Source organism: Moschus berezovskii, chromosome 24 (genome assembly GCF_049115385.1).
Source record: "Moschus berezovskii isolate FMDL1 chromosome 24, NW_MosBer_1.0, whole genome shotgun sequence".
Taxonomy (NCBI): domain Eukaryota; kingdom Metazoa; phylum Chordata; class Mammalia; order Artiodactyla; family Moschidae; genus Moschus; species Moschus berezovskii.
In genome coordinates, this window is record NC_142483.1 from 49,751,598 (window position 1) to 49,873,493 (window position 121,896).

At 41.2% G+C, this 121,896-nt stretch overlaps 2 protein-coding genes across 6 annotated transcripts; both read right to left on the reverse strand.

Moving 5' to 3' along the window:
- Positions 1-4,760: 4,760 nt before the first annotated feature.
- Positions 4,761-12,995, reverse strand: SLC22A13 (solute carrier family 22 member 13). Its single transcript, XM_088831659.1, is given in 14 exon segments — positions 4,761-4,874; positions 4,877-4,967; positions 5,159-5,374; positions 5,963-6,081; positions 6,257-6,418; positions 6,421-6,463; positions 6,664-6,765; positions 6,848-6,961; positions 7,116-7,275; positions 7,540-7,694; positions 7,940-8,043; positions 12,631-12,702; positions 12,704-12,863; positions 12,865-12,995. Coding segments are annotated over 14 exon segments (1,743 nt in total).
- A 4,897-nt stretch (positions 12,996-17,892) lies between these two features.
- Positions 17,893-106,275, reverse strand: OXSR1 (oxidative stress responsive kinase 1). Of its 5 annotated transcripts, XM_055414626.2 has the most exons (20): positions 105,868-106,275; positions 96,175-96,273; positions 88,639-88,751; positions 79,645-79,753; positions 71,737-71,878; positions 59,345-59,400; positions 49,025-49,134; positions 46,173-46,274; positions 43,309-43,442; positions 40,108-40,156; positions 39,423-39,488; positions 36,239-36,361; positions 32,520-32,555; positions 28,517-28,663; positions 26,829-26,893; positions 24,472-24,524; positions 22,742-22,810; positions 20,993-21,057; positions 20,478-20,592; positions 17,893-20,344 (listed from the first exon to the last, which is right to left on the reverse strand). In XM_055414626.2, the coding sequence occupies exons 1-19, from the start codon at positions 105,935-105,937 to the stop codon at positions 20,518-20,520; spliced, it is 1,683 nt and encodes a 560-aa protein (XP_055270601.2). In that variant the 5' UTR covers positions 105,938-106,275; the 3' UTR covers positions 17,893-20,344; positions 20,478-20,517. The 5 variants fall into 5 exon arrangements, with proteins under 5 accessions (XP_055270601.2, XP_055270600.2, XP_055270602.2 ...); XM_055414625.2 differs by having other exon boundaries at positions 17,893-20,592; XM_055414627.2 differs by lacking the exon at positions 96,175-96,273 and having other exon boundaries at positions 17,893-20,592; positions 105,868-106,274.
- Positions 106,276-121,896: the final 15,621 nt, after the last annotated feature.

The following is a 121,896-nucleotide window of genomic DNA, read 5'->3' on the forward strand; positions in this document are numbered from 1 at the left end:
GTTGAGCTTCAAACCAACCTTTTCACTCTCCTCTTTCACTTTCATCAAGAGGCTTTTGAGTTCCTCTTCACTTTCTGCCATAAGGGTAGTGTCATCTGCATATCTTAGCCACGAGAAAAAAGGGAAATCCTGTCATTTGTGACAACATGGATGGATCTCAGGGGCATTAACACTAGTCAACAGATAGAGAAGGACAAATACCGAAGGGTTATCACTTAAATGTAGAATTTTTTTTTTTTTTAAAGAGTCAAACTAGTGAAAACAAAGTGAAAGTGATTTCTGGGAGTGGGAAAAAAGAAAGGTTGGTAAAAGAATAATTACTTTCTACTATAAGATGAATAGGTCTGAGGATATAATGTAAAAACATGTGACTATAGTGGATAACACTACACTGCATAATTGAAATCTAAAAGAGTCTGATGCTAGGAGGGATTGGGGGTGGGAGGAGAAGGGGACGACAGAGAATGAGATGGCTGGATGGCATCACCGACTCGATGGACATGAGTTTGAGTGAACTCCAGGAGTTGGTGATGGACAGGGAGGCCTGGCGTGCTGTGATTCAAGGGGTCGCAAAGAGTCGGACACGACTGAGTGACTGAACTGAACTGAACTGAAGACACCAGAACATTAATTTCTCACCAAAAATCATAATAAATAAATAGGTAGGTAATGGATGTGTGAACTAACTAGATGGAGTCCTTTATACACACACACACACATATATATATGTATATATATTTATTTCTGAGTTTTCTATCCTGTTCCATTGATTTATATTTCTATTTTTGTGCCAGTATCATACTGTTTTGATGACTGAAGCTTGGTAGTACAGTCTGAAGTCAGGAAGCCTTATTCCTCTAGCTCCATTTTTCATTTTTTAAGATTGCTTTGGCTATTTGGTGGGGTCTTTTGTGTCTCCATACAAATTTTGAGATATTTTTGTTCTAGTTCTGTGAAAAATGCCATTGGTAATTTGATAGGGATTATACTGAATCTGTAGTATACTCATTTTTGACAATACTGATTCTTTCAATCCATGAACATGGTATATTTTTCCATCTGTTTATGTCTTCTTTGATTTTTTTCATCAGCACCTTGTAGTTTTCAGAGTACAGGTCTTTTGTCTCCTTAGGTATAGGTTTATTCCTAGATATTTTATTCTTTTTGATGCAATGGTAAACGGAATTGCTTCTTAAATTTCTCACGACTTAGTGACTGAAGAACAACAACAAGAAAATATACTTGACAGCCCTTGGGCCACAACTAATGAGCCCCTGGGCTGCAACTACCGAAGCGCATGTGCCTAGAGCCTGTGCTCCACAAGAGAAGCCACCAAAATGAGAATCCCATACACTGCAATTAGAGAGTAGCCCCCATTCTCCACAACTATAGAAAGCCCGTATAAAGTAACAAAGACCCGGCAGAGCCAAAAATAAATAATTTTTAAAAACCTTTAAATTATAAATTTGACTACTCAAAAATGAAAATCATAAAGTTAAAAAAAATTCACACAACTGGGAGAATATATAACAAACATCCACCAGTGGGCGGGGGGAAGGATCAAGAATGTGTAAAGAGGCCACAAATCAATAATAAGACAATAGAAAAATGGCCAAAAGACATGAATGGGCTTTTCAATAAGAGAAAATATAAACAAACATATGAAGAGATGCTCAATCTCTTTAATAATAAGGGAAATGCAGATCAAGACCATAACTTACACTTTGCTTGAGAAAATTTAAGAAGTCTGACAATACCCAATATCCATTTTTCATACATTTCAGGAAGGAGTATTCATGGTTCCATTTTGGAAAACAATTTGGCATTGTCTCAGAGAGCTGAATATCCTCACACCTTGAGTGTGTGTGTATTGTGTCCAACTCTTTGTGACCCCATGGACTGCAGCCCTCTAGGTTCCTCTGTCCATGGGATTTCCCAGCAAGAATACTGGAATGGGTTACTGTTTCCTCCTCCAGGGAATCTTCCCCACCCAGGGATCAAACCCATGTCTCCTGCGTCTCCTATATTGGCAGGCAGATTCTTTACTGCAGAGCCACCAGGGAAGCCCCAACCTCACACCTTATGACCCAGCAATTCTATTTCCACTTGTATACTCTGGGTAAACATTTGTACACATGATCCAAGAAGAGTATCAAGACATTCATGACAATACATTCCAAATACGGGAGGTGGGGGAAAGAGCCCAAAAGCCCCATCAACAGAGGAACGGATAAACTGTGGTATGTTTCTCTAACAGCATACAATACAGCAGTGAAAATGAATAAACTTCAGTTATATCTCTGAAGATTTGACCAGCCATTGCTGTATTTGCAGATACAAGGAACCATTAGCCAAGGAATTGCGGGCAGTCTCAAGAGGCTGCAAAAGGCAAGGAATGACATTCCCCACTAGAACCTCCAGAAAGGAATACAGCCCTGTGACACCTAATTTTAGCCAAGTGAGGCCTATTTGGGCCTTCTGACCTACAAGACTATAATACATCTGTGTTGTTGAAAGCCAGTAAGTTTGTGGTAATCTGTCATAACAGCAACAGGAAATTAGCACAGTCTTACGTGTGTAACGTTGGAGAGGGTGTCACGTGATAGAGGAGACTTCCTAGGGAGAGAGGGAGAGAGGAAAAGAGGGGAGGGAAGGAGGGAGGGATGGAGAGAACTATTGTTTTGCTCACAAAGATTTGGTTTGGGGTCTGGAGCCAGCTTCTCTGGTAGGGTGCCCTTCAGTGTCCCCCGAGTATCACCTGAATGCCCAACATGGGCCTGACAGTCTGCAAGAACCTGAAGCACTTGTTCCCAAAAGTCCCCCACCAGGTGGACAGGCCTTAGCAACTGGTTCCCAATATAAAAAGAGGAAACTGAGGCCTGGGACAGGGAGGTACAGCCAGGAGCAGCCCCCTTTCTGAGGGCAGGAAATGGCCAGATGCCACATTTTAGAACTCACGCTTCCTGGGAGGGCAGCCTGCTCCTTCCACAGACTTTCCACAGTTGAACAGGGTCCGACAGGCTACTGTCAATATCTATACTGAGAATGTGGCCCCACAATTGCTGGGTGTCATAATAATCGAAACTCTCCACACCCTCCCAGCCCTTCCTCCCTAGAGACAGGACCACAAGCCAAAGCCAGGGCCCACCTGACCACAATCCAGGCCCAGCCGGACCCCTGGAAGCAGAACCCTTGGGTTCCATGGTGTCCAGGGAGCAGTGTCACAATGGGGTCGGGAGGTCCTGGGGTTGGGTAGGATCAGGGGGAACAGCATTCTGCCACTAGGGCACAACTGATCATAGGCTCTAGGGACAGAAGGGGCAAGGCAGACTGGGAAAATCTCCACATGAGCCAGCCCCATGCCTTCATGCAGACTTGCCCAACACCCAGAGCACCTGCCTCCCCCATGATGGCTCCACCTCCGTTGTGGGAAATCCTCCCATCCTTCCAGGCACCACTTGCTCACCCCCAATCCCCAGGCCTAAGGAGAAAGAATGGAGAGGAAAGTCAGGGGAGGAACAGACCCTCCGCTCAGCTGCTCCCAGATCCCCACCCAGGGGAGGAGGGAGTGTAGGTTAAAGTTTTCTTGGTGGGAAATTTGAGGGGTGGCCATAGGATGGCTTTTTCTTTCTCTGAGAGGAGGATGAGAAGCTATCTGGTAGGGGGTTAAGAGGAAGGGTGACAAGCAGAGTAGACCTGAGAAATAGCCACCAGTGAGAATTGGAAAACAACTGACTCAAAAAGCTGGTAGGAATACAAGGTGCTGCTAAAGACTCAGGAGGTGCTGGTGACCGTGGATTCAGAGAAGAGACTATCACAAGTATGATGCTCTCTAGCCGTGACCAGCTCTTGGGGTGTAAGCAGAAAGAAGGCGGACAGTTGGGCTAATGTGCTGCTATGGTTGTGCTAGTTGGACTGTCTTGCAAGGGAGGCCAGCCTAAGAGATACTATGTGGGGATCCACAGGGAGGGGCTGGAGATGAAGTAGGATTCCAAGGAGTCATTTGCCAGCATGTTGTTCATACTAAGGAGCAACGCAGAGGTCCTGGGGTGATCACTGAGAACCCCTGAATATTCTTGAAGAAAGCCTAATTTTAGGAGACTGCCAGGGCCACTGACTGATGATTAATCACTGCAAGTCCCAAAAGAACGAACACTAATGGCCACCAAGTAAGACGACTTCTGCCCCCCTCCCTTATTCTGCATGGGCCCTGCAAGAGCCAGAGCAGCAGAGAATGAAAGGAAAGAGGGGCCCGGAGAGGGACAGAACTACGTCCGGCCTCTCCCCGCCACTGGTCCTGAGTGAAGAGCAGGTGAAGGAGAATCTCTGAAGAGAAGGCAGCCCTGAAGCTTGTTTCTGACTGAATCAATCTCCTCGCAGCTAGATCAAATGTCCTGTGTGTCCCACCTTATCCATTCAGGCCTGGTCCAGCCCCTGGAGGAACTGCAAACTTCCTTTTGTCCACCTGCCTAGACGGGTCCATGACTTCAAGGACTGGGAGAGGCCCTACTTGGCTGTCCTGTTCTGGGCTTGACTATGTTTTCAGGACAGGGGGATCCCAGATGGAGGGGATCTGAGGAGCCATATCCCCAAAGAGTGTCAGAGAACAAGTTAAAACCAAGACACACCCAAGACTCTAATTCCGAACAGGGTACTGGGAATGGGGCTTTGGGGATGTGCATAGTTTTGAAAGGAGGGAGGCCCATCTCGGATGCTTCTGAGATTGGGCCAGGCACTGGGTGGCTGACTCTGGGGCCAGCTCACAGGGTACTGCCTCCATTAACATGGCTGGTGGTGCTCACAGGTCCAGCTATCTACAGGGGAGTGTTTAGGCAGCTCTCTGCTGCTGCCAGTCTAGCTTTAGAGACACAGTCACAGAGCTAAGTGCTGCTCTAAAGGCTACCCCTGGGCTAGAAATACTTGCTGAGGCCTCCAAATCCTTTTCTGAGAGCACTGCCTTCAGAGAGCTAGAGGAAGTAGAAGGTCGTCATTGGCTATCTAGGAACTGATCCCATTCCTCACCACCTCCTCCCCAAAGTATGGGAATCGTGAGGGCTCCCTCTGCAACAATGGACAAGTGGTAAAGTAGAGACCTGGCCTTCTGGGAGAGGGGCCACTGATGTGAGGTCCTGGGCTTCAGAGAGAGCAAGCACCTCACTGTGGTCAGGATTCTTGCTCCAGGCCGTCGATGGTGTCCTTCAGGGACTGGCCACGTGTCTCTGGCTGCAGGACCCAGAGTAAGCCGGCCCCGATGGGGAGGCTGCCATAGATGAACACGAAGAGGGACGTGTGATACTTGCCCAGCAGGATCATGAGTGGTGTGAGGATGCCCCTGATCCTTGAGAAGATGCCCACCAGCCCCATGCCTGTCTGCCTGTGGGAAGGCCGGCAGAAGCTGAGTGGACCCGGCCTCCCCTGGGTCCACCCCAGCTCCTCCCATAGTTCCACCCCAGCTCACGTCCTTGGAAAGCCCTGATATCTCATCTGGTCTCCCAAGACATGCAAGGTCTCCAGGCTTCCTCAAGTCCACCCAGCCTTCCTGCCCCATCAACCTGCACTTCTCCTAGTCCTACGATGTGCCCTGCTCCTCCCACCTCCAGACCATTCTGTTTGCCAGCTGCACTTCTGCCCACCTATCCAGTCTCCGATCAAAGGCTGCACCTCCTGACCGCCTCCCACTCCCACTGGAGACTTTCTTCTGAGCCATTCATCAAGCCTGGACTCACACTGTATTTAGCCCTGACAAGGCCAGGCTATGGCCCCTGGTGTATCTGCCCTCCACTGCCCTCCTCTTCATTCCCCTGACCTCATCCAGCCCTGGACCCCATCCAGCCCCGCTGCCCCAGAGCCAGTCCTGTAAGTTCTGTAAGTTCTGTGGGGAACACCAGGGAGGGCAGAGGAGGGACGGTCAAAATGCAGGTCTCAGGACCAGAGAAGCCAGGGTTGTACCCGCCACACTTACCTGATGACAGTGGGGCAGAGCTCATCAGAGTACATGTAGAAGATGGTAAATCCAGCCGCCAAGGCAAACTTCCCCACCAGAGCCAGCACAGTGACCACCACAGGCAGATCTGGCGGAGGCTGCCCATCAGCCACAGGGAGAGTGGCCAGCCCCACCCTCTGGGCCCTGGCCCTGCCCTCCCAAACGCCTCACCCCTTGTGCACCCAAGCCCCAGGGAAGCCCTCACTCCTGAAACGGAAACAAGGGGTCTTGGTAGCAGGGGGTGTGGGCAGAGGCCCTGGTCTCTGCTGGGACGAAGATGATGGTGATACACGTGAGGCTACCCAGAACCAGGGTCCCCGACTGACTCTACCTGCGGCCCATCCACTCCATTATAAAGATGCTGCAGTGGCAGGTAGGCACCTCGACTGCTCCAAAGATTAACTATGTCAGGTAGATATTCAGGCCAACGTCCCCCCAACCTTGAGGCCGAGGCCATAGAACACCAGGCTGTCCACAAACCTGCAGAGTTCAAGAGTCCCTCTCAGTGCCAGGTGATGAGACCCCATCACACTCATCAAGAGAGACTGTCTTGGCCAGGAGTCACAGCAGGAGACAAAAGCACAGCCAGCAAGAGACCCAGTGGTACCCAGACAGCCACCACCCACAGAAGCCCTTTAGTTTAGGCCTCAGGGAGGGCTGTAGGCCCTGAGTCCACTCACCAGATGTAGAAAAGAATCCGGGTCTCTTTCCGGAGCTGGGGGTATTGGAACAGATCTAGGGCATTCCCTGCGGGGCTGGTCTTCTCTGGGGCCAGCTGGGAGGGATGTGCAGTGAGGGGCCAGGCAAGGCCGTCTGTGTGGTCCCATCAGGCAGGGCTGGCCCAGTGCTGCAAGTATCTGATTCAGGAGCTCGGAGGAGAGTTTGCGCCTGTTGACCAACACCACTTTCTGGATCAGTTGTTTGGCCTTCTCTCCCCTCCCCCAGGTAAGGAGCCACTGTGCAGATTCTGGCAAGGCCCTGTGGGTCAGGAATGGCTGTGACCTTGGGGCCTGAACTTCCCCGCTGTCCTAGCATGCACACACCCTACAGGCCTCACAGGCTCCCTCTCCCAGACACCTCTCTGCATGCACCACCAGCCAAGAGGTAGTTTGCCTGGGAAATATCTCCTCACCAGAAGTAGAAGAGCAGAAAGACAGGTGCAGTGCCAGCAATCTGGAAAAGTCTCCAGTTCCGGACACCGTAGGCAAGTCCTGTAAGAGCCATCTGCCCCAGGGAGAAGGCACACTGTGCCAGGACCACAGCCTGGATCCTCCGCTAGGGCCCCACCCACCCTGGATCCTCCGCTAGGGCCCCACCCACCCTGTAACAGGAAGCAGGCAGAGGCTGAGGCTGGGCCGGACCCCACCCTATCACTCCCTGCCATCATGAGATGCCACCAGGCCAGGGGCTGTGGTCCTGGTCCAGCTCAGGGCAGGCCAGTGCCATCACATTAGGTGCACAGAGCTGAGTGGGCCCCCCAGGCAGTGTGGGAGTGTGGCCACGCAGGCCCCATGGCCTTGCTCTGCAGTTGATGGCTTCAGGGCCCAGATACTCACGCAGGGTGACGTTGCTGAAGGTATATCCAGCGACAGCTGTGGCCGCAGAAAAGCACAGGACCATGTAGAGCTCAAAGCTGGGCACAAAGGCTGTGCTCACGCCAAGGATGGCAGAGAGGAGCAGCTGCACCAGGCGAGTGGCCTTGTGGCCAGTCCTGGGGTTGCAAAGGGGCAGGTCAAGGAGTGAATCTGTCTCAGGGGAAAGAGGAAGGGAGACCCAGCCCCAAGCCCTGCGCTGGGTGCTCTGTCTGTGGGAGGGTGCATGGGCCCAGCTGGAAGTCCCATTGCAGGTGGACAGGGCCTTACCTGGAGACTGGTGAGAGGGGCCCTGGGGAGAACTAGACCCTGGGCCAGGAGTCCAAGAGCATGCTGGGTCGGGGGAACTGGTCAAGGTTCTTACCGGTCGCAGAGGGGTCTGAAGATGAGCACCCCAATGAGAAACCCAGCCACATACACCGACAGGGAAGTTTCCTTCAGATGCTTCTGACCATAGACCATGTTAAAATGAGGTAGACACAGGCAGATGTGAGCTCAGGGGTAGCTAAGGCAAGTCCTTTTATCAGCTAGCCCACGCATGACAGACCTCTCAGGACAGAAGTGGGGCAGGTTCCCAAACTGTGTATCAGGGTACCCCAGGGCACCAGCTTTGTGAACTCAGAGTGCACGACACAATACTTAGAAGTGTAAGAGGAAATACAGTGATAGTCAACATCTGTTTCATATCAAACTACTAGCTCCAGATGGTTCATGTGATTCTTTCCAGTGATCTGTGTGAAGTTGTGTGTTTGGCAAGTGCTGTGGAAAAAGCTAGAACCATGTGAAACTCACACGGTTCAAGGACTGAGATGTGTGGTTCCCAATATAGCCTATTAGGAAGTAACTGTACTTACTTCAGGACGAAATTTAAGAGGATGAATTTAAATGTTTTCTTTTGATTTGTGTATTTTTTTAACAGTTACTGAGTTGTTAGTACATGAATTCTTAAGTTTTGTTTCTGTTTTATTTTTGCTGTTGGTGTTTTTTTTTTTTTTTTTAGCCCACTGCATGGCATGAGGGATCTTAGTTCTTCAACCATGGATGAAATTGGAAGTGCAGAGTCTTAACCACTGGACCGCCAGGGAAGTCCCTCTTCTTAAGTTGTTTGGATCAAATTACTTATTATATGAAACCTCTAGGTAGTTTTTTTGGCCTGGAGATACTATATAAAATTATTGACCCACTATGGATGCACGGTTTGGGAACCCCTGACAGTCATTATCTGCTTCCTCCTGACAAATGGGGCCTCTTCCCTGTAACCACGGCACCCCTGTGACCTGCTTGGGCCTTTCAGACTTTTCCCAATTGACTGCAAAATCCCCCTGATTTAACTCCCATCATTCTCGGGCAATCAGAATCCTAAGGAGCCATCACACATCCCTTGAGGAAAGAGATTAGGATGCAGGGGCATGAAGCCTGTACACACACACACGCATGGCGATGGGCCTGGAGACTCTCAGAACCTGACAGACTGGAAATCCGAGAGAGGAACGTATGGGTGTCCACACACATCTGTGCACACGTCCACGGCACGTGCACCCGCAACAGTGGCGTGTGGCTGACCCCGTCTGTGGGCCCCTCAGGAAGTTCTGTGCCCCCTGCACGCCTCTCAGCGCCACACTCACGGGTGTGCAGGGGGATCACGACAGGTGAGTTCTCCTCCAGAGCTCACCGAGACAGCTTCACAATATTAATGCTCGCTGAGTGCCTACTCTGGATTGGGTACTATGCCAAATGTTTCACATGCATCATCTCACGTAAGTCTAGCAACAAGCCTTGACTTACTATATATAGGTTCAGCATCTAGTCCTAGGTCCTCAAGTTGGACAGCTGGATGGCAGTGAGTTCAGACGTCTTTGCTGCCCTGGACAGGGAGTGAAACTAAGGGAAAGCTAAGGTAATGCTTCCTGCGTGAAAGGATGAGTGGATGACTGAAGGAAGGAACCAGTCAATACCTTCAGTTAGCTGAGAAGCCAGCCTCCCAATCTTTAGCCAAAAATTAACCAATTCAGGAGATAGTATTTTGCCCCTACATCTGTCTTGAAGAACAACTGTTAATTTTGTAAGAGCTTTAAGTGATCATCAAATGATGAATGGATTGCCCCTGAGAATGAAGTGTGGCAGGACCGGCTGCTTGGAACTTGTTGTTCCACCCAGTTGTGTCCTGTTTGCTTTTTTGTCTAGCCACCACAGCTTGCCTCTGTAGTTAGATATTGTTTAAAATAAAAAATTATGAATAAATGTCTGCTGAGTCATTCTATGTGACTGTTAGCTGATCTGCTGGTGTCTTGGGTCTCCCATGTACAAATGAAGATGAAACAGATTCCTTAGTACCACCTGATAAGATAAAAGGAATTAACACATACCACATAGGTAGCAAAGTGGCTGTGCTAAGTCAGTTCAGCTGAGGCTTACTAACACAGCTTCGTGAGGCCCATGAAGCACACAGCTGGTGACACAGGCATCTCGGATATAAGGGGCCTTCATGCTCTGAAGATGCGAGTGCCAAGCCATGGGACTCCACCAAGGCTGACGCCTCTGCTCAGTGGACACCATGCACTAATCCTCTCATCAAATTCTCTAACTCCAATGTAGGCTTATTATTCCCGCTGTTTCGCAGAAGAGAGAGGCTTGGAGAGGTGCCAAGACCAACCCTGGTTCATTTGCTGGTGTCATGTTGCAGATGGAAGAGACGAAGAGGGCTCCAACTTGGGACACCAGGTGTCAACCTCCCCAGCCCTAATGCCTACGGTGGACAGTTTTGTCTGGGGCCTGCCACGGTGGACTGCAGAATCCCACCCCATTTCTTGGAGCACAATCCATCAGGTCTCACTTCCACTGTTCCAAACGATCAATGGCTCCCATTGGTTTCTGGATGAAAGTCCCAATTCCTTAGCACTGGTATCTGAGGCTTTAAAACTTGGCTCCTGTCTTTCCCCAATCCTCTTTGTATGCCAGCATTGCTCACACAGGCCAGGTGCTTTCATGCTCCAGACTCTAGAAATGGCTATTCTCTCTGCTCCACACGCCTTCCTCCTGTGGTTCCAGGACAGATCACAATGTTTTTGTTATTCACTGATGGTCCAGTGACTTCCATGTTCAGAGGTTTGTGCGGACAGGGCTGGGAGTCTTTTCTCTTTTACCAAGTATGGGCACCCAGGAAACGTTGGACAGGTAGGCTGAGAAGGAGAAATGTACTCTGTCATTCACAAGCACACAGCTTACAAGGAAATGTATTTTTTTTTCTTCTCAAATCTGGATTATCTGTATTTCACTTTGCATGTGAAGCTGCCTGTTATAAAGGAAACTTGGGATATCAGCTCAGAGAAGTCCCCAGAGTCAGCATAGCTTGTAGTGTAGCTTCTAACCCTGCTTGTAGACTGGAAGCCAGGATTGACACCTCACACAAGGTAGCTCCACTCTGGAACCGAGTTTGGGGTTGTCAAGTAGTTTGGGGCACCAAGTACCAAAAGCGTACATTCACTTGGGAGTTGCAATCCTTGGGAGGGCGGGTCCGTGGAAGCATGTCAGGGAAGGGCCAGAGGGCCGAGGTCCAACACCAGGGTCAGCAAAGACTAAGTTGGTGACTGAGGAAAGAGAGGCCCTTAGTCCTTGAGAACATCCCTTTCATTCCATAAAACCTGCCCACCCCTAGCCCAGGCAAACCAAGTTCCTGACACAGCACCTTCTTCCTGTTACCAAGCCTTTCTTTTTCTATTCTCTGTCTACAAAGGCTTTCTCCTTTTCCCTGTTAACCTTCTTCTGATCCCTGGGCACCCAACTCACATACCAACTCCTTCAGGGAGCTGCCTGCCCATTCTCTCCCCAGGAAGAAGCAAATTCCAGCCTCAGAGTTCACTGAGCCTTTGTTCCTCTCCTAGGAGTCCAGGTCTTCTCAGAGGTGAACAGGGTGCCTCTGTTCTGACTGTGCCTCACATCCTGAGAACTTGGGAGCTGTTGGTTGGATAATAGTTCCATGAACAGTCCAGCAAAGGCTGTGAACAAGAGCTCGGGCTGGCTCTGAGCACTCTGGAAGTCTGCCTGAGCTGTAAGGATGGTGACACTTGGCTAGATGGGCAGAGAGTTTATGAGCACCTACTGTAGAGGTAGACACAGTGTCTAAGGATGATGAAGATCAGATCTACCATTGGTGAGACACAGGGGAGATGAAGGAAGGGGCACTGAGGATCAGACAAACCCAGGCTGGGCTAGATCCAGGGGCTAGCAGAGGTCAAGGTGACCTACTCCGCCTGTGGGGTGGACTGAGTGGGAGGATCAGAAAGAAGGCAGGATAACATACCCTCAGGCTGCTGGGTGCCCTGAATGAGAGTCCCAGGTTCACCGTGAAGTGTGTGTGTTGCCCTGGCCAAGTCATCTCCCTATTCTGTGCTCCGCCCTACTGTCTGGGAAGCAACCCTTCTTGCTCTCAGGTGGCTGGAGTGGAAAAGTCTTTCTACTGATCTGCTGGGGCACCTCCTAAGAGAACAGAGCACAAGCAATTGCTCAGGTATGTGCAGGACCAGTCCTAGAGTTCCGCGTGGCCTCCAGCATCTCAGAGGCAGGCAGGCAGGCAGGAAGAGATTTAGAGGGAAAGGCTGAAGGCAGGGAGTCCAAGGCAAGTGGGCAGGGAAAGGGTAGGACTTCAAGATTAGTTAAACAAGGAAGACAGGTAAGTGGGCAGACACACAGGGGGTGGACTGAAAGACAAAGGCAAATGGGAAGGCAGATGCAAACCTAGGAAAGAGAAAGGCATGAGAACAGTTGGACAGGAGAGACAGGAAAGAAGGCCATGGGGCAGACAGGCAAAGGGACAGATAAAAACAGAGAGATGAATGGACAGATGGACAAACATCCCAGACAAAGGGAATGGATGGAGAGGTAGATGGGCCGACAGGCAGAGGACAGAAAGCAAAACAGGCAAGACAACGGTCATTCAGGCCTGGGGTGAAGGGGTAGCTTCAGAGGCAGTCACACCAGAGACTGAGGGCAGAGTGGCGGGCAGAGCAACTGACTGACTCAAAACACTTAGAAAGTCAGACTGATGCACAGCCTTACCTCATTCTCTACGGACAAGGGCCTGCCTTTGGGATAGACCCAGCCCGCCTCACAAAGCTGTGTCTCATTGAAGCTTGTGGCTGAGGACGTCCTTCAGGCTGGCACCAGCAGGGGGCAACTGGAACATCAGGCAGGGCTCGGGACTGCCTACAGCATCCAGGGGCAAGCTCAGGGCCAGCTGCTCAGCCGCGCTCAGGTTCAGAGTCTGGTTCCTGACCCAGGCCACTGAACAACAGGGCCATGAAGACCTGGGTGAATGCGTAGAAGGCAGTCAGGAAGCTGGGCACACTCAGCATTATCAGCAGCTGCACCTGGAAGTAACCAAAGCTGCCCACTTCAGCCAAGACCTGGGCAAAGGGAGCCATGGTCACTGGTCACCAGCTCCTTAGCTGGGGCTACCAGCTAGCTTTGCAGCTCGCTTGGGGTAATGGTGGCAGCTGCGTTAATGTTTAATCCAGCCTTGTGTAGCTCCACCTGTCACACCTCAGATCCTGAGCTCAGGTCTAGGAATGACAGAACATGATGAAAAAAACAGTTCACTCTGACTTGGAGGATCTGATGATGTTTGATGGACTGTGTGACAAGGCAATACCAGAGGAACTTCTCAGGCCTAGCACGCAGCAGCGAGCTCTAGTCAGATATCACATGGTGTACTGGGACCACCCTCCTTCTAGTTGCAACATCCTCTACAATTCACACCAGGGCAAACCCCTCCCAGTATGAAAGAATCCAAATTCTGAGAGTAATTTCAATGCTACAAGCCAGTTGTTACTATACTTGACAGAGGGGGATATGTCAGTAGAGCAGCAAGGACCCATATTGCATGTTAACTCGGGCAAGAGTCCAACCAACCTGGTCTCACGACCCTGACCTTACTGTCTCCTGCAGGGTCCCTAGCACGTGGTGGTATGCACCACCAGTCAACCCAAGTATAGTATTAAGGTCAGCAGACCCACCAAGGGCATACACGACTTTCCCTTCAGCAGCGCAGCTAACACGGCACCCTCATTTCTATCTAATCAAGAAAGAAACCATTAACATCCTCCCACAATAAAAAACAAATGCAAGCAGCCCCAGAGTAGCCCCAACCACCCCGGGCAATCTCGGTGAGCACTGAAGGACAAAGCCCCACCCCAGTTGGGGAGCCCCCATCTGGCGGTCATTCCTATAACCTTGCCAGAGTCAAGGTTAGGATGGGGCACCGTGTGGGAGGTGGCAGGCCAGGATTCTTACAGAAACCTCCCACAGGTGAACGCCCCCATCTTTTTTCTACCCTGGGGGTCTTACTGCAGGTAGACCCTGGGCTTGGAAGGCATCTAACTATGGGAGGATCAGAATGATGGGGCAAAATAGACCATTAGGGGAAAATACATGCTTGGGTGTCAGTCACATTCACCGATTTGTTTGTGTAGCCCTCGGAAAGTCTTTGTGTTTTTATTTTAAATTATTTTAAGAAAAGAGATGAGCAGAGGCGCAGAGGTGAAGAGAATGCAAGGCAGTGAGGTTGTACAGAGTAGCCCTGGGTATGTGCCCATACCTGCGGCCTGAGATTCAGTCAGTATGAAGGGAAGGTCCAGGCAGGGCAGGTGCTGGAGGGCAGAGGCAAGAGTCCACAGCCCTGCACAGGAGGACACGTCTCTCCGCCCCCTCCTCCACCCTAAACCCCCCGCCAGGCTCCCCACTGTTGCCAGCGAAACCTCTGCTTCCTCACCTAGCTCCCTTGCAAGTTCTTGTCCCCGGCACAGCCTTGAATGAATTGCCAAGAAAGCAGATGTCACCAGCTGCCACTACTCACTTCAGGGCTCAGCCTTTATAGGGGAAACTGAGGTGGAGATAGGAGGAGCCTGTGCTCAGTCATCATCTCTTCTCTCTGATCAGGCAAAGGATTCTGTGGTCCTTTCAGCTCTAAGGCTCCAAAGGGACTGGGGTTAGGAGGTAGGAGTCTGGGCTCCACCAGTGATTCACTGTGATCCGCTGTCTGCCCCTTCTAGCCCTTGGCCTCAATTTCTGCATCTGTGTAAAAGGAAAGCTTGAACTAGACGGTCTCTAAGGATTGTTCCATTTCCTGGTGTAGGATTCTAAAATAGAGACAGATAAATGATGAGGAGGCTCTGACAGAAGAGTGAGATTCAGCCAAAGACCTTCCACAGGTCTTTCTTCTACAAGTCCTCTAACTCCATTGGTTTCACTGCACTCCCAGTTCCCCCAGTTCTGTTTTTGATTATTTGTTCTCTTAACCCTTCCCCTCTCCCACCCCAACCCGTCTGCCAAAGGTTCCCCATGATGCTTCAAAGCCCACAACTGGGGAGTCCTCCCAGGAGCACTGTAGCCCCAGGGGCCTGTAGTCTCGCTGACCCGGGAGGATGAGCTCCCAGGCAGCACATGTGCTGCTCTCCGGCATCTCCAGCAGTCTGGCCACCCTCGCTTGCTGTCTTCTGGGAGGCTGCAGGGTGGACAGGACTGCTTCCAGCCCTAAAGGGAGAGCCCACAGCCTGTCTCTCTCCTCTTCCTCTCCTTGCACCTGCCTTCAGTCCGTGGCACTGCTAAGACCAAAGAGAAGAGTGTTCTGATCACTGGAGTAGTGTAACCTGAATGGATACACCATCACTGGCAATCATCTGCCCGTGGGGTAGAGGGTGTTTGTACGTATGGTGCAGGGAGGGGAAAGTATTCCCCAGACATCACCTATAGGGATGCACTGGAGGGTGTCTCAAATCTCTTCCAAATTTGAGAATGACACTGAATATTTATTTGGCTGCACCATAGCACACAGGAGCTTTGGTTGCAGCATGCGGGATCTAGGCCCTTGACCAGGGATCGAACCTGGGCCCCTTGCATTAGGAGCTCAGAGTTTTAGCCACTGGACCACCAGGGGAAGTGCTAAGAACGACTCTAGTAAATAAAAACATGTGGTAGTTGTTCTGGTTTCTTGTCCAGGATGTAAACAGCTCAGCAGTTGTCACTTTGTTCTAGCAGGTAGAAAGCTGGACAAACTGAAAATCAACAATTCTTCTTAGATCCATCAGAGATGAGGGCAAACTGTTATCCCTCAAACTGGAGCCAGAAAGTTAAATACAGGGAATTATAACTTCTTGGAGCAGAAATTCACAAACTCAAGACTTCCACAGGAATCAGTACCACAGCAAGAAAATGTGACTGTAATTGACAGACTGCTTGGAGGCTCAGGGTGGGTAAGTCTGAGGACAGTCGACACAATATTTGAGAACAGAGGTGCAGGCATGAGAGTACCTGACTTCACTGTGTGGTGCTGGCAAAAAGATCACATACATAGACAGAACAGAACAGACAGCCCAGAAAAAACAGATTCAACCGACCTTTGACAAAAGAACACTAGCAATACAATGGAGTAAAGATGGCTTCCTCAACAAATGGTGCTGGGATAACTAGACACAATGAAGTGAGTTTGTTTTCCAGTATGAAAGTTATATTCATACTATAGTCTCTTAACTGTGCAATAGTATTCTGAAAAAAATATACATACCTTTATTTAAAAGTACTTTAGGGACTTCCCTGGTGGTCCAGTGGTTAAGTCTTTGCCTTCCAATGCAGGGGGTGTGGGTTTGATCCCTGGTTGGGAAGGTAAGATCTCACATGCCTTGAGGCCAAAAAAAATCCAAAACATAGAAGCTATATTGTAACAAATTCAATAGACTTACAAAAAATGATCCTCATTAAAAAAAAAAAAAAAATCTTAAAAAAAGTGGGCAAAAGACCTAACAGACACCTCATCGAAGAGTATACACAGATGGCAAAGGAGCATAAGAAAAGATACTCAACACACTGTCATCAGGGAATTACAAACTAAAGCGAGATGCCACTACACATCTAGTGGAATGGCCCAAATCTAACACCGTGACAATGCCAAGTGCCTGTGAACATATGCATCAAAAGGGACTCTCATTCGCTGGTGGAAATGCAAAATGGCATAGCCACTTTAGATGGGAGGTGGTTTCCTAAAGACTACTTTTACCATAAAATCTGCCAGGGGGCTCCTTGGTATTCACTCAACCAAGCTGAAACTCATATCCACATATTAACAAAAACATGCACAAAAGTGCTTAGAGCAGTTTTATTAGTAACTGTCAAAACTTGCACACAGCAAGTGAATGGATTAATAAACTACGGTATATCCAGACATGGAATACACTAGTCAGCACTGAAAAGAAATGAGCCATCAAACCACAAAAAGGCATGGAGAGACGTTAAATGCATATAACTGTGTGAAAAAAACCTTTTCTGAAAGGCTGCATACTTGTAGGACAATGAGACTATTCTCTGTGAGATCATAATGATGAGTACATATCATTATCCTTTTGTCCAAACCCATTAAATATACAACAACAAGTGAATTCGAAGGTATACTATGGACTTCGGATGATAATGAAGAGCCGATACAAGTTTATCAATTCAACACATGTACCACTCTGGTGCAGGATGTTGACAGTGGGAGAGGCTGTGCCTGCGTGGGACCAGGGGGTATATGGAAACACTGTATACTTTCTGCTCAATTTTTCTGTGAAATTAAACTACTCTGAAAGATAAAAGTCTACTTCAAAAAACAAACCCACAAAACATGTAGGGTGGGTGAGCTGATCCACAGGAGGAATCCATGACTGTGGCACTGAGCATTGCTATTACGAGTAGGCAGAGGTGAGGAACCTGGCTTCTGGACAAGACCTGATCTTGCTAAAGATGATGGGCAAGTGGAGAGGCTTTGTTTACTCTTGCCCCTGCCCTGACCCCCACATACACCATGGTCACTTTTGAGTAGCCAGAACCTCCTCCTCTCTGTCTCCACACAACCCGTTTACCTTAAAAGGAAATTCAATCAGATATGATACCATCAATTCCTAAGGTCCCAGGACCTGAGCCCTGAATTACCAGGACCTACCCCAAAGCAGTCCTGTCAAGGCTCAAAGACCACCTCTGGGGCAGGGGTTACTTACCCAGCAGGTGAAGAAGGGCTGAGAAATGGGAACAAGTTCAGCCTTGCTTTGAACTTTCCAAAAGGGATTCCCAAGGACTTGAATCTGGTATTTTTAGCCCGCCAAATAGCATGGGCAGAGGTAAACAGACAAGGTCAATGAGAGGAGTTCCTTATGTCACCCTAACAAATTTCCCCGGGCAGATCGCTCTTTGGGGATTTCAGCTTCCCCATTTGTACAACGGCTTTACGTTGTTTATTAATACACCTTTTCACTTCCTGCTGCTCCCATCAAAAGTCACCAAAGTGAAGCATCCTTATACCACCACAGACAATTTATTCTTTATTGATTAAAAATGAATGAAACATGCAGCAAAGTACAAAGTCAAAAAAAAAGGGAGGGGAAGTCAAATATTTTACATCTTCCATTATCTAGCATATGTCATGAGGAGGAACCTCCATTTATTGATACATCATTATTCTGTCCTCCAGATTATTAAGAGTGTCAGCTGGCTCTAGGATTTGGTTCACAACTTAAGCAAAAAAACCCCAAACAAATCCATGAATCATTTAGAAAGACCATACGTTTTACAAATAGCATTGGCACATGTTACCTTGTGCTAAGTTAGTCCCTACCCCAGGACCCAGGAGGTCCTAGGGATCTAGGGAGAGAGGTGTATTCTGGACCACCACTCCCAGGAATGAGCAAGACTGCTCTCTCGATCACGTGCTGTCTCACCTGCGAAGTTTCTGTTCACTCATTTTTTTCAGCGTCATTGCACATGCCAGCAAAGGGAGTCCACCATACATCATGCAGAAGAAGAAGTAACACTGTCCTGGGGCTTGGTGTCTGGCTCCTAATTCCCAGCAGGGCAAAAGGTGAATGGAAAAGAAAGCCCCAGCCCACTTCAGTTCAAAGGTCATGCCTGTCCCACTACAGCTCACAGGTAATGGCCAGTAGGAGAAACTGAACAAGAAGAAGGGCTGCTGCTTACTTCCAGCCTGGGCTTTTGATCACCTCCAAAAAAAGCTAGAATAGAGTGATGCCACTACCCTCTGGATTCAGAAATAAGCAGACTATGAAGGGCTTACTGGAAACGAAAATACAGACTCTAAGGTAAGCCCCTAGTCTTGTGCCAAAGGGGACAGTACATCTTTTCCATAAACTTATCCCTATCTCCCTGTCCTTTCCCCCTCAACTCTAAGAAAAGAAAAAAGAAAAGCTAAATATTTGTCCATCAAGCTGATCAATCTTCTGTCTCCAGGCTCAACAGGCTCCCTCCTTTTACCAATCCTGCCAGGACTCTGGCATCTGATTCTCTGATCTGTTTTCCTCCCAACCCTCTCATCCCAAATCATCCCCTCCCTTCCTCTCCAACACCCACCCCTTTCCCAACATGCCTTTGTATCCAGGGCCGGTGAAGAAAGCCCAAGATTAAAACTACGAGCTCAGAATGAAATTAAAACTGTAACAAGTCAGTTGTGGGGAAAGCTTTCAGAGGTGCTCCAAGAAAAAACTAGGTAAAGCAATCTTGTTATTCACAGACCAACGCAGATGGAAAGGGATGGACTGATTCTGTAAAAGGAAGCTCTCCACTTTCCATGGGGCCAAAGCCCATCTTTTTGTGTTGTTTTAAGGCCAGATTGAGTATCTCTTTCATTTGTAAAACTTGTTAGGGCTAATCTGCAGTTAGATAAAGGCTGACTGTGAAACAGTAGGAAAAAAAAAAATCAACCCCACTGGTGATTCACATATTGCATTATGAGTGCTCTTTTTTAAACCTAAAGAATAATTTATATTATTTCTGTAGAAAATCAAATGAATACTGTCTACTCATAAATCCTAAAAGTCACGGCACATGTGGTTTCACGTTCCATCTTGGGTCAGGTTCAGCACACAGAAGTGTGGACCCCCTCCTAAGGGTCAGTGCAGGAGAGGGGGCAGAAGGCAGGCCTCTTTGGCCTAGGGTGAGTCTCCTTTATTGCTGTAGAAATCTCAGCCTTGCATTTCCTCATGACTCAGAGGCCAGGCAAATTGATTTTCACGGGAGGATCAAGGAGCAGTTTTTCTTCAGTTGTTTAAGATCTGAAATAAATACTTCCACACTGATATGAGTTATGATTTTTTCCTGTTCAAAACACCACTGCTGGGGTAACTCTCGTTTATAAGCCGTTACGTGATTTTTTTCCCTAAAAACAGTCCAAAGTTCCGCTTTGAAGGGTCCGATGGCTGAAGTTCGATTACAGTCAGATGTTTTGCACCAGCTGAAGTTAAGGCGAGCAACCCTTTTTGGAGCAGGTAATGAAGAGGGGTGCCTGAGAGCAGCTTCAGCAAAACGCTTAGAAACATCATCAACAAAACAAGAACACAGTTTAGGTTGCCTCCTTCTGAGGCTGTGCTTTTTCCTAACAAAGGTTGCTAGAATTCATATCAGATACAAAAAAAAAAAAAAAATCACTAAATTCTCTGGGCTCCAGCTGAACAATCAACTTTTAATTGCTACTTCAGTGGTAAAGAGATATCCCAAGATGCCCACATCCCGTCCGGTGTGGGAGAACAATCAGGATGAGGAAGCCCAACAGAGTTGCTACTTTCCACCCAGCGCCATCACTGGAGTAAGGCAAGATGAACTGATAGACCTCATTCCTGGGCCTTGAGGCACCCGGGCCACTTCTTAGATGGAGGAAGACAGGGGATGCGTGCAGTAAGTCTACTAACGGAACTCTTTAAAAGGGATGCTGGCCACTGGTGATCCAACTTTTCTTTCCCTGTGGGAAAAAGCAGGGATGATGGCAGGAAAAACACAAAAGACAGACCTCTAAAGCTCCTAGCTGGGAGGTTTGTTGCTGGGTTCTTTGGCAGTAGTGGGTTTAGGCCAACAGAAGCAACAGAGACACGCACGTGTGGAATCTCCTTCGGCTGCCTCTTCCAGGGCTGTGTTTTAACTGATACTGAGCTGGGCAAATCCTATTAGTTTACCATCATCAGGAATATCTGAGCCTTCAACACCGGATGCCTAAGAACCAAACAAAATGAGAAGCTGTGGTTATTCACAAATAAAACTGCAGGTAATAATTAAAACTGATATGGGGATTGTGGGAGAGAGGGCAGTTAGGGAAAGGTCCCTGGGATACAACAGGAGGCTGATAAAGGTGTAGGTGGAGTCTAGGTACAAAGGTGGAGTCAGATTGACAATCTGTTTTGAGAATAAACAGTTGAGGGCCTCAGGTAGGAGGCTTCCTGGGAGTGAGAGGGGAACAGAGGCCAATAAAGACAGACATCAGCCCAGGGCATGGGGAGGCTAAACAATCACCAGACTTGATTATTCTCATCACTCAGGGAATATGGAAGCTGGTCTGCAGAGGCTGCTGGTGTGTAAAAGTGAGACAGTTTAACAAGAAGGAAGGGATGAATACCAGTTTGAAGGTGACAGATCGATTTGACTGGGGTTCTTCCACAATCTTCTGCAAATTAGCTGCCACTATAATCATAAAAACAGAGAAAGTAATGAGAAGTTACGCAAATCCACATTTCAACCATATGTTAACAACTTAAACGGTAGTTCACAATCTCCTACATATAATCAAAATGCAAGCAGGAAGATAAATCGCTCCCTAAACAAGAGGTGTTTTAAAATACAAGTCCAAGTAGCACAAATAAAACTTACCATTGTCAAACTAACTTTCTTTAAGATATTGTATTAACTAAGGAATGACACTCCAGCTAAAGAGGTAGGACTTGCCTATTCATGGGCCAGAAAGCCCTAGAATGGGAATTGGCCAACTATGTGTAAAAATGGCAGAGACACCTGTACCCCAATGTTCATCGCAGCACTGTTTATAATAGCTAGGACATGGAAGCAACCTAGATGTCCATCGGCAGACAAATGGATAAGAAAGCTGTGGTACATATACACAAAGGAATATTACTCAGCAATTAAAAAGAATGTATTTGAATCAGTTCTAATGAGGTGGATGAAACTGGAGCCTATTATGCAGAGTGAAGTAAGTCATAAAGAAAAACACCAATACAGTATATTAACACATATATATGGAATTTAGAAAGATGGTAATGATGACCCTATATGTGAGATTTTGTAAAAGAGAAACAGATATAAAGAATAGACTTTTGGACTCTGTGGGGGAAAGCGAGGGTGGGATGATTTGAGAGAATAGCATTGAAACGTGTATATTATCATATGTGAAATAGATGGCCAGTCCAGGTTCGATGCATGACACAGGGTGCTCAGGTCTGGTGCACTGGGATGACCCTGAGGGATGGGATGGGGAGGGAGGTGGGCTCAGGATGGGGAACACATGTACACCCATGGCTGATTCATGTCAATGCATGGCAAAACCCAATACAATATTGTAAAGTAATTAGCCTCCAATTAAAATAAATTAAAAAAAAATGAGAGACTGTTCATGGTTCACAAGGCCTAAACTATTTACTATCTAGCCCTTTAAAAGTCTGCTGACTTGCCCTACACCATAGTCTTTTTCTTCAGGCCTTCAGACTGTGGCCTGACTGTGCCTGTTCTTACTTCCTGCTTTTTTCTGGGGGTACTAAATCTATGATGATTTTTTCTTACCTCTTGGCTGCCCAAGAAGAGAGTTCATCCTCCAAAATGGATTAGATATGGACAAGCTTACTCTAACTTGTGACTTCTGTCACCATTTCTACAATCTCCTAGAGACCTGGGTAAGATTTCATTCATTATCATTGGGGGTAACAAAACAAATTCAGAAGTGAGATTATTCTTTTTTGTAAGAAAGGAACTATCCGCAATACCTCCTATTTCAACAAAGCCAAGAACCAGTCATAGAACCATTCAACCTACTCAGTAGAATCAAGGCCTGATTTTCTATATCCACTTTGGCCACCTCATGCGACGAGTTGACTCACTGGAAAAGACTCTGATGCTGGGAAAGGTTGGGGGCCGGAGGAGAAGGGGACCACAGAGAATGAGATGGCTGGATGGCATCACCGACTCTGTAGACATGAGTTTGAGTGAACTCCGAGAGTTGGTGATGGACAGGGATGCCTGGCGTGCTGTGATTCATGGGGTCGCGGAGAGTCGGACACGACTGAGTGACTGAACTGAACTGAACTGAGGGATATAGGCAGAGAGACAAGGGCAGAAGGGCAGAGCACAAAGTACTTACCTATGACTAAATCCCTTCCATCGACGAGGCCGGCAGAAATGAGTTCCTGGGAGACACCCTCTGCTGTATCTGCAAAGACAAAGAAGAAAGTGCTCCATTTTCTTGTGCATGCATGTCCCTGCTACTTCCAAAGTGGGTGCTGGCACGTCCAGACTAAAGATAGCTGCTAAATTCGCAGACCCAAGGTGGTGGTGGTGGGGCCTTCCACAAAAAGGTTTTTCCTACCACTAGGATTACCTCAAGTGAGGGACTATCAGAGGTCGAGCTAGAGGACGGAACCTGGATCAATCAACCAGATGGCAAGTATCAGCTCAGTGTAAAGATAACATTCTAAATGATGGCATACCTTAGACGGGGTCTCGCCTTTGTCTGAAGAGCGCCTGACAGTAATGCTGCACAAGAAACTACTAGTCTGAGGGCAACCCTGAACCCAGCCCTGTGAGCTTGGGGATGTGACACTGTGTGTGTGACATCTCCTGGGATAATAACACAGAATGATTTAGTCCCAATTTGGCCATACTGAGAGGTTTGTGGGCTCTTATTTCCCTGACCAGGGATTGAATGTGTGCCCTTGGGAGTAAAAGTGTTGAATCTTAACCACTGGATCACCTCAATTAAACCTTAAGAAAACAAATTTTAATCACTTTTCTTTGGGGATCACATACCTTGTCTTTTTTTTTTTCTTCTTTTTTTTCCCCTAAAATCATTTTCTGCTATATTCTGGTAGGCTTTCCTTCACATCCAGTCACCTCAGGTTGTACTGAGTACATAGTCTATGGGCATACAACTAGAAACTAAACAGATGAGGAGAGAGGACCAGCAATTAACCTCATCTCTGACTGACTCCTTCCCAAGGCCTGAACACTAAGCCCCTTGGAGGGAGTGAGAGGACCTCTGGGGAGGGGCTGTGCACAGACTTGTGCCGATGGCCAGTGATGTGAATGAGGACCTTAAAGAGCGACTCTGCCTGGCTGGAAGACAGAAGTCAGGTACACCTCTGTCCATGTGCATTTGTTCTCATGTTCTTGGCACTTCAGTGCGCTGCTCCTGAGACTGAGGCAGCGGGAAAACTGAGCATGGCACACAGGACAGATACCCAGTAGCTGTGAGCCATTCTGCAAATACGAATTCTGAGTAACAAAGGTAAGAAAGAAATCAATAAACCTTGTCCCTAGGAGAAGTTCATGGACAGAAACTATGTGTGATGGGGCTCGGCTCCAGCTGGGAGGGAGGGGACTGGAAGCCCTGCTGTTTCCTTACTGTCAAGGAGTACAAACACACTCAGTAATAAGAGCCGGAATTCGGCACATCGGCAGATCCGAGTCTGAACTCCAGCTACACTTCTTCTCAGCTGTGGGAACTATAACCAGTTACTTCACTCTCTCTAAACCTTAATTTCATCATCTATGCAAAGGGGACAATAATCTTTCCTTAGGGGCCATTTTGAAAATTTAATGAGATGCTGCTTAGCATAATGTCTGCCATAGTAAACTGGAGTTATATTTACTACTGCTTGTATTATACTTTCTAAATGAGGTAGTTGTAAGAAAAAAACAAACAACACTGCATTTTTATTTTATTTACATGTATTCTCAACCTTTAGGCCAGGAACATTTTTATCACCCTTTAAGAGGAAAATATACCTAAAGGACAGAAACTTCACATACATTTTCTTCAAATGACAAATGAGCAGTTATTTTGTTTTCAATGTTTTGATTTTGATGCCTCACCTCTCCCAGGAGTAAATTCAAATCGAATATCATTTAGTTCTTTTTTTGAATTCCTATGAAAGAAAACAAAATGTGTAAAATAAATTTCTGAATTTATACATTCAGAGTCTGCCTACCTTTATCAGGAAAGCTATGCCAAGAGAAAGATCCTTCTGTCCCAAAGAACAGATGATCTGTCCTAACGAGCTCACACTGAGGGCTCAGAGCAAACAACTCAGAGTGATCATTTATTAATAACTCTCCTACAACTCTTTTAATCTATGTCCTTCACTGGTCAATATATGCCCACTCTCATCCTTACACCCAGTAAGATGACCGTATTAAACTAAGAGGAATATATGAAAGAGCACAGGGAGGTGTGACTAAAATGACAGAGGTGGCTCTCTGTAGAGAGATCTCTGTAGATATCACTCCTACCCCCTACACCCCTCCGCCAAGGACAGTACCTTGCCCACCACTGGGGATCAGTCTGAGCAGACTCAGAGAATGAAATACGTGATGCGCACTCAATTCCACAGGGGTTCAGAGGAGAAGGATAAAGAATATACAGATTGGGATAAGGAGGAGAAACTTTAGAAATACTAGTAGTTTTTTTAGATAGGATGTAATAGACAGGAAGGCTTTGGGAATGGAGAGAAGATGGGGACAAGAATGGTGTCCATACTGGCAGGAGAGTTAGTAGAAGGCTCCAGAGATTAAAATGTGACTGATGAGGGATAGTCACAGTGATTGCTCACCAAGCCAAGTACTGAGATTAACCAAGCTCCCTGGAGGTTCTGATTAAAGATGGCGAAATTAGAATACCATGTATAAAGGCAGATGTGCCTGATTACTTAGGACCCAAATCCATTTTATCTAAATGATGTAGAGGGCTTAAGTCTATCTGACACATGCTTGATGCTACTGAAATCGTGCTTAAAATACAGCTCCCCAAATCCAACACAACCTGCCCAACAGGGATTTTCTCCCTCTCATTGCCTCTCTGCACTTGTCTACATGGACTTATACTTCACTGCATTTCTACTACTAAAACTTGCTTTTAGCTATGCTAGTTCAGTTAAGCACATAATAAAAATCAACTTCCAACATAGATCTTGACTACTGTGTTTCATTTTCTCCTTTCTCAGTGTCTTAGCACAATAGCTAATAGAGACGTACTTAGTCAGCTTAATATGTAATTTTCAATCTATTCTTTCTGAAAGCTGAATAAAATTAAGGTCAAATGTTCAGTATCACTTTTGTGATGTGACTGTCATGCCAAGTACAAACACCTTCAAAGATAACAATATGCTAAACTGAACTTCAAACTCTTCATCAATAAGACTCTAGCCTCCTCTTCCATAAACAAGTCTGGAACACAGTCCATTAAAAACCACCCTTCAGAAACCTAACTGCATCACTGACAAGCATCCTCTCCCCTTCTGAAGCATATGTCAAGTAATATTTCATACTATTAACTGATCTAAGATTTTAAAACAAAATTTTTAAAACAGACTAGTAGTATTCTCTGTACACAATTAAAATAGGATGAAATTACCAAGACACTGTATGATTCAGAACTATCTGGGTCCAAGCATACAGAATAGGCTTCTATAAAGAAAAGGTAGCCACATCTGCTTTCTTCATGTTTATGGCATAATTTCATTGCTCCTAGTGGTAAAATCAGAACATTTTCCAAAGGGACAATTACAGAGTTTGGGACTAACATGGACATACTGCTGTATTTCAAATGGATAGCCAACAAGGACTTATTGTACAGCACAGGGAACTCTGCTCAATGTTACGCAGCAGCCTGGATGGGAGAGGGTGGTTTGGGGAAAGAGCGCTTCCATGTATACACATGGCTGAGTCCCTTTGCTGTTCATCTGAAATTATCACAACATTGTTAACTGGCTACATACCCCAATACAAAATATAAAGTTCAAAAAAAGAAATAAAAATCTGAATTTTAACCACCTCTCCAAAAAATAATTAGTTCAAAAAACCCCCAGAACATTCCCCAAATAGGTCTTGCTACCTCTGCTCTACTCATGGTCATCCTGCTGCTGCTGCTGCTGCTAAGTCACTTCAGTCGTGTCCGACTCTGTGTGACCCCATAGACGGAAGCCCACCAGGCTCCTCCATCCATGGGATTTTCTGACTAGGAATTCACATGTGCAAAGAGGAATGAGTCAATGGTAACTCAGATCCTCACACTACCGCTGTTATATCTGAGGGAAATAATACAGCCGAGAGCAAACACACACAGTTCTATCCAGTTACTCTCAGGCATGCACTACGAGGAGGGGTAACTTCCAAAGAGAAATCAGCACATTCAGAGTATTCAGAAAAGAACAACAACAAAATGTCTTACTTACCGTAATCTTAGTACTAGACTGATTGGGATCTTGGTTTCTTGTGAACCTGCTCCTGAAGACAGAGCCTAAAAAGCATTGAAAGGTATAAAGTCATTGCCTGGAGTATTAAGTGTGGTGGTGACTGATGCTTGTCTAGAGATGAATCATTCACTTGGCAGCAATTTTCTTCACCTCCAGGTGTGGGCATCCTAGTCCCCAGGACTCCCTGCTGTGGGAGGACATGCACCCTTAGGCAGCAGCAATAGCTGAATGTCAGTCTGAGTCAAACACAATTGGAAAGATCATTGTCAAACCTGCATGAAATGCCACACACAGTCACATTTCAATTTTGCATTTCTCAGACCTCTGTTCCCCTCTAGAAGAGTGAAGAACAAGACACTGGGTTTTTCCCTTTAAAAAACCTGCCATTGGCCACACATCTGTAGTAAGGTCTAAACTGGCTGCTGCTCAGGAAACCACCCAACCTGGAGGTTCCAGATCTTTAATCCTCTGAAAACCATAAAGCTGTCCCTTGCTTAATGGAGGATACATGTAAGAATAAATATATTCTATTTAGGCTGTTTATAAAATGAATCCAATCTTTTCATCAGTTTTCATAAGATGACTATCTCCTTTCCCATATGATGGGCAGAAATGAAAAGCTTGGGCAAAGAAAAGGTTAAATGTAGTCAGGACTCTGACTAACTGGAAGCACTCAGAGCAGTGGTCTCCAAAGGCAGAGCACCGCTGGCATGCAGATGAAAACATCTGAACTTCTATTTTTATTTCTTCCTACCTGAATTTTAGGAAAAAGCAAAATAAAAACACTGCTGCTGCTTAATAAACGCGTAGACTCTGAACTCCTACTCTCGCCATGGAGCACAGTTACATGGTGCAGACAGTACTGCGGTTCCCAAGGGAAGAGTGGTGGCCACACAGCAGCGGGTGGGGGCAGTTCTCAGGGGGGCCTTCACCCACTCAGCACTCTCAGTGCCTTCTGATTTAACAGAGGTCACGTGTGCCTGATGGGGGATTCATAGATCACTTTATGACATCTTAATAAAATCAACCCCCACAAAACTGACAGGTATCTTAAAAAGAGCAATGCAGGAAAACCATGGTTTGGAGACAGTGTTAACAAAGATGACAGAAGAGCTAACAGTGAGTGCTCCTTAGTGGCAGCTGCATTCTGAACTTAAGCATAATAAGGATATAATAAAAAGTTGACTAGACAGGGAAGCCCTTCTCATTCGGTCCACCGTCTAAGCAGCAGACACTGTTACGAGAGGGGCTCACTGTGGCAGTGTGCGCCCAGTCTCCTGTGGCACTCCTGGAACTCCCTAGGTGCTCCCTCAGGTGCCTAAGGCCTAGCAGTGGCATACCCCATGAGCGGCTCCCTTTAGTGGTGGGGGCAGGTGTCGAGACCAGAAGAGAGGAAGGAAGCTGACAAGAAATTTCAATCCCCCAAACTTTTGCTGTTTGGGATATTTCCATCATTAACTTATTTTGGTGCTCAAAAAAAGAACCGTGTGATCCTTGTTAAACTCTCTTATCTGCATACATGTAACATTGTGAGAAGAGAATTTCTAACTTGTTTCAAAATCTACCAGGACATCATCCTTGGTGCACAAGGTGGTGTTCCACGCTAGCCTCCGCCTTCTTCCTCCACCCAGAAGGCTGACCGCGGAAGAAATCGGTCCCTGCTGTACCTGAGCTGCTATCGCTGGCTCCACAGTGGGTGGCAGGGAGACTTGAGTGGGTTGTGCAGCCGTCGGCCCTGCTGTGTGAGGTAGATGAGCAGAAATCTGTTCTGGAACTTGGAGTAAAGTACCCACAGGATCACTTGTGGAAAATAGCTGTAACAAAAACACAAGCAGTGTTGTGTAAGCTGAGAGGAGAGGGAGGTGGGTGGGCTGACAGGCAAGGAGTGTAGGAGGGGCGACCTTTTCAAAGTAGTTCTTGTGTAGTGAACTGGCTCATCTCTGCAACCTCAGTACACCTCTTTCAAATAGAAGTCAAATATGTCTATGCTTTTCTGTTTTAAAGAACTTTTGAGGTGTAAATTTCAGTCAGTTCAGTCGCTCAGTCGTGTCTGATTCTTTGCGACCCCATGAACCGCAGCCCTCCAGGCCTCCCTGTCCATCACCAACACCCAAACCCATGTCCATTGAGTCAGTGATACCATCCAGCCATCTCAACTTCTGTTGTCCCCTTCTCCTCTTGCCCTCAATCTTTCCCAGCATCAGGTCTTTTCCAGTGAGTCAGCTCTTTGCATTAGGTGGCCAAAGTACTGGAGTTTCAGCTTCAACATCAGTCCTACCAATGAACACCCAACACTGATCTCCTTTAGGATGGACTGGTTAGAACTCCTTGCTGTCCAAGGGACTCTCAAGAGTCTTCTCCAACACCACAGTTCAAAAGCATCAATTCTTCGGCGATCAGCTTTCTTCACAGTCCAACTCCCACATCCATACATGACCACTGGGAATTAGATGGACCTCTGTTGACAAAGTAATGTCTCTGCTTTTTAATATGCTGTCTCAGTTCAGTTCAGTCGCTCAGTCCTGTCTGACTCTTTGCGACCCCATGAATCACAGCACGCCAGGCCTCCCTGTCCATCACCAACTCCCGGAGTTCACTCAAACTCATGTCCATCAAGTCGGTGATGCCATCCAGCTATCTCATTCTCTGTCGTCCCCGTCTCCTCCCACCCGCAATCCTTCCCAGCATCAGTCTTTTCCAGTGAGTCAACTCGTCGCATGAGGTAGCCAAAGTATTGGAGTTTCAGCTTCAGCATCAGTCCTTCCAATGAACACCCAGGATGGATCTCCTTTAGAATGGACTGGGTGGATCTCCTTGCAGTACAAGTGACTCTCAAGAGTCTTCTCCAACACCACAGTTCAAAAGCATCCATTCTTTGGCAATCAGCTTTCTTCACAGTCCAACTCTCACATCCATACATGACCACTGGAAAAACCATAGTCTTGACTAGACGGACCTTGGTTGGCAAAGTAATGTCTCTGCTTTTTAATATGCTGTATAGGTTGGTTATGGAGAAGGCAATGGCAAGCCACTCCAGTACTCTTGCCTAGAAAATCCCATGGATGGAGGAGCCTGGTAGGCTGCAGTCCATGGGGTCGCTAGGGGTCGGGCACGACTGAGCGACTTTACTTTCACTTTTCACTTTCACACATTGGAGAAGGAAATGGCAACCCACTCCAGTGTTCTTGCCTGGAGAATCCCAGGGACGGGGGAGCCTGGGGGGCTTTCGTCTATGGGGTCACACAGAGTCGGACACGACTGAAGTGACTTAGCAGCAGCAGCAGTAGCAGCATAGGTTGGTCATAACTTTCCTTCCAAGGAGTAAGCGTCTTTTAATTTCATGGCTGCAATCAGCATCCACAGTGATTTTGGAGCCCAGAAAAATAAAGTCTGACACTGTTTCCACTGTTTTCCCATCTATTTCCCATGAAGTGATGGGACCGGATGCCATGATCTTTGTTTTCTGAATGCTGAGCTTCAAGCCAACCTTTTCACTCTCCTCTTTCACTTTCATCAAGAGGCTTTTAGTTCCTCTTCACTTTCTGCCATAAGGGTGGTGTCATCTGCATATCTGAGGTTATTGATATTTCTCCCGGCAATCTTGATTCCAGCTTGTGCTTCTTCCAGACCAGCGTTTCTCATGATGTACTCTGCATATAAGTTAAATAAGCAGGGTGACAATATACAGCCTTGACATATCCCTCTTCCTATCTGGAACCAGTCTGTTGTTCCATGTCCAATTCTAACTGTTGCTTCCTGACCTGCATACAGGCTTCTCAAGAGGCAGGTCAGGTGGTCTGGTATTCACATCTCTTTCAGAATGTTCCACAGTTTATTGTGATCCATACAGTCAAAGGTTTTGTCATAGTCAATAAAGCAGAAATAGATTTTTTTTTTTTTGGAACTCTCTTGCTTTTTCAATTATCCAGTGGATGTTGGCAAATTGATCTCTGGTTCCTCTGCCTTTTCTAAAACCAGCTTGAACATCTGGAAGTTCATGGTTCACGTATTGCCGAAGCCTGCCTTGGAGAATTTTAAGAGTTGTGGTTTAAGTTTATGTCCCACTAAATCCACCTATTTAGGTATACAACTCAATGATTTTTAGAAAATTTATACTTCTATAAATATCTCTACAATCAGGTTTCGGCACTTCCATCAACTCAAAAAATTCTTCTGTGTCCATTTGAACTCTTGCTCCCACATCTAGCCTTAGGCAACCACTCATCTACTTTCAGCCTTTCAATTTGTCTTTTGTGGACATTTCATACAGACCAAATCTTACAATATGCACTCTTTATGTGTCTGGCTTTTTAGCACAGTTTTTCTGTAGTGAGTATCAGTAATCATTTTTTTTTCCTTCTTCAGAACAGTAATTCTTTGTATTTTTAACTATATCTATGCCATCTCCTTTGCCCAGCAAAATAGCACCTACAATATACAGACTGAAGTATATACTATGAAATTCTAGAAGCAACATTTTCCTATATTGGGGACCCTCTTTTACTTATAAAGAAAGAAAATCAACCAATGGTTCCTTAACATATCTGAAAGCATTTCAAATTGAATGTGAAGCTTTATAACATTAAACATTATTTTGCATGTGTGAAAGTTTCACACATTTTAGTTATGTAACTTGGGAAAAAACACCAATGCTGAACACAAAATCAAGTTAAACATATTCAAAATTATAAGTTAGTAGAGAAAACAGTATCAATGCAATGGCTAAAATTTAGAGTTAAAAGAGAAAAAAAAATAAAAGGGCAATGAGAGATCTAATAGCTGTTATTATATAAGCAAAATCAAGGAGACAAGGAAGTATTAAAATTTTGTGTCTGCTGCACTTCACAGAGGAAAGCAAGTTACCTACTGGTGCTAATTTTTGATAGAAAAATAGAACTTTAAGATTAGTTTTGAAAATGCCAATGATATGGACTTCTCTGGTGGCTCAGACGGTAAGGAATCTGCCTTCAGTGCAGGAGACCTGGGTTCGATCCCTGGGTAGGGAAGATCCCCTGGAGAAGGGAATAACAACCCACTCCAGTATTCTTGCTAGGCAGGCTACAGTCCATAGGGTCTCAAAGAGTCAGACACGACTGAATGACTAACATTTTATTAATATGGAAGGACAGTTGCTGAAGCTGAAGTTCCAATACTTTGGACACCTGATGCAAAGAGCCCACTCATTGGAAAAGACCCTGATGCTGGGAAAGACTGAAGGCAAAAAGAGAAGAGACCAGCAGAGGATGAGATGGTTAGATAGCATCACTGACTCAATGGACATGAATCTGAATAAACACCTGGAGATGGTGGAGGACAGAGAAATCTGGTGTGCTGCAGTCCATGGGGTCGAACAGCCTGACACAACTTAGGACTGAACAACAACAGGCTCCTATGTCCATGGAATTTTCCAGGCAAGAATACTGGAGTGGGTTGTCGTTTCCTCCTGCACCTAGCAGGCCACAGTCCTTGAAGCAGCAAAGAGTCAGACTTGACTGAGTATGCAATAAGCATAAGGCAGGTCAGCCTAACAGGAGTCTGTTTAGTAGGATTTCTTATCACACTATTTGACTAGTATAAGTTCCCATTCCTATTTAAGCACATACAAAAAAATGTGTAACATTAAAACCAAAACAAAAGCACTTTAATGACTCAACAATCACAACTACTTACCTCAGAATTTGTTAATGATTCTTTCACTCTGGGAGACTAAAAGAAATACAAAAAAAGGAGGCTTGTTAACTGAAAACTCAGGTTACTTGTAGTCAGTTCCAAAACTGCACGGAATGGTGAAATGCAAGTCAACTCCATTTCATTCTGATCCATAATTAAATCATCGGTAACTCTAGTGAGTTTTCTGGAAAAAGAAAACTAAAATGATATTACTGTATTCTTTGTCCAGCTAGCCTGTAATGTATCAATATATTCATAGAATTTTAAGAGTTCGGAACTTTATAGCAGAAGTTTACAGCAAACATAAAGGGACTATCAGGTAGTAGGGAGGTCACATTCTTCAAAGTACAATTCTACTAATCATCAACATATTACATGCGTAATTTCTCACACTAAATGTAAATATTCAAGCTAATTATCCCATATATTCTTAAAGCAGAATAATTCTGATTACGGACTTCAGTAAGGAAAACTTGAGCCAAAATTGAAATTCCAATTATAATCTGCCATATGAAAATTTAAAATTAAATTGATTTAGTAAATCATAAGTTAGCAGTAATTCTGGATACAAGCACTGGAAAATTAAAAAAAACAACAACATATCTCTAAACAAATTCAATTTATGTTAAATTCTACCAAATGTGAATGTGGACTTCTTTTAAGGTTAATTTATAGGTTTTTAAATTTCTCATTACCATTTTATCAATGAAAATCAAAGTTCATACAATACCTAAGGTATCACAGCAAGTATATGCCAACAAAAAAACCTTAAAAAAAACACACCTTTGTTTGGAAATAATTCAAACTTACAGAAAAATTGTAAGAATAAGAATAATACAAAGAACACTGCCATACCCTTTACCCAGACTCATCCAATATTAACCTTTCTCCTTATGTGCTTTATTAGTGTTCATTTTCTTTCTTTTTATATATATTTAATCAATCCTGTACCATTTAAGAATAAGTTGTATATAATCATGTCTCTTTACAATTGAGTAGTTGTGTATTTAATAGGAAAATTCTATTACACAACTTCACTCTACTAAAATTATCAATTTGAGTAAATTTAACAATAATACTTTAATTAACGACCCATAATACAGCTTTTCCAATGACTTCCTACTATCCTTTAGGACCTTTGTTTTTCTAGTATAAGATCTGCCTAGGATCATGTATTGCAGTCAGTCATCACGTCTCTCTAGATCTTATCTGACACATAATTTCCCCTGCCTAGTACATATTCTGAATAGACTGCTCCTAACTTGTGCTCTGATGTTTCTTCATGATTTAGACTGAAATCAATTCTACATAGTGATTATCTTCCTATGGAATTGTGTTTTAGAGAATCTCATGTACCCTGTGACCCTCATTAGTGATGTTAATTTTAATCACTAAGTCAAGGCATTTTCTGATTTCTCAGGTAGGCAGTAGCTATTTTTCCCCTTGTGACTAATAGGCAATCTATGGGGAGATACTAGAAGACCATGTAAATAGCCTGTTCATCAAAGATTTTCCATATATTTAGCACCCACTGATGATCTTTATGATTGCCTTATGACGGCTATAAAACGACGAATTTCCCCATCCACTCCTACATTTACCACCACTGGAAGTTTATTGTAATGAAAAATCATCATTTTCTCCCCATTTATTTATATATTTATGTATTATTTGTATGGGTCTATTGACTCCTATTCTTTTAATGATTTATAATTATTTCTACACTTTATGATTTTGATGGTTAAATTCTCCCTAATTTGGTTAGTGGGAGCTCCTTCAACCTGGCTCTTATACTATTAAAAATAAAAAACCTTTTCTGTCAAAACAAGATATCCCAGATTTATATTTTCCCTGTGTAAGCCGTGGAATCAGCCATTTCTCCAGTGAGCCTTTGTTCTTTTAGCAGGGCATAGCATTTGAAACCAAGAGTTGAGCATAAAGTGTGCTTACTCCTAATGCTTTTCTGACACTGTGCATACCTGTAATCTTCGATTAGATGCTGGACACTGAATTTCACCTTGTTGCATGATGCTAATTTTGTATTTCTATGAATCTTGATGTTTTGTTCTAGAGTACAGTTAAGCTGCTGGAAATAGTTTAATTCTTCTGGATCCTGCTTTGATGAGTTTTAGCTGGGTCTGGAGCAGTGTTCAGTCTAGGGCAATATATTATACCCCATTACTGAGAACTCTACTGAATGCCCTGTGAATTTTAAATTTCTCCAATCTGGCTGCTATTTCTGGCTGTGTGAGTGCTGGGCACTGTTCTTCACACGGGTAGTTTTTTCACATACAGTAATCGATAAATATTCTGCTAAGTACTCAAAAGGGAAGCTCTAAGCTTCTTTCTCTGGATAACTCTCTCCTTCCTGGCATTCTATCAAATTTTATCTGATTTCATTTTTTACTTTTATTTACTCAACAAGGGAAAGCACTTTCAAGCCACAATGAAAAGAATAATCAATCAAACAAAACTGCCCCCAAACTGACCTGGATATTAGAATCAGCAGAGAAGGACATTAAAATAATTATATTACATAACTTCAAAAAGTTAAGCAGAGACATGGAAGATGCAAAAGCAAACACCAAATCAAACTTTAAGTACCTAACAACCAAACCAAACACCAAATCACAATGCTAGCATTATATCTGAGATGAAAAAGAGATTGCATGGCATTAGTAGCAGATTAACACTGCAGAAGGATAATGAACAGGCTAGTAATAGAAACTACGCAATATGAAACTGAGGAAAAAAGAATTTTTAAAAAGTGAAAAGATCAGTGAACAGTCGGACAACTTTAAGCCTAATATACATGTTATCTGACTCTTCAAGGTGGATGGATAGAAAAAACTATTTGAAAATATGATAGCTGAGAACTTTCTAAACTACACTGCAAACCCCAAAATTCAAGCTCAATAAACCCTAAATATGAAATGTGAAAAAAAAAACCTAAGTATACCATAATCAAATTGCTCAAAACCATTCATAAAGAAAATAATCTTAAAATCAAAGTTAAAAGAAGTGTGACTTGTAAACGAATAAGGTAAGTAAACAAGCAGATATCACACTGGAAACAATGCAAACAAGAAAACTTTGGAACAAATTCTTTAAAATACAGGCCCATCTCATTTTATTGCACTATGCTTTCTTTACTTTACTTTGTAGATATCACAGTTTGTTTTACAAATTGAAGATTTGTGGCAACCCTGAATTGAGCAAGTCTATCAGTGCCATTTCTCAAACGTTATTGCTCACTTCATGTCTTGGTGTCTGTTTCCAGCAAACACTAACACACTAGCCAGGACAGACAAAATGAAAATAAGGTGCACTGTTCCTCTTCAGACAGAAGGGTAACAAATTGTAGGGACTAGCTCTCAACTGTTAGGCTTTCAAGTTCACTATTTTCTCCTGAAGTGTCTAATCAGCCATTAATCCAATCTAGTGTACTTTTATCTCAGACATTATAGTTCTCATTTCTCAATTTAGGTCATTTTTATATACCCTAAATATTATCACAGTAAAACTGATACTTCAGTCCCCCCCTCCATAGAGATTTACTTGGGCTCCTGTTGTTAATAAGCTGTTCAAAATATTGTCTGTATTTTTTTATACTTTATCTGGTTAAGCTGCACAGAACCACAGAATACAGTATTATCTCAGAGGCTTCAGACAGCAAGACAGAACTCTATAGCTAAAGCGTATAGTTTAACAAAACATACCCTGAGTTGTGAAATTGCTGCTTTTCCTTCCTCACTTTCTTCATCAAATTCATCGTCGCTCCACTCCCAGCCACCATCTTCTGTCTTATGAAGACGGCCACTGGAACCTGGTACTCTCCGAACCTACTCATTAGGAAGAGAGACAGGGACTGTGGCAGTGTTTGACACTCAAGGTATAGAAAAGTCAATCATATTTCTCTCTCCTTCTATTACTTCAACACAGTAAGTAGATAGCAATTTTCCCCATAAATAAGTTTTCCCATATAAAGTCACACCCACCATCCTTCACTTGCTTTCTGTTCCTAATCTCCATTATTTGTCTTTACTCACAACCACTGACTTTCCCTCTACTCTGATGGTCTGAGACTGCACATCATCCAAATCCCTCTGATGTGAAGTCAGATGAAATCTGAGTAATGGCTTCATATCTTCAGACATCAAGAAAAAAATGGGGGCAGTTTAAGCCCCAAATAAATAAGTTCAAGATAAAGAAGATTATGGTTTTTTTTCTCCAATTTTAACTTTTAAAATCACAATTATACTTGTTGGTTCAAGAGGACTACAGCGGTGCCAATGTTAAGAAAAAGAGCAGTCCCCTAACTTTCATCTTCTTCCCCACAGGCAACCACTTTCAATTCACTTTAGCTTATTCTTTTAGAATGTATGCATATTCATCTCTGAGTAATCTGTTATTACGACCCCTTGATTTTCTGGTTTTAGAAATCATCTATTGACTTCTTGCTATAGAAGCTGAGAATTTAACCCTATTATTAATTCCCTACTGTTTTCAAGATACACTGCAATTTTGGGTAAATCAATTGTTTATATAACATGATTATATAAACGATATGGTTGAGCTATATATATTACAATTACTTTTCTTTCCTGCAGAACTTTTTAATTTCCCCTGGAGTTAATATTTGCTTTCTTTAAAAAAAAAAAGTTATTTATTTTTGGATGTGCTGGGTCTTCATTGCTGCATGTGGCCTCTCTCAAAGTGCAGCGAGGAGGGGGGATATTCTCTAGTTGCAGTGTGTGGACTTCTGATTCGGAGCACAAGCTCTGAAGTGTGGGCTGAGTAGTTGCAGCACATGAGCTTAGTTGCCCCGTGGCATGTGGCATCTTCCTGGACCAGGGATCAAACCCTTGTACCCTACATTGGTAGGTGGATTCTTAACCGCTGGACCTCTAGGGAAGTCCTGCTTATTTCTGACTTGTAATATTTATCCCCAGATTCTCTCCCTGTTATGTAAACCTCCTCTCACCATATTCATATACAGTAGGTATTCATCAGTGCCATCTTCTTGAGGAAGCCTCTCACCAGAGCCCCACGATCTGTTCCATCAGACTGACAGCACGTTTGGTACCTCAGATCTCACTCAATCAACCAGTGGACTATGCTTCCTCAATCACATGACTTCCCTATTCTTACTTTAAGCACTTACTCTACTATTAGCCTGGTGTATTTACTAAAGTCGTGCATTTCTGAACATAATTTGATTCCATTCCCACACTCCACTTAATAGTTTGCCTGGTAAAAAAGAAAACAATTCTGGGTTAGAAAACATTTTTTTTCCCTAATGTTCAACGTTAAGCTCCTTTGTGATGTGGCTTCCAGAAATGCCACTGAGGTCCTTATGACTGTTGATTCTATCTGTAACCTTTCCCCATTCTCTGGAAGGCTACAGGATCTTTTTACCTCCAGTATTCTAAGCCTATGCAATGAACATAGGGCAAACTTCAGGAGATGGTGAGGGTCAGGAGGCCTGGCATGCTGCAGTCCATGGGGTCATAAAGAGTTGGACATGACTGGGCACCTGAACAAAGCAACAAAATTTTGAGCTACCATGGTAACGTGCTTTAGTGTTGATCCATTCATTGTGCTGGGTACTTGGGCTCTTTCAAACTGGAAATTCATGAAATTTTTCTTGATTAATTTTTCATGATATCTTTTCTTCTGTTTTTCTCAGTTTTCCTTTTCTGGAACTCCTTCTACTTAAACGTTGAGCCTTCTCAAATAATCCTCTAACGTTCTCATCTTTTCTGTCTCTTGGCGTTTTGGCTCTATTTTCTGGAAAATTTCCTCAACTTTACCCTAAAATCTTTGTAATGATTCTTTTCATTTTTTCTATAACGTTTTCAATTCCCAAGAGCTCTTTGTTGGTGGCAGTGCCATTCTCTAAATGCTTCTTTTCTTAAGTTAACAGCTAAGACATAATTCATATAACATTGATCCATTTAAGGTATTACAATACAATGATTATGTTCAGAGTTGAAAAACCATCTGTACAATCAAATTTCAATCGTTTTCATCACTCCCTCCACTTCCCACAAAACATCCCATAACCATTAGCAGTCCTACCCATCCCCTTACAATCTGCTCAAGTCCCAGGCAATCAATAATCCACTTTCTGTCTCTATACGTTTGCTTGTTCTGGATATTTCACATAAGTAGAATCACAGAATATATCTTTCAGCTAGCACAATGTTTTAAAGGATATCCACGTTATGGCATGTATCAGTACTTCGTTCCTTCTTACTGCTGAATAATATTCCATTGTATAGGTTCATGACATTTTATATATCCATTTATCAGTAGGTGGACATTCAGTTTGTTTCCACATTTTAGCTATGAATAATACTTCCATGAACATTCATGTACATATTTTTATGTGTACAAGTTTTCAATTCTCTTGGGTATGGCTAGGAGTAGACTTGCTGGGTCATATAGTAACTTTGTTCAGTCTCTCGAGAAACTGCCACAAAAGTGACCACACATCTTCCATTTCCATCAGTAATGTGTGAGGATTCCAATTTCTCCACATCTTTATCAATACTTGCTATTGTCTGTCTTTTTTGTTATAGTTATTCAGGTGGGTGTGAAGTGGTGTCGTCACTGTTTCTGTATGGTGGAAAGAAACTTCCCAACTCACTCTGGTAGTTGCAAACAGTGATTTAACACAATTTAGAATTAATTAATTATGTACTATTTCATTCCAGTTGAAAGCGGAGTACTACTGAGGCAATGACTATTGCTAAAGGCATATATACAGTATGCTAAAGAAAAGACTGAAAGAAAATAAGTAATATTCATACTGTTAACACAGCATTAGTCAATACACTTTCAAAACGCAAAAGTAAAACTTCTAATTTCTCAGAAAAACTGAGTTAAATCCACATTTACCTTTTTAGCTCTTTCAGAAATGGTTGGCGCTCTCTGCAATATTTTTTCTTGAAGAAATTCTTTATTCTGGAGAGGAAAAATAAGTTTTCTTTTCATAAGAAGTTTTTACTGAACAAAAAAATTGACATAAATATTCACCACAATTAATGTGATATAGTAACTTTTTATTAAGTTTGAGAAAAGCTTCTATTCTTTCATTCTGAAGATCCTTTAGTATAATACTACCATGACTTTATAAATTGAGACAAACCTTTAATGTACTGTATGAACCGCCATCTATGAAAAGTTTGCTTTAACATACATCCTTTGGGGTTGTGGTCTCACGTTTCCCAACTACAATAACATCCTATTTATCCCATATCTTTGGGAAATGAGATGTTTACTAATTCAGTAGTAAACCCTGAAATGAGAGTTCAGTATATTTCACAGAATTTTCCACAGATTTTATTTATAGTGGTAATATTCATTTTTCCTATTTTAAGTTTTGCCTGACCCTTAATTTACAGAAAAATATATTTATCTAAATATGAAAGACTGTCTAAATAATGGCCCCAGCAATTATCTGACCTACCATCATTCTTCCAGAAATAATCATCTGAAGGTAATGCAACCTCTGAACAGGAACCTAATGTAGGTGTTTGAGGAGGATCATCTGAATACATGAAACCAAGTTAGAATGTCCTACCTTGGCTTTTTGGAAAAACTTGTGCCTTAACAGTTCTGCTGCTGTTGGTCTAAAACCAGAAAAGAAAGTTTTTATAGTTAATTGAAGTGGAATGTGGGTTTTCATCTTCAAAAATGAAAACACGGTTTCTTGAGCATCAAGATAAAAACTCAGTGTACTCCACTGTCCTGAACCTGCTAAAAACCAAAAAGGAAAAGCTCAGTACAAGGCACTAAATAGAATTTAAAAACTCAAATAGAAATTTTCTGGTAACAATTATTGTAGGCTCTTACAAAAATTCATTAGTGAAATGTTTCTTTTAGAAGCATGATTTCTTAATGGCTTTCAATATACTTGCTATTTAATATTATTTCCCAAGAAGTTGGCTTTATCTACTTTAAAGAAGCAAAAAATATATATTTAAACTGACAAATCAAGAACTGTGCTTCTTGCCACATAATCACCTGCAAGTCTTCAACTTAGGTAATTACATATTCTTAAAAAATAATTTCACAATTTCCTTTAAAAAACGGAAGATTCTAAGAGTAATGTATAGTCTCCAAATTTAATCTAAACTTAGTTTTTAACTGTGCACAGTCTTACTTCATTTGAGTAAAGGCATTGTTGTCAACTTCACAAACTAGCATGAGAATAAAGAATAAACAATGCTACACTTAAGAAATTGGACGTGACTGACGCCACACACCTACCATGTAACACTGAACAAGCCACTTCTCTAAGGTTCAGTATTACCTGGCTAAATCCCTAAAAGCAGTGGTTCTTAAACACTGCTGTGTATTATAATATCTAGGAGTTAAAAAAAATCCTTTCGACTAAAGCGATGAGGGTCATGATCTAGCTGTGTAAGAACAGGGCAGCAGGCAGCCTAGGTCTTGCATTGCCCTCCTGGGATACAGCTGGCATACCAGATGGGAACCGTCACACAAGAGAGAAAGAAATTATCTCACAAATACAAAAAATCCCAAGCTGTTCCCTTAGGTTACAGCAGAATCCGTGGGGGCAAACCTGGGTGCAGTTTTAAAACTCTCCAGGTGATACCAAAATGCACTCAAGCTTGAGAACCAGGGCCTCAGAGGATTCTCATAGAAATCAAAAGACAGAATAAATGTGGAAGTGCTATGCAAACTCAAAGTAGACGTTACCATTCCTACTTTTTCATTCAGTCACAATTTCAGTATGTTTAACAGTTTGTACAACACTGTTTCTTATGATTTGTTCCTTTCTTATGGGCTCATTTCCTTCTCTCTAAAATACACTTCAGAGAACTTCTTTAAGTGATAAAACATGACTGGAAAACTCAATTTTTGACTGAAAATTATTGCATGCTTACTGGTGAATGAGTCTGACTAGATCTAAAGAATCAGAGAATTCTGGGTTAACGTTACTTTCTCTCAGCATTGCTCCACTGCAGTGTGGCCTGAACTGCTGTTATCGGGCAGTGGTCTGTCCACCTGCCTGCTGCTCCTCAGTTAGGTGATCTGTCCTCTCAGGCTGCATTTAAGGCCTTCTCTCTATATTTGTGGCCAGTAGTTTCATGGCAATGCATACAAGTGGAAAAAGAGGGGCACTGCTTGGAATCTAGGACAATAATTCCTTAGCCTGAAAATACAGATATTTCATCAACTCAGAAAATTCTTGGCCATTATTTCTTCGAAAGTTGCTTCCAGTTCATAGTGTGGTGTTTCACTGTGTTTTGTAATTCTGGATTGTGATCTCTTCAGTGCAAGAATTGCAGGGACCTCGGTTTTGGAAGTAGTCTAACAGTGCAGTTTCTGATTGCTTCTGCCAGAAACAAAACTGGCTTAGTAATAACTGTTTTACTTTCTAATCCTGTGGGTTCCTGGATAATATGGGTATAAATTCAGACTGTAAACCTGCAGAGTGTCCAAGTCAGAGGGCTTGATTATTCAGCAAAGATTTCTGTTGTGTTTCTGTGATGACAGATTTTCTGTTGTTGTTGTTCTTTGATCTATCCTTTCACTCAGGATGCAGACTTACGAATGTTCTAGCTTTAAGCAGAAATCCTAGTTCAAAATCTCCATATGGGTGGGCCCTATATCTCATTGGTAGTCCCCACTTGGAAGTTAAAAATCCATACCAGTAGGTTATTATAATGAATAGTGTCGTACTGAAGGCAGCCACAGGATTAGTTTATAATAGTTCTTGAATTTATGGCTTCCTTATTAATTCTGGCATCTGAAGACCTCCCTTTATTACAAGCTCATCTCTATTCTAGATTTATCCAGAATTTCTAGGTGTTTGAAACAGATTTCTGTTATTTCAGTCAACTAATTTGGCAGAAGCAAAAGTGTTCCCTATGTTTTAATACCAGTGTATTAAGAAAGAGCAAAAAAGTTCTAAAACCACAGGTTTGAACTTTGTTGCCTATTTTTCTTACCCTTTCCAATATTTCCAACAGTAAATTTTGAAGCCCATTAAATATACTAAAGACATGATCAAGGAAGTCAATTCAAACCTTTTAGTTTTTTTGAGCTTTAGAAAAATCAAAATTAAAAATCTTTTAGTGCTACAAAACTGAGTGGTCTCTATACCACGTGAAACAGAAAAATATGATAGAGAACAGGGCCCAAGGTTAGGAATTAGGAGTTCTGACTGACCTCAAAGACAAAAGATTATATGCAATAACCTTTAACTTCTATGCTTTTGTTTAATTCATAGATACACACATCAGATGTTCATGTTTCTTTAACTCACCTGCCATTCAATCTTTCTAGTGTTAACAATAAGCTCTTTGATTTTTTGGTCTACTTAACTAAAATATCTTACCAATAAGGAAGAAAATATGACCAATGGACATTAAATATAGTATTTGCTATTTCTCCTGTTAATAAAATCGTAAAGAGTATTAAGATACTGGTTTACTTATAACTCTTAAATGCAAAATAAAAATAAGCCCTCCCACTAACTTTGCAGCTCATTAACAAATACATTTATAACTCTAAGAAATTAACCAAGAAATAGCTTAACTATTTAGGGTACACTGTATACTAAAAAGAAGGGACAAAGTATATAATTCACTCATTTTCAATTTAGTATAATGGTCAGTATATATTTTTTCTAATGTTTAAGTTCAGTTCTTTTGAATTCTCTGCACATGTATGAATGTATGCATGTGATTCTTAGCCTTCCCCAATGGTTTATATATTAGATGAAGAGGATAAGTTTTATCTCATATTTTACCTTTTTTCTGGATCTTTTTGAAGGCACAATGAAATCATTTTTCTAAATGATTTTCCGTATTTTTTCAGCATTTCTTTATCTTGAACACCAGTTTCCAAAGAGGGAGGATCATTCTGCAGTGTCAGCATTAAAACCTGTGAGAATTTTCAACATGATGTAAACTTCTGAAGATTCAGTAATGAAATACTATGGCCACAATTTTTCAATATAGACAACCTCCAAACATCCGAGCAGATTTTGTTATCTGAAAGTTCACGTCTAGATCAGTTGTTTGGAAACTAGAGCTATTTAGGTGTTTTCCAGATAAATAACATCCTATAGACAGTTGGCTTCCCAGGCAATGTGCCTGCAAAGGCTCAACTGTATCAGCACTGTATTGTATGTCCTTTAGTTGAAATCTTTCCTTCACGTCTTCTGTCCGATTCTTACACCAGCAAACTTAAAAAAAAAAACAAACCACGGCAAAATTAAAGAGTGTGACCTTGCTAACTTTACCTATTCATAGCTCTATTTCAACTTGACCCCTTGTAACCTGGCCTTCTCTTCCCAGAACTCCTCAAAAACTTAGATCACAGAAATCACTGATGATGTACTAGTTAACAAAGCTATAACCTTTTTAGTTTGCATTCTTCCTACTTTCCCTGCAGCAATAGTCCATCCTGAATCTCTTCCTTCTTTGACTTACATGGCAACACACTATCTTGATGCATAGAGACATAAGTAACAAAGGTCCTATTAATATGATGCAATTTGGGGTGATTTTCTATACTGCTTGACTTTTCAATAAAAGCATAACCCATTTTTCTAAGCACAAAGTCAAAACCAAAATTAAAAGGGGATTACTAAGGTTGCAAGTATTTTTCATTTTGAGCAAAAAGGTTAACATGTGTATGTCTGGCTACAACTTCAGGAGTCACTGCCTACAATAATATAAAGTAAACCTCATCTTTTTCCCTGACCTTTCAAAAATAAGCCATTTCTTGGGCCTCAAGATAGCCTCCCACCTTACAGTTATAAAGAGTAATCCTTTTCAAAATCTTGTGAATATTCATTTACACCTAGCAGTCTTGACCTTTAAGAAAAAACCAAGGCCTTAAAGTATCACTAACCTTTCATCCATCAAACATACAGGTTAAAAAATATATACACATATTTTGAGTATGGACATACAGAGAGGTTTCTCATACTATCCTTACTGATTTTGTCTCTCTCTACGTATTTAGTGCCTTAAAGGGGACAGAGTAACATTTTAAAGGTTCGATCCAACCAGTCCATTCTAAAGGAGATCAATCCTGGGTGTTCACTGGAAGGACTGATCCTAAAGCTGAAACTCCAATACTTTGGCCACCTCATGTGACGAGTTTCACTGGAAAAGAGTCTGATGCTGGGAAGGATTGGGGGCAGGAGGAGAAGGGGACGACAGAGAATGAGATGGCTGGATGGCATCACCAACTCGATGGACATGAGTTTGGGTGAACTCCGGGAGCTGGTGATGGACAGGGAGGCCTGGTGTGCTGCGATTCATGGGGTCGCGAAGAGTCGGACACAACTGAGCGACTGAACTGAACTGAAAGTGCTCCAAGAACATAGATAGATACATGAATACCACTATGACAAAAATTCACAATGGTGCTCACCATTTTAAACAATCATAAGGCATTTTGTAAAGCGGGCAAGGAAAACTATAAACAACGGCCAAAGCTACAAATAGACAAATAGAATTCATGTGCATATTCTCACTTAGGGGTCACACAGATGAAAATGGTTACCAACAGTATTGGCAGGACCATCTTCAAACACAAAAAACTCATTTATTACTAATGTTGGTACATTAGGATTAACAACTAAATTTTGGATAACTACTCCCTCAGGATGGGGGCTTCCCAGGTGGCGCTAGTGGTAAAGAACCTGCCAATGAAGGAGACGCGAGACACAGGTTCAATCCCTGGGTCAGAAAGATCCCATGGAGTAGGAAATGGCAACCCGCTCTAGTATTCTTGCCTGGATAATCCTACAGACAGAGGAGCCTAGTGTGCTACAGTCCATAGGGTCATAAAGAGTTGGACACGACTGAGCCACTGAACGCACGCATGCGCACACGCACACACGCGCGCGCACACACACTTCTTCAGGATGTAACAGGTCTTTAAATAAAAGATGCTTAATGTCTTACCACAAAGCAAACTTCTATTCAGTAACAAAGAAAATAATACATATATGTGGCACATGAACAATTTGCATGGATCTAACATATAAAAAGCACTTAAAAACAGTGGCTGACACAGATGAGTGTTCAGTGAATGTTAGCAATAATTACTGTTGACATGGAACTCTTTCAACAACCTTAAGAGGTAGAAATGATCATCATCCCCACTGAGGCTGCTCTACACAGGTGACTGTGGGGAACACACACTAAAACGAGACAGATTAGATCCGAACATCAAACTAGTTACACAGTCAGGAGATGGTAGGTTATCAAATAAGGTCAGCTATAGTGTAAAGCTACCCAGTGTTACATACCAAATATCTAAAAGAGATTCTAACGGCTAAAGAAGTTAGAAGGAATGCAGGGCAGAATACGATAAGAATGTCAAATGATCTCACAAACACAAGAGCTCCAACTGTGTATGTTATTTACATGCAAATGGAAGACAAAATGCTAATATGAATGGCTGAGTTAGTGTAAATGAGAACAATTACTATTCTTATAAACTCTTATATTCATATAGTGCTTTTTAATATAAAAATACTTGTTCATATACTAATAAATTTACATAATTCTTAAAAAAGAATGTCAAATGAGGTAAGCCTCTGAAAGAGAACTGAGCCATGAGCTGGGATAGTATTATGAATGTAAGCCTTACCTTCATTGGCGGATACTTATGATAAGGAGCTGCCCCTGTGGCCAGTTCAATGGCTGTGATCCCAAAACTCCAGATGTCAGCTTTGAAATCATAACCACGAACCTGTACAGAACAGAGAGATGTACAAGATTACTTTTACCACCCAGAAGCACTTTCAAGATAGCTTCTAAAATGTTATCAAGAACCACAGACTTTAAGTCGACAAAATATAATCTAAAGTAGGCAAAAGCTAATTTTACTTGGTAAGAGGAAAAAAGAAAAAAGTGAATGACCATCAATGGGGAAAACACTACCATCAATAGGGAAATGGTTAAGTATTGTATATTCATTTAGAGAAACATTATACTTTCAACTAAAAGTAATATTAATGAATCCTACATGAAAATATGGAAAACCACTTTATGATAAAATATGAGAAAGCACTTAAGAAAGATTACAAAATTCTTCAAAAGTTTTGATACTATTACAAATAGGTATACAATCTATTAAAGAAAAAACTAGAAGGACCTAGAACAAAAATAAAAGTTTGGCAGGCTTTTGTTTTCCAAATTTCCTATATTATAATATTATTTTATCACCTTAATTTTTGGAGTGAAAAAAAGTACAAGGGTAAGAATATTTTTAAAGTTGCTAGTGTGAATATGTTGCCAAATTTCTCTCCTTTATACTGTCACCAGCATGCTATAAAATTAAATATTTTAATTTTCTATCCTAAGCAATATAGGAGGAGAAACAGGATTTGGAAGTGTATGATTTGAAACCTAAAATTAAAGCTCCATATTACATACCGCCTCAACATGGGGTAAATAGAAGGACCTGTAATGACCTAAGTGAAAGTTCCCTACTCCACTGTCCTCCCAAGGAGAATGTGCCCTAGGCCCCAAGCCCTGCTTATCAAATGATCAGGTGCAGTTCCTGTTTATTCCTGAGTAGTAGATTTCTGTTCCCTGCCAGCCCTCAGAAAACAAGCCAATCACACCTTCACAAGGAAACCAAAGGGCACATCACTTTCTTGATACTACAAAGCCTGTCTCCTGTAGCAACTGTTCATTCCCTTCCTAAATGCAAACCCAAAAGGCAAGCAGCATCCTCTGCCTCCAGATATGTGTACAAGCAAATAATAAATTGCGGCCAATCTCATCAGACCCAGTGTCAGGTACCTGCGTGTTCAGCCATCTCCATAACCCTAGTGTGGGAAGTCCTGACCCACACTAGAGTCAACACAGGCATTGTGACAGAGCGAAAGTAGACTCAGTTCTACATGGAGTCTGACATAAGATATTTATGCAAAATACCCATAGGGAGTTGGGATACCTACCTAATTTTAAAAAACAAGGCTCAACTGGATATAATTCATAAATAACGAACAACGAACAGGTGGGAAGTAAGACAGAAAGAGCAAGTATTGTAGTCAGAGATGAGGTGCTGGGAAGCAGTGTTGCTTAGCAGTAGAAAGAAAGCCAGAGAGAAGTCAGAGAAATGGCCTAATAAGTAGGAGAAAGAGGAAGCTAAAGATGCGAGTAAAGGGCATGCCAGTCAGAATAGCTGCTATCCAAAAGTCTACAAACAATAAATGCTGGAGAGGGTGTGGAGAGAAGGGAACCCTCTTACACTGTTGGTGGGAATGCAAACTAGTACAGCCACTATGGAGAACAGTGTGGAGATTCCTTAAAAAACTGGAAACAGAACTGCCATATGATCCAGCAATCCCACTGCTGGGCACACACACTGAGGAAACCAGAATTGAAAGAGACACGTGTACCCACAATGTTCATCGCAGCAGTTTAGCATAGCCAGGACATGGAAGCAACCTAGATGTCCATCAGCAGATGAATGGATAAGAATGGTGTGGTACATATACACAATGGAGTATTACTCAGCCATTAAAAAGAATGCATTTGAATCAGTTCTAATGAGGTGGATGAAACTGGAGCCTATTATACAGAGTGAAGTAAGTCAGAAAGAAAAACACCAATACAGTATATTAATGCATATATATGGAATTTAGAAAGATGGTAACAATGACCCTATATGCGAGACAGCAAAAGAGACACAAAGAACATACTTTTGGACTCTGTGGGAAAAGGCGAGGGTGGGATGATTTGAGAGAATAGCACTGAAACATGTATATTATCATATGTGAAACAGATCGCCAGTACAGGTTCGATGCATGAGGCAGAGTGCTCAGGGCTGGTGCACTGGGAGGACCCTGAGGGCTGGGATGGGGAGGGAGGTGGGAGGGGGTTCAGGATGGGGAACACATGTACACCTGGGGCAGATTCATGTCAATGTATGGCAAAAACCACCACAATACTGTAAAGTAATTAGCCTCCAATTAAAATAAATAAATAAAAGTTTTTTAAAAAGATGCGAGTAAAGGGGAAAAGGTCAACAATTTCAAATACCACAAAGAGAATAAAACAAGGAGCAAAATATGAGCACTGGATTCTAGAATTAGCAGTTTCCTTCCATAAGGTGATGGGATGAGTGATATAAACTGCAGTCTGTTTGACACAACCAGGAAATAGGGATGTGGGGAAAACTAGTCCTTCAAGAGCCACGTGTAAAAAGATCAGGTCATTTAACTTGTACGAAGGATATTGCCATTAAATCAGTCTTGATTATACTATTCCTTAGGTTGCCTTTGTATAAATCTTGAGATTAATATGTCCTTTGCTAACTTCTAGAGTTGGGGGGTTGTTTATTTTTAAGCATGAAGCCAAGTCTTAAACAGGAACAGAGGCATGTTTCCCAAAACTAACCTAGGAGACCACTTGAAAGCGAACACTGCTCAATTTTTTTAATTTTGTAAAAAAACTCAAATCACTGTAAAAAGACAAAAAACCCAGTACCTGTTCCATAACTTCAGGCGCCATCCAGCACGGGGTTCCAACAAAGGTTTTTCTCACTTTATTTCGAGTAATGTCACCACCAGTTGCTAAAAAAGCACTAACTCCAAAGTCTAAAACAGAATATAACAGCAAGGGATTAAAAGTACTGTAACTAACGTAAATACATAGGAAAATAATGTAGTTACGGTCCTACATACACAGTATGACCTTTTCTCGTCTTTCTGCTGAACTTCTTGACTAAACTAACAGATAGCGTAATGGGTTCCTCATTCTATTCCTCTCCACCTCCACACACCATCTCCTTAGATTCTCCTCCTTGCTCCAATCCATTCTTTTCCTCTTCCCAAACTGAAACTCCATGTCCATTAAACAACAGCTCTCATTTCCCCTTCTCCTCAGCCCTGGCAACAACCATTCTACTTTGTGTCTCTGTAATTTTGACTACTCTAAGCATTTCATATTAATGGAACCATACAGTAGTTATCTTTTTATAATGGAGTTATTTCACTTATCTCAAGATCTTCATTCATGTTGTAGCATGTGTCAGAATTTCCTTCCTTTGGAGGCTGAATAATATTTTATTGTATGTGCATACCACATTTTGTGTATACAGTCATCCACTGATGGACACTTAAGTTGCTTCCCTATTTTAGCCATTGTCAGTAATGCTGCTATGAAAATGGGTGTACAGATAGCTGTTTCAAATCCTGTTTTAGGTTCTTTGGGGTTATATATTCAGAAGTGGAATTACTAGATTATACAGAATTTTTATTTTTAATTGATTTAAGGAATTGCCATACTGTCTTCCACAAGAACTTTACCATTTTATGTCCCTACCAATAGTGAACAAGGATTCTGATTTCTCCACATCCTTGCTATTTTGTATTTTTTTGATAAATAGCCACCCTAATGGGTGTGTTATTATCTCCTAGTTTTGACTTGTATTTTTTCCCTGATGATTAGTGATACTGAGCATCTTTGCATGTGCTTTCTGAACATCTGCATATCTTCTTTGGAGAAATGTCTATTCAAATCCATTTTAAAACTGATTTTGTTGTTGCTGTTGAATTCGAGGAGTTCTCTGTATATTCTGGATATTATAAGTCTTTTGTCAGATAAATGACTTGCACATATTTTCTCCCATTCTGTGGGTTGCCTTCTTCCTCTGTGGATAGTGTCTTTAAGTGCACAAATTTTTAAAATTTTCATGAAATCCAATCTATTCTTTTGTCTTCTGTTGCCTGTGCCTTTGGTGTCATATCTAAGAAATCACTACCAAATCCAATGTCATGAAACATGTGCCCTGTTTCCTTTTAAGAGTTGTATTGTTTTAGGTCTTTATATTAGAGTCCATTTTCAGTTAATTTTTTTTTAATTTATTTTTTTTATTTTATAATATTATATTGGTTGGTTTTGCCATACATTGACATGAATTCGCCCCAGGTGTACATGAGTTCCCCCTCCTGAATACTGTGTTAGGTAAGGGTCCAAATTCATTCTTTTGCATTGGGATATTTAGTTTTCCCTGAACCATGTGTTGAAAAGACTCCTTTCCCCAGTGAATGGCCTTGATACCCTGTCAAAAATCATTTGATCATATTGTACGAGGGTTTACTTTTGGGCTTTCTATTCTATTCCACTGGTCTTTATGCCAATTTTTATACCAACAACATACTGTTCCTATTACTATTGTTTTGCAATAAGTTTTGAAAACAGGAAGTGTGAATCCTCCTATTTTGTTCATTTTTTAAAAGGCTGTTTTGGCTACTTGAGGTTCCTTAAGCTTCCATATATGCATTTTGGGATTTTTTTCTATTTCTGCCAAAAAAACACACAACTTACTGGGATTTTATACAGGCATTGCACTGAATCTGTAGATTACTTTGGGTAGTACTAACTTTTATAAACAATGATAAGTCTTCCAATCCATGAACAGGGGGGATGTGTTTCCATTTATTTACATCCTCTTTAATTTCTTTCAGCAATGTTTCAGTTTTCATTGTACAAGTATTTCACCTCCTTGGTTAACTTCTAAGTATTTTAATTATTTTTTATGCTACTTGTATACAGAATTGTTTGTAATATTTTTCTCAGGTTGTTCATTGTTAGTGTAGAAAATACAACTGATTTTTAAGTGCTGACTTTTTATCCTACTTTGCAAAGTTCATTTATTAGTTCAAGCAGTTTTTTTTTAATGTAATGTTATGCTTAGGATTTTCTGCATGTAAGATCACAGAATCTGCAGAGATAAATTTACTTTTTTTCTTTTCAGTCTGAATGTCTTTTATTATTTTTCTTGCTCAATTGTTCAATTTAGAACTTCCAGTAGTACTATGCTGAACAGAACTAACACATTCTTCCCGTGTTCCTGAACTCAGAGGAAGAGCTTTCAAGTCTTTCATCACTGAGTATGATATTCATGGTAGGTTCTTCATATGTAGCTTTTACTATGCTGAGGAAGTTTCCTTCTGTTCCTACTTTGCTGCATGTTTCTATTATGAAGGAGTGTTGTGGTGTGGTTTAAGTCCTGCCTGACCCTTGCAACCCCATGGACTGTAGCCTGCCAGGCTTCTCTGTCCATAGGATTCTTCAGGCAGGAATACTGGAGCAGGTTGCCATTTCCTTCTCCAGGGGATCTTCCAGACCCAGGAATCAAACCTGGGTCTGCTACACTGCAGGCGGATTCTTTACCAACTGACTACAAGGGAAGCCCATGAAAGGGTGTTAAATTTTCTCAGATGTTTGTTCTGCACTGAGATGGTCAGTGGACCTGGCCAAATGCAGCAAACCGGATCCAGAGGCTGGCCCTGTCCTGGGAGCGCAGCCCTCCCTGGCTCCCCGACTACAGACAGACAGAACAGCAGTTCTGGAAGGCCACCCAAAGATTTTGTACTTGGCTCCAAAAACTAACATCCGGGAGAGCATGCGCCGATGCCAGGCCTGCTCTTGCCGCCACCAGGGGGCAGCACGGAAGGTGGAAGCACCTGATTTCCTCTGCGGGGGACGGAATCAAGATTCTGCCCAGGCTGAAGGTTCCTACCCTTTTATTTTCCCAGCCAGAGAGGACTTTATGGGTATTGCATCTCAGCCAACTCCTCGCTGCACTTGGAATTTTCTTGAGATGTAATCGCTTCTCACTCTGCATTTTGGACCATAAAGCTGGCAGTGAAAGTCTTTCTCTGAACCATTTGACTGGTTTCTTCCACAAACCTGCATGCCTCCTGATTTTTCATGGCTTTCCTCCAGACTTTTTAGGAATCTGACACCTGCATTTGGGATAGGGGTCAGGTTGCTTAGGAGGAAAAAAGTGAGCTAAGGAGAGGGTAATGTAGACTTTACTTAGGAAAAATATACAAATTAGGTTATTTTACACAATTACGGTTTATTATGGGAGAAGGCAATGGCAACCCACTCCAGTACTCTTGCCTGGAAAATCCCACTGACGGAGGAGCCTGGTAGGCTGCAGTCCATGGGGTCGCTAGGAGTCGGACACGATTGAGCGACTTCACTTTCACACATTGGAGAAGGAAATGGCAACCCACGCCAGTGTTCTTGCCTGGAGAATCCCAGGGACGGGGAAGCCTGGTGGGCTGCCGTCTATGGGGTCGCACAGAGTCGTACACGACTCAAGTGACTTAGCAGCAGAGATGGTCATGCGGGTTTTCTTTGTCTCTCTGTTCTGGTAATCTCATGTGTATCACTGTTTCACATGTTGAACCACTCTTGCATTCCAAAGAAATCCTACTTGGTCATGGTGTATCATCCATTTAATATGCTACTGAAGTTGATTTGCTACTAGTATTTTGCTGAAAATATTTACATCAATGTTTATAACAGATACTGGTCCATAGTATTCTTTTCTTGGGTTAGTATCTCTGCCTGACTTTGGGAATAGGGTAATTTTGGACTCAATAAAATGAGTTAGAAAGTGTTTCTTCCTTTTCAAATTTTTGGAAAACTTTGAGGAAGGCTGTTATTAGTTCTTTAAATGTCTGACAGAATTTACCAGTTAAACTACTGAGTCCAGGGCTTTTCTCTGTCAGGAAATTTTTGATTATTGATTCAATCTCCTTACAAGCTATATCTACGTCATTTCAGATTTTCTATTTATTCATGATTTCATCTTGTTAGGTTTTATGTTTCAAAAAATTTGCCCATCTAGGTTATCCAGTTTGCTGGAGTAGAATTGTTCATAATACATCTTATAATCCTTTTTATTTTTGTAGAACTGGTAGCAATATCCACATTTTTGGTTCTGATTTTAGTAATATGAGTCTTCTTTTTTTTTCTTAGTCTACCTAGCTAAAGGTATGTCAGTTTTGGTGATCTTCTCAAAGAATCAACTTTCGGTTTCATCAATTTCCTCCACTGCTCTTCCATTCGCTAAATCCTTTTCTCAACTCTAAATTTTATTATTTCTTTCCTTCTGCTAACTGAGGGTTCAGTTTCTTCTTTTTCTGATTCCTTAAGCTGTGAAGTTAGGTTGTTGATTTGCTAGCTTTCTTTTTTTTAAAATAAAGCATCTAAAGCTACAAATTTGCCCCTTAGCAATGCTTTCACTGCGTCCCATGAGTTCTGGTATGGTTGTGATTTTGTTTTCATTCATCTCTAAGTATTTTCTATTTCCTGTGTGATGTCTTCCTTCATCCATTGGTTGTCAAAATCTATTTGCCAATCTATTTTTGTTTAGTTTCCACAAATTTGTGAATTTTCAAGTCTTCTGTGGTTGGTTTCTAGCTTTACCTCACTGTAATAAGAGAAAATATTTTATACTATTATCACTTAATCTGTGGCCTAAAATATGGTCTTGGTTGGTTTCTAGCTTTACCTCACTGTAATAAGAGAAAATATTTTATACTATTATCACTTAATCTGTGGCCTAAAATATGGTCTATCCTAGAAAATGCCCCTTGGACACTTCAGGAGAATGTGTACACTGTTCTTATTGGGTACAATGCTTTGTATATGCCTGTTAGATCTAGTTAGTCAATGTGTTGTTTAAATTTTCTATTTCCTTACATTCTGTCTTTTCTACCCATTATTAAGACTGGAGTACTAAAGTCTCCAACTGTTACTATAGAGCTCTCTACTGTTCCTTTTAGTATTACAGAGCTAGCTACAGTACCCTTCAATTCTGTTATTTTTTGCTTCATATATTTTGCTGATATGTTAATATGTGCATGAATGTTTATAACTGTTTATCTACTTATTATATCTATTTAATATTTTATTAATATATAATGTATTTCTTGTCTCTTACAACCTTTTAAATATAAAGTCTATTTTGTCTAAGAGTAGCCACCCTGTTCTCTCTGGTCACTATTTGCATAGGATATATTTTCCCATCCTTTTGCTTCTACTCTATTTGTAGCTTTGGATCTAAAGTGAGTTGCTTACAGACAGCATATAGTTGGATCATGTTTTTAACCATTCTTTTAATAGGATAGTTAATCTATTTACATTTAAAGCAATCATTGATAAAGACGGTCTTGCTTCTATCATTGTGCTATTTTTTTCATATGATTTAAAGCTTTTTAGGGGCTTCCCAGGAGGCACTGGTGGTAAAGAACTGCCCTGCTAATGCAGGAGCCATAAAAGACATGGGTTCAATCCCTGAGTCAGGAAGATCCCCTGGAGGAGGGCATGGCAACCCACCCCAGTACTCTTTTTTTATTTAATGTATTTGTTTATTTGTCTGTATTGGGTCTTAGTTGCTCTTGGGCTCCTCTAGTTGCTGTACATGGGCTGGAGGCATATGGGATCTTAGTTCCCCAACCAGGGATCGAACCTACATCCTCTGCTTTGGAAAGTGGATTCTTAACCCCTGGACCACCAGGCAAGTCCCCACTCCAGTATTCTTGCCTGGAAAATTCCATGACAGAGAAGCCTGATGGGCTACGGTACATAGGGTAACAAAGAGACATGACTAGAAGCAACTTATCATGCATGTTAAATTGCTACATGCAACTTAAAAACAAAACAACAAAAAAACTTGTTCCTCATTTCCTATATTAGTTATTTTGTGTTTAACTTTTTGTTGCAAAATGCTTAAAATTTTTCCTCATTTTTAAAATTTATATTCTACGGCTATTTTCTTCATGGTTACCATGGGGTTACACTTACCATGCTGAAGTTTTAACAATCTAATTTGCATTTACACCAGCTTAACTTCAATAACATACAAAAGCTTTTTTCTTTACAGCACTATTCTCATCTGTTCAGGTTGTTATCACAGAATTACATCCTCATAAACTGTGTGCTCAAAAACATAAGCTAATCATTCTTTTAAATGCATTAGTCTCTTAAATTATGTAGAAAAGAAGATGTGGTGTTACAAACCAATGCTATTGTAATATCAAGTTTTAGACCAATAACTGTTTTCTGTAACGTGTTAGTCTCTTAAATTATGTAGAAAACAAAAAGTGCAGTTACAAACCACTATTACAATAATAGTAGTTTTTTTCTTATATGTATTTACCTTTATTTAGTTCTTTATTTCTTCATACTGCTTGGAGTTATTATCTAGGGTCCTCTCATTTTACCTTGCAAAAATCCCTTGAGTATTTCCTGCAGGGCAGGTCTAGTGGAAACATACTCCCTCAACTTTTGTTTATCTGGAAATGTCTTAATTTCTCCCTCATTTTTAAAAGGACCCTTGGTTGGCACTTTTTTCTTTCAGAACTTTGAATACATCGTCCCTCTGCCTTCTGGCCTCCAAAGTTTCTCATGAGAAGTCTGCTGGAAACCTTATTTAGGACACCTTGTATGCAATGAGTCACTTGTCTCTTGCTGCTTTTACGATTCTTTTTGTCTTTCTTAAGTTTGATTATAATGTGTCTCTGTGAGTTTCTCAGAGTTCACGTTAGCTGGAGATCACTGAGCTTCTCAGAAGTTTATATTCATGTTTTTCATCAAGTTTGAGATGTTTTCAGCCGTTATTTCTTCAATTATTCTCTCTGCCCCTTTCTTCTCCATTGAGGCCTCACATAATATGGATGTTGGTCTGCTTAATGATATCCAAACAGACCTGTCAGGCTCTATTCACTTTGTTCAATCATTTTCCTTTCTGTTCCTTGGAGTAGGAAATGGCAACCCATAAGTCTGTTCCTTAGACTTGATAATTTCCATATTCAAGTTCACCAATTATTTCTTCAACCAAATCAAATCTGCATTTAAATCCTTCTGATAAGTTTTTCATCTCACAATTCAAGTTATTGTACTTTTTAGCTCCAGAATTTCTTTCTTGTTTCATTTAAGTCTTCTCTCCTTATTGATATTTAGAATTTATTAACAATTGTTGTTTTGAGTTTTTCCATATCTTTTAACTCTCTCAACATCTTTAAGATGGTTGTTTTAAAGTCTTTGTCTAATATATCTGCCATCAAGCCTTTTTCAGTGATGGTTTCCTTTGAATAGACCATAGTTTCCTGTTTCACCGAATGTCTTGTGATTTTGTTGTTGTTGTTGTTATTGAAGATGGACATCTGAATCTAATAATGTGCTAACTGGAAATCAGATTCTTCCCCTTCCCTGGGATTTGCTGTTTTTTGTTACTGTTTTGTTTTTTGGGGTTGTTGTAGGCTGTGTCTGTGTCAAGCATTGGCCTGAAATGTAAACTTAAGGCCTTCTCAGATCTTTTCTGCACCTTTTCCTGAGAACAAACATTCACTTTTCAATTTTCCCTGCAAATGTTGCTTTTGTTTTGGTTTTGTGGCCACATCACATGCCTTGTGGGATCTTAATTCCGTGATGAAGGATGTAATCTACTGCTTTGGCAGTGAAAGTGCAAAATCCTAACAAACAGACCCATAGCAAAGTCCCCGTAGTTATTTTTTATTGTCCTAGTCTTAAAGATTTGGCTTCAAAAAGGGGAAGAGGAGAGAAATGAAGGAAAGAAAAAAAGGCAATGGCCTGTTCAAGTGCCCTGGAAATCACGTGGAAAGGAGGAGCTATAACTACAATGGCTGCTTGTCTCTTTGTCTGCATCTCTTTGATCAGAAGCTGCAATTAGTAACCAGAGCAGATGCTAGGATATTTGAAGGACAGGGTCCTTTCTGCCCACCATAGTTCCTGTAAGTCGTGTGCAAGTTGCTCCAAAAACATATGCATAGCTGCCTGCCATGTGGTTGATGGGTAAGAAATGAGCAGCTCTGAAACCGACCAAAATTACCTGCAATTTACCTTCCAAATCTTGTCCTAAAAGTTTCAAGCAATCAATGGAATGAAGAATTCCAAAATAGTTACACTAGACAGATTCTGCCAATTCAACTGTTGTCTAGGTGGAAAGAAGATTCTTGGTGTTTCCTACTCTACCATTTTCCTAGAATTCTTTTTTGTTCTTTACCACTTGATTTTGCTTCTCTACCCAATACAGCATAATTGTGCCTGGTTTTGAACTTATATAAATGGAATCACAAGCTATATATTCTATTTTGACTAGCTTCATTCACCGTATGTTTTTATAATTTATTTAATGCTTCTGTACACAGCTGGAGTTTTATTCATTTTCATCACTATATAGTATCAAGTTCAAGTGCGTGTGTGCTCAGTTGCGTCTGACTCTTCGTGAGTTCATGGACTGCAGCCCGCCAGGCTCCTCTGTCCCTGGGATTTTCCTGGCAAGAATATTGGAGTGGGTTGCCATTTCCTCCTCCAGGGAATCTTCCCAACCCAGGGATTGGATCGAACCCACGTCTCTGGTGTCTCCTGCATTGGCAGGCAGATTCTTTGCTACTGAGCCACCAGAGAAGCCCATTATATAGTATTCTAAAGTATAAATCAACTATAATTTAGTTATACATTCTACTAACAAAAGGCTTGGTAATGTTCCAAACTTTCAATGATTGTTAGCATTATGGCACACTGAAGTATGAGTTTCTCTACACCATACATCTAGAAGTTAAAGTCTCTGGGTATGCATATCTTCAACTTATTAAAGTGTTCCTACTGCTGAAACTGCAATACTTTGGCCACCTCATGCGACGAGTTGACTCACTGGAAAAGACTCTGATGCTGGGAAAGGTTGGGGGCGGGAGGAGAAGGGGACGACCGAGAATGAGATGGCTGGATGGCATCACCGACTCTGTGGACATGAGTGTGAGTGAACTCTGGGAGTTGGTGATGGAGTTGATGAACTCAGGGAGGCGTGGCGTGCTGTGATTCATGGGGTCGCGGAGAGTCGGACACGACTGAGCGACTGAACTGAACTGAACTGACTAGCTTATATTCTCACCATCAGAAGGTAAGATTCTCTCTTTTTTTAAACTGATAACTAGTACTGTCAGATGTATTTGCTACATCAGTCAATACAATGTGATTTCCCAACGTTATTTTATTGTGCATTAATTGCTAACTAGTTGAGGTTGTACACCTTTTACTATATTTATGTTTGGATGTCTTCATTTGAGGTTATTTGACTTTTCCTAAATTAGTTCTTTGTATATGCTAAATTTGAGCCCCTTGTCAAGTTATTCATGCTGCAAATAACTTATCTACTCTGTGGTTTTGCTTTTTTACTTATTAATGGTGACAAACTGTTCTTTTGATGAATAGTTGCTAATTTTACAGGAATTAAATTTATCAATCTTTTTCTTTATGTTAGAACATGATATGGCTTAGTTAAAATATTCCCTTACCTGAGGACATGAAGATGTGTGCCTAAATTTTCTTCTAAAGCTGAAGAAATAATTCAAGGTTTGGGTAGTTATCTTCCTCCTGCCAAACACCTGACTGTTCCAGCAGTGTGGGACCAAGCTGAGATTTTCTCAGATGATCTGCTTGCTCAACAGTCCTGCAGTTCAGCCATTCTGGAGTCTCACCCTGGGGGAGGGGGCATTTCACCAAGATACCAACACTGGAAGGCCTTGGACTCTAACTCTTATCTCTTCAACTCTGAATCTACCAAAAGTACACTTCCACGTCTCAGATGTGTCTTCATAACTGGCAAATAACCCATTTCTCCCAGAAGTATAACTTCTCTAAAGCACATTTATTAAACACAATAAAGTTTCTTGACTACTTCTCTTTTAGAGGAAAGTTAAAGAATGGTATAAGAACCCACAAAAGATGACTCTAATGGGAGTTAGGAATAGATAACCATAATAAATAGTGGTTAGAAAATGCCTAAGACTGAAAATGAAGGATAAGTAGTGGAAGATACTTGAGTCAGCAGGGATGTATCAACATAGTATGTGTGACCAGAGATGGTCCAGGGTACAGAAGAGAAAACTGACTAAGAAAACACAGAAGATAAGTAATGCTGCTCTATCAGTCATTAAGCTAAAATAAAAAGATAAACTAAAAAGAAATACTAATCAGTACCTGCAATCTGTACCGAGCCATCTTCTCCAAGAAGAATATTGCCAGCTTTCACATCTCTGTAAGAGAAAAAAAATTACTTATTAAAAAACACTTATTCTTTGGAGTTATATAATTTAAAAGTTCAATATATTCACCACAACACTGGTAATATTTAAATGCTTTAATGCAAAATTGCATTAAAGAGTATTAGGGCCAATACCAGAATTTTAAAAATTGTAGTCACTTGTACTAAAATCCAATCATGGTAAATAGAAAGCTATAGTAACACATAGCTTTTAATAGTAAATCTGGAAAAACTTAAGATTATTGAATATATATGACTGAGATAACAGTGGCCAAAGAATGAGACCCTCACTCTCACTTTATCTACTTTTTAAAATACATTGATTTTTCTACACTTACAAACAAAATTTTAAAATGATCAGTATGTGGCTCATAACAGGGGCTATTCTATACTTGTAGCATAAAGATATAACATAAATTGTTCAAACATATTTATATTCTTACTAGTAACTAAAACAACTCAGTTCAGTTCAGTTCAGTCGCTCAGTCGTGTCCGACTCTTTGCGACCCCATGAACCACAGCACACCAGGTCTCCCTGTCCATCACCAACTCCCGGAGTTCACTCAAACTCATGACCATCGAGTCGGTGATGCCATCCAGCCATCTCATTCTCTGTCGTCCCCTTCTCCTCCTACCCCCAATCCCTCCTAGCATCAGACTCTTTTCCAGTGAGTCAACTTGTCGCATGAGGTGGCCAAAGTATTGGAGTTTCAGCTTTAGCATAAGTCCTTCCAATGAACACCCAGGATTGATCTCCTCTAGAATGGACTGGTTGGACTTCCTTGCAGGCCCAGGGACTCTCAAGAGTCTTCTCCAGCACCACAGTTCAAAAGCATCAACTCTTCGGTGGTCAGCTTTCTTCACAGTCCAACTCTCACATCCATACGTGACCACGGGAAAAACCACAGCCTTGACTAGATGGACCTTGGTTGGCCAAGTAACGTCTCTGCTTTTTAATATACTATCTAGTTTGGTCATAACTTTCCTTCCAAGGAGTAAACATCTTTTAATTTCACGGCTGCAATCAGCATCCGCAGTGATTTTGGAGTCCAAGAAAATAAAGTCTGACACTGTTTCCACTGTTTATCTATTTCCCATGAAGTGATGGGACCAGATGCCATGATCTTTGTTTTCTGAATGTTGAGCTTCAAGCCAACCTTTTCACTCTCCTCTTTCACTTTCATCAAGAGGCCTTTGAGTTCCTCTTCACTTTCTGCCGTAAGGGTGGTGTCATCTGCATATCTGAGGTTATTGATATTTCTCCCGGCAATCTTGATTCAAGTAATACATAAATACATTCCTGTTATAAAAACCTAAACATCACTGAAAAGGTCAAAATCCCTTTTGACCACTGTTCTCAGGTCTAATATTCTCTACAAAATTTCCAACCATTATCAATCTAGTTAATAGAATATGTTCCTGTGACATATCTGGGCTTTTCTTCCACCATAAATGATATTGTACTATCCATTCAAATCTACAACATGTTTTTCTTATGAAATAATGTGTCGGTAGAATCTGCAAAGTTTACATTCCTCAGCTCCTATGAGTAATCCATTTCTTTGATAACCAAGAGAAACTCACAAGGCACACAGAATGTTCAAGGGGATTGTCTACAGCACTGTCTGAAGTAACAAATCAAAAATGGTAACAATCTAGAAAGTCAACAGTAGCAGAAAGGTTAAATTAAGTCTGTTACAGTCATGAAATTTACTAGTCAATCAACATGTTGTGCCTTCCAACGCCCTCTAATACATGATACATACTGCCAGTGAACACTTCAAATAGGACAGTGCATTGTGTATGCCACCGTTAGTTACACACACACAGGCATGAACACATCTTTCCATACACACCAAAAGGAGAGCAATCAATTTAGTTTTTTTAAAGAAGAGGAGTAGGACCAGAGTCAAGGGGAACAGTGTTTGACTGTCCTGTAGGAGTGGACTCACCTATTTATTTCATAATTAAAAATAAATATAATTAGACAAACACAAGAGAGCCAGACCTTGAAGCTAGACCGAAAGAAAAGTGAGGCTAGGTCATGGAAGACGGCCATATTTGCCAGGAAAATGAACCAGTGAAAGGACGACATATCATCTCTTCCATGTCCTTCCCATCTTCTTTTCCCCATCCTTAGAAAACCATTCCTTGGTAAATAATGAACAACAGTTTCACAAATGTTATGCAGCAGCATCACCATACCAAGAGAACACAACACTTTTCCTGAATATATACTGAAGCATAAAGAAATCACGTTACTCAGTTTTTTTTCTGCTTATAAATGCGAGGAATTTATAGGACTTCTTCCCAGAGGCTGACTTACAGTAAAGGTTGGCTCACTGTGTCCTACAAACCTAAAGTCTACACAATGAACAGGAGAGAACTGAGGATATTTCCTTCCTGTGGAGACAAAGACCATTCAACTAAGCCAACCATGAACTTTCAACTCCTTTTTCTGAATGACATCTAAAACTTAATGGAAAAAACAACATATAGTTTAGTCACTTCCTGTTTTTTGCAGTAGGTTGCAACATACAGTGTTAGTACAGGAGCTGATCCTCTTACAACTACATGAGAAATTGCTGAAGAACTCAACGTCAGTCATTCTACAGATGTTCATCATTTGAAGCAATTGAAAAGGTGAAAAAGTTTGATAAGCAGGTGCCTTATAAGCTGACTGTAAATCAAAAAAATCATCGTTTTGAAGTGTTGTCTTCTCTTACTCTACCCAACAATGAACCATTTCTTGATCAGACTGTGACGTGACAAAAAGTGGGTTTTACACAACAACCAGAGATGACCAGCTCAGTGGTTGGACTGAAGAGAAGCTCCAAAGTACTCCCCAAAGCCAAACTGTAACAAAAAAAGGTCATGGTGGCTATCTGTTGCTGATGCACTATAGCTTTCTGAATCCTGGTGATACAATTATACCTGAGATGCACTGAAAAATGCAATGCCTGCAGCCTGCATTGGTCAACAGAGTAGGCCTAATTCTGCTCCATGACAATGCCCAATTGCATACTGCACAACCAACACTTCAAAAGTTGAATGAACTGGGCTACGAAGTTTTGCCTTATGCGCCATATTCACCTGACCTCTTGCCAACCAACTACTACCTCTTCAAGCATCTTGATAATTGTTTGCAGGGAAAATGCTTCCACAACCAGCAGGAGGCAGAAAATGCTTTCCCAGAGTCCGTGGAATACCAAAGCACAGATTTTTATGTTACAGGAACAAACAAACATTTCTTACTGGCAAAAATGTGTTGATGGTAATGGTTCCTATTTGGATTAGTAAAGATGTGGGAATGAAGTTGTGAAGTTGCTCTTGGTGTCGGACTCTTTGAGGCCCCATGGACTGTAACCCACCAGGCTCCTCTGTCCATGGGATTTTCCAGGCAAGAGTACTGGAGTGAGTTGCCATTTCCTTCTCCAGGGAATCTTCCTGACCCAGGGATCGAACCCAGGTCTCCCTCATTGCTGGCAGACACTTTTACTGTCTGAGACACCAGGGAAGATAGGCACGTGTGGGTCTGAAACAACAATTATATTTGCATCAAGCTGGGCTTCCCTGGTGGCTCAGAGGTTAAAGCGTCTGCCTCCAATGCGGGAGACCCGGGTTCGATCCCTGGGTCGGGAAGATCCCCTGGAGAAGGAAATGGTAACGCACTCCAGTATTCTTGCCTGGAGAATCCCATGGACAGAGAAGCCTGGTAGGCTACAGTCCACGGGGTCGCAAAGAGTCGGACACAACTGAGTGACTGAACGGAACGGAATAGTTGGTGCATAGAGGGCATCTCTCATCTACTCATCAAATAGATTTAAATAACTAAATAGAAGACAACCTGCTTTAAATCAACTTATGGAGATAAATGAATCACTAAATCCATCTATCCATCCAACTAAACACTAAAATAAAACTTGGTTATCTCTGAAGAGATGTGGAGCAGCAAATCAATCAATTCAACTACATACCAAAATAAAATCAATTGTTCCCTTCTGTGATCCCAGCTCCCAACTGCCACCTCTTAACTCTGTTCCAAATATCAGACTTATAAACTAGTATGCTGTGACAAAATAAGACAACCAACTATCCATCTACAAAGGAGACCAGTTAAACTACGACATATTATATAAACGAAATACAAATACATAGTACAAATACTAACAAACATATGTGGTAATATGTTTATTTTGGCATAAATCTCTCTCAAAGGAATCACAAGAAAATGGCAAGAAGTAGTTCCTTTCAGAGCAGGATACTAGAAGTTCAGTGAAGGAAGGAGACTCTTTTTTAAAATGCTTTATTTTTTAGAACAATTTTAGATTTACATAAAAATTGAGAAGATAGTACAGATGAGTTCCCATGCAGCTGTCACTTAGTTTCCCCTATTATTAGCACTGTACGGTGGTATGGTTCTTTTGCCACATTAATCAATCAGTGCTGATGCACTGCTATTAATAGGATGTCCTCTTAATGGAATCTGTATGATGGTGTCCTCATGATGAGACTGGAGTTCAGAGTCTGCGGAAGGAAACCAGGGAGCGTCATTCTCCTCACATTGCACCCAGAGTACACGGCACTGCCACGAGTGAGCACCACTGATGCTGAGAAGGCCGCTGTTTATCCTTCACCGTCTTGCACCATTTGAACTTTTAAGCCATGTGTTGGCAGTGTTGCTGTTGTTCACTCACCTAGTTGTGTCCGACTCTGCAACCCCATAAACTGAAGCACGCCAGGCTTCCCTGTCTTTCACTATCTTCAGAGTTTGCTCAAACTCATGTCCATTGAGTCGGTGATGCCACCCAATCCTCTCATCCTCTGTCATTCCCTTCAATCTTCCTCAGCATCAGGGTCTCTTCCAATGAGTTGGCTCTTCCTATCAGGTGGTCAAAGTATTGAAGCTTCAGCATCAGTTCTTGCAGTGAATATTTAGGGTTGATCTCCTTTATGATCTCCATGCAGTCCAAGAGACTCTCAAGAGTCTTCTCCAGCACAATTGAAAAGCATAAATTCTTTGGTGCTCAACTTTCCTTATGGTGCCTCTCACATCCAAACGTGACTACTGGAAAAACCGTAGCTTTGACCTTTGTCAGCAATGTCTCAGCTTTTTATTTTTAATACACTGTCTAGTTTGTCAAAGCTTTTCTTCCAAGGAGCAAGTGTCTTTTAATTTCGTGGCTGCAGTCACCGTTTACAGAGATTGTGGAGCCCAAGAAAATAAAATCTGTCACTGTTTCCACTTTTTCTCCTTCTACTTCCCATGAAGTGATGGGACTGAATGCCATGATCTTAGTTTTCTGAATGTTGAGTTTTAAGCCAGCTTTTTCATTCTACTCTTTCACTTTCATCAAGATGCTCTTCAGTTCCTCTTCACTTTTTGTCATTAGGGTGGTGTCATTTGCATTTCTGAGGTTACTGATATTTTTCTCAGCAATCTTGATTCCAGCTTGTGATTCATCCAGCCCTGAATTTTGCATGACATACTCTGCATATACATTAAATGAGCAGGGCAACAATATAGAGCCCTGATGTACTCCTTTCTCAGTTCTGAACCAGTCTGTTGTTCAATGTCTGGTTCTAACTGTTACTTCTTGCCTTGCATACAGGTTTCTCAGGGGACAGGGACAGGTAAGGTGATCTGATATTCCCATCTCTTTAAGAAATTTCCATAGTTTGTTGTGGTCCACATAGTGAAAGGTTTTAGTGCAGTCAATGAAGCAGAAGTGGATGTTTTGGAATTCCCTTGCTTTTTCTGTGGTCCAATGAATGCTGGCAATTTGATCTCTGGTTCCTTTGCCTTTTCTAAATCCAAAAAATCCTTTTCTAAATTGTACATCTGTAAGTTCTCGGTTCATGTACTGCTGAAGCCTAGCTTGAAGGATTTTGAGCATTACTTTGCTAGCATGTGAAATGAGCACAACTGTACAGTAGTTTGAACATTCTTTAACATTGCCTTTCTTTGGAATTGGAATGAAAACTGACCTTTTCCAGTCCCCGCTGAGTTTTCCGAATTTGCTGGCATATTGAGTGCAGCACTTTCACAGCATCATCTTTTAGGATTTGAAATGGTTCAGCTGGAATTCCATCACCTCCACCTATCTATTCATCAGATCCACTGTATAATCATAAGGGATTTGATTTAGGTCATACCTGAATAGCCTAGTGGTTTTCCCTACTTTCTTAAGTTCAAGTCTGAATTTTGCAGTAGAGAGCTCATGATCTGAGCCACAGTCAGCTCCAAGTCTTGTTTTTGCTGACTGCATACAGCTTCTTCATCTTCAGTTGCAAGGAATATAATCAATCCGATTTTGGTATTGACCATTTGGTGATGTCCATGTGTAGAGTCATCTCCTGTGTTGTTGTAAGAGGGTGTTTGCTATGACCAGTGTGTTCTCTTGGCAAAACTATTAGCCTTTGCCCTGCTTTATTTTGTACTCCAAAGCCAAACTTGCCTGTTACTCCAGAAGTTATTTCTTAACTTCCTACATTTGCAATCCAGTCCCCTATGATGAAAAGGACATCTTTTTTTTGGTGTTAGTTCTAGAAAGTCTTGTAGGTCTTCATAGAACCATTCAACTTTATCTTCTTCAGCATTAGTGGTTGGGGCATAGAGTTGGATTACTGTGATACTGAATGGTTTGCCTTGAAAAGGAACCGAGATCATTCTGTCGCTTTTGAGACTGCATTCAAGTACTGCATTTTGAACTCTTTTTTTGACTATGAAGGCTACCCCATTTCTTCTGAGGGATTCTTGCCCACCATAGTAGATATAATGGTTATCTGAGTTAAATATTGGTGTTACCCATGCAAAAACTGTTTTCTAAGCTTCTTTCTTTTTAAACAACATTTATTTACTCTGCTGTGTCAGGTCTTGGTTGTGGCAGGCAGGATCTTTCACTGAGACACAGGCATTCTCCAGTCGTGGAGCACATGCTCCAGAGCACAACATGGACTCAGCAGTTGTGGTGCGTGGGCTTAGTTGCTCTGAGGTATGTGGGATCTTCGTTCTCTGACCAAGGATTGAACCTGAATCCCTGCATTGCAAGGCAGATTCTTAATCACTGGACCACCAGAATAGTCCCTAAGCTTTTGTCTTAAATGAAGAAACAGCTATCTCTTGTCAGCAGAACCTATACTTTGGATGACTACTTTTCCTGATCAATTAATATAATAAATTCATGTTTCCCTCTTCAGACCAAAACTGCAATCTATAGAACAGCTTCCAAGAGTAAAAGCAGAGGAATACTATGAAGCTAAATGGCTCACTGGATAATTAAACACAAGTCTGTCCTCATACACAACAGGACAAACTGAACTCTGAAGGAAAAGATTTGTAATTAAGTATCTGGAAATCAATAGTCCTTTTAAAAAAAAACAAAAAACTTCATCTCAAAGAATACCAAGCAACCCAGCAGCCCCCAGTTATATCCCCCAACCACTCTTAAATAGCAGGAACAGTAAGTTCTGTTTTTCACAGCTTGATGCCATTTCTCACACGTCACTATTACACCAAAGCTGCAAATTCCTTTTAAAATTAAATTTAAAATTAAAAGTACAGAACAAGTTTCGCCCCATGACATTTTTATGACTCAAAAAACGGCATGCCATGTGCTACATGCTAAGTCACTTCAGTCATGTCTGACTCTTTGTGACCCTATGGACTGCAGTCCGCCAGGCTCCTTTGCCCATGAGATTCTCCAAGCAAGAATACTGGAATGTGTTGCCATTTCCTCCTCCAGTGGATCTTCCCAACCCAGGGACTGAATTTGTGTCTCTTACATCTAATGCCCTGGCAGGCTGCACTGGCAGGCTGGTTCTTTACCACTAGTGCCACCTGGGAAGCCCAATAATAGGCACAGTTCAAGAGGAGAAATGAATCATAACAAAGCTGAAAAATACACTACATTTATGCATCTTAACTGACTAAATATCTACCATTTCTGTTAAAGCTAACTCCTTTAAATAGGAAAAATATTTGGGTACATAGATACAGAGAGAAAAGTGTAACTCTAATTTAGAGACCTGTTCACTCTAGTAGAAACCTCTAAAGCCTCGGGGGTCAAGGAGAAAACACAGTAGAGACAGAGTAAAATTATTTGACCTAATCCACCAGACTGACACAAATCTATCTGAAATAAAAACTGGACTCTAAAGATATGAGAAGTAACAAAATCTACTGAAAACATCCATATCTGCTTCCCAGTAAAACAACTTTCTCCCAACTTTATCCTACTGAAGTCTCAGTGCAGCTCAGCTAAAGTGTAAGTAGGGTTTTTAGCCTTGGCTGCATACTAGGATCTCTTGGGAAACTTTCAAAAGTCCCAATGCCAAGGCCTCATCACAAATCACTTAAATGAATTTCTGGCAGTGGATCTAGTAATCAGTACTTAGTAAACTTTCCCAGATGATTCCAATATGAAGCCAATGTTGAGGGCCTCTGATTTAATGTATAAGAGAATTTCTATTGCAACAACATGGCAAACAGATTTTCATCACTTACTACACAGGCCTTGGCCCTAAGACACACCATTGCTCTGTGCCGAACACAAAGAAAAATGCTGGATAAATTAAGGGAGAATACTGCCACATAACAACATGAACTAAAAAAGGGAAATCTTCAAGCTTCAGAAATGAAAAGGACAAGAGTAGAGCAGTAAGCCTTGGAGGGCTTCCCAGGTGGTGCAGTGGTAAATAAAAAGTCTGCCAGCCAATGCAGGAGATACAGGAGACAGGTTTGATCCTTGGGTCGGGAAGATGACCTGGAGAAGGAAATGGCAACCCCTCCAATGTTCTTGCCTAGGAAATCCCATGGACAAAGGAGTGTGGAGAGCTATAGTTCATAGGGTAGCAAAAGAACTGGATACAACTTAGCAACTAAAAAACAACAACACTGAGATGATAAGATGCTATCATTCATTTTGTTAAAGTGGTGTACTATACTCATTGACTTGAATACACTGGACCATCCCTGCATCTTTAGAATGAAGCCCACTTAATCATGGTGCATGATCCTTTAATGTGTTGTTGACTTTGGTTTGCTCATGTTTTGCTGAGGACCTTGGCATACAGGTTTACCTTGTGATTTTCTTACAGAGTCTTCGTCTGGCTTTGGTATCAGGGTAATGGTGGCCTTGGAAAATGAGTTTGTAACATTTCCTTCTCTTCTAGTTTTTGGAAGAATGTGAGAAGGATTATATCAGTTCCTGTTTAAATGTTTGGTAAAACTCACCAGTGAAATTATTGGTCCTTGACTTTTTGTTAGGAAGTTTTTGATTATTGATTTGATCTCCTTAGTAATAACTGGTCTGTTTAGATTTTGTTTCTTCATGATTCAGTCTTGGTAGATTTTATGTTTCTAGGAATTCATCCATTTCTTATAGGTGCTACAATGTGTTGGTATATACCTGTTCATAGTAGTCTCTTAACGATCTCATATTTCTGTGGTGTCAGCTGCAATGCTTCCTCTTTCACTTCTGAATTGGAGTCCTCTCTTTCTCTTGGTGAGTCGAGCTAACAATCTAATCGTCTTTTCAAGAAACCAGTTCTTAGTTTCATTGATCTTTTCAACTGTCTTTTTAATCTGTTATTTCATTTATTTTCACTCTTGATGTTTTTATTTAATTTCCTTCTGCTAACTCTGGGCTTAGTCTGTTCTTTTTGTAGTTCCTTAAAAGTGGGTGATTTTAAAGATATATATCTATATATATCTTAGGTATATATATATATCTTGTGTTCTTCCACTCTTTCTGTCTTCTTTGATTTTAATTGAGCATTTAATGTGATTCTATTTTTCTCTCCTCTCTTAGCATATTCTTTTTTTCCTTTTTTAGTGATTTCCCTAGAGTCTGCTCTACACATTTACAATGAATTCAAGTCTGCTTTCACATAGTACTATACCACTTCCCTGGGTTTTCTTTTAATCTCATATATCCTGGAATGGGTATTATAGTCTTGCAACCCAGAACTGTCAACAAGTACAGATCAAAAAAAAAAAAAAGCTCTAAGCCTGCTCTCTGTGGCCAAAGAGGCACCAAACCTAGCAGGGACCTCATCCCTGATTACATAGCTGGACTATAGAGTCGCAAGCCGACCAATTAGGCCAGAACCAGAGGTGTCAATGAAGACCAGACAGGAAACTGCACTCACTGTCCAATCTACATCTAGTGTAGATAGGTCCATGCTGCCCCTACCAACACCACTGACAGGCCCAGCCAATACCTCCCATTCCTCCACCCAGGAGCTGAGAGTGACCCAGGTCTGGTACATTTTGCTCCTCTACACAGTGGCAATAGATGATCCAGACCCAGTGTCTCCCAACTCCTCACCCAGTAGCAAAAGGAGACCAGTATTCAAGTCCACAGGCAATACCAGAGAATGAACGGGAGCCCAACTAGCATCAGGTGGCAGGCCACAAGATGAGCCCAAGGATGTGTTCACAGACTCACAGGCACAGCCACTATCTCCCACCTTCCACCTGGCAGCATCAGGCCTGGGCAAGCACACTCTACTCCCATGGGTGGCATCAGCAGGAATCAAGAAGAGAGCCTCAGCAGTGCTACATACACAAAACAAACCAGAACACCACTGCGAGGGCTCTCAGAATCAGGGAAATTGCCTGTTAAAATACATTACTTCAATATATCATTATCTCAATAGGATCAAAAGTCTTCTAACATAATATCCAAAATATCCAAGATACAATTTAAAAAAATTATTCAACATACCAAGAACCAGAAAAGATTCACAAGAAAAGACATCAAAGGGACTTTTCTGATGGTTCAGCAGTTGAGACTCTGTGCTCCGAATGCAGGGGGCCCAGGTTCAATCCCTGGAGGGGAAATAAGCCCCTGCATGCCACATGGCATGGCCAAAAATAAACAGGAACAGAAAGATTGATTTCAACATGAAGAAGTATCAGATGTTGGAACTATTTGACAAGAATTTTAAACCAGCCATCATAAAAATGCTTCTAACATTCAATTTGAAATTCTCAAATGAAAAACAGAAAATCTCAGTAAAAAAATAAAAAATGTAAAAAGAACCAAATAAAAATTATATAACTGAAAACCTACACTAACAGAAAAAAAGCTCCAGCAATGGGTTCCAGAGTAGAATGGAGAGGACAGAATCAACAAACTTGAAAGCAAATCAAGAACATTTACTCCATATGAACACAGAAAAAAATAGGCTGAAAACTGAGCCAGAAGGATTATGGTACAATATGGCTCAACAACAAAAGATCTAACATTTCCACCAGTAGAGTCCCAGAAAAAAGGAAGGAAAATAGCTTACAAAGGTATTCAAAGACATAATGGCTGAAAACTTCCCAAAACTGGTGAGGACAAAAACCTAGATTGAATAAATTTGGGAACCCCAAATTGGACAGACCTAAAGAAATCCATAATAAGACACATCATAATTAAACTTCTGAAAACCAAAGATAAAAAAAACAATTGTTTTTCTTCTGCTATGCCATGCAGCATGGGGGGATCTTAGTTCCCAGACTAGGTATTGAACCTGTGCCTTTCTGCTTTGAGCGCACAGTCTTAAACCACTGAACCACCAGGAAGTCCCACAAAGACACAATCTTGAAAATAGCCAGAGAAAAGCAACATATTTGTACCAATTCACATGACAGATTTCTCATCTGCAACCATGACGGCCAGAATTAAGTAACGTATCTTTCAAGTGCTGAAAGAAAAGAAATGTAAACTACAAATTCTTATATCCAGGGAAACTATCGTTAAGAAATGATGGGGATATCTTCAAATGAAGGAAAACCAAATCCAGGGACTAAACAAATTTGTACTAACAGAATCTACCACCATTTGTACAGGTAACAATTCTTGTTATCTGTACACAGGGACTGAATACATATAAAGAGCCAGAAATACTTGAGCCATGAAATGCTACATGGCTCTTCAAATGTTATTTTATTCAAAAAAAAAAAAAAATAATGCTTAATTTTAAAAGTTATTTTACAAAAGCTTTTAATAATTTCAGAAAATACTCAAGATATAAAACAAATTAGAAAGGAATATTCCAAACTGTTATCAGCTAATTAAGGCAATTGACTCCTGGTAGGAAATTAGGAATTTATTTTTGGAGTTTCCAATTTGACTAGAGCATTTGTTATTTTTTAAAAGTTTACTAGCGGTGTAACCACAACGTATTGGAACTAATAATATAATACCAAGAGCCCTGCTAATACTCAGAGATTATGAGTAACTGTGCCAAAGAACAAGGAATAGTCTCAATGAAAGGAAACCGCATAATTACTGCTACACTTGTCCAAAAGAGAGCAGTGCTGTCTTATACACACCTGTGAATTTGTCCGTTCTTATGCAGGTACTCCAAACCCTCCAGCACTTCTCTGAGTATTGTAGCAATGGTAGCTTCATCGAGGACTCCATTTTTATGTTCCCCCTTTGCCACAATGTGCTTAATAATATCTAGAACAGAACCTGAAAAGAGAAGACACAGTTTTCCATAATTTTTAACTCATTCAATATAATTCAGAGCCACTTAAATTTATCAAAACACATGTAAATCTTCTCATAAACTTAGCTGTGTAGGAAAGGAAGGAAAAAATAGCAATATAAGGAAATATAAAAGTTTAAAATTAATAATATATTAATTCTACTCTAAAACAGTTACACCAGCATCTTCTTTAGACATCTAATGAGAATTTGAAAAAGGTAATAGAGGATTTTTAAAATCACCTCTGAAGAAGCCCTAGGTAAACCATATCCGTCAATAACACTTTAGCAAAAGATGTAACAAACCAATTTAGGTTTCTAACATCAGATTAGAGTATGCAACATTGTTTAAATAAAGATATAAAACACAACTGAAATGCAGGTCAAATATCACATGTGTATGCAAACTAATTTAAAGATTAAAATTATATTTCAGGTTAATTAATAGAAATAAAACAGGTAAGGCAAAGAAAAATATGCAAGGAATAAACGTGGCAGTTCTCTTTAAATAACAGCCTAGATGTATTATCAATCTCATTCTTCCCAGGATGGGAAATAACACTCCTACTGAAAATCAGAGGGAGGGAAAACACACCAATAATTAAGGGCTTCCCCGGTGGCTCAACTGGTAAAGAATCTGCCTGCAATGTGGGAGACCTGGGTTCGATCCCTGCGTTGAGAAGATTCTCTGGGGGAGGGCATGGCAACCCACTCCAGTATTCTTGCCTGGAAAATTCCCATGGACAGAGGTGTCTGGCAGGCTACAGTCCTTAGGGTCTCAAAGAGTCAGACACGACTGAGCAACTAAGCACATAATAATTAGAATCACAGAATGTTATCTACTATTAAAAAAACGCTTGCTAGAGATCAGTAGGATTTCTGGAAGTCCAGTGGCCCATAAAGATCAGAAAACCAAATCAAAATAATCTCCAATATTAAAAATTGTGCCAAGGAGTCTGGAATATAGCATAAAGTACACTGAAAAGACTGAATGTCCATTTCTTGGAAAATGTTTCTGTTGACAACTTGCCCTGGTGGGTGTTTTTTATTGCACACACTTAAAAAGCTGATCTCCGAAGAATTGATGCTTTTGAACTGTGGTGCTGGAGAAGACTCTTGAGAGTCCCTTGGACTGCAAGGAGATCCAACCAGTCCATTCTAAAGGAGATCGATCCTGGGTGTTCATTGGAAGGACTGATGCTAAAGCTGAAACTCCAATACTTTGGCCACCTCATGTGAAGAGTTGACTCACTGGAAAAGACTCTGATGCTGGGAAGGATTGGGGGCGGGAGGAGAAGGGGACGACAGAGAATGAGATGGCTGGATGGCATCACTGACTCGATGGACATGAGTTTGAGTGAACTCCGGGAGTTGGTGATGGACAGGGAGGCCCACGACTGAGCAACTGAACTGAACTGAAAAAGAAAAAAATATATTTCCAATAGAGGGAAAGAAGTGGTCTAGATGGAATCCTTGAAAACATGAGAGAACTGAACACGTTTACTTCAGCTCCCACTGGAAATCCACTAACTTGGTAAGTCTGATAAAAAGGGCACAAATCCAGAATAAAAAAAAAAAAACAAGAATATAACAGAAGAGATACATCATTAATTTTCTGAAAGAAAGCAGAAAAAGTAATTTTGAGTATGCAGAGGGGAAAAGTTGGAAACTTTAGTGCCTGCAGAGGAGGTGTATCAGTTAGGAAAACGTAGATCCCTTCCCATGAGTTCCAGAAAGGCTCAGAACACAAACACCTTAGACCACATATAAGGATGTGAGGGGGTACTGATGGAAAGGTTTGCACACAGGAAAACTGGTTGAAAGCTCACATAAAGCAGAATAAGATTCCCAGATCCCACCCTCCTCATCCTAGAAAGCAAGGCAACTACCATGCCCCACTTCTAGCAGGAGACAGGCTGTTTCTTCTCTGTAGACAAATAAGGGGAGATTTCAGATTCTTGGTAAGTTTTAAAAGATTTTCTCCCCCTTTATTTCTGGGATTCATAAGACTATGATCCACAAAGAGGGGAACTAAGGAACAAGTTTTGTTCTGTTTAGTTTAACCAATCACACATTGACCCCCTGAGCAAAGTGACTATACCAACTGGCCAGGTATTTAATTCTTCTGAGAAATCCAGCCACATTAAGAACTGTCAGTAAGAAAACATATATATAAATGCCAACTGAGTTAAATGTCTATAATGTAAAGAATATCTAAAATAAGGAATGCAAAGGGAAAAACTCCTACTAGGAATTAAAATTACAATTTTTTCATTCAATATTTAACTCACATTATATGAGATCTAGAACTAGGTGCCACAGAGTTATGTCCAGAGCATGACTGCTGATTTTCAGGGACCTTCTAGTCTGGTAGATCAAAGAAACGGGGCAACAAAGACCCTAGGGCACATAAAAGTTACCAGGTATGTATTTTAAATGAGTCTGAAGCAGGAACTCCTTTTCGAAAATCTTAGATTTCTATTAATTTCACATCACCCAGTGATTAATAGGGAAATTAAAGCAACACACATCCCCAGGATATGCCCAGAATGGATATACCAAACAAGGTTATATAAGAAGCCCCTTCTTCCCTGGGATAACTTGTCTTTTCAGTTTTAGTCTCCCAATATGATTTTTATAGGTGAAGGGATGATCATGCTGCTAAGATCTGCATTCTTACTGACAAATATTGGTCCTGGAAGGTTCCCCCTTCTTTCCAATATGATTTCCTCAGCATCTTTCAGCATCTTACACAATGCTTACAATCCCCACTCTTGAAATATTGAAATTATATATAATTCATCATATAAACTAAGAGAAAGATGAAGGTAAAATATGCTAAGCAAAAGAAAACTATCACTGGATGATTCAAATTAATATGTAAAGAAAAGGAACAATGAAGGAAGCCTGTATCAGCATATAAAATACTATGTCCTTGGGCATAATCTGGAAGAAGTGTTATATAGGGATAATCTGTTCTCAAACTTTAATACATTAAGAAATTACTTAGCAAACTAGCTAAATATGCTGATTCCCAGATCTTAAAGATTGCCATTCAAGAGATCTGATGTAGGGCCCAAGAAGCTGCACTTTAACAACCTAGATTGTCCACTGAAATCCAAGAATTTTTTAAAGTAAAAGCAAGTAAATTAAATAATGGAAAACAAGAGGGATTTGGTACAAATTTTTTAATAAAGCAAAAAATTAAAGTGTAGATCATCTACTTCCCAAACTATCTCAGGTCTGCCTTCACAGTCTATGGCACGGAACATTTAAAAAAAAAGTGAAAAACTTTTATTGTCCAAGAAAATCATTACTAAACATTAAAATGATATTGAAAAAGTGGTGAAGCAGTTGCTGGTTCAAGACATTTATTAAATATGACAATTACAGCTCAACCAAATTAATCACTCAGTCAACATGTTTATTTCCTCAGTTTATTTTTATGAAAAAACACTCTGAGTCCAAAATTAATTCACCCATTTTAGTTACCAGTAATTTTACCAAGTTTTAATCGATCTTTAGCCACTGGGTGCTGCTTATGTCTTCCTAAGCCATATAAGTTTTAAAAGGAGCCAAAATTGGCTTGCTCTGAGTATTCCACTTCAAATCAGCAGACACACCCTCACTGTTGCTTGACCATCCAAAATTAGTCAGTCACAATACCATGTATTTTTTTACCTGCGTCATGCTCAGGGTCAAAGAAGTCCCATACGTTTTCTCTCTCAGAAGATGACAAAGATGAGAGCATCTTTAAATCACAAAGTAATTCACTAAGACAGTGAATTCAAATTAGATTTCTGCATCTTTATAATTCCTCCCTTTGAAGCCTACAGATCTTCTTTATCTTTTCCTTTCAGAAGCTTTCTTAATTACTTTGATTTCTAAAAATCTTATGTTGCAGTTTGGTGCTAATAAATGGTAGAAATAGCTATTTAGATAGAAAGTGGTTCTAATTTCTAAAGATTAACCTCCTATATTAATAAATTTCAACATTCAACATGAGTTTCAATTATTTAATAAAAGATAAGAATATCATATTATAAGAAAGCATTACAAAATAATTATAATAGGCACATTTCAATTTATTTTAATCATGATGTCCTCCTGGTCCATGGGCTTAAGAGTGCCAGCTGCAGTTCATTTTACAATTTAATTAGATTATTAAATTCTATATCAGTACAATGTTGCTAAATCAAAAATAGGCGTTTTAAATATTTTGGTTGGAAAAGTTAGTATGAAGGGAAAAGTTAACATGAAAGAATGCAGCCTATACATCTTTGTGTTAACTCTGGCTGTTTGCGTTTTTAAGTTACTCAGATGGAGCCCCCGCTTCTCAGTGGTCCCCATCTCTCTCTCTGCTCTAGCTGTGATTTCCTTATCAGATCCCAAGGCACACCACTCTCCTCCACCCTGCCTCCACTCACCCTCAGTACAGTGTTCCCTCTCTCTGGGCCTTTCTCTCATCTTTCCCCTGATGCCACCTCCACATCCATGTCACCTGGCTCATTATTACCCATTCTTCGAGTCTCCCAAAGAACATCACCTCCTGAAGGCGGTCTCTATCCCATCACAGCCATTCGCCCTCAATAGTTAGGTTCTCCTGATACTTGTTCCCATGATACCTGATACTTCCTCATGGCACTCTACACACTTGTAATTATTTAATTACAACTTTTTCTTATTAGTTATAAGACCCATAAGAGCAAGGAACTGACTGATTCACCCATGTATTGGTATCAATAAGTATTTGATGAAAGGCATTTTAACTGAGCTGTCTTGACAGTTCCCTCCTATTTAAAAAGTTTTTTTGTCATGCTTAGCTGCATTTTTTGTTTTCTACATATTGCTTAATGTATCTCTTCAGTTTAAATGTGTTCATTTTAAAACTACAAAGATTACACTTTCCTAAAAAAGATGCAAAATTTTTAATATTTTAAAAGTAAAAAGATTATATTGACTCATAAAATTAAAAGTAATTTTTAAAAGAATTAATGCTTGGAACATATTTGAAAATTATTGCCCAGGAAATCTGCTGAGTGCTATGCTGGAAAAACTGGACACCATCCCAGGAAACTTAAGACCTGGAAGAACAGAAAGGTACATTTCAAAAACATCCCACCCAGCTACATATACCATATCCTGCCTTGTGATCAGGACATATACTCACTGAGAGAGAAATGGGAATTCTTTAAAAACAAACAAAAAAAATTTTTTTTAAGGCACTCTGCTTATAAGGAGCAGAAAGGATGGACTGGCATACAGCTATGGATGAGAGAATCAAGCAAACAATTTACTCCTATTCATCAGAGGACTTTTTAGCAAAACATTAAAACTCTGTATTACACATTTTGCAAATTACATATAAAGAAAATTATGCTATAGGTGATCAATAACGAAAGATACAGTATTACCTAATATTCCCATATCTGTCCATACTGAAAGAACCATGCTTGACCACCATCTTGAAAGGTGGTTGGTGTTAGCAAGGCTTCCAACCATCATATGAACAGGGCCTTTAACAAAGCAATCCAGTTTCTCCAGTGTGTCACTAATGGGATTGAAACAAAAAGGTGATTCTGGCTACACTGAAAAGCATCAAATAACAAGGGATCATTATTATTAATGACTAAAATTTCTTGTGCACCTACTACATGTCAGCACAGTGGTGGATGTTTTACACAGTCATCTCACTCACTCCTCCCCAATACCCTGAAATGCAGGAAAGGCATCCCCATTTAACAGATAAGTAAACAGGTTCAAAGAGTTTGCCTAGGGACATAACCACTAAGTAGAAAATCTAATTCTAAAGCTTACAGACTTCTTTAAAGCTTCTCTGGGGAAGAAAGGTGTTCAATTAGCAACGGTATTAAAATAACAAACATGGATTCTCTTTCCTGTAATCCTACACTACAATCGAAAATGGAAAATAATGCTCCCACATTAAATATATATGCAAACAAGTAGCAAAGTGATGGGAAAGTTGGGCAGCTCCATCATTCACTTGTCCTATCTTGCCACATCATTCAAATCCATGTTGTAGCAAAATGTCTAATTTTTTATATGGCAGGGACTGCTGGGTAACCGTAACAAAATCTTCAATCTATACATACTAAGGGTCCACTGTTTGCAATTAGCAACACTTACATTTTATTCTAAGGACTAAAGCAGAAATAACTGTATACACAATAGTGCAGGATACAGTACATACTTATGTTAATATGGGGGACCAAGATTTTCTGCGTAAGAGAAAAGAGATTCAAGTATAATTTTTAAAGTTTTAAAGGTCTGCAATGTTAAATCTTAATTGGAAATACTAATGTCAAATTATGATTTGTCTTAATATGCTATATTTACAAGCTCTTCCAAACAGAAGCAAGGACAAAATAGTAGCAGTAGTCAGATATCCAAGTTATGCTTCCTGAATACCATTCCCCATAAAAAGGATCAGGGCACCTTAGAATATTGGCTGATTCTGAGAAAAGCAACATAAATGTGAACCATTTACACTGAACCAAAAATCAAGGTTATCAAAGATTGATGGATCATGTCAAAAGGACACCAGAGTACGTTTGGAAGAGACTTCCAGTAACAAAATTTTGTATAACCTAAGCATCAAGAAATAACTGATTGAAAGGCACTGAATATATGAAAAAAAAATCCTTGAGTTTATATAGTAATACTTCAAAAAAGAAAGCATCACTCAATGGGAAAAAAGAAAAAAAATCACTGGCAGTGATTATTAAACTAATTCTTTACTGTGAAAATTGGTCCTTAAAAAAACACATTTATCCTGTCTAAAGTGCCTGACCGCAACGCGGGAGACCTGGGTTCGATCCCTGGGTTGGGAAGATCCCCTGGAGAAGGAAATGGCAACCCACTCAAGTATTCTTGCCTGGAAAATCCCATGGACAGAGGACTCTGGGAGACTACAATCCATGGGGTCGCAAAGAGTCAGACACGACACAACTGAGTGACTTCACTTTCTTTCAGTAGGAATTACAGTATAGAGTAATCAAAAAGTCCCAGTTAACAAAGCAAAGTTCCTTTACAGCGAAGAATGCCATTTTATATATGGTAATTAAAAAAAAAAATTACCATTCTGACAAAATAATTGATTCAAAAAAGGATTGTTAATGGATATTAAAAATCAGTAGATCAAAGACTCGGGGAACTGGATACTCACAGTGCCAAAGTATCATCCCAAAGACTACTTGCTAGCTGCAAAGGGAAATAAAGCCAACTTTTCCATGAAGAGGCTTGGCTGTCATAATCTTCAGCAATCAAAATCAACACTATTAAAGATACAATCAGACAGCAAATACTACTTCTTGACATGATGCAATATGAAGTACACAGCACCACTCTGTCCAAACAACCCTTCAGGTCTAATTTTTAATTTGCAGGAAACAGAGGAATATAAATCAAGTTAAACATCACCAGGAAGAAATAACCAGATAAATCCAGAACGTGGAACATCCTACAAGATAGACCCTTCAAACCAGACCTTTCATAAGTTTGTGAAATGGAAGAGAGGAAGTAGAAGGGAACCATCCTAGATTAAGAGAAATTGAAGAAGCATGACAACCAAGTGCAACATGTGAAACTTGTCCCACCTTGTACACTAGTATTGTTAGATACTGTAATCTCAGTATCTCCTCAAATGCATGTCCATGAAAACCAAACCAAAGAAAACATTTGTATTTACTTTCCAAACCATGAAAGTTGGCATTTCATTGTACTCTACTCACCTCCACTTAACAGCTTCATGACTAGCCACAGCTCATCTTTTACCACAAAAGATGTGTAGTAAGACACAATATTAGGATGATGGCACTGACTCATGGCTTGAATTTCTTTCTACAAAGAAGAGAAAACATGGTAATTCATTATATGCAAGCCTAAAATAACACTAGAATTTATTGAATCCAGATTTGGGAATTTCAAAGACGATGTCACAACCTTTTTAGGATTTTCATGGCTCTGATCTCTTCAAGAATGGTTAAAGCAAAAAACCACTTGGTTTCCCTCAGTCCATTCTGATTCCTACTCCTTTCACTCATTAAACCAGTAATCTTTGAAACCAGAAACATACTATTTGTCACACCTTGGCACAGTACCATAGAGGCCTCCACTGGGACACCCTTTTTACTTCAAGGTGTCCCTGAAGAAATCTTGGGAAATCAGGTTTTACAGTCACAGAGGATAATTACTAATAAATGGAGAGTGGTTTTTTGTTTGGCGCTTTTTTCCGCAAAATAGCTTCATCTCATTTTTGTTAAATGATTAACAGTTCTCACTTTGAAGAGGCGATAAGCTAAATCTAAAGTAGAAACCTGAGCCCAAAGTCTGAGCTTACACTATTTTCAATTAATGAATTAAAATTAGATTTGGTGTGATAAGATGCCTTATAGAAGTCTTGAGGTCATGGCCCTGCTTATCTTTCCATCATTCCCACTGCCTTCAAAAACTACCCTCAACACACCCCAGTCCTACCATAATAACTTCAAGTGAGCCACGTTGCTTCTAATCATGATTCGGCCTTAATAACTTCAAGATCCGGCCATAAAAACTTCAAGCGAGCCATGCTGCTTGTAATTATGCACATTTAACCCTATTGTTCCCTCTGCCTAAAGTACACTTCCCTCATTTTCATCCAGCTAAAAACACCAAATCACCGGGCCAATCTCAGCCAAAATACCACTTCCACCCAGCTTCCCAGCTTTAGTGACCTGTCCCTTCTCTAGGCTTCTAAGCTCTGTGCACGTCTCCTTACATTATAGCACGTATGTATGAATAGAAAACTGGATGCTTATTTGCCTGTCCTCCCCTGTGGAACTGAGAACTTCAACCAAGCAAGTACTTAAAAGTGGATTCCTACAAATGGTGGGAATTATCATACCATACTGTAGTTGCCTGTTTATTTTTCTGCATCCCTCACAAAACTGTAAGCTCAATGAGATCAGACTCTGTATTACCAGCACTTATCATTGTGCTTGGCACACACTCTACCCTCAATAAATATTTGCTGATGAATGAAATCTTACAGCACTTTATACAGCTTTTTACTTATTGATGTACTTGCCCGATACCCTTGGTAATTTGTTCAGTAAGATCAACTATGTAAAAGTTGCTCCAAATCCCTGATTCATAAGAAGTGTTCAACGAAAGGTATTCCTTCTCATCTTCTCTACTCGAATGTAAGTTCTTTTACGGCAAGGACTTTGTTGTGTGCATTTTTACTACCCACTAAGTTACTAGCACAGTCTTCTGTACTAAAAGCTAAGTAAATACAAAGGATAAGGAAGAGGAACTAAAGTAATAAACACCTGCGTATTGGCACAGTTATATGGGACTTGAATAGATAAGATATGTACACATAAGAGGGAATGTACAGGACAGCATATACATGCCAAATGAGATAAATGCTACAAGAATTCCAGAGAAAAGAACAGTTAAGGCAAGAAGTCTTCATAGAGTGGGTGGGAACTACGTTTGTGTTCTACAAGATGTGGGCTATTATAGGAGTACAATTTTATTTTGCACACAAAATTACAGAAAAGAAGAAAAGGATGAAATACGCAAGACAGATTTTAGACACAGGAGTAAACCTGTCTAAACACGGGCCATACTTTCAACAGAAATTAACCAAGTGCCTACCTTATGCCAGATGCAGTACTAGTATAATGATGAACCGTCATGAAACTTATGGTCTGGTGAAGAAGTTAGACAAATACTAATTTACAATATATATGAATAAAGTCTGGTAGGAGAAGTACTAAATACTATATGATTTCACTGAAGAGGTGAATTATCCAAAATTAGGAGTGACAATCAGAGAAACCTTCCTATAAAAAGTTTTACTACACTGACATTACAATCCTGTTGTGTGCTTAAGAGCTCCGTTCCGTTCAGTCGCTCAGTCGTGTCCGACTCTTTGCGACCCCGTGGACGGTAGCCTACCAGGCTTCTCCGTCCATGGGATTCTCCAGGCAAGAATACTGGAGTGGGTTACCATTTCCTTCTCCAGGGGATCTTCCCGACCCAGGGATCGAACCTGGGTCTCCCGCATTGGAGGCAGACGCTTTAACCTCTGAGCCACCAGGGAAGCCCGCTTAAGAGCTCAGCTGTGTCCAATTCTTTGCGATCCCATGGACCATAGCCCACCAGGCTCCTCTGTCCACGGGATTTCCCAGGGAAGAACACTTGAATGGGTTGCCATTTCCTACTTCAGGGGATGTGCCCAACTCAGGGATGGAACTCACCTCTTCTGCACTGCAAGAGGATTCATTACCACTGAGCCATAGGAAAGGCCGACATTAAAATAGGAAAAATAAATATGTTTTTATGGGTTTTCATTGTTTAATTACCTGGGACCGTATCATAAGTCCCAGGTAATTATAACTGTGTTCAAGAATTTAGGATTCAACACATACCCCAATGTTTACTGTAGCACTATTTGTAATAGCCAGGACATGGAAGCAACCTAGATGTCCACTGACAGATAAATAGATAAAGAAATTGTAGTAGGCCTTCCCTGGTGGTCCAGTGGTTAAGAACCTGCCTTCCAATGCAGGGGACATGGGTTCGATCCCTGGTCAGGGAACTAAGATGCCACACACCACAGGGTAATTAAGCCTGCAGGCTGCAACGAAGATCCCACGTGCCTCATTCTGACTCAAATTTCCCAGCAGCTTCCTCAACACTCATAAGTGCTTCCACTCCCAGTCATGAAAATGCTTTCCTGACAGTCCTATATGTTTGGAGTACCAGATCTTTGTCTGGAATTTTTAGTGCTCCACCTCAGGCTTTCTAAAGCCATGTTTTAGTGACCACTGTTCACTCCTTTTTAAAACTCATTCATCTTGATTTCTATTCTTTGCCCTCTGGCTTTCTTTTTTTAAAATTTATTTATTTCTTAATTGAAGGTAACTGTTTTACAGAATTTTGTTGCTTTCTGTCAAATATCAACAAGAATCAGCCATAGGTATATGTATGTCCCCTCCCTCTTGAATCTCCCTCCCCATCCCACCCCTTTAGATTGTCACAGAGCCCATTTGAGTTCCCCAAGTCATATAGCAAATTCCCACTGGCTATGGTATTGTAAGTTTTCATGTTACTCTCTCCATACATCTCACCCTCTCCATCTCCCCCCACCCCCCGCCACATAGATAAGTCTGTTCTCTAGGTCTGTTTCCCCATTGCTGCCCTGCAAATAAATTCTTCAGTGCCATTTTTCTAGATTCCATAAACATGTGTTAATACATGATATTTATCTTTCTCTGACTTACTTCACTCTGTATAACAGGCTCTAGGTTCGTCCACCTCATTAGAACTGACTCAAATGCATTCCTTTTCATGGCTGAGTAGTATTCCATTGTATATATGTACCACAGCATCTTTATCCATTCATCTGTTGATGAACACTAGGTTGCATCCATGTTCTAACTACTGTAAATAGTGTTACAATCCCTCTGGTTTTCTGATTACTCCAACAGAGTTGATTTTCCTTCACTTTACACTACTGAGTCACTCCACAAGTAATGTTAATTTATTCATTCATTCATTCAGAGTGAACAGTCTCTGCCATCAAGAAGCGCTCATTCTAGAACTAATAACTTTTCCATCTATAAAATTTTGACAGAATTTGTGTCTTTCTTTCCATTGTCATTCCCTGAATTTAGAGTCTCAATATCTCTTTGTGCAGTCCAGGGTTCCTCAGCCTATAAGATGCAACTCATATGGGTAATGAAACAAACCTAGTGGATCACATTAAAAAATAGACAAAAATAGGATAAAAAATCAGATTGCATTCTACATAATTAAGAACTGTTTTATGAAAACGTCTCAGTTACATTAATATATATATATTTTATCAACATATTCATAACGTTATTAGATAATATGCTATCCTTTGCTGATTTTAAATCCCTGACCAGCAGGGTCCCCATCTCTGCCTCTTCAAAGTCTTCCCAGCCCAGGTGGCCCAGGACACAAACATCTCCACAAAGGCCTCCACCTTTATAACTGGAAATTCGCTTCTACCTTGTACTTCAACATAGTATTCAAACTTTTCCGAGGCATTGTCACACTCTGCCTCGTACAGCAGACAAGAAACTTAACTCTTCAACCAGATGGTGAGTTTTATGATAGAAGAAAAGACATTTTAAGCCTCTTAATGGTCCCCTCAGATGTTTATCCAATGAATCTAGTGCAAGCATTTATCAGAGGAGAGAAAAATCTCAATCATCTGCATTCTATGCCTTTCCTACAGTCTGTGAGTAAAATCTCTGGAGGAAATAAATGTAGTACTATCTGATAGCTGATTGTGTGATCACACTTTTTGCAAAGGTTGTCAGACAAGAAAACATTTTGACAAGAGAAAGGAGCAATATACCACCTCCTCACTAGCAACTGGCACACACAACACACACCTGTAACTGGTTTACATCAGTACTCTCTGGAGAACCCAGAGCATCCTTTCTGCATTACAATGAAGAGTTTTGAAAAAAAAATCTTAAAATCACAACATAAAAAGTTGAGTATGCTGAGCTGATAATTTTTTTAAAAGATAAATTGAAGGCCTTTGTATCTTTTAGATAGATACAGAGTCATTGGTACTTAGATCTCAAGTCCTAACACTACCACAAATACCACAAATCAGGCATTCTTTATATTTCTGATGCTTGTTCAGGGTTGAGTGGAATCCTACCTGCGCAAGCACCAGTTATTTTAAAGTCACTTTAAATCACTTTCCCCCATCTTTATTATTTGTTGATTTGCAAATACTATATGATGAAACTGAAAGAGGAGAGTGAAAAGGTTGGTTTGAAGCTCAACATTCAGAAAACAAAGATCATGGCATCTGGTCCCATCACTTCATGGGAAATAGATGGAAAAACAGTGGAAACAGCGTCAGACTTTATTTTTGGGGGCTCCAAAATCACTGCAGATGCTAACTGCAGCCATGAAATTAAAAGACGCTTACTCCTTGAAAGGAAAGTTATGACCAACCTTGATAGTGTATTAAAAAGCAGAGACATTACTTTGCCAACAAAGGTCTGTCTAGTCAAGGCTATGGTTTTTCCCGTGGTCATGTATGGATGTGAGAGTTGGACTGTGAAGCAAACTGATCGCCGCAGAATTGATGCTTTTGAACTGTGGTGTTGGAGAAGACTCTTGAGAGTTCCTTGGACTGCAAGGAGATCCAACCAGTCCATTCTAAAGGAGATCAATCCTGGGTGTTCATTGGAAGGACTGATGCTAAAGCTGAAACTCCAATACTTTGGCCACCTCATGCGACGAGTTGACTCACTGGAAAAGACTCTGATGCTAGGAAAGGTTGGGGGCGGGAGGAGAAGGGGACGACAGAGAATGAGATGGCTGGATGGCATCACCGACTCTGTGGACATGAGTTTGAGTGAACTCCGGGAGTTGGTGATGGACAGGGAGGCCTGGCGTGCTTTGATTCATGGGGTCGTGAAGAGTCGGACATGACTGAGCGACTGAACTGAACTGATACATGCAATGTAAAGATTTCTGGAATATGTGGGCAAATTTTACAAAGGTCAAACCAATTTCTTTCCTTTTACTAAGCTATATCAAATTTGCATTCCTCTAAAAGTAAGGCCCTAGTGTAATAACACAAATATTACTTTCAAGAATGTCAAATGATATTTGAGAAGAGATGCTCTTTACACTTTTGAACTAAGATTTAATAATTTTATTAGTATTTTATGAAGTTAAAAAAAATAGTAGGTTTAAGTCAGAAAAACCTGATTTTTTCATCAAGACTCTGTTGCTTATCATGATTTAATTCCCTCATTTAGAGTGGAGCTACTACTTATCTCAGAGATGTTTATGAGGTTAAAGTACACTTTAACGCCCAGAACTGAAAAGGTGTTTGCTATTACTGTCATATGAACTTAGTCAAGTTATTTAAACTTTGAGCTTTAGCTGCTTTAGTCATCAAGTAGTAAATAATAAGACTTTCAATCTTCTTTATACCATCCGTATGGATTATGAAAAGTAACTGGCAAATGATAGGAATCCATATTGGACTTCTCAAATTCCAGTGTTACTATATGGATTAGAAATACTGTTTCTCTTTAATAAGAATTAGTTTACAATTTAGGTATCTTTTATGATCACTGCAGTTCACACGTCCAAGTGGTGCTCTAAGATCCTTGCTAGCCAGTGTAAACCCAAGTTCACCACAAGGTGTTTCAATCAGCATCTCCTTCCAAGTGTGTGTTCTCTCCCAAACGTCTCAAGATCACTCTAGCAACCCATTTCTTCAGCTTCTGCATATGCATTACCAATTCCTGAAGAAACACATCTGCCTCATCTGCTGAAAGCTCAATATATAATTACATTATCTCTATATCACAGCTGTACTACAAATTAAACCCAATCTGGGACAATGGAAAACAATTCTGGACTGACAAATCATCCCAGTCCTAGTTTCTGCCCTTTCTACTATAACTGTGCATAATCTTAAGAGAATTTATTTAACAATTTAACAATATTAGTTCACATTTGAGTGGTAGTTTATGGTTTTCCAGCACTGTATCATTTGATCTTCAAGAAAAACCTCATGAGATACACAAAGCAGAAGCAGATAGATATATTTCCACTTTAAGCCAAAGAAGTTGAGGATTTGAAAAATCAAATGATGTGGAAAAACTATCTTATTTCGCTTATGCTGAATACTTCAGTTCAGTTCAGTTCAGTCGCTCAGTCGTGTCCGACTCTCCGCGACCCCATGAATCAAAGCACGCCAGGCCTCCCTGTCCATCACCAACTCCAGGAGTTCACTCAAACTCATGTCCATCGAGTCGGTGATGCCATCCAGCCATCTCATTCTCTGTCGTCCCCTTCTCCTCCCTCCCCCAACCTTTCCTAGCATCAGAGTCTTTTCCAGTGAGTCAACTCGTCGCATGAGGTGGCCAAAGTATTGGAGTTTCAGCTTTAGCATCAGTCCTTCCAATGAACACCCAGGATTGATCTCCTTTAGAATGGACTGGTTGGATCTCCTTGCAGTCCAAGGGACTCTCAAGAGTCTTCTCCAACACCACAGTTCAAAAGCATCAATTCTGCGGCGATCAGTTTTCTTCACAGTCCAACTCTCACATCCATACATGACCACGGGAAAAACCATAGCCTTGACTAGACGGACCTTTGTTGGCAAAGTAATGTCTCTGCTTTTTAATACACTATCAAGGTTGGTCATAACTTTCCTCCCAAGGAGTAAGAGTCTTTTAATTTCATGGCTGAAATCAGCATCTGCAGTGATTTTGGAGCCCAAAAAAATAAAGTCTGACACTGTTTCCACTGTTTTTCCATCTATTTCCCATGAAGTGATGGGACCAGATGCCACGATCTTTGTTTTCTGAATGTCGAGCTTCAAGCCAACCTTTTCACTCTCCTCTTTCACTTTCATCAAGAGGCTTTTGAGTTCCTCTTCACTTTCTGCCATAAGGGTAGTGTCATCTGCATATCTGAGGTTATTGATATTTCTCCCGGCAATCTTGATTCAGCTTGTGCTTCTTCCAGCCCAGCATTCCTCATGATGTACTCTGCATATAAGTTAAATAAACAAGGTGACAATATAACCCTTGACGTACTCCTTTTCCTATTTGGAACCAGTCTGTTGTTCCATGTACAGTTCTGACTGTTGCTCCCTGACCTGCATACAGGTTTCTCAAGAGACAGGTCAGGTGGTCTGGGATTCCCATCTCTTTCAGAATGTTCCACAGTTTATTGTGATCCACACAGTCAAAGGCTTTGGCATAGTCAATGAAGCAGAAATAGATGGCTTTCTGGAACTCTCTTGCTTTCTCCATGATCCAGCGGATGTTGGCAATTTGATCTCTGGTGCCTCTGCCTTTTCTAAAACCTGCTTGAACATCTGGGAGTTCACGGTTCACATATTGCTGAAGCCTGGCTTGGAGAATTTTGAGCATGACTTTACTAGCGTGTGAGATGAGTGCAACTGTGCGGTAGTTTGAGCATTCTTTGGCATTCCCTTTCTTTGGATACTTACTACAAACTTAAAACTACTCTAGGTGTCATGGAGTATAAAAGAACTGCAAAACAATCCCCATGTTGATGGTTCTTAACACTGCAGAAATCTCATACAGCTGTAGATTCTTGGTGCCCCCTTTCTTTCCCCTGACCCTTGGAGGAGCCAATGCTGCCGGGTCACTCTATCTCTCATCCTGCATCAATGGTCAGAATGCAGATTGGTCCCACATTCCTAGAAGGCCAAAGCCTTTTAAAGGGTGCTTCATTTGACTCAGGAATCACAATTGCATGATACTATTTTAAAGAGAGAAAGAAGGAAGCAAGCATTGTTTATAACAATAAAGAGGACACAAAAATCATTCAATACCATAGAACAGGTTAGATGAAATATTCAACAGAACACTACATACATATTGAAAACTATATTCATATTTACAGATGTAAAATTCTGTGATAAATTTCTTAAAAGACAAGAATATATACTATCATCATAAAAATACAAAGATGACTAAATGTGTACTTATAGCACATTTAGTGTTAATCTCAGAATGAGAGAATTGTAACTAATTTTCTTCCTCTCTAGTTACTTGGATTTTATAAATTTTACAATAGCAATACTTATTAATGAAGATATCACAAGTTTATTTTTAAAAAAGTAAAAAACTTCAAGCTATTTCCCACTCTAACATGACTATACAAGAAATATGAGAAGTGCATACCAGGAGTTCATCCATGCTAGTCTGACATTTCTCAAGGTTTATCCGTTTGATTGCCACTTTCTCCTTTTTAGGGGCACAATATGCTGCTTGGACCACAGCCGTCGCTCCACTCCCTAAAGATAAATAAATAAAATGAGTAAATAAAAAGAGACAGTGATTAAAACAAGACATTTCTGACTCCTACACAATTTAATGGCACAATTTAAACAAAAGAATAATTCTTAACTTGTTCTTACACTCAACGACAGATGCAGAGAAACACTAGGAAAAGTGGGGTGTCAGTAAAAGCAAAAGCCTTGACTATTCTTAGAACTATCAGTAAATACCAGCACACACACCCCAAAATAAAAAATTGTTAGCCTTCTAGAAGTTCTAGAATATTATAATATAGGCTCACATTTCCCTGCTCTTCTAAATACTACTAAATATCATAGAAATAATTCAACAGACAATCATAAAGATAACGTGAAACAGACAATCAGAAAGGTAGAAAGAAGCAGATGGACTGGCTAGGACCCTCAGGATGTGTGGAAAAGCATCACTGTGAGCTCCCTGGGTTTTTCTTTTATCTCCTACCTATTCACGAGTGGACCCCAGAACAGCCTGCCTCCTGGAACCACCAACCAGGATAGACAGACAAATAAACAAACAAATGCGAAACATCCTTTCTGGACAAAGTACTGTGAAAGGGGAAGCTCAGTAGCAATCTAGAAGATAAATTTCTCAGTTCCCATCGGGACAACCCAGCCAGTCCACAGCATCAGCATCAGGAGCGTCTGCACCCCACACCCAGAGAACAGTAGACCAGATTCACCAAAGGGACAACTAGTTCCCTGCCCCACACCTGGGGTTGGGGGTTGGGGGGGTTGGGAGAACTGAACGGGACACCCACTGGTCAGTCCAGGTAACACCTGTAGAAATTAAACAGGAGTCCCTGTGGGGCCAGAAGAATAAAGCAGAGGAGAAGAGCACTGCCAGAACTCTGAAAACTCAATTATCACAGGAATTAGAGCTCACAAAAGTAGGCCAGGGCTTACACACTAAACCCAAGCAGAGTAACTGCTTACTAAAATAGAAATTTTAAATAGGATCAGGAGTCTCCTAACATGAATATCCTAAACGTCCAGAATATAATTTAAAAAAAAAAGAAAATCACATTGTCACAACAAGAGCCAGGAAAAACACACTTGAATGAGAAGACAACCATACTGATGCAAACACCAAAATGAATCACTAGTCAGAATTTCTGACAAGAATTTTAAAGCAGCCATCACAAAAATGCTTCAATAAACAATTAAGAATTATCTGAAAACAAATTTTAAAAATATAAAAATGTCAACAAAGAAACAGAAGTTTTCTTTTTTTTAAAGTACCAAATGGAAATTACACAACGGAAACATGTAATTTCCAAAATTAAAAAAAAAAACCACAACCTTGCTGGAGAAGCTCAATAGAAAAATAAATGTAACAGGATAAATTTAGTGAACTTGAGGATAAAGTCAATAGTTTTCCTCAATTTAAAATGGAGAGACTGAAAAAGAAAAAAGAATAGAGCCTCAGGGAGAAATTGGATAATAGTAAAAACTCTAAAATCCCTGTGGTAAGTAGAATAATTAACCAACACCCTCTCCAAAGATAACCACGTTCTAATCCTTGAGACTAGTAAATGGTTACCATAAATGGCAAAAAGACTTTGCAAATGTTATTAAATTAAAATAAGGGTGGAAAGATGATCCCAGATCATCTGGGTGAGCCCAATGTAATCACAAGGGTCTTTATAGAAGAGGCACAGGAGTGTCAAGTCAGAGAAGGTGAAGCAATGAAAGCAAAAGTCAGAGTAATGGGACCATAAGCCAAGGAGCAAGTACTGAAACATGCAACAACACGAATGAACATTGAAAACATACCATGTGATATAAAACCATCACAAAAAACCACACATTCTATGACTCTATATCTATGAAATGTCCAGAACACACAGAAAACAGATTAGTGGTTACCAAAGGCTAGGAGAAGAGGAGAATGGGAGGTTACTGCTTAATAGGTACCATTTCTTTCTGGGGTGAGGAAAACGATCTGGAATAAGACAATGAAGATGAGTGCAAAACACTGCAAATATACTGAAAAAAAAAAAAAGAAAAAAAGCACTAAATTTTACACTTAGAAATGGTTCAGTCAGTTCTATAGCTCAGTCATTTCCAACTCTCTGCGACCCCATGGACTGCAGCAGGCCAGGTTTCCCTGTCTACCACTAACCCCTGGAGCTTGCTCAAACTCATGTCCATAGAGTCAGTGATGCCATCCACCATCTTATCGTCTGTCGTTCCCTTCTCCTCCTGCTGTCAATCTTTCGTGAATTCAGGGTCTTTTCCAGTGAGTCAGTTCTTCGCATCAGGTGGCCAAAGTATTGGAGTTTCAGCTTCAGCATCAGTCCTTCCAGGACTGATTTCTTTTAGGATGGACTGGTTTGATCTCCCTGCAGTCCAAGGGACTCTCAAGAGTCTTCTCCAAAACCACAGTTCAAAAGCATCAATTCTTCGGTGCTCAGCTTTCTTTATAGTCCAACTCTCACATCCATACATGACTACTGGAAAAACTAAGGCTTTGACTAGACGGACCTTTGTTGGCAAAGTAATGTCTCTGCTTTTTAATATGCTGTCTAGGCTGGTCATAGCTTTTCTTCCAAAGAGCAAGCGTCTTTTAATTTCATGGCTGCAGTCATCATCTTCAGTGATTTTGGAGCCCAAGAAAATAAAGTCTGTCACTGTTTCCATTGACTGGATGCAATGACCTTCGTTTTTTTGAATGCTGAGTTTTAAGCCAGCTTTTTCACTCTCCTCTTTCACTTTCATCAAGGTGTTCTTTAGTAGTTCTTCACTTTCTCCCATAAGGGTGGTGTCATCTGCATATCTGAGGTTATTGATATTTCTCCCGGCAATCTTGATTCCAGCTTGTGCTTCATCCAGCCCAGCATTTCACATGATATACTCTGCATATAAGTTAAATAAGCAGGGTGACAATATGTAGCCTTGACGTACTCCTTTCCCGATTTGGAACCAGTTCATTGTTCCATGTCCGGTTCTAACTGTTGCTTCTTGACCTGCATACAGATTTCTCAGAAGGCAGGTCAGGTGGTCTGGGATTCCCATCTCCTAAAGAATTTTTCCAGAGTTTGTTGTGATCCACACAGTCAAAGGCTTTGGCGTACTCAATAAAGCAGATGTAGATGTTTTCCTGGAAAACTCTTGCTTTTTCAATGATCCAATAAATGATGGCCATTTGATCTCTGATTCCCCTGCCTTTTCCTTTTTTAAAAAATTATTTACCTTAATTGGTCCCCTGCCTTTTCTAAAACCAGCTTGAACAACTGGAAGTTCTCAGTTCATGTACTGTTGAAACCTGGCTTGGAGAATTTTGAGCATTACTTTGCTAGCATGTGAGATAAGTGCAATTGTGCAGTAGTTTGAACATTCTTTGGCATTGACTTTCTTTGGGATTGGAATAAAAACTGACCTTTTCCAGTCCTGTGGCCACTGCTGAGTTTTCCAAATTTTCTGACATACTTAGTGCAGCACTTTTACAGCATCATCTTTTAGGATTCAAAATAGCTCAAGTGAAATTCCATCACCTCCACTAGCTTTGTTCGTAGAGATGCTTCCTAAGGCCCACTTGACTTCACATTCCAGGATATCTGGCTCTAGGTGAGTGATCACACCATCGTGGTTATCTGGGTCCTTATCTTTTTTGTATAGTTCTTCTGTGTATTCTTGCCACCTCTTCTTAATATCTTCTGCTTCTGTTAGGTCCATACCATTTCTGTCCTTTATTGTGCCCATCTTTGCATGAAATGTTCCCTTGGTATCTCTGATTTTCTTGAAGAGATCTCTAGTCTTTCCCATTCTGTTGTTTTCCTCTATTTCTTTGCATTGATCACAAGGAAGGCTTTCTTATCTCTCCTTGCTATTCTTTGGAACTCTGCATTCAGATGGGTTTATCTATCTCCTTTGCCTTTCACTTCTCTTCTTTTCTCAGCTATTTGTAAGATCTCCTCAGACAACCATTTTGCCTTTGCATTTCTTTTTCTTGGGGATGGTCTTGATCACTGCCTCCTGTACAATGTCATGAACCTCCATCCATTGTTCTTCAGGTATTCTATCAGATCTAATCCCTTGACTCTATTTGTCACTTCCACTGTATAATCGTAAGGGATTTGATTTAGGTCATACCTGAATCATCTAGTGGTTTTTCCCTACTTTCTTCAATTAAGTCTGAATTTTACAATAGGAGCTCATGATTTGAGCCACAGTCAGCTCCAAGTCTTGTTTTTGCTGACTGTATACAGCTCCTCTATCTTTGGCTACAAAGAATATAATCAATCTAATTTCAGTACTGACCATCTGGTGATGTCCATGTGTAGAGTCGTCTCTTGTGTTGTTGGAAGAAGGTGTTTGCAGTGACCAGTGAGTTCTCTTGGCAAAACTCTGTTAGCCTTTACCCTGCTTTATTTTGTATTCCAAGGCCAAACCTGCCTGTTACTTCAGGTATCTCTTGACTTCCTACTTTTGCATTCCAGTCCCCTATGATGAAAAGGACATCTTTTTTTTGGTGTTAGTTCTAGAAGGTCTTGTAGGTCTTCACAGAACCGTTCAACTTCATCTTCTTCAGCTTTAGTGGTTGGGGGATAGACTTGGATTACTGTGATATTGAATGGTTTGCCTTGGAATGAACAGAGATCATTCTGTTGTTTTTGAGACTGCACTCAAGTACTGCATTTCTGACTCTTTTGTTGACCATGATGGCCACTCCATTTCTTCTAAGGGATTCCTGCCCACAGTAGTAGATATAATGGTCATTTGAAGTAAAATGGTTAGTTTTATGTTATGTGACATATCTTGATCTCTTTTAAAAAGGGAATACTACTAACAACTTTAACTCATAATTCAACAACTTAAATATAAGAAGCAGAATATTTTCCAGCTCATTTAACAAAGTCAGTATTACAAACACCAAAACTAAACAAAGACGTCACAAGAAATAGAAAAAACCTACAGACAAATACCTCTCATGAATTTAGCTGCAAAATCCTTAAGAAAATATCAGCTAATTGAATTCAGCAATAGAGTAGTATGTATTCCAGGTATGCTACTTTGGTGTAATATTAAAAACAAACAAAAAGCAAACAGTGTAATACACTACATCAACAGGCTGAAGAAGAAAAGTCATATATCAATTGATGCAAAAAAATCTTTTAAAAATCCAAGAGCATTCACGATTTTAAAAAAAAAAGCTCTCAGTAAACAAGGAATAGAGGGTAACTTCTTCAACCTCATAAAGAACACCCACAGAAAAAAGTTACAGCTAACATCATACTGAGAAAAGAATGGCTTCCCTCTAAGATTGAGAAAAAGGCAAGGATGTTTATTCTTATCACTTTTATTCAATATATCACTGGAAGTCCTGGACAACACAATAAAGCATGAAAAAGAAATAAAAGGCATCCAGATTAGATTGGGTTTCCCTGATGGCTCAGATGGTAAAGAATCTGCCTGCAATGCAGGAGACCCAAATTCAATCCCTGGGTCAGGAAGATCACCTGGAGAAGGAAATGGCAACCCACTCCAGTATTCTTTCCTGGAGAATTCCATGGACAGAGGGGTCTGGAGAGTCCCAGTCCATGAGGTCACAAAGAGTTGGATACAACTGAGTGACTAACACTTTCACTTTCAGATGAGAAAAAAATAAATCTGATCCTGTTTGTAGAGGTCATGACTGTCCACATAAGAAAAGCTTCTGGAACTAATAAGAGAACTTAGCAAGGTTGCAAGATAAAAGATCAACCCCCAAAAATCAACTGCATTTCTAGATACTAACAACAAAGTAGAAACCAAAATCTTAAAACACAGTATCATTTACAAGTTTCCCCAAAAAGAAACAAGAACAAGATCTGTATGCCAAAACTCATAAAATACCAAAGAAAACGAAAAAGACCTAAATAATTGGAGAGATACCATGTTTGTGAATTAGAAAAATCAACGTAGTAAAGATGTCAGTACTCTCCTAATTGACTTCAAACAGGTTTAATGAAATTCCTATTAAAATCCTCACAAGGTATTTTGTACACACAGACAAACTTATTCCAAGGTTTTTTTCCCATTTTAAAATATATATGAAAAAGGAAGGCCCTCAAATAATCAACAGAATAGTAAAGAAGATGAATGAAGTTGAAGGATTCATACAACCCAATTTAAAGACATATTATACAGTTACAGTAATCAAGATAGTATGGTATAAGAAGAGGGAAAGATACACAGACACACATATACATCAGAATAGAGAACCCAGAAATAGATTCACACAAATATAACACAGTGATTTTTGACAAAGGTACAAAAGCAATTCAACAGAGATGGGAAAACCTAACAGAATGGCTACAGTAAAATTTCTTAAAATTTTTAATTAATTTATTTTTGACTGTGCTGGATCTTCATTGCTGCTCGGACTTTCCTCTAGTTGCGGCGAGTAAAGATTCCCTTCCAGGGGATCTTCCCGACCCAGGGATCAAACCCAGGTTTCTCATGTCTCCTGCACTGGCATCCAGGTTCTTTACCACCTGAACTTTACATTTTCTTTACTGTTCTCACTAGTGGCTTCTCTTGTTGTGGAGCATGGGCTCTAGGGCATTTGGGCTTCAGCAGCTGTGGCACATGGGCTCAGCAGTTACGGCTCCCAGATTCTAGAGCACAGGTTCAGCAGTTGGGGCATTACAGGCTTAGTTGCTCTGCAGCATGTGGGATCTTCTCAGATCAGCAATTGAACCTGATCAAGAATCAGGTATTTCCTGCATTGGCAGGTGAATTCTTTACCAGGGAGGCCCTAAAAAAATTTTTTTAAGTGATAACACCAAATGCTGATGATGATGTGGTAAAACTGCATCATTCATACACTGTAGGTGGAAATATAAAATATGGCATAGCCATTCTGGAAAATAGTTTGACTGTTTCTTTTAAAACTAAAAAAAAAAAAAAAATGAATTTGTACAACTTGGCATTCATATGCCTGGTATTTATGAGAGAAATTAAAACATGTTCACACAGAAACTTGCATATAAATATTCACAGCAGCTTTACTCATAATAGCTAAAAACTGGAAACTACCCAAATATCCTTTAATAGGAGAATGGTTAAACATATGGTACATCCACACAGAGGAATACCACTCAGTAATAAAAATGAACGAACTGTTGATATGCACAATCACTTGGATGACCTCAACGACATTACACTGAGTGAAAAAACCCAATCTCAAAGTTACATATTTTACGACTTAATTTATATGACACTCTTGAACTAACAAAAATATCAGCAATGGAGAATAGATTAGTGGTTGTCAGGGATAAGGGATGTGGGTAGACAGGTTGTGCATGTGTGCCTGTTTCCATTGTGTCTGATCCTTTGTGACCCTATGGACTGTAGCCTGCCAGGCTCCTCTGTCCATAAGAATTCTCCAAGCAAGATCAATGGAGTGGGTTGCCATTACCTCTTCCAGGGGATCTTCCAAACCAGAGATCGAACCCAGGTCTCTCATGTCTCCTGCATTGGCATGCAGGTTCTTTACCACGAGCGCCACCTGGGAAGCCTGGGAAGACAGGTTAGGATGACTATAAAGGGGTAGCCTGAGAGACTGTGTGGTGGAATACAGTTCTGTATCTTCAATTTACTGGTAGTTACACAACCATACATCTGTAACAAAACTGCACAGAACGCATGCACACACAAGAGTACAGTACACATATAGTTAGCTATGAGTAAGTTCCACAGATAGCTAAAAAAAAAAATACAAAAACCCTGCCTAAGTGTCAATCCATCTGTTAACCTTAATAATCTTCATACTCCATTTGCACAACATCACCCCTCAGATACTGAACCACAGCCACTACTGGATACTGTACTTCCTGACAGTTCAACACTTGAATTTGCTTTCCATATCCCAGATGCGATTTAGTTTACCCCCATCTCCACGCCTCTGGGCAAGCCATCCACCTTGCTCCCTACATATTAATCCACACCTCCCCCTCCTTTTAAAGCACAATTGAAAACTCACCTAATTTCAGGAAGCTCCATGGAGAACCCACTTAGATGCAAACTTAGCTCCATTACCATTAGCACAGTAACTCTGGGTTCTCTGACTATATGCTTGGAAATACTAGTGGTAAAGAACCTGCTTGCCTGCTGATTCAGGAAACGTCAGAGACGCAGGTTCGATCGCTGGGAGGGGGAAGATCCCCTGGAGAAGGCAAGGCAACCCCGTCCAGTATTCTTGCCTGGAGAATCCCATGGACAGAGGAGCCTGGTGGGCTCCAGTCCATGCAGTTGCAAAGAATCGGACACGACTGAAGTGACTTAGCAAGCATGAAGTGAAGCAATGTTCAATAAATGTCATTATTGTTCATTTATTTACCTATTATCTTAGACATTTAACTGTCAAAAAACATAGCTGTGCCCCCACAAGAATTTGGCATAGGGAACCAGTCCATTCTAAAGAAGATCAATCCTGGGTGTTCATTGGAAGGACTGACGCTAAAGCTGAAACTCCAATACTTTGGCCGCCTCATGCGACGAGTTGACTCACTGGAAAAGACTTTGATGCTGGGAAAGGTTGGGGGCGGGAGGAGAAGGGGACGACAGAGAATGAGATGGCTGGATGGCATCACCGACTCTGTGGACATGAGTGTGAGTGAACTCCGGGAGTTGGTGATGGACAGGGAGGCCTGGCGTGCTGTGATTCATGGGGTTGTGGAGAGTTGGACACGACTGAGCGACTGAACTGAACTGAACTATGAGGAATAATATAGTGGAAAATAATTGCAAAACAATGTCAGACCATTTCCAATAAAGCATCCTAATTCAGAAGTTCACTATTTTTACATACTGTCCATCCTCCACACACCATCCCCCAGGTCCCCACTCTTCCACTCTTCTGTCCTCTTCGAGCTGCTTCTTCAACTGCTGCATTAGTGTACATTACATACCAGAATGGATCAAAGTGCAAAGTCATGACTGAGCTTTCTTCTGAAAACCTTCAAACTGGGTGATGTTATCCCTTGAGACAGAAAACGAGCTGCCCAAAGGCACGAGGGGAACTAAAAAAAATTTACTTCCAGTCTTTCTCCACTTAACTAGATCCTGAAATAAAGAGTAAGCAAAAATATGGATTTATTCCTACCTGTGAGGAAAAAATAAATCAAATGAACCAAATCAACTGCAGATATTTTCCCCCCCAAATTCTGACCAACCATCACTATAACAGATATGTATTATAAAGATTTTAAGTAATTTTTAGTAAGGGTTTACACTGCCACTAAAGAGCTAGTCCAGGCTGGTCATTCTGAAAGATGACTAAGGCATTTTCACCTGAACCATGGAAAGCACAAGGATATACAATTTTGTAAACCTTTTTCTCAATCAGTCCTCTTGTCAGAGTTATAGTGAAAATTAAAACTCCTTTACAGAAACACCTGTAAGGGCAGTCATTATCATAAAAGTCATGTTTGTTCTCCATACAAAGATGAAAATAAAGTCGCTTTGCCATATGCTCTGAGTAATTATTCAAGCAGCCTGATGGTTTTACAATGAATCATCTCTCTTGTTTACTCTGGTGATCTCTATCTCAATGGATAGTAACCCCATCTTTCCGGATGCTCCTGCCAAAAAATCTTGGATACTTCTCACATTTAATCCAAAGGCCTATCTCTAGCTTCAAAATATATTATACCAGCATCTGACCGCTTCTCATCACCTCCATTACTACCTCTCTCCCCTGGATAACCTCCCCTTCCACCCCCACACCCTCACAAAACTATTTTCCACATAGCAGCCTAGGTAATCCTTTTAAAACTTAAAGTGAAGCAAAAGCCAGGACTTACTAGGCTTCATACCATCTGACAGCCTAGACCATCCATTCCTACCACTTTACTCTCCTGATCCCTCCAACCTTGTTCCCCTCTGTTCCAGCCACCCTTGTCTCCTCACTCCTTAGTCACAAAAGCGTGCTCCTTCTCCAAGACCTTTGCTCCTGCTGTTCCCTCTGCTTGGAACAAACTTCCTGCAGATAACCACAACACTCACTCTTCCACCTCCTTCAGGTCTTTCCGCAAACATCACCTTCTCAGGAAGGCTTTCCTTGACCTACTTAAAACTCATCTCTATCCCCAGGGGTTCCCATCCCTTCCCCTACTTTTATTTGTTCTTCAACATCGCCAGATGATAAAGTCCCTAAAAGAAGGGATTTCTGTTTGCTTTGCTGCTTTTATATCTAGCATCCAAAATTGTGTCTAACACACAAGAGGAAGTTAGTAAATATTTGGTGAATGGATTAGTCAATCGAATAGTAGCATACATTTTCAAGAAAAAAAAATCTGCTCACTTGAGGCAGAACAAACACAAAAATATCATAAAAATCATGCTTGTTCTCCATACAAAGATTTCATGTTACCTCGTTATTACCGTCATAAGCATTGGATAACATTTATTGAGCTCTTACTTTGTGTGCCAAATACTATGCTGAGCACTCTCTTTACCTGCATTTTTTTTCATCTAATTCATTCAATAATTCCATGAGTTAGGCATTATTGATCTTACAAAGCAAGGCAAACAAAGGTAAGACAGGTCATTAATTACTGAGGGTCACAGAAGGGCCTGGAAACCAGAACTACATGATGTTTCAATACCATGCTGTTAACTGGTAGGCAACTGTCTCTTCAGAATAAAGGTAACATTTATTAACTGATTATTATGTGTCAGGTTAAATTATTTACTTGCAATGTCTTATTTAACTGTTTTAATTTGAAAAAACCAAAAACAAACACGAGGCCAACATTTTCAGTTGCCTATCCAACATACCATGTTCCCTTCTTTAATAACAGAACTTTGACCTATTTTGTCTGAAGTAATGATGTGCTCGGATAAAAAGCGTCATTTCATTTGCAAATGGCCAAATGACACAGTTCTGTCCAATAAAACGGAAATGTAAGTCACTGAGTAAAGCTTCCAGGAAAGAAAGCCCTTTGAAAGGGAACCACCTGAGTTGCCAAGTGACCCTGTCCTTTCTCCATATTCTTCTGGTCTGGAACACAAGCACAAGCCTAGGGGTGGAACAACTATCTTGCAACTCTGAGAATGAAAGTCATGTGCTAAGTGAAGTGGAGTGAAAAACCAGGAGTCTGGGTGCCTCGTGGCACCTAGGCTGCCACTTCAGTTTTCTTGTCATATAAAGGAGTCAAAAAGTATTTTGCTGCTGCTGCTAAGTCACTTCAGTCGTGTCCGACTCTGTGTGACCCCACAGACGGCCTCCTATCAGGCTCCCCCGTCCCTGGGATTCTCCAGGCAAGAACACTGGAGTGGGTCGCCATTTCCTTCTCCAAAACTAAACCACTATTATTTGTTTTCCATTACAGAGAGTCAAACGTAATCCCTACTTGATACAGCCCTATGAGTCCTGAAAATGTTATCATAGTGAAGTCTTCCAATCAGGGGAGAATATATACTAACCATTAAACATCACTCTATCGATAGAACATAATGTCTTTCACATTAATGGAGGAGCTAGGGGTGGGATCCTGCAATCTGTACTTGGTAACTGATACTTTAGACGTCAAATGTGTAGCCAGTGAACAACTCATGAGAATTTAAAAGGCGGGGAGGTAGCAGAGAATAAACTTAGTGGGATGCCTTCACCAAACTATCAAAGGTTGGTGAATCACACCTTACTAAAAACAGATCTTAAAGAACAATTTTCTAAACCTAGGCTGAGGTAAACACTAAATATTTATTGAGGTTTTTCAAAATGCATGTTAACAAAAGCAACATGGCAAAGCCCTTGTCAGACTGATTTCCCACTTTGCCACTATATTGTACTGTGGGCAATACAGGGCCTTACACAGCTGTACTACCATGTCCAGAATAAATCCCCAAACCGATCTACACTTGAATGAGATCTGGAAGTAAGAACAAAAAAGATGCAGTGATGTTCCAATAAACATTACAACAGATTTAAAATACTACAAGATTACAAGCGTTAGAAGATTTCAAATCATGAGGTATTTCACATTTTATGGCAGTACCAAAAAACAGGAATGGAAGAAGGAGAAAAAAACAAAGCAGTAACAATCATCAGTATGGAGTAATAAATATGAGCTAAAAGCTTCCTATAAACAATTATACTTGTAATTTCATACAACAGCCCCAATGACAAATGTACCATTATCCCCATTTTACAGACAAAAACCGGAAACTAAAACCAATAAACTGCCCAAGATCAGATAGGTAGCAAGAGGTAAAGCCAGGATTTGAATCCCAGGTCAGCCTAACCCAAAGTCCATACTCTTACAGTTGCTTCAACACACATCAAGTACAGTGGAACACCTGGTCAGATATTCTAATACAACAGTAGAGACTAGGAAGGAGTGCAAAAACACGGAAAAGATGGATGATTACCGTGAGACTAAAACTACATCTTTTACAAGTGATCATACTTCAAGAACTTCAAACCCTTGCCAAAACATGCTTAAGATAATAGAATTTTTTAAAAGGAAGTCCTCTGAATTTCAAACCTGTATGTTTTTATTATGTTCTAGGAAGGGAATTTTCTTTTCTCTATAGGATTTTGCTAGAAAATGAGAGACCAAAACAACATGAGAAACTAACCCCACAAATAACAGTTCTAAGAAGCACACGGAAAAAAAAAATCATAGTTCAAATAAATACACGTTTTGATAAGAAAGGAGACACCATTATATCATTTCCTTAAAATACAATCTTTGAAAATAGATATTCAAAAGATTCCTTCAAGCCTTTTTTCCCAGACTTTGATCATTTGTTTCCTGAAAAAAAAGAGTATAATCTGGAGAAATTACAAAAATTCATTTTGAAAACTACTTACAGTTTATTACAAAATACTGTATTTCCAACATTTCAGCGTAGAAGCAAAGTTAGAATAACCGTACAGTGCTTTATTGGCCCCTGCTGCTTGTACTAAGCTGTAGTTCAAGGGAAAAACTTTTTTTCCTCCCTTTTGAGAAGATGAAGTGAGACACAGTGTGTGAAGAGTGGAGTGGAAGTACATTAGGAACTTCTAAGAACTTAGAACACTTTAAAAATGACAAAACAGGATATGCAAAAGAGAATAAATCTAACTAAAAGGGTTATCTACAAAAAATCTTCTCTAGTTTTATTTTTTTCCATTGTAAGGATATTTCCTTTAAGGTGGGAGGATGACCACCATCTTTCAGTTACTTCCAAAAATCAATTAAAATGCAGATGCAAGGACAAGAATCCTGGATTAGGCAATAGTTGGACACTAGTACTGACTGTGCCCATAACTAGTTCTGACTTTGGACAAGCCATTTTACCTTTCTATGTCTGTGTCTTTGGGCTTCCCAGGTGGCTCAGTGGTTAAAGAATCTGCCTGCCAACACAGGAGATGCAGGTTCAATTCCTGCATCTCCTGCACTTATAATATCTCTAAGTCTTCCACTGTGGCTCATACTGTAACAAATCTGCCTGCAATGTGGGAGACCTGGGTTTGATCTCTGGGTTGGGAAGATCCCCTGGAGGAGGAAATGGCAATCCACTCCAGTATTCTTGCCGGGAGAACCCCATGGACAAAGGTGCCTTGGGGGGCTATAGTCCCTGGGGTCACGCGACTGAGTGACTGAGCCTGCATGCATGCATCTTTATCTGTAAAACCTTACCTCATGCCTTACAAAAAACTTAACTCAAAATACATCAGAGGACTAAATTTAAGGGCTAAAAGTATAACACTTAGAAGAAAACATACGGAAAAAATATGTTTGTGATGTTGGGCTAGTTAAGATTTGTTAGATACAAGACCAAAAGCACAATCAATAAAAGCAAAAATCAATAATTTCTATCAAAATTCAAAATTTTCATGCTTTAGCAGACACCATTAAGAAAATGATAAAATTGGGGGGGGGGGTGGAATGCTGTAATAAGGGAATTCCCTGGTGGTCCAGTGGTTAGGACTTGGTTCTTTCACTGCCATGGGCCGCGTTCGATCTCTGGTCAGAGAACTAAAATCCAGCAAGTCCCGACTCCCTGCTGTCCCACCTTACCAAAGAAATGAAAAGACTGAGAGTAAATATTTGAAATCATGTATCAGGTGAAGGACTCATATTCAGAATGAATAGACACCTAACACTCACACTCGCCTCTATAATTTAGTGAGAAGAGAACCCAGTGGACAACCCAAGTGGGAAAAAGATTGGAATAGACAGACATTTCACCAAAGAAGAGATGTGAGAAGCTAATAAATAAGCACATGAAAAGATGCTCTCCATCATTAGTCATTAGGGAAATGCAAAACAAAACCCACAATCAGATATACTTCACATCCACTAGGATGGCTTTAATCAAAAAGACAGACAACAAATGCTGGCAAAGATGCAGAGAAACAGGAATCCTCATTCATGGCCGAAGGGAATGTAAAATGGCACAGTCACTTTGAAAAATTTGTTCCTTAAAAAGTTAAACATATAATAAATCCACCATATGACCCATCAATTCCACTCAAGAAAAATGCAACATGTTCACCTGAAGATTTGACACAAAATGCTCACAGCAATATTATTCAAAATAGGCAAAAGGTGGGAGCAATCCAGTGTCCATCAAATGGTATCCAATGAAAAGGAATAATGTACTAATACAGGCAGCAATATGGATGAACCTCAAAAAACATTACACCAAGTAAAAGAAACCAAAGATCACGTATTATATGATCATATTTATGGGAAAATGTCCAAGAAAGACAAATCTATAGAGACAGAAAGTAGATTTGTGGTTGCCTTCGGCAGGGGGTGGGAACAGGGAGTGACTGCAAATGGACATGAGGCATCTTTTTGGAATGATGGAAATGTTCTAAAATTGGATTGTGGTGATGACTGAACAACTCTGTAAATTTACTAAAAAAAAAAAAACCAAAAAACTATAGTACTGTACAGTTAAAACAGGTGGATTTTATGGTATATAAATTGTTTTTAAAAATGAAAAAATTTTATGCTATGTGGATGAAGCAAAACACTATACATTATACAATTCCATGTACATGACATGTACAGAAAAGGCAAATCTAGAGTTGGAAAGTTCTGCGATTGCCTGAAACTGGGGGTAGGAACAGGGATTAATTGTAAACAGGCACGAGGGATCTCATTGGGATGATGAAAATATTCTAAAACTTGATTATACTGATTGGTGCACCACAATAAATTTACTAAAATCATTTAATTTTACACTTTAAAATGGGTTAATTTTATACCAAAAAAAGTGGGTGAAATTATATCTCAGAGTAAAGTTGTTTTTAAAAATAAGGTGGTCAAATCACATGACAGTTCTTAACTTTTGGAGTGAGATGATGACTAACCCTATCCCAGAGGGCTGAGCCTCCCTTTTGCTCACTCACAGACACCCTATTGGTCTGAGAACAGCAAATCAACAAGTTTCTAAAGCTCTAGAGCCTTGTGCCACCTTAATACCAAAAGCATTAACAACCAAAACGCTACTCTCCACCCTAGAAAGATGTACACTTTACCAGAAAGGTAAAGCAAAATTCCTCTTCTAGAATGACAGAGACCCCTTTACCTTGCTTTTTTAGATATCGTTTTGGAATCTCCCACTTAACCCCTTTTTTCGATATGAAACTCTGATGGAGGTACTCAGAAGCAGTCTTTAGAATGAACCAGTACACATCAAAGATGCAGCACACAGTAAGGACCAGATCCATGAAGTGGCTTAAGGAAAAAGACTGGATGTCTTCACATAAATCTTACCCCAGATTTGTTTTGATACAAGAAGCAAGTGGGGGAAAAAAGAAAGAGAGAAATGTGACAAAGTTTCTCTAAACACTGACACAATGCAATAAACACTCACTCCCCCCAACCCACAAGACAGCTAAGGAGTTTTCAGCCACTGACTAATTTAGGACAGGATGCTGATCTAGCAAAGCAGACAATCTTCTTCTTCCAATACACAGGGGTCTGCTGATGCCTGTTGGATCGAGCTTCTGTTTAGCTAAACCCACTCCCTTTTGATTTCTAAGATCAGTAGATTATTGTTGTCCAACAAATACTCCCCTTATCCCCAGTCCCCACCCTCCCCCAATCACTGTGCCTCTCTGATAACTACAATTCATGTTTGTGCAAGCTTTGATCTCTGCCAGCTGGTATTCCCAGACCCCCTTCAAATCCATTCCACACACAACAGCCAGATCCACTGGGTTGCATCATGTCTCTGCTTGAAGCCCTCCAAGAACACTTAAAACGGCAAAACACTTACCTTGGCTGAGAAGGTTCCTAAAATCTGGCTCCTCTCTTACCTTTCTAACTTTACCTGTCTTCTTTCGGGTCCTAAAACACATCAAGCTTTCTCCCTTCTCTGGGGCCTTTGCATTTCCTCATTTCTCAGTAAGGAATAATCTTCCTTGGCCCTCAAGATTCTTTCTCATCCTTCAGCGTTCACCTTACATCTTGACACCTCAGAAAAAGCATCTTCCTTGAAATGGCCCCAACTAGGTCTCCACGTTATTCTCTCTCAGAACATCTTGCTTGTTTCCTTGCTAGCACCCGCCAAAACCTGTAAATCTTTTCATTTGCCTACTTACTTAATGTCTACCTCCCTGGCTGGCAAGTCAATTCCAAGCAGTCGTAAGTTGGTCTACGTCGCTCAGTGCCGTACCTGCAGCTTCATCTGGAGAGGCTCCCCAGTTCCACCCAAGCAGTGCCTGGCACTTCGTGGGGGTTCTCACGCGGATGCGGGACTGAACAGAAGCACCCTAACCTATCACCCCACAACTAGATAACCGAGCCCCCAAATGCAATACCCCATTCCTCGCAAAAGCCTTGTAAAGGCCTGTCCCACATCTTCACTTTTCTTTTTTCTCTCAGACACATCTGTGGCTCAGGTTCAAACATCTGTCGCCACACAAATCTCTGACGAGCCTCTGAGACCCCACCCCACCTCGCCACACAGGCGCGCCTCTCAAAATCCCCTCCACGCCTTGCAGGAGCTGCACAAACCCCGAGCCTCACCCACGCGCCCTACCAATCAGCGCCACGACTATCTGGGAGTCCTGCGCTCGCCGAGCTCCCGCGGGACCCCACGTTCCGGCGCGTCACCCGCCGCCCAGCGCGGCGCCTCCCCGCTCCGCGGCGCCAGCTCTCACCTATCACCTCCTGCAGCTCGTAGTCGTCCCTGTTGATGGACCAGGGCAGGGCACTGGAGTCCTCGGTCATGACGGCGGCACGACACTCGGTCTTCCCGCAAACTCACTGACCTCTCTCTCCTCCTCGCCGCGCCTCTCCCCACCCCCAACCGCTGCCGCCGCGCCCCCGCTAACCGCCTCGCGAACAGCCACGGGTCGGACGGCGCCTGGCGCTCGGTGGCCGCGCGGCAGAACGGCGGGGGGCTCGAAGCACCCGCGAACCTCGCCTCTTTGCTCCTCTGCGGCCGGCACTCCCCTCCCCGGCCCCGGTCCCGGCTTCGGCCTCCACGGCAGCAGCGACAAGAGCTTCGCCTGGGCCCAGCCCCTCTGTCCCGCCCTCCACCTCAGCCCCACGCACTGGCCAAACTTTCCCTTCTCCCTCCACCTGCCGACACGCAGCGCGCTGACGTCACCGCGTCGGGCATGCCCCCCACCTCGGCCCCGCCTCCAGCTGCCATTTCAAGTGTGGCTGGATAAGCAGCGAGCAAGAAGGAAGCCCGAGGAAGACTAATTTGATAGTGGAAGGGAAGAAATACTTTGAAAGGAGTTCAGCAAGGGCACTGGAAAGCCAGAAAAGAGCCGAAAGTAGCAGAGGCAGTAGCCACACTAAACATGGCGACCAAAGGGCAGCCTAGTGGAGGGGGCGGAGCCACTTCTGGCGGCGAGGGCACGTTGCCGTCTCCGTCGTCGCATTCATTGGCTTATTTGAGAAGGAATCAGAACGGCAGTAAGTGGGTGTGGACGTCAGTCATAAGTTAGTCCCGCCTCCACGCGATCGGCGCGCTGTTCCGCGACGAGGCTCCGGTCCTGCAAGATCACGGTTACGCTAATCGCTTTGCACCGTTCTCCCAAGTGACGTCGCCACGTAACCGCCACACCCTCGAGACGTGCAAACGGCTCCGCAGGGTGTGGAGAAACCCGAGGGGGCAGCTGGGTGGGGTAGCCTTGGGGTGTGGACGACTGCCAACTGGAATAAAAGGTCTCGGTCCACGGGACAGCGTGGAACCGGAAGCTCGCCCCGTGACGACAATTTTTTCTAGGCGGAAGTTATTTCTACAGCGCCCGGCTCGGCCTTCCCTGTAACCTTACTGGATAGGGAAGGTGTTCTATCCATCCTCAGCTTTGGAGCTCAAATGATCACCTGTCTTGGGGCCTTGGAAGGTTGCAGTTTTTTCCCTGAGGCAGCTGGGACCATTAAGCTAGTGCTATTTGGCCCAGCAGATTTGAGGTCATGTCAAAGCCTTGGCTTTTGTGTGACGTCATTGAACTTCAGTTTTTCTCAGGTTGTCCACTTAGGTCCTTGGAGGAAGTCAATAAGATGAAACTGAAAGCCTTTGGTAAAGTGAAGAGTAGCCACGTGGATTGGGCTAGGTTTGAAACTTCTTAGTTGGATGTCTTTCAGATCAATAGTAGTCATTATGAAAGACAACTTCACCCAAGCCCTTCCAGGTGCGGCCACCAAGTTAGCACGTTTCCACATTCTTGGTGGGATTAGAGAATGATTCAGGAGGGGATCCTGCAAAGTTAAAATGACATAAAACAGGTGTAAATTGAGAGGCTAGAATATCCCAGTCACAGAGAAGTGCCAGAGTTTCCAAGTTTGAAAGCATAGCACAGGCATTACTGCAAGGATTGGTTTCAGCCGTTGACTGCTGACACCTTTATTGCCATGTGTTGCGTTTTTCTTTTTGCAGAGAGAAGGATGGGGATCAGATCTGTCAGGAGCTAAATATGATGATAAAGATTAGAGATCTCAAGATTTGTCCAATAGAAAGATCCATAAATCAGAGATTCTTAACTTGGGTTTATTGGCCTTGGGACCATGAACAGCCTTCAGAAGGTTTGTGGGGGTTTTGTGGTTTTTTTACGCATTTAAACTGTACGCAGAATAATATATACTTCAGGGAGAAATTTGACCACCTTCTTCCCTTCTCTTTTTCCCCAGTGAAAAGGAGCTACTGACTTAAAAGTGAAAATCCAAGATGTTTATTGACCCACATTCTTGGTGATCAGGATATATGTTCGTTGATGGGTTGTTTTCTACTTCTTCCTAAGTAGAAAGCTTGATGGTTTAGTTGAGCCAGAACCTGCTCTGCAGACCTGGTCATTTTATTTCCTCTTATCTCCTGGGCTTTCTGCCTGTGGCCCGTTAGTTGTTAAGATCTCATGAATTTAATGAGCAAGGAATTAAATTGGTGGCTGTTTGAGGGCAGAATCTCAGCTTACGAAGTATGTTCCATGTGAGAACACTTACCATTAACACTGGGTGTATAGTGGTGAACAAGATGACTTAGTTCCTGTCTTCATGGAGTATAGTCTAGTAGAGAAACAGCAATGTGTGCTGTGTGCTCAGTCACTCAGTCTTGTCCCTTTGTGACCCAATGGACTGTAGCCCACCAGGCTCCTCTGTTCATGGGATTTCCCCAGCAAGAATACTGAAGTGGGTTGCCATTTCCTCCTCCAGGGGATCTTTCCCACCCAGGGATTGAACCCACATCTCCTGCATTGGCAGGTGGATTCTTTACCACTGAGCCACCAGGGAAGCCCTGTAGACAGCATCAAGTACAGTATGTAAAATCAGAAGATGAGAGTCACTGTCTGGGCTGAGAAGCTGGGAGGGAAATTATGTTCATACTTCCTCTTCTTTCTCTATTGCCTTTAAGCAGCTTACCTGCATTGTGCTTTGTTTTTAGCACCTGCAGGGTAGAGGGAAAAGGACTAATTTCAAGACTAGTGATGCCTTGAAGTGGTAATTACAGCTTTAATAGTTGAAGTTTTATAGACTTCTTAAATGAGAGAGAGTTGAAATCTATAAATGAATGTGTACCATGTGTGAAAACTCCGAATGTAAAGAAAAGCACAAATTGAGGTCTCCTAGGTTGATTTTCTCAGCAGTTCCATGTCAGTGCCAGGACCAACTATAAACTCCTGGAATCTTTCTCTCCCCCTTCCCCCGCTCTCCATTATCACACCTCACATGTAGTATAAAGTCATCTCTTGTGAGAGGGCGTTTCACCCATTCTTCACATAGAAGTGCTTCCTACCTCTGCACTTGGAATGGTCCCTGCACAGACACATATTCAGGCATGGTGTTGACTAAATAATGGAGTTCATGAGTAGAGAAGACATGCACAAGCTAGGAGTCTGAAGCCTGGGGAAAATCTGACATCTTGGCAAATACAGGAAAGGGACCAAGGGCATACATTTTGGACTATGGTGACAGAGTCTCAGCGTGGAAAAAAATAGGTAAGTAAGAGGTTATTGTCGGGGAGGGGGGAATCAGTCCATGCAGAAAGTAGAGTCTCAACATCAAACTGAATTCTGAGCCAGAGAGTAACTTCACGTTCACCCAGGCTGGCACCTTGCCAACTTTATGAACTCAAGCTGAATTCAGCAAAAGATGGGAAGTACTTGACTAAGCTGGAGCAGGTTCCTAGGTACCTACTACTTTTGTAACATGATCTCTTAAAGGTGGAATATGTTTAGAAGGCTTCATTAGAATGTTTATTGTAGTGTTATTGTAATAGGAAGAAATTGGAAACAACCTTGAATGAAGATATCTGTTGATAGAGGAATGGTAATTTGCCTGTGTATATTATGTGAAGGGCTTCCCAGGTGGCACAGTGGTAAAGAATCCACCTGCCAATGCAGGAGATGCCAGAAACATGGGTTCAGTCCTTGGATTGGGAAGATCCCCTGGAGGAGGAAATGGCAACCTGCTCTAATAATTCTTGCCTTGGAAATTCCATGGACAGAGGAGCCTGGTGGGCTGCAGTCCACGGGGTCACAAAGAGTCAGACATGACTTAGTGACTGAGCACATATGTGGAACATCTCAGGATAAATAAGAAGCTCATGTGTTGATGCTAGCCGAAGTAACAACCCCAAACTAAACTAAACTGGCTGGTTTAACCCAAAAGCTTATTTCTGACACACATATAGTCCACTACGTATGTCCTTGGTCCCTTTGGCCCAAGTTGACAGTTAAAGTTTGCCTCCTTCAGTCTTGTGGCATCACTGTCTTCTGGTGTCTGCATAGAGTCTTCCTCCAGACCCTCTGCATTCAGCCAGCTGTTTATCTGAGAGGGAGAACACTACAGAAGCTGGCCAACTGTGGAAGTTGTGTTTGTTACTTCTTCCCAGGTCATGTTGGTCACACCCAGTTGACTAACCACATTGAAAACAAGGAAACTGGGACATGGCCTCTTCTGTGCCCAGGAAGAAGCAATGGGATTAGTTGGCATCTAGCCAATCTCTGCTACAGCTGGTAACTTTGGTTGCCACCAGACCAGAGCTACTGACACGTAGAAGGGATGTTCTCTTCTGCACGTTTTGAATTTTGTAATTCCAAATATTTCAACTGTTCAAAAGATGTTAAGGGAGGACTGGTAAAACTATGATTCATCCATGCTGTGAAATATCACATAGCAGTTAGAAAGAATGAAGTAGGTCTATACATACTGAAGTGGAATGATCTATAATCAAGGTAAACAAGTTGTAGATAAATTTCTGCATTGACTTAGTTTGGGCTAGGATAACAAATTAGCACAGAATGGGTGGCTTAAATAAAATTCTTTTCTCACAGTTCTGGGGTCTGGGAAATCAAAGATGAGGCTGCTGGCAGATCTGATGTCTAGCAAAGCCCTGCTTCCTGGTTTGTAGACAGCCATCTCATTGTATTGCATATGGCAAAGGCTGGAGCAAGCTGTCATCTCCACTTAGGAGGGCACTAATCTCATTCATGAGCTTTCCACCTTCATGACCTATTTACGTCCCCAAAGCTCCACCTCCTAATATTATCACATTGAGGGTTAGGATTTCAACATATGAATTTGGGGCAGACACAAACATTCAGTCTGTAATGTACACGTATATAAATATATGGAATAAGGTCTGGGAGATGCATGTAAGTTATAGACTGAATGTTTGTGTCACCCCCAAATTCAAATTTGGCTTTAAAAAATTTTACCTGTCTGATAGTGAAATGATATCTCATTTTAGTTTTAATTTGCATTTTCTTAATTATTAACAAAGGTGGGCGTTATGTTCCCAGGTCTCCAGAATACTTTGGTGAAACAAACCTTAATGAATTGTTTTAGAGAATTACATTGCTAGTGTTACACAGTATTATCTTCTTTTCTCCTTACAGTTCAAGCAGTATACACAAAGCAGTACCTAGTTGATGATAGAAACAAAGTAACTGAAGTGTTCCTACAAGAGTGATTGCACTCACAAAGAAGTCAAAAGTAGGCACAATTGAATGCAAAACAATTCAGTTTCAGGGAAACAAAACAATTCAGTTTGGTGACTAGGGATAAAGGAAAGGGATGCAAGTAGGACAGGGGTACCCAAGACTTCCAGGATTCGTTTAATGTGCTGTTTCTTAACTTGATGATGAGGACAGAAGTGCTCATCAGTAGCGCTCATCAACTATCCCTAGATGTCTATGTGTCCTTTTAGAGTATATTTCATAATTTCAAAGTTTGGCTTCTCATGGCTCAGATAATAATAATATATGTGCTAGTCAACGATCTGCCTATCCCTTCTTTTGAGCTGAAGGGAACATCCGACACTTTTCAGCCTGGTTTCACTGTACCTCCCTTTGTTCAGGCCCTTCCGCCTTCCAGGAATGCCACCTTTCTTCTGCTCCACCCATCCAGGTCTTACTGGTCTGCCAGGTTCAGCTGGTGGTCAACCCTCCCTTCCCCCCTACTTGGACCGCTTTTTCTGAGATTGTTCCAGGCCTGAGGGAAGTCATGTGCACTTATTACCTCACCCAGACCATTTCTGGGCACTTAGCCTGTACTGCCAGGTAACCATAGACTTCTCTTTTTGTGAATATTCTGTATTTCAAATTAGGTTGTAGATCACCCATGAGGAATGGGGGATACCCTATCTTGCCAATAGAAGTAAAGGATTTGTGTGGAGTTTTGACCTTGGTAGTGGTGGCGGATTGCCCACCTTAAGCCTTGCCAGCATGATGACAATCTAGAAATGTATAAAGAGCTGCATTTCTTGCCTTTTTAGGAAAATTTTCAAAAATATATGTACCATTTAATACTCCACCTTTCTGCAGGAGTTTCAGAATCTCTGAGTCACAGCTGTAGTCACAACATTGAAAAATATAAGTATCTCTCACTAAGCTCAGGAATTGAATAATCAGATTTATCTTCTGATAATTTGGTGTCCCGTGCTCTCTGAACTTAGGGTAGATTTGGACAGCATGGTTCATCAAATTAATATAAATTCAGATAGAAAGCCTAAGAAAATATTCATGACATCAGTTAAAGTGCCTGTAATGTGCCAGGTAGTGTGCTAAAGGATTATAAATGTATACTTCATGTAGTCAGTAATACAGCTTTGTGAGGTGTCTATGCCAATTTCACAGATGAGGAAGCGAACTCAGAAAGCCTAAGAAACTTGCCTCCAGATATTCCTGGAAATGCTTAGCACAGAACCTGGTTTGTAAATACTCAGTAAGTAAGAGCTGTTGCTCCTCAGTTGGCGGGACTAGAGTGAGAAAGCTTTCTGGAACGTGGGGTTGAGCAACAGTTCCAGCCGTGTGTGACGGACTCAGGTCTGCTTGCTCAGGAAAAACAGGTTTCAGCCACCATCGTGTGATGTCATTCATATCATAGCGTGACCTGATTTATTTTTTTAATCTTTTTAAAAAAATGTATTTTGTTCATTTATTTTTGGCTGTGCTGGGTCATTGCTGCTGTGTGGACTTTCTCTAGTTGTGGTGATCGGGGCTACTCTCTAGTTGCGGTGCGTGGGCTTCTCATTGCAGTGGCTTCTCGTTGTGGAGCACAGCCTCTAGGGCTTGCAGACTCAGTAATTGCAGCTCCCAGGCTCAGGAGCACAGGCCCAATAGTTGTGGTACACGGGCTTAGTTACCCCATGGCATGCGGGATCTTCCCGCATCAAGGATTAAACCCGTGTTCCCTACATTAACAGTTGGATTTTTTGCCACTGAACCACCAGGGAAGCCCCAGCACTACCTAATTCCTTATTGCAATGTCTGGGGAAGGAAATAAAGGCTTTCTTTTTGATTCTCGGTGGATTGTGAAGCCTTGTTTGCCTTTAGCATCTAACCTGAATGAGAGGATTTGGGGTTCAGGCATACCAAAAGCGGAGTTCTGCTGGACTGAACGTTGAGTTGGAAATTTCAGGACGTCAAGAAATGGGGACAAAATCACCCTATCAGGTGTAGTGCGCATATATTTATGGACGGTTCTCCACGTGCTCAGCTGTGAGCAGTCTGCCGGAAAATCGGACTGTCTTCTGTCATCCAAAGGGGCCCGGGCCCCAAAACTGATGTTACTTCCCTGGTGAACAGCAGCAGACGGTGACAGAGGGAGGGCTCCTCGTGCTCTTTGAGCGGAATCTAAGCTCTGTCCACCCCATCCAGCAGACAGAAAGCTTTGTCAGATTCTTCTGTTAACTCAGATTCTTCTGCTTCAGTCTTTTGGGGGAGGTGACTTGTTCTCGCTTAGTTTTAACTCACCCAAATCCGAGAGAAAAAAAATAATAAATTTTAAGGATTTGGTTGCTTTGTGGTAACTGTTGTAGAATAGTTGGTGCTGTGATGGGCCTCCTTATGCATTTGATAAACCTTGGGACACAGCCTGAAAGCAGGAAAACAAAGAAGAACTAACTGCGTATTGCACAAGCACCAAGTTTGTCGTCAGAATGAAAAGCTGCTGCATCTGGGGAAAAACCTTTCTCAATATGGAGTTGGGTAAATTCACCTGGTAACGTATGTGCACATGGTGTGTCATTCACGTTTCACCTGGCAGGGAGACCCAGGAAAGAAGCAAATTTGGAGCGTCAGGGACTCCTTGGAAGGTCCTGGAAAAGCTTGTGCGTGAGTATGGGCATATTCAAACCTGGCATTCTACATTAAGTGTAAGCTACCAGTCTGCGGGAAATATATGACCAGGCGGTGAATGTGCCCACAAACTGCCTAGGGAAAAGGAATGGATCTTAGGACCACAACCCCTGGATATAGAAAGGCTCTGGCAGGAATTTGCACTGTGAAGATTTAGAGAGGTGGGCAGACTTGAAGGCCACAGAGCAGAACCTGCAACTGGCATGTTGGTACAAAGCATCCCAGCAAAAGTGTCTTAATTTTTCATCAGAGGGACTTCGCTGGCAATCCAGTGGTTAAGACTCTGCTCCTCATGGCAGGGGGTGCGGGTTTGATCCCTTGTCCGGGAACTAAGATCCCACATGCCATGTGGTGTGGCCAAAACTTAAAACAACAAATTTTTTTTAACATAAAATTCAAGAGATGGATTTTTAATATAATTGTCCCTGGAGGGGCCCAAGTTCACAGTTTTCCTGCAGCCCTACCTCTTCCCGGCTGGCAACCGTAAGTTCATTCTCTAAGTCTGTGAGTCTGTTTTTGTTTGTAAATAGGTTCATTTGTATACTTTCTTTTTAGATTTCACATATAAGGGATATCGTATGATAGTTCTCCTCTGTCTCCCAGACCTTGGTAAGGTGAGGCAGGGATGGGGTGGGGCGGAGAGCAAGAGACCCGAGAAGCAGCATTCACTTGAGAGACCAAGTTACTCTGAAACATACTGTTGGAACCAAATCATCTAATATTCACCAGCAAGCCTAAATCTCCCCTTGCCACCTAGCAGGATAGGGGCTTATAGGAAGGATCAGACTACAGGAAACAAACCACGCTGTGTTTGCACCTCTCAGTTACAGCGTGAGTTAATACGCGTCCCTGCATAGGCAGTGTCCAGTTAAGGCCAGCCTTTTGGTGGAGCGCACAGATCCTCACAGCCAGCATGGGGGCAGGAAAGGGGAGCCTTTGTTTAGGAGCAGTAGTGACTTGAATCAGCTCCTGGGCCCAGTGTTCATCTGAAAAGTGGGCAGGACCCACAACAGAGAAGGAGGAGACCATCAGTGGACACGGCGGGACTGTGGTTGGCTGAGCACAGCAGTAGGCTTGCAACAGACCTGTTTTGTCACTTAGGACCTCTTGGTTGCCAGTGACAGAAAACTCACACTGCATTAGGGATGCTAGCATTCCTACTGTAACAGTAGCCAAAGTAGAAATCTATTTCTCTTGTACTTACAAGTCGAGGGTAGACAATTTTGAGCTGATAGTTCAACCCGATAATCAAGATCCCAGGCCCTTCCTATGCTGTGTCTGCTATCCTCAACATGGAGCTTCTAAGGGACTTCCCTGGTGGTCCAGTGGTTAAGACTGAGCTCCCAATGCAGGGGGCCCGGGTTCAATCCCTGGTCAGGGAACTAGATCCTACATGCCTCAACTAAGACCTGGTGCAGCCAAATACTTATGGCTGCTAACTTCCACCACATTCCTGCAGCATGAAGTGGAGGGAAAGTAGGGGACACACAGTTTTGTTAAGGTCATGAATTATAAGTTGCATATATCACTGTCTCTTTTTTTAAAATATTTTATTGAAGTATAGTTGATTTTCAGTGTTGTGTTAGTTTCTGATGTATGGCTAAATGATTTAGTTTATGTATATGCAAAGTGATTCAGTTATATACATATGCATATTCTTTTTTATATATTTTTCTCTTATGGTTTATTACAGGGTATTGAATATAGTTCCTTGTGTTATACAATTGGACCTGGTTGTTTATCGGTCCTGTATATAATAGTTTGCATGTGCTAATCCCAAACTCAGTGCCTTCCTCATATACGTGAGCAACTCAATTCCAGAATCCTATTTTAAGGCCATTGCTAATACCAATTATGTTACTAATCAGGTCCCAAAAGGAAGTAAGGGGCATGCTCAAAGTGGATTATTTGAGGAGAGTTTAATAAAGGAGCTGTTTGCTAAGGCACAGACTGGGAAGCCAGAAGGAATGTGCAATAGTCCTGTGTTGTCAGCCTCAGGAAACCAACCATCCCGAGGCCTGAAGGAGCACGGACGCAGAGGACTGCTGGAATCAGAGAGGGTAGGTAAAGGAGAGATCTACCTGAAAATAGCTGTGGCCTATGGTAGAAAGAAGTCAGTCCTCAGCAGCCCCACAAGAAAAGAGGCAAGGGAATAAATATCCCGACCTTACTACTTCCTGTGCTTCCACCTTCTACTTGTGCTGACAATTAGCCAATCCCAACAGAAAACCAGAAGGTGAGGGGAGCTTATTGATATAATTCTTGAAGATCAATATCCAGGGGCACAGAACCTTGCAGAGACCAAGGGGAGGAGAAAACAGATAATAACTATCTAGAACACAATCCAAACTAGTTTAAACAAACAACTTACTGGCTCACATAACTGTAAGAAGATCAAACCAGTTGATCCTAAAGGAAATAAATCCTGAATATTCACTGGAAGGATTGATGCTCAAGCTCCAATACTTTGGCTACCTGATGTGAAGAGCCGATTTCATTGGAAAAGACACTGATGCTGGGAAAGATTGAAGGCCTAAGGAGAAGTGGGCAGCCGGGGATGAGATGATTAGATAACGTCACCAATTCAACGGGCTTATATTTAAGCAAACTCCAGGAGATTGTAAAGGGCAGAGGAGCCTGGCATGCTGTAGTCCATGGGGTCACAAAAGAGTCGGACATGACTTAGTGACTGAACAACAACATATCTGAAAAGTCAAGCTGTAAGACTTATAGCAGGGGCTCAAATGAGGCCGTCAGTTTTTTCCCTCCATTCACAGGCTTCATATAAAGGCAGGATCTCCCATCATGCTCCACGATGGCTCTAGAACTTATCTTTTTCATTCAAGGACGCAGAGGACTGCTGGAATCAGAGAGTAGGTGGGATTTATCAAATAATTCATTGGATCTCATTGAATCTGGTTGAAACATTTGGCATGCCTGAACCCGTTGTGATGCTCAGCATCAAGGAGAGATGTTGCTTGGTTTAGATCTGTATCTGGAACTGGCATTGAAAATCACGAAGCAAAAGCACGGCATGGAGCCTGAATGAAGAGAAGCAGTGTTGATGTTAGGTAGTGAAAACGCTGAGTACCCTATATCTCTCTTCCCAGATGTACCTGTGAATCACCTGTAGAATTTTATGAATTAGGCCTGCAGTGGGGCCTGAAAGTCCTTATTTCTAGCAGATGGTATGATGCTGCGAGTCCAGGGACCACATTTTAAGTAGCAAGATTCTACAGCTGCACTGTATAATGGGGTAGCCACTGTCCCCATGTAGCTGTTGAGCACTATGAATGTGGCTCGTCTAATCTGAGATTTGCTGTAAGTGTAAAATACACACTGGATTTTAAAGACTTACTATGAAAAAAAAACCACACCTAAAATGTCATCAATAGTCTTTATACAGACTACACGTTGAAATGATACTTTAGATTGGGTTAAATAAAATGTTAAAATTAATGTCACCTCTTTCTTTTTACTTTTTTAGCATCGCTACTAGAAAATATAAAAATACATGTGTGGTTCACCTAGTTCTGTTGAATAACACTGTGTTCATTTTCCAAGTCCTGAAGGTGGTAATTCTCAAAAGTAGATGAAGTTAGGGTTCTGAAAACACTTTCACTGATGATACTCAAGTCAGAAGAGCCTCATGAAGCAGAGACCTCATGAGAGTTAACCTCATGGGTCCTTGGACTTGGTGCACCCTCAGAATCTCGTGACCTCAGGGTTAGGAATTTGCAGATACAATTGATGCAGAAGTGCTTAGGACATGGGACACTAGAATGGGCCAGGCAGGGTTTGATCTGAGGAAACAGGAAACTCTGGGGCGCCCAGAATCTCTCCTGTAGCAGCAGTTAGTTCTTTTCTCAGTCTTGTTTGTGCGCTTGCCTAAAGCAGAAATTATCAGCGTGCTTATCAGTTTCTCGACTCTATCCTGCACTGTAGCCACGAAGCTAATCTTCTCTACCCTCTGGGTTTCCCAGCCCTTTCCTGCCCAGACACATGTACCCTGGTGCAGCCCGCATTTCAGGAGCTCGGTGCTGAAATGGAGGGAGCGCATCCCATCAGTCTACTCACCCCTAGAGGTGCCCCTCACTTTTTCCCATCTGTCTGTGTCATTCCCTTACTGCTTGAATTTCCTCCTCTGCCTGGTCTCCACTCCACCAGTTTCGCCGCCTTTCAAAGCCAGCTTCAAGGTTATCTGCCTCCTACAGAGGCCTGTCTTCAGGTCTTACAGGACACATTGCCTTTGGCACAAGTCAGCATACGTGCTATGGAAGGCTGTGTGGTCTAATTCTTGAGTTATTTGGGTTTTCCTGCATTTTTGTCTTGATTCATTGCCTGAGCTTTAAGTTCCCTGAGGCCAGAGCCCTGGGTAGTTTCTGTTTATATTCTGCTTTTGACCTGGACTAAAATAATAAGCAGGTCCTCAAAAACAAAATTTGGTTCATCTTCTCAACATAGAATGCTGATTGAAAATGCACAGATTTTTACATATGCATAAATATATGTTGCCAGTGATCATTTTTATATTGAAAATAGTTCTTTTTAAAAAGCACGATGGTAGCTAGATGCTGATGAGGATGTGGAAAAAAAGAGAAAACCTGTGCAATGCTAGAAAAGTAAACTGGTGCAGCCACTACGGAGAACAGTATGGAGGTTCCTCAAAAAATTAAAAATAGAACTGCCATATGGTCCAGCAGTTCGACTTCTGGGTATATAGCCAAAGCAAATGAAAACACTCTGTCAAAGAGATACCTGCACCCCCATGCTTATAGCAGCATTATTTGCAATAACCAAGATGTGGAAACAACCTAAGTGTCCATCAATGGCTGTATGAGTGTGTTTATATGTGGTGTATATGTGTGTGTATACATATGTTTCATCCATTAAAGTGCTTCTGTGGTGGCTCAGATGATAAAGAATCTGCCTGCAATGCAGGAGATCAGGGTTCGATCCCTAGATTGGGACGATCCCCTGGAGAAGAAGATGGCTACCCACTCCAGTATTCTTGCCTGGAGAATTCCATGGACAGAGGAGCCTGGTAGGCTACAGGGGGTTGAACGAGTCAGACACAACTGAGTGACTAACACTGTCATCCATTAAAAAAGAAGGAAATTCTGCCATTTGGGACAACATGAATGGACCTTGAGGGTATTATGCTAACGGAAATAAGTCAGAAAAAGATAATTTATGATCTTAATTATATGTGGAATCTAAACAAAAAACCAGACTCAGAGAGATCAGATTTGTGGTTACCAGAGGTAAATGTTGAGGGGAGGGGGAATTAAAGTGGTTAGAATGTACAGACTTCCAGTTATAAGATACATAGCTATTGAGGTTATAATATATAGCATGATGACAGTAGTTAACAGTGATGTGTGATACACAGAAAAGTTAGAGTGTATGCTAAGAGTTCTCATCACAAAGAGAAAAGCATTTTTCTTTTGATCTATATAAAATGATGGATGTTAACTAAAGTTACTGTGGTAATCATTTCACAAAATATATGCAGGTCAAATTGTGCAGCTTAAACTTACATAGAGTGATATGTCAGTTATATCTTAATAAAACTGGTGGGGGGAAACAAGATGGAAAGTTAAGCTTTAGGCATTGCATAAGCACCCAGGAGCTTTTGTTTTTTACTTCGTTTTTGTGTTAAAATTTTTTAAGTTTTTTATCTTGAGATAATTATAGACTCACAGGAAGTTGCAAGAATAGCACAGAGAAGTTTCTGAACCCTTCACACAATTTCCCTCAGTGGATACATGTTATGTAACCAGAGTACAGTATCAAAACCGGGAACTTGACATTGCTATGATGCGTGTGTGTGCAGGTCTGTTAACCACCAGCACAGTCAAGATACAGAACGATTACAACACCTTAAAAGCTCCCTCTGCTGCTCTATAGCACACCCATCGCCTTCCCCGGCAACTGTCCCTGACTCCTGACAACCACTGGTCGGCTCTCCATCTCACCCGTTCCCAGTAGAATTTCAGTTTGATTTGTTGATAGTCCTTGGAGAGTCTCTCTTTGTGTCGGTATTTAGGTGTGGCCCTGTGTGTAAATAACTTACCTCGGTTCTGCTTGTGTTGACCTGACCAGTTTCAGTGAGGGATAGGAACCTTTAAGTCCCTTTACTCTCCCTGGTTTATAACTGTCTCAAATACTTTCTCTGTACAAATCGAGGTCTCCCATGGTGGTCCGTGGTTAAGACTTGTGCTTCCACTGCAGAGGGCATGGATTCCATCCCTGGTTGGGGAAGTTCCACATGCCATGCAGAGTGACAAAAAAGGGAAAATAGGGACTTCCCTGGTGGTCCAATGGCTAAAACTCTGCACTCCCAATGCGAGGGGCCCAGGTTCCATTCCTGGTCAGGGAACTAGATCCCACATGCTGCAACTAAAAAGATCCTGTATGCTGTAACTAAGACCCACTGCTGGCAAATAAATGTTTTTTTTTTTTTAAAAAGGGGGGGAATAATAATAATAAAAGATTGAGAATCACATCAGATGATATGTGAGTACTCAAGATAGAGGACGCTGGACCAGACCTAGTGGGCTTTGATCTTTTTAGGAAAGAGGAAATAGAAGGAACCACAGAGTCCCTCCTCCCAGGCAGCAGTCACTTCGTTTCTCCCTTTTGTTTGAGCAGATGGAAATACTTGAAATAGAGATTACCACAGTGCTTATCAACTTCTGTAATCTGCCCTGCACACAACTACTAACCTTTCGCTTAAACCATCAGATATGATTTAGAAAACTGAAGAGGAAAAGGAAAAAATAGTATTAAAATATTTTTATTCTTTTGTTCTTCCTTCTTGGTAGTCCAAGATTCCTTTTCCGAGCATTTATTTTTTGCTTCATAAACTTCTGTTAGCTATTTTTTAAGAATAGAACTGCTGATGACAGATTCTTGCAGTTTTTCTTCATCTCAGCAAGTCTTAATTTCCTCTTCATTCCTGATTTTCTCTGCATATAGGATTTTGAGTTGACAGTTCTTTTCTTCCAGCACTTGGAAAATGTTATGCCACTTCCTCTGACTTCCTTGGTTTCTGATGAGAAATTTGACCTCATTCAATTTTTTTTTCCCCATTATAGGGAAGTTGTCATTTCTCTAGCTACTTTCAAGACCTTTTCTTTGTCTTTAGTTTTCTAAAGTTTAACTACGTGTATCTTGACATGGATTTCTTTGGGTTATGCTGTTTGGGATTTTATAAGCTTCTTGAATCTATAGGTTTATGTCTTTGCCATATTTGTAAAATTTTAGCCATATTTAATTGAGTATTTTTTTAACCTCCACTTTGAGACTCCAATGACATAAATACTAGATGTTTTCTTACAGCGCCACAGATTCCTGGGAATGTGAAATTTTTTCTGTCATCTCTTGTTCAGATTAGGTAATTTCTAGTATTCTTTTTATTTATTTATTTTTAATTGAAGAATAATTGCTTTACAGAATTTTGTTGTTTTCTGTCAAACCTCAACATGAATCAGCCATAGTTCATTTTATTATAGAACTCATCTAGTAAGATTTTTATTTCAGTGCTTTTTTTTTTTTCAGTTTTAAAATTTCAGTTTAGTTCTTCATCTGTTTTGTTTCTTTGCTGAGACACTTTTCATCATCTGAAGTATCTCTGTAATAGCTCACTGAAGCATGTTTACACTGGCTGCTTAAAAATCATCATCAGATAATTTTAACATCTGTGTCATCTTGGGGTTAACAACTGTTGGTTATGCTTAAGTTGAGATTTTCCTGGTTTTCATTATAAAGAGTGACTTTCAGTCCTGGACATTTAGAGTATTGTGAGACTCTGGATAGATATTGAAATCTTCTGTTTTAGCAGGCTCTCTCTGTCACCACACCAATGCTGTCAGATAGAGGTTAAAGTTCAGGTTCCCAGCTCAGCCTCTGTTGACGTCCTAGGAAACTTACCCTGTGTTACCCTGTGCAACTCTGTGATCTGCAGCCCACCAGGCTCCTCTGTCCATGGGATTCTCCAGGCAAGAATACTGGAGTGGGTTGCCATTTCCTCCTCCAGGGGATCTTCCCAACCCAGGGACTGAACCCACGTCTCCTGCCTTGGCAGGTGATCTTATT

Excerpts from the sequence above, each read along its gene's own strand:
- OXSR1 (XM_055414626.2), bottom strand. The coding sequence starts at position 105,937 with ATGACCGAGGACTCCAGTGCCCTGCCCTGGTCCATCAACAGGGACGAC. Across the intron at positions 24,525-26,828 it reads AGTCTAGTACTAAGATTACG|GAATTCAAAAAAAGAACTAA; the intron begins GTAAGTAAGACA and ends TTTCTTTCATAG. Across the intron at positions 20,593-20,992 it reads GATCTGTCACCTTCAAACTG|GCATCCGGTGTTGAAGGCTC; the intron begins GTATTCATCCCT and ends TTTGGTTCTTAG.